The sequence below is a fragment of the Pongo abelii genome, chromosome 9 (genome assembly GCF_028885655.2).
Source record: "Pongo abelii isolate AG06213 chromosome 9, NHGRI_mPonAbe1-v2.0_pri, whole genome shotgun sequence".
In the NCBI taxonomy this organism is placed as follows: Eukaryota; Metazoa; Chordata; class Mammalia; order Primates; family Hominidae; genus Pongo; species Pongo abelii.
This window is the reverse complement of record NC_071994.2, coordinates 133,044,450-133,167,772: the sequence shown is the minus strand read 5'-3', so window position 1 is coordinate 133,167,772 and position 123,323 is coordinate 133,044,450. Positions and strand designations below refer to the sequence as shown.

General features: G+C 43.7%; 2 protein-coding genes across 14 annotated transcripts; one reads left to right on the top strand and one right to left on the bottom strand.

The window, feature by feature from the left end:
• Positions 1-3,977: 3,977 nt before the first annotated feature.
• Positions 3,978-35,652, top strand: NFRKB (nuclear factor related to kappaB binding protein). 12 transcript variants are annotated; one of them, XM_054525435.2, is made up of 28 exons: positions 3,978-4,083; positions 5,147-5,226; positions 5,322-5,485; positions 6,707-6,862; positions 10,774-10,975; positions 13,116-13,243; positions 13,961-14,135; positions 14,724-14,825; positions 15,429-15,502; positions 16,371-16,455; positions 16,931-17,111; positions 17,368-17,476; positions 17,709-17,835; positions 18,055-18,120; positions 20,941-21,020; positions 21,129-21,175; positions 22,114-22,174; positions 22,598-22,772; positions 24,012-24,118; positions 24,559-24,682; positions 24,896-24,975; positions 25,143-25,363; positions 25,482-25,752; positions 26,401-26,613; positions 29,223-29,990; positions 33,463-33,569; positions 34,344-34,479; positions 34,595-35,652. In XM_054525435.2, the coding sequence occupies exons 4-28, from the start codon at positions 6,728-6,730 to the stop codon at positions 34,718-34,720; spliced, it is 3,900 nt and encodes a 1,299-aa protein (XP_054381410.1). In that variant the 5' UTR covers positions 3,978-4,083; positions 5,147-5,226; positions 5,322-5,485; positions 6,707-6,727; the 3' UTR covers positions 34,721-35,652. The 12 variants fall into 12 exon arrangements, with proteins under 12 accessions (XP_054381410.1, XP_054381411.1, XP_054381412.1 ...); XM_054525437.2 differs by lacking the exon at positions 5,322-5,485 and adding an exon at positions 6,192-6,280 and having other exon boundaries at positions 3,994-4,083; XM_054525433.2 differs by lacking the exon at positions 5,322-5,485 and adding an exon at positions 6,192-6,280 and having other exon boundaries at positions 3,994-4,083; positions 14,688-14,825.
• A 3,022-nt stretch (positions 35,653-38,674) lies between these two features.
• On the bottom strand, positions 38,675-81,084 carry TMEM45B (transmembrane protein 45B). Of its 2 annotated transcripts, none has more exons than XM_024254796.3 (6): positions 81,003-81,084; positions 46,422-46,607; positions 44,267-44,473; positions 43,187-43,371; positions 41,620-41,765; positions 38,675-40,507 (listed from the first exon to the last, which is right to left on the bottom strand). In XM_024254796.3, the coding sequence occupies exons 2-6, from the start codon at positions 46,597-46,599 to the stop codon at positions 40,396-40,398; spliced, it is 828 nt and encodes a 275-aa protein (XP_024110564.2). In that variant the 5' UTR covers positions 46,600-46,607; positions 81,003-81,084; the 3' UTR covers positions 38,675-40,395. The 2 variants fall into 2 exon arrangements, with proteins under 2 accessions (XP_024110564.2, XP_054381416.1); XM_054525441.2 differs by lacking the exon at positions 81,003-81,084 and adding an exon at positions 47,596-47,710.
• Between the last annotated feature and the right edge of the window lie 42,239 nt (positions 81,085-123,323).

The following is a 123,323-nucleotide window of genomic DNA, read 5'->3' as shown; positions in this document are numbered from 1 at the left end:
AACCAAACAAACAGGCATACAGATTGGCAAGAAAAAATAAAACTGTCTCTGTTCACAGATGACAAAAATCCAAAAGATAGAAAAAATACTGAACTAATAAGCAATTATAGCAAGGCTGCAGGGTGTAAGGTTAATTTAATTTTTTGAGACAGAGTCTTGTTCTGTTGCCCAGGCTGGAATGCAATGGTGCAATCTGGGCTCACAGAAAGCTCTGCCTCCTGGATTCTAGTAATTCTCCTGCCTCAGTCTCCCGAGTAGCTGGGATTACAGGCACCCACCACCATGCCCTGCTAATTTTTGTATTTTTAGTAGAGACAGGGTTTCACCATGTCAGCCAGGCTGGTCTTGAACTCCTGACCTGCAGTGATCCACCTGCCTTGGCCTCCCAAAGTGCTGGGTTTACAGGTGTGAGCCACCATGTCCAGCCAAGAATAAAAAAAAATCCTGGAACTAATAAGCAATTATAGCAAGGTTGCAGGGTATAACGTTAATTTTAAAAAGTCAATCACATTCCTATATACCAGCAAAGGACAAGTGGAAATTGAAATGAAAAACACAATACCATTCACATTAGCACACCCAAAAATGAAATACTTAGGTATACATCTAACAAAATATGCACAATATCTATATGGGGAAAACTACAAATCTGATGAAAGAAATCAATGAAGAACTAAATAAATGAAAGTATTCATGGATAAGAGGACTTAATATTGTCAAAACGTCAGGTTTTCCCAATTTGATCTACAGATTCAATGTCATCCCAATCAAAATCCCAGAAAGTTACTTAGTGGATATCAACAGACTGCCTCTAGAGTTTATATGGAGAGGCAAAAGACCCTGAATAGCCAACACATTGTTAAAGGAGAACAACGAAGTTGGAAGACTGGCAGTACAAGGCTTCAAGACTTAGTGTAAAGCTATAGTATTCAAGACAATGTGGTACTGGTGGAAGACAAGTAGAACAATGCAACAGTATAGAGAGCCCAGAAGTAGACCCAGATAAATAGAGTCAAGTGATCTTTGACAAAGGAGCAAAGGCAATGTAGAAACAATAGTGTTTTCAAGAAGAAGAAATGGTGCTGGAGGCCAGGCATAGTGGCTCATGCCTGTAATCCCAGCACTTTGGGAGGTCAAGGTGGGTGGATTACTCGAGTCCAGGAGTTTAAGATCAGCTTGGGCAACATGGCAAAATCCCATCTCTACAAAACAAACAAAAAAACACCTCAAAATTAGCTGTGTGTGGTGGCGCATGCCTATAATCCCAGCTACCTGGGAGGTGGAGGCAGGAGGATTGCTTGAGCCTGGGAGGCAGAGGGTACAGTCAGCTGAGATCGCACCACTGCACTGCAGCCCTGGTAACAGAGTCAGACCCTGTCTCAAAAAAAAAAAAAAAAAAAAAAAAAAAAGGATGCTGGAACATATGGGGATCCACATGCAAAAAATGAATCTAGACACAGACCTTACACCCTTCACAAAAAGTAACTCAAAATGGATTATAGACAATGTAAAATGCAAAACTATAAAACTAGAAGACAACACAGGAGACAACCTAGATGACTGGGTTTTGTGATGACTTTTTAGATATAACACCAAAGGCACGAAGAAATAATTGGTAGCCTGGAATTTATTAAAATTTAAAATTTCTTCCCTGAGAGACAGACTGTTTGGAGAATGAAAAGATAAGCCACAGACTGGGAGAAAATATTTGGAAAAGACGTCCCTGATAAAGGACTGTTATCTAAAATATACAAAGAACAATGAAAACTCAACAATATGAAAACTAAAAAATGGGCCAAAGTCCTTAAGAGACACCTTAGTAAAAAATATATAAAGATGGTAAATAAGCATGTGAAAGAGGCTCTACATCTTACATCATCAGGGAAATGCAAATTAAAACAATATGAGACCAGGTGCAGTGGCTCATGTCTGTAATCGCAGCACTTTGGGAGGGTGGGGTGGGTGGATTGCTTGAGCCCAGGAGTTGGGGACCAGCCTGGGCAACATAGTGAAACCCCGTCTCTACAAAAAATAAAAATTAAAAACAAAAAACAATACGAGATACCACTATGGAGCTATTGGAATGGCCAAAATTCAGAATACTGACAATACCAAGTGCTAGTGAGGATGAGAAGCAACAGGAATTCTCATTCATTGCTGGTGTGAGTGCAAAATGGTATAGCTGCTTTGGAAGGTAATTTGGCAATTGGCTTGATTCATAATTGCCAAAACCTGGAAACGATGAAGATCTCCTTCAGTAAGCGAATAGATGAAACTGCGATATATCGACACAATGGAATATTACTCAGCACTAAAAAGAAATGGGAGCTATCAAGCCATGAAAAGACATGGAGGAAACTTCAATGTCTGTTACTACGTGAAGAAAGCCAATCTGAAACGGCCACATACTACGTAATTCCGACTAGATGACACTCTGGAAAAGGGCAAAACTATGGAGACAAAAAGATCAGCGGTTGCCAGGGGCAGAGGAGAGGGAGAGATGAATATGCAGAGCACAGATGATTTTTAAGACAGTGAAATTACTCTGCGTTATACTGTGATGGTGGGTACTGATGTATCAATGTAGGTTCATCAGTTCTTTTGTTTGTTTGTTTGAGATGGAGTCTCGCTCTGTCTCGCTCTGTCGACAGGCTGGAGTGCAATGGCTCAATCTCGGCTCGCTGCAACCTCCGCCTCCCCAGTTCAAGCAATTCTTCTGCCTCAGCTCCCGAGTAGCTGGGACTACAGGTCCCCGCCACCACGTCCGGCTAATTTTTGTATTTTTAGTAGAGACGGGGTTTTACCATGTTGGCCAGGATGGTCTCGATCTCCTGATCTCTGGATCCGCCCGCCTTGGCCTCCCAAAGTGTTGGGATTACAGGCGTGAGCTACCAGGCCAGGCCGGGTTCATCAGTTCTAAGAAATGTACCACTCTGGTAGGGGATGTGGATAAAGACAAGGCGATGCATGTGGGGAGGTGGGGCGGGGAGTATTTGGAAAATATCTTTCTGCTCAATTTTGTTAACTTTAAACTGCTTAAAAAAAAAAGTCTATCAAAAATTATAGTTTACATTGTTTTTACTCTTTTTCTCTTTCTGGTCTTGTCACAATCTCAAGGTAAGGGAAATATCGGTGACAACTATGGAGTGATATTCCACTGCCATTTATACTCGATCGTTTCTAATTCAAGAGCCTCTCAACAGTGTAACAGGAACTTAGGGCATTTGTGGAGCCAGTAGAGGAACAGAGATTGGGTTGTTTGGAAACCACTCTTTTCCAGGAAGGGAAGAACATTAGCTCGGCCGGCCGGCTTCTCTGGTTCCATCCACACACAGAACTGAGGATGGTCTCTGCGCCACTGCTGGGAGTACCTGGAATAAGTAGTGTGAGGCCGTACTAAGCAAAACCCAGTGAATAAGAGGAAAGGGGCCTTGATATCTAACAAGAGGAAAATGATGGAGTTTAACTTAAAATGTGATCCTTCGATGTGTTTACTTTCTTTCTGGACATCGAGGGCCCAGGGAAGGGAAGGAGGAATGAAGGAACTCGGAGGCACTGGCTGAGGTCGCGTTCTGCTCATGGCCTCAACTGTAAAACGGGCACTAATAGTGCATCACTCACAGGGCTGCAGCACAAAGACGGCGGGTAGAAAGTGCTTAGCATAGGGCCTGGGGTAGGGTATGCTCTCTGCAAACGTCAGCTAATGGACGTGCCTTCGCTCATGTGCTATGGAACTTTGATTCGCGGTCAGGCAAAGACAGGCACTGTCTCGGGCCTCTGGAAGCTCCTAAATCAGGTGAGACGCGCAAGCGGGCTGGAATCTGCATTCGCAGGCCCAGCCGCGCGCAGGCACCCTCGCCGACCCTCATGCTCGCCCGAGCCGCTCCAGGACCCGCCCGCTGTGGCCCCGCCCCAGCCCCCTCCAGGCCCCGCCCCGCGCTGCCCCGCCCCGCGCTGCCCCGCCCCTTCCGCCGCTCAGGCCTAGAGCGTGCGCGCACCCAGACTCCTTGCGGGAGCGAGCGCGTCCGGGAGCCCGCGGCCGTAGAAGGGCTGCGGGTTAGGGGGCCGGCGCCAGCGGTTCGGGTGAGGGCGGGCAAGGGGCGGCGGAAGGGTTAAAGTGTCTGGTGGAAGTGGAGGAAGCGGGAGCGGGCGGCCGGGTCCGCGAGGTCGCTGCCCCTGTGGGCGTGGGGAGCGGGAGCGGGGCGTGGGGAGCGGTGCGACGCGTGAGGCTGGGGGTTAGGGTTAGGCACGGCGTGGGGGAGGGGCGGGGCCGAGCCGTGCAGTTCTGAGGATCGGACCCGGGCCTTGGGCCAGCCGGGCTGGCACCGGAGGGGGATTTGCTGCAGAGTTGAGGGGTTTGGAGCCGGCGGTTGCTCCGGAAGGACCCGAGGGTTTAGCTTCTGCGTTGGGGAGGGTCCAGCGGGGAAAGTTAGACCAGGTGCTGAGGAAAAGCCAGTGATGAGAAGCCGAGAGGCCTTCGTGGTCTAGTGAAGAGGTTCAGAACGCCCCAAGACCTGGAAATCCTTGGCTTCCGGGGTCCAACTCCCTGGCAGCTGCCTGGTTTTGGTATTTTGAGATTCTGTTCAGAATAGTGGCAGTGCAAAGGTTGTCACTGGACTAGATTAAATTTAGCTACACATGCACCGTCACTGAAGAAACTTGTGAGCAAGTTGTATAAATAGAGACCTCCTAAGAGGCAGGTAGGACACTGACTTTGCAGTTGATAGTCTGTTCTATGCCAGTTCTGTTAAGAAGGTTTTATTCTGAGCATCAGGTTGCTTCTGCAATTTTTTTTTTGCTATTTTGAAGTTTTGTTAAACTCATGTGCTATGTGCTGTCTCACCCTCTTCACTTATTTAGGCATAGGCACGATCAGGATGTCATTTTACCATGTGCTGAAGGGTGATGAGGGGGCATAGTTGCTTGGGGACCACCCACCTGACTTGACTCAACACTAAAGTTTCTGCTGTATCTTTACATGGATCTGAAATCTCTTCAAGGGAGCTTGAAATAATTTAGTGGAACATGCTTCATTTTACATGTAGTTATTATAGATCTGTTCTTTATCATTGGAGAATTTTGGAAAAGAAAAGTACCTGTATTACGTAATTCACACTGTCACTCATCTAGAGATTATTCATTGCAGGATTCCAGAATTGGAAATAACGGGAGGGAGGACCTGGTCCAGCTTCCCTTCATCAAATAAGGAAATTGACACCTGGCGTGGTAAGATTTGTGGAATGTTACTGGGAATTAGTGGCAGACCTTGGCTGGAATTCTGGTGTTTTGATTGTTAACGTCCTTTTTTCTTTTCATTTTAGTGTGCTTTTTAGCCCACTTCGTAGGAATAGGAGCTGGAAAGGATGGATTTAGTAAATGTTAGTAGAGTGATTGAGTTTAAGCTCCCTGTGGTCCTGTTAGCATTGTGCAGTCCTGTGCTGTCAACTTGACACCTAATCCCAGCCATCAGTCTGAAAATGTTGTGGTATGTAGTTTTCTAACGGTAATCAGCAGTGTTCAGTTATTACAGGAAGGAGAAAAGTAGCGTTAATTTACATGATTATACGGATCAGATGGACCAGCTAAAGGCAGATTGGCCATTGACTTTACTGGTGGTTATGGTCAGGTGTGTGGAACCTCAGGAATTTATGTGGACTAATAAAGTCGTATCAGTAAGCTTCGTTTTCATTATTTAAATATTGCGAGGTTATACGAGAGGTATTGTGTGTAGCATTAAGCACATGGGTTTGCAGGCAGGTAGACCTGAGTTTCAGTACTGCCTCTGGGGTTGGGCGAGTTACTGACCTACTCTAATTTTCAGTTTTAATTCCGATGTAATAACCCATGACCTTACTTTGCACAGTTGTGAGAATTAAATGAGATATGTGAAAGGCCTGGCTTTTAATAGGCCCTCATAAAGTGACCGTTAGCATTTGCATTTTACTAGTGTATGTTGATTTTCAGCAAATTTTCTTTTGTGAAAGAATATTCTTTCTCTTTTTCTTTTTCTTTTTTTTTTGAGACAGGGTCTCTGTTGCCCAGGCTGGAGTGCAGCAGCGTGATCACGGCTCATTGCACCCTCTGCCTCTCGTGTTCAAGCAATCCTCCCACCTCAGCCTCCTAAGTAGCTGGGACTACAGGCGTGCGCCACCACGTCTGGCTGAATTTTTTTTTTTTTTTTTTTTTTGTAGAGAAGGGGTTTTGCCATGTTCGCTAGGCTGGTCTCAAACTCCTGGATTCAAGGGGACTGCCCGCCTCGACCTCCCAAAGTACTGAGATTGTAGGTGTGAGTTACTGCACCCAGCCAACAACAAAGAGTTAATTGCTAAAAAACAGTTGTTACAGAAATTACATTGTGGGAGAGTGATTATTGGTCTGGGAAGTGTAAATTATAGATTGTGATCTGTTTGTCATTTAATCTCAGTCTTGTTTTACTTATCTGTAAAATGAATGCATATGAAATTTATGAATTTAGGAGTTACTGTGGGAGCACTCTGAGAAAAGAGCTCTTCCAGATAAGACTTGAAAATTCCAGTGGGAATGCTGTGGTGAAAGGGAGGGAGGAGAGCTGTTTAGCTGTAATTAGGGTGCAAGGATAAGGTGTAAGAACCGACTGGAGGTTGAATGTTTTCCTGGAGGAGTGTTAGCATCAACTAGATCCCTGGAATTTCTGCCTTTCTGTCTCAAGATGCATGTCTTTGTCCAGAGTACCTGTGGAGAAGAAACAATGGATTCATTAGACCATATGCTGACAGATCCTCTGGAACTTGGTCCGTGTGGTGATGGCCATGGCACGCGCATCATGGAGGATTGCCTCCTGGGAGGCACCAGAGTTAGTCTGCCTGAGGACCTTCTGGAGGATGTGAGTAGTAACATGGTTGTGACCTTTTCCTCTCTGTCAGCTTCCTTGTAACAGTTATGGGAAACCTTTTCCACTCTACATTTCCAGTCTTTTGTGCTCCCTTTTGTTCATTTTCTACATTGCAGGCAACCTGATCTCATCTTTTTTTTAAGTTTAGAGTCTATTTAATATCTGATTAAGGAAGAAAACAAGCTGCGTTCTGCATGTTTAATAACATGCCAAAATAACTTGATAACATGATTTAAGCCCTATTTTTAACAAGATAATTTTCATCCATTAAAAAAGATCGTGTATTTTAACCATGCAATACTACTCAGCCATAAAAAGGAATGAAATAATGGCATTTGCAGCAAACTGGATGGAATTGGAGGTCATTATTCTAAGTAAAGTAACTTGGGAATGGAAAACCAAACATCGTTCTCACTTATAAGTGGCAGCTAAGCTTTGAGGACACAAAGGCATAAGAATGATAATGGACTCTGGGGACTTGGGGGGAAGGATGGGAGTGGTGTGAGGGGTAAAAGACTGCCCATTGGGTGCAGTGTACACTGCTTGGGTGATAGGCGCACCAAAATCTCAGAAATAACCACTTAAGAACTTACCCATGTAACCAGACACCATCTGTTCCCCCAATACTATTGAAATGATAATTAAAAATAGAAAAAAAAATAGAGAGGAAGAAATTATGGAAAAAATATGAAAAAATACATCAGTGGGTATCTTTTCTACTAAAACCAGAAGATTGTTATGAGTACTTAATCTTCACTGTGAAATATTTGGCAGTTAATCCCTCCCTGACCCAGTGTCTTACTGTGTTAGTAAATCTGTTAGTAATGGTTGCAGTATTTCTTTTAAATGTTTTTGGTTTAAACTTAGAGGTAGACTCCTTTATTTGTTTGGTTCTTCTCAACTGTTTGAGACACTTTCATTCCCTGATATTTATGAAGTACATGTTTATCACTAAATGTAGTTTGGTTTACATTAATAATTTGATGTGTGGTCTAAAAATGCAGTCACTAAGAGGGTGTACACTGTGGTTACGGATTGATTGGCAGTGGAGTACCATGGAGGCCACTGCAGTGGTGCTAATGGTGCTAAGGCTGCCGGTGGAATTTCTGTGTAGGGCCTTAAGTCCTGGTGACTCAGGGAAACCATCACAACCTGGGGTCGTTCACCGCAGTTCTCTCCTTTTGTTTGGCCTCGATTGCCCCATGCTTCCCCTCATCCCAACAACTGAGTAGGGACCCAGGAATCTGAATGAGCTGATCATTGTTTATGTTCAGATGAGTAAATGTCCAGACCAATTAAACTATAGCTGCTTTTCTGGCGGTCTTTATCTGCAGGGCCCAAACTTAATAAACCATAGGAAATAGACTGTCATTCTTAGTTTGCTGCCAGGGCTTATTTTAGATTCAGAGCATATTGGTGCATGGGAGAGGTGGTGTCGTTTGCTCTGGTTTTCAACCAGTGGGCTATCTGGCATCTTTTATGCTCCTGGCTTTTTTCAGTCATGGCACGATTGCATCTCCTGGCTGTTTCTTTTGCCCAGCAGGATAATATTGAGTCCCATTGCAAGCACGGACAAGGCCTCTAGTTCTGGTCACCACTACCTTTTCAACCGTAGAACATCACTGGAAATGCTTAATGCCTGGATCTATGTTCTACCGAAAACAGTTCCACTGGGAAGTCTTTCAGTGGGAAACGAATGAATGTTATACATTGTTATGTTCAGTTATGTCAATAAGACCACTTATTAATAGAAAATAAACATTTTTAAAAGGTATATTTTAAAAGCAGAATTATATATGTGTTTAAAATGGTTACCATGTTGTGGAACATTAAACAAAACCTACACGTATTTTCTGTATCCATAAGGTAACCCTCTACTCAATAATGGTATGTGCCCTGGGATGGGATGTCAGCTTGTTTTTGTCCACTTTCACAGGCGAGATGCATCATCGTGATCATTAAGGTGGCTACCGTTTATTAAGTGCTTATTGTTTGCAAGCCACTATGTACGTGAAAACATTCATTTAATTATCTAGTTCTTTTGTTTTGCCATATTTTGAACATACAGGTGTGGAGCATGGTATAGCAAACAGTCATCTATGCATCACCCAGTTTTAAGAGATAATTTAGTTTGTTTCACATTCTTCTTTGGTAGTACGTTAAACATTATGGATAAAATGAAAGCCACCAGTGTGCTGTTCTCTGATCCTCCCTCCCAGCTACAGTAACAACTAACTGTACTGCATTTGGTGTATATACTTCCCATCCAAGGTTTCTTGGCATACTCTTTCAGGGCAATCCCTTTATGTTACTCACGTAGTCAGCAAACACTTGTTCCATTAGGCTCCTCTATGCCAGACGCTGAGTTAGATGCTAGGAATAAAATGTAGGCAAAAATAGGCTTGCAGGGGAAGATCCTGGGCATTGGGACTGAGGTGTTTTTGATACGTTCATGCAAAGATGCCTGGAGTGGGTGGTTGGATTTCTGGGTTGTTTCCTGCTGAAACCCTTTAGTGGGTCTCCATTGTCCTTACGGATAAAAGTCACAACTACCTCAAATGCTTGCTGTCCTTTGCATCTTTCTGCTGTCTGCTGCCTCCACCTCCCTCCCTGTCCTTGATCTAGCCAAATATTGCCTGAACTCAAAAAAAAAAAAAAAAAAAAAAGTATCACTCAGAAGAGTCTATAAAATGCATACACACACACACACACACACACACACACACGTAAAACAATAATAAAACGTGCATGTAGCCTTCAGTTAGGGTAGGGACTACCAAGACCACTGAAGCCCACCACCACGTACCCTGTCTTATCCCCTCTCCGTTACCACATAGCAGCACAGGTAACTGCTATCCTTTCTTTTGTGTTAATTCTTTTTTTGTTTTTCTGGTGTTGCTCTGTGGATTTCTAACCTTCTCCCCCACCGTCTTGTTTCTCTTTCCTCATCCCTCTCCTGTCTTAACCGTTTTTTGGTGAGCATTCTCTGACATTGTAAATGTGGGATGTTTGCTTCTATACACATCAGCACTTCTTTAATTACATTGTAACTGCATGTTTAATTGTTCCCCACCTCAGACCATATATATGCCAGGCCAAGTTAGTATTTTGCTCGTGGAAGGTATCCAGTATATAACTCGAGAGTTGAAAATGAACCCCATCCTGTTTCTTCTCACTCTTAGCTGGTGACTTCAGTCCCTCAAGTTCATTCCTTCCATGTTAACCTTTTCCTGCCACTCAGTTGAGGTGGAATTCAGATGTCCACCCTCATACCCTTGTTGGCAGAGGCGGCTTCCAAGTGGGATTCTCTACTAAAATGATTTTCCTCTGGATAATTATTTACTGTTGGATGCAAGACTGTGGCTCATATTTAGTCTTTAATCTCAAGATCATTGGAATTTTAGTTTATTTTAAAAAACATAGGCCAGGCACAGTGACTCATGCGTGTAATCCCAGCACTTTGGGAGGCCAAAGCAGGCAGATCACCTCAGGTCAGGAGTTTGAGACCAGCCTGGTCAACATGGTGAAACCCTATCTCTACTAAAAATAGAAAAAATTGGCAGGCGTGGTGGTGCGCACCTGTAATCCCAGCTACTCGGGAGGCTGAGGTAGGAGAATCGCTTGAGTCTGGGAGGCAGAGGTTGCAGTGAGCCGAGATCGTGCCATTGCACTCCAGCCTGGGCAACGAGCAAAATTCGGTCTCAAAAAGAAAAAAAAAACCTAAAAAGTTGGTAGTGATAGTTGCACAGCAAATGTGAATGCACTTAAAGCCACTGAAGTCTACGCTTAAAAATGGTTAAATTGGTAAATCTTATGTATATTATATAATGTTTTGTATACACATACATACAAAAAACTTAAAAATTTATTTTACTTTTGTTTACTTTTCCTATTTCTCCTAGCCTGAGATCTTCTTTGATGTTGTCAGCCTCTCAACATGGCAGGAAGTGTTAAGTGATTCTCAACGTGAACACCTCCAGCAGTTTCTGCCTCAGTTTTCTGAAGACAGTGCTGAGCAGCAGAATGAACTCATCTTAGCCTTGTTCAGTGGGGAGAACTTCCGCTTTGGAAACCCTCTGCACATTGCCCAGAAACTTTTCCGAGGTTTGTAGCTCAGTATTCTTTCTTTGAGGGGGGTGGTGGATGGGCACACGTTCACTTATGTGAGTATTCCTTTCTTTCTTTTCTTCTTTTTATCTTCATGTACAGATACTGAGGCAGCAGAGAGCAGTTTTGTGTAACACTTTGCTGTCTAGGCTGTGTTTTAAAAAAATAAAAATGTATTGACTTATATAGAAAATACGTAATATGAATTCAGCTTGTAACCAGCATCTACATAAAAAAATAAAACATTTCCAGCATACTAGAGGTGCCCTTCATGTCTGGTCTTTAAAAAATTTTAAAAAGAGCTTGCCATTTGCTTTATTGCACGCATCAAGGTTCGTATGTGTGTGTGTATGTTTAGGTACACACACACTTTTTGCTGCAGAAAATATGACACTTCACTGCCAAGCACTTCAGCATGTCCATGTCTCTTAACAGACACTTTCCCATATCATCACTGCCCTGTTACCACACTCAAGGAGTTTTACATTGAGCAGATAATATCATAGGCTATTTCATGTTCAAATTTTCTTTTCTTTTCTTTTCTTTGGGACAGAGTCTCGCTCTGTCGCCCAGGCTGGAGTGCAGTGGCGCGATCTCAGCTCACTGCAAGCTCTGCCTCCCGGGTTCACGCCATTCTCCTGCCTCAGCCTCCCGAGTAGCTGGGACTACAGGCGCCCACCACCACGCCTGGCTAATTTTTTGTGTTTTTAGTAGAGACGGTTTCACTGTGTTAACCAGGATGGTCTCGATCTCCTGACCCCGTCATCCGCCCACCTCGGCCTCCCAAAGTGCTGGGATCGCAGGCGTGAGTCACCGCGCCCGGCCTTCATGTTCAAATTTTCTTAATTGTTCCTGCAATGTCCTTTAGAGTAGCTGTGTAAATCCAGGATCTGTTCAGGGTTCATGCATTGTGCTTGGGCCTTACGTCTCTTTAGCTTTTTGAATCTAGGTAGGGCCCTTTGTCCCTTTTGTTTTTGTCTTTCAGTGCACGAAGAGCCAGGACACTTGAATTATAAAGTGTCCTGCTTCCTGGTAATTTGTCATTTTGTTTTCTCCTGGTTAGATTGGGTTAAAGGCTCTCGGCAGGAGTATGATACAGGAAACGTGGTCTTTCCCATTGTGTCACCTCAGGAGGCACATGCTGTCAGGTTTCCATTTTGGTAAAGCCACATTTGATCACTTGGCTAAGTGGTGTCTGCCGTACCTCTTGCTTGTAAGGGTACTTTTTTTCCTTTATCATTAAGAAGCAGTGTGGGATGATAGGCTGGGATCATGGATCATGTGATAGTCTCATTTTCCAAAAGCCTTTGTTTTACCCAATGGTTTTTGCTTCCATGGGTGATTCTCAACTGCATCAGTTACTATGTTGGGGGTTGCAAAATGGTTTGGGCCACTCTTTAAGTTACAGTTTGCTTTCTGGACCATGGAGAGGAGCCAAGGAAGCCTCTTCCCCTCCCTTCCAGGGTGACTTTGTTCTGGCACAAGGCCCTGAATGGGCAGTACATCTGGAATTCTGTTAAACTTGACAACTTGACAGCTGCTAATGACCAGAGAGAGTGTCCTTATCATCTGAAATCTCATTATATTAAGGGTTTAAAATGAACATTCCCTCCTTTGGTGGGTTACTAGTGTAAAAAGGAATTCCCCTCTATGGTTGGCAGAGATCTGTTTCACTACAGCTGAGGGTGCACTGTCTCCTCTGATAGAGCAGAAGTCAGGGAGACCCACTTGGCTTTAGAGGGGCTCTGTAAGGGACCTTCCATAAAGGTAGCACTGTCTCTCGTGCTGGCATGTTTCCCCCGAGACAGTATGGTAGTCTGGGAAGGATACAGGTGAGGAATGTCAAGGCAGGACTTCCTGCATATTCCACTCTGACCCATGCCATGTGTCAGTTCTAGTGCTGCTGAAGACAGGTGCATGACTGTGGCGGTGATGGTCATCAGCCTTAAATGAGCTGTCATTGCTTCTCAGCATGCTTTTACTTTTGGTTCTCTTTCCTGATTCTCTTAAATGTTCACTTTTCCCTTAAGTTTTGTGGTACAGAGTTTACCATGTTAAGCACTCATTCAATATATTTGTTGACTGATGATGTATATTTGTTGACTGATGTAAATATATATACCTTTATTTTTTTAAGACGGACACTTTAACCCCGAGGTGGTCAAGTACCGGCAGCTATGCTTCAAGTCACAGTACAAGCGCTACCTCAACTCCCAGCAGCAGTATTTCCATCGGCTGCTGAAGCAAATTCTGGCTTCCCGGAGTGTAAGTAGTGCTGAGAACTGGATATAAAACGTGGGTAGTCACAGGTATCATGACTTCAAGAAGCAATTCAGGTGCAAAACGCAAACATTGCCACTAAGAAAAAAATGCTACCGATTAATCTGTGACACAGTTAAGCTATGCCATCCTTTCTTATGATAAACTTCAAATGTGTCCTGATTTCAGAGATGTTAAAACATAAAAAAAAAGTGCTTCTTAAAATTGATGAAATTATAGTAGCTTCAGTGTTTACCAAGATAAACAGATGGATTTTGGATCTATCATGGGTTATTAAGGGAAACGAGGATTCTTTGGAATGGATATGAAGGTGTGCATGGGCCTCTGAATGCTGTGATGGATGGTAGCATAACAGGCCCAATGGCCCCTGGGTCTGGACCAGCCTGGAAATTCTTAGAGGCAAAGTTGTTTGGATTTTAAGTCATCCTTTAAGCTTTGGTGTAGAAATACTTGAATGTCTAGTATAAAAAAGTATTCATTCCTAGTAGAGCACTTCAACAGTCAGATTTGGGATTTTTCATGTAATTAATATAGATTCTTTTTATTTGGATATATTAATATATATGTGCATCTTTCTTTGTGATCTGGAGGGAGGGAGTTGGGCTTAACACTGAAGAGAAGAAAATGTAGACTTGCAGAGTGTTCATTGTTCCAGAACAGGTCTTGGATGATGACGTGTACCCCCACCTGATCTCTACCTAGGATCTGCTGGAGATGGCCCGGCGGAGTGGCCCCGCCCTTCCCTTCCGGCAGAAACGCCCTTCACCATCCCGCACACCTGAGGAGCGGGAGTGGCGGACCCAGCAGCGCTACTTGAAGGTCTTGAGGGAAGTGAAAGAGGAGTGTGGTGACACAGCCCTTTCATCTGATGAAGAGGGTGAGTGTCCTCGGTCACTTGGGGTAGCTGGGGTATTGGATTGATACCGGCCGCTTGTCCGGTTGGAGCCAGTGGTAGCCATTTATCTCCCCAGCAAAGAAACCCTCTTGAGTTGTCTGGTCTGGGGTGCATAGCGGGACTCAGAAGGCCTTGGTCTTTGGGTTGCTGAGACATTGCCGTCAGATAGGGAGAGACTACATGGCCTTTTTCACCCTTGTGGCCATGTGGCATTTGAGCTTAGATGAGAGCCCGCCAGACGACTCCCTGCACGACAGGGTTCTCCACAGTGGGCCTGACTGGTCCCATTTGCCACTTGAGAGAACTGTTTTCCCCTTACAGGAGAGTAGTAGTGGCTGTTGGCCTGCTGCAATGCAACCCCAGCACTCTGTTGAAGTCTCTCTTCCTGGAAGAGCCGTTAGATGACCTAAGTGTGCTCCAGCTCCTCTGGGGAAGGGTCGGAAAGGAGTGTGGAACCCTGGCCTCCATGTTGTTGGCTTAGCCTTGTTGAACCCAAATGGCCACTTACCCAATCTCCCCTATTGGAGTCCACAGCCACGTTGGATTTACAAGAACAATTTTCTTTTGAAGATCTCGGCTCATGGCTTCCGAGCTCTCCAGCACGTTCTCCTAGTCCTGCGGTGCCCCTGAGGGTGGTGCCCACACTTTCAACCACGGATATGAAAACCGCAGGTGAGAACCGAGCTGCCGTCGTCACCATTCTGGGACATTGCGGTGGAGACCTGAAAACTCCTTTAGAGGGAGGTGGGTGGGGGCAGATTCCTACCTACCAGGAAAACAAAGCTCCCTAGAACTAGGTGATTTGTTTGGTAAAGTTTTTGTACCATTTTACTTTTTTTTACACCTGGAGATAGGCCTGCCTTTTTTCCTTTGTTTTAAAGTTTTTTCTCAGAAGCTGTTATTTTGGGCTAAAGAAAGCAAAATCTTCAAACAGCAGTACGAAGGGGCAGTTCAGTAAGCGGACAAAGGAATAACCAGAGCCAAGCCATTCTCCAGAGTGTCTGTGAGTTTGGAGAAGAGTTTTTATTTGGAACAGGAAGCAAAGAAGAATGTTAAGAACTTTAAGTGTGTTTTAGGACCAGCTGAGTCACTGAAGTCATTTGTTACCAATGTATGGAAAAGTGGAAGTGTTGATCCTGTGATTAAAGATTTTTGGTACTTGTAGTTCACAGGTGTCAGAAGGGAAACTCAGAAATATCTTACTTTTGACAAGTGACCAGAAAGATGTAAATTGGTGAATCATGGTAGTGAATGTGGTTTGGTTTGTTTTCTCAGATAAAATAGAACTGGGGGACAGTGACCTGAAGATAATGTTAAAGAAGCACCATGAGAAGCGGAAACATCAGCCAGTAAGATGGGGAGGGCGTGCGGCCGCGTGGTTTTCAGCCTGATGTCTCAGGATTGGCTGTCCTGAGGAAGACACGGGGCATCACTGCCTCGTCTGTATGTCCTCCCTATCACTGTGGGCACAGGAGCAGCCAGCGAGGCTAGCCAGCGTCAACGATGTGAGGCACGGTGGCTTTGACTTTGCAGGGCCTGCTGAATGTAGTGTCTGCCTTAATCATTACAGTGACACTGTCGAGTATAGGAATCGTCGTCTCCACCTCAGCATTGCTCAAGAGGTTTAGGGAGCTTGTCCTTGGTCCTATAGCCAGTAAGCAGCAGAGCCAGGAGTTGGGCCCTGGGTTTGTCCCACTTTTTACTGTTTCCATTATTCCATGCTACCAAGTTGAGGTAGCTAGCACCAAGCCAGAGAGTTTAGTGGAGAAAAGATGATACCTTTTTGGGAAGAAAAGACAGTCCTTCTAAGACTAGGAGGTGAGATGGGAAGAACCCCACATTGGAAGTCAGTACTGAGTTCTCTCTCTTTTTTAGTTACTGTGATACTTCTCGAAACCCCATTTCCAGACTCTGTAAAACATAGTAATACTTAACAAGACTGTTTGCAAAGCACATGAGACAAGGAATGCAGAAGAGCTTTATAATGCTATATGGTAGAAAGATTGGAACTGGGTTCTGTGTAGCAGTATCAAGTTATTTTTAATTAAATGGGGATATGATAGGGAAAAAATGAATAGTTTTATCTCTCTATATTTTTGACTCAGTGTGATTTCCCCAAGTGTACCTAACATCTAATTGTTGCATAAATTGGCAAAGTCACCTCAGTTTTTGCTCCTTTTTGGGCCTCCATGACCAAATTCTGGATATCACATCTAGGATCACCCGGACCTTTTGACAGGGGACCTGACCCTCAATGACATCATGACTCGAGTAAATGCTGGCAGGAAGGGCTCTCTGGCAGGTAAATGACTGGGCCTCTCTAGGAGCCTTCATCTGACTATGGTGTTAAGTTGCGTGAGCCCATAACATGGCAAAGATAAATGAAACCATGGCTTCCTTCATGCTGGTAGCCTTTATGAAGGTGGGAAATGAATGTAAAATCAGTACAACAGAGCATCAGCTCTTTAATAAATATTAAAATTAAGCCATATACTTGGGAGGCTGAGGTGGGAGGATCGCTTGAACCAGGGAGATTGAGGCTGTAGTGAGCTATGATCACATCACTGCACTCCAGCTTGGGCAACAGAGTGAGATCCTGTCTCAAAAAAAAAAAAAAAAAGCTGTAAATCACTCAATGAATTTGGTTTCATTGAGTGTTTTATTACTGAGACTTTTCTATCTTTGGTGGGCCTTGGGAAAAGAATATGCAGATAAGACCCCTCACTTCCCTGTGTAGGAGATACATTTCTGTAACTGGTGTTACTTTGCCTTTCCAGCCTTATATGACTTGGCTGTCCTTAAAAAAAAGGTTAAGGAAAAAGAGGAAAAGAAGAAGAAGAAAATAAAAACGATCAAATCAGAGGCAGAGGACCTGGCCGAGCCGCTAAGCAGTACTGAAGGGGTTGCACCTCTCTCTCAGGCCCCCTCTCCGCTGGCAATTCCTGCTATCAAGGAAGAGTAAGTGAGCAACAGAGATTCTGTAATTCTCAGGGTGAATGGGTAAGCCATAGGCTGTGCCCTGGCCCCTAGGGCTTGTCATAGCTGTAAGTGTGTTGGACTTGTAGACCTGGAGTCCCAGGGATAGTGCTGGGAAAATACATTGTTTGCTCCTTTCTTGAACTCTTTTATGACTGCCAGGAGGCTTGGGCGCCTGAATCAATCTAGGGATGTGCTCTTGGTCTTTTTGGTTCTTGTATTTTTCTTCCGTCATTAGGCCCCTTGAAGACCTCAAGCCTTGCCTTGGAATCAATGAAATATCTTCCAGCTTTTTCTCTCTTCTGTTAGAGATCTTGCTGCTGGAGAGTCAGGCTAGCCTTCCTATGGTAAGTGTTTTGGAAAAGTTGGAGGTACATTAGAGTTTTCAAAGTGTTCAAATCCTGAATGGTCTATAACTTGAGAAATGGAACTCTGAGTTCCTCTCAAAGCTCTGTAGTTAACTTGCTTTGGGATTCAGACAAACTCTGGATGCATGTACTGCAGCTTGTGGTGGCACTTGTGTGGAATTGCTGGTATAGAAAAGAAGTCTAACTAGGTTCTGCCTTTGCTTTCCCTCAGCTAGAGGAGCGAGTTTTGGATTGGCAGTCATCGCCAGCCAGCTCCCTCAACAGCTGGTTCTCTGCGGCCCCCAACTGGGCTGAGTTGGTACTACCAGCCCTACAGTATCTTGCTGGAGAAAGTCGAGGTAAGATGCTCTTTTTTGTAGGGTCAGTATTTTTTCCCCCTTTTGTCTAATTAATTATTAGAATAAACTGCAGCTTTGCTCGTGTAATCCATTATGCCTTTGCATAATGCTATGCCTTGAAGGTTCCTGCTTTTCTAATACACTGTGGAACACTCAAAAGCTGTTTCAGAGCTCGGGGATGCACCTGTATGGCTTGTTTATGTGGTCCATTTCTTGCAGCTGTTCCTTCCAGTTTCTCTCCATTTGTTGAATTCAAAGAGAAAACCCAACAGTGGAAGTTGCTTGGTAAGTAATCCATTTTACCTACCCCAACAGGTTTTTGTTCTCCCATTTCTTCCCGTAAGTTTATTTGCCTTCCAGTCAATATAGTCCCACAGATTGGTTTAAAAAAGCAATATTAGACTTACTTTGCTCTGTGAAGGAGTCCTTCAAGACCCTTTTTGTACTCTCAAGGTGGGTTAACTAACTCCTCTGGTTAGACCAAAGCTGAGATGGAAGGAATAGCCTTTCTGTTTGATGTAGTCTGGTGATGGCTAAATTTAAATCTGCAAGGGTATTTTGCAAGAGCATCAACATTTATATTAATCATACAAATGACTTTGGATTAATTTGTAATATAAATTTTTTCTTTCCTAAAAATGGGCTTTGCTATTGAGGAGAATGTGCAGCAGCCCTGAATAAGTTGTTTCTAAAGAACAGGGTTGTTATTTTTAAGTTTATAAAGCCCACTTAGTGTGTAAGTTGTCATAACATGCATCTGAAGTCACTTGGAGGCTGTTACCTGGTGATGGTGAAAAGAGAGAAATCCATTGTTGGTTTCCTGTTGAAATTCACAGGCACTTCTCTGTGCTGAGTGGTCTGTGGAGAAGCGTATGGAGAGCAGGTTATGAAAACAGTAGACTCATTCATTCGTTATTACATTTATTCAGCTTCTAGGTGTCAGGCACTGTTGTTAGGTGCTGGGGGACACAATGGCTTCTGAGACGGTGCGCTCCTCTCATAGGGCCTAAGGTCTGTTTGGGGAATAAATACTTATTTAGATTTAATGACAAACTGATCCTTTCTGTGAAGGAAAAGTACCAGAGAGGATGGAGGTTTATTATAATAGGAATTGATGTAGTTTGCAGAGTTTGGAGGACCTTCCTGAGGAAGCAGCATGGAGCAGAGGTGTATGATGAATAGGACTGAGCCAGGCAGGCAGAGGGGAGGCAGCAGCATTCGAGGTGGGGGAGGTAGAACCTTTCCATGGGGAAGATTTGATCTAAAACAGTCACGCAACCCACGGGCTATGAGAGCTGACAGTAATTTAGACACAGGGAGAGAGGATGGGTACGTTTGAGAAAGAGTTAGGTGGGCTTGGTTATGGCTTGGCTGTGGGGAATGAAGGAGAATGGTGTGAGGCATGGCTCCCGCTAGATTTGCAGCTGGTGGAGGAAGGTGTTGTTTGTGCAGGTAGCAGCTGTGGAGGACTGGACTTGGAGGGTAGAGATCACGAGTTTAGTTTTTAAAATTTATTTATTCATTTATTTTTTGAGACAGAGTCTTGCTCTGTCCCCCAGGCTGGAGTACAGTGGCACGATCTTGGCTCACTGCAACCTCTGCCTCCTCCTACTCCTGAGTAGCTGGGACCACAGGCGTGCGCAACCATGCCTGGCTGTTTTTTGTATTTTTAGTAGAGACAAGGTTTCCCCATGTTGCCCAGGCTGGTCTTGAACTCCTGAGCCCAGGTGATCCACCTGCCTCGGCCTCCCAAAGTGCTGGATTACAGGTGTGAGCCACCGCACCCAGCCTGACTTTAGTTTTAGAGCTGCGTTTGAGGTATTTCAGTGGAGTTGTTGAATAGACAGGATGTGTGGGTTTAGAATTCAAACCAGAGAGTTTAAGGGGGACAGTGTTGGCATGTGTGTGGTGCAGGGCACAGATGATGCTGTTACCTGAGGAGGAAGCACAGAGTGAGGAGAGAGGCTGAGGAGGGCTCTTCACAGCAGAGGGGCTGAGTGAGAGCATGAGAGTGCGGGGGTGGGGGGTGACTGTAGAGATGGGGAAAGCCTGGAACAGGGTTTTCCTGAGTCTTGGAAGCCAGGAGACAGGAGCGCCTGAGAAGTGGCGAGTGGTCGTCTGCCTCCATAGTTCCTAAAAGATTCAGTAAGATAAAGACTAAAGATTTGTGAACATGGAGGAAGTTGTGAATTTTTCAGTGAGCGTGATTCCCTAATGCAGCGGTGGAGGTGAAGCCACCGTGAGCTGAAGGTGATGATGGTAGCTGACTGCAAGCGCTCCCCCCGTCTGTCAGGCTGCAGTAGCCATGGAGGGAGCACGTATACCTGGGCCTGGCAGAGTGTTTCTTGTAGGGCCAGATAATAAGCGTTTGAAGCTTGTCGGCCAGATGCTTTAGTGGAAGCTACTCTGCCATCGTTGGGAGGTTTCTGCAAATAGTGATATTGTGTATTGACTATTAAAACAAAGATAAACAGCCCCTTTGAGAAGGGTAGCTGCATTCATCACATAAGCAGACCTGGCTGATGATGGTCCTGTGGCTTCTAGCCTGGGCAGGAGACACAGGTGCCATCAGGGTCTCAGTCAGCCTGAACAGAGTGACCTGAGAAGAGGGCACAGGAGACAGGGCTTATCTCTTTCTAGGCGGGTCATGGGAAGTCAGGCTTTTTCCTGCCCCAAGGTCTTAACTGCTATGCTAGTGAATAGAATTTTCTCTGTGCCCCACTAGCCAGAAGCCTTTCTTACCTATAAAAATAGAATAATTACCTTGGTATAAGCTATCATTACATCCTTTGTGATACCTACCACTTTTTGAATTGATTTTAAAATATGTGCTCTTTCCTCACTTGACTAAACTCCCATGAGGGTGGAGACTGAGTTCACTGAGTAACCTTAGCTTCACATGCAGTGCGTGGCACAGTGGGTATTCAGCAGATGCCTATGGAGTGAATGATTTCATTAGGTGGCATCCAAGAGTGGTGGTCATTTTGTTGCTACAGCTCCTGATAGAATCTCTCTGTGTTGTAGTTACAGCTAGTAAAGAGAAAGCAGGATTCTCAATAATACCTTAGACCTTCTTATTTTTTTATCTCTTTATTCCTCTAATAGGCCAATCCCAAGATAATGAAAAGGAATTAGCTGCCCTCTTCCAGCTGTGGCTAGAGACCAAAGATCAGGCCTTCTGTAAGGTATGTTTTTTTAAGAAATACCAGATCCTTCTCACTGGTTTTCCATAGCTCTTAAGTTTGCCCAAATTCTTTAGTCCATTTATCTGTCAACATTTTCTTTCTCTCCAGCAAGAAAATGAAGACAGCTCAGATGCCACAACACCTGTCCCTCGGGTGTGAGTACAATACTCTAGTGGTGGGTGGTGTCCTGGAAAACTGTAGTTCAGATACTGTCTTGGTTTTGTTAATACTTCTTGATATGCTAGAGCTGTAATGGGCTTCAGAGCTCTGAGGAGTCTCCTGGTTCTTCCTGACTTGGCATACTGAGGCAGGCCGCACCCCCTGAGTGAACAGGACTCCTTGTGGAAGGGGCTGTGGTGGAGAGAGGGGCCGGCAGGAGAGCCTCTGAGGGACATATGACGTGCTTTGTAGGTGGACATACTTTTTTAATGTGTACTCCTCCCTGGGCTCCTGCTTGAGAATTACTCATCTAGGCCACCTTAGTCCAATAAATGGAAGCAGGAAGTTGGGTGACTTGCTGAAGGTTAGCAGCAGGACCCCAGCTAGAACTTAGATCTCTTGACTCTTAGTCCTAGGCTCTTTATATCACATTGTCCTGTGTTTCTGTTTCTGTCCTGGCATGGTTCGGTAGTTTTCTGACACGAGGACAGAGGCCTAGTCTAAGTGTGGCAGAACTTTTGCTTCATGTAATAGAGGTGTGGATCTCAAGCCCCTGGATACTTTCCCTGGAGGTAGAAAAACAACCTTTATCTAACACACCTGAAGCCCTTTGTTCCTCTAAGGCCGAATTGTTTGTTGCCATTAGAATGGACCTACTTAGCAGCAATATTGAAAGCAGTAGGTAAAGATGTCAGCCTCTTGCCCATCTCTCCACCCAGTACCTTTCTGGATTTCTAAGAATCAAGTGATTTTGGAAATACCAACAGGAGTTACTTCACAGGAGCTGAGAAGTGAGCTCTTCACCTTTGTAAGAATTGAGTGCTTCTCGAGGGACATCTTTCCATGTCACAGTGGGAATGGTTCTGAAGCAGGGGCAATGGGTCTGACACACATGCCAGCTCTCAGGGTTGATACAGAATTCTTTATATTCCAGAAGAACTGACTATGTGGTGCGGCCCAGCACGGGGGAGGAGAAACGGGTTTTTCAGGAGCAGGTAAGAAGTACCTAAAAGCCAGTGTGAGTCTCTGCCTCTGTGAGCCATGCAGAGAGACGCTCTGAGCCTGACTCTCCTGCATCTGCCTTCTTGCAAGAAACTCATACCTTTCCCCTTAGACCTTCTGTTGGCTGGGACTGCTTTTTGGGGGTGGAAACGGTGTGGGGAAGGGGAGTAAGAAATACTTGGATGATCTTGTCTTCCAGGTAGCTAAGTGCCTTCATATGACCTCCTTGTCCCCTGCTCACTGACTGGCTCTGAGAACCATCCTTTTCCCACTGCGGGTGGCTGAGCATTCCTACTATAATCACTTGTTCCTTCCTGTTTTAATTGTTCCATGTGGATCTGCTTATATTGTAAGGAAGCCCGAGAGAGAACCCCACTAATTCTGACCTAGAAGCCTTGTCCCTTGTCTCTTGGTAGGAGCGTTACAGGTATAGCCAACCCCATAAGGCGTTCACCTTTCGCATGCACGGCTTTGAGTCTGTGGTGGGGCCAGTGAAGGGCGTGTTTGACAAGGAGACCTCGCTCAACAAGGCTCGGGAGCACTCCCTGCTGCGCTCCGACCGGCCTGCCTACGTCACCATTCTGTCTCTTGGTAGGTGTCACGTGTTGATTATCAGAGATCCCTTTCTTCACCCTGCAGCTTTTCTCTTAGCAGCTCTGAACCCTGTCCTCCCCTTACCCCTTCACCCAGGGTAGGCTTTGAGAACAGGCATAGTTTTTCAAAGCATTGGAGTTTGGGAGCTGAAGGGGACATCTTCAGCTCCCAGTCTTCTTCCTTAAGTCTGGGCTTACATTTACGTTTGTTTAGGAGTTGCTCCCAGACCAGCTAACTAGGTTAAATACAGGAATTTGCTTCCTCCAGGCTATGCTTCATTTAACAGTGAGGATTCTTACCTTTTTGAATGCCAGGAATCCCTTTGGCAGTCCAATGGAACTTGTGGACCCCTTCTCAGAATTATGCTTTTAAATGCATAAAATACAGTTACAAAAGAGACCAGTTGTTTTGAAGTAGTTATCAAAATGTTAAAACAAGTTTATGGTGCAGAAATATGTGTTGTTACTATGATGTTATATGACAAGATTTAGCAGGAGGTCTGACATTTCTTGAAATTTCTGAGTAGTGATGAGTATAAATGATATTCTTAGCTATCTGCAGTAGCTGTAATATATGAAAATGTCTGATTTCTATTACACCATCACAGCACTGCAGTATATGGTTTGTTCCCTTTGTTCATAATTGAAAGAAATGCTTAATTTCAGTTTAAGATGTAATTTTGCTTCCCACCTGAGTTCACAGGCCCTCTGAATTCTTAAGGTGTTACCTGAAAGTGACTCTTAAAAGTGTATAAGGGCTGGGTGCGATGGCTCATGCGTGTGATCCCAGCACTTTGGGAGGCCAAGGCAGGTGGATCACCTGAGCTCAGGAGTTCAAGAGCAGCCTGGTCAACGTGGTGAAACCCTGTCTTTACTAAAAATGCAAAAATAGCTGGACATGGTGGTGCACGGCTGTAATCCCAGCTACTCGGGAGGCTGAGGCAGGAGAATTGCTTGAACCTGGGAGGTGGAGGTTGCAGTGAGCTGAGATCACGCCCTTGCACCTCAGCCTGGGTGACAAGAGTGAAACTGTGTCTCAAAAAAAAAAAAAGTGTATAGGGAACTCCAGTGGCTGAGCTGCCAGCTGCTGGAGGGCAAAGGACACCTAATCCGGCATCAGGGAGGGTAGAGGAGCAGGAATCCCAGGGAGCTTTGCCCACCACTGCAGGTAGGGGAGGTTGTACCTCCATAGGAACCTTGCCTGACTTGTGGACTGTGTGCTTGCTCATTTCATCAGTTCGGGACGCTGCAGCTCGACTGCCTAATGGAGAAGGCACACGGGCAGAGATCTGTGAACTGCTTAAGGACTCCCAGTTTCTTGCACCGGATGTCACCAGCACTCAGGTAGGACAGAGAAGAGATTACTTTTGCTTTGTTCCGGAATGGATTTAAGAAAACTAATTAGGAAATACAAAATACAACAAATTTTAAAAAAACTGAATGAAGTGAAAAATATACCGTGAAAAATGCATAGTGATCAAAACCCTTGCTGTTAGTGAAACACAAATTTTGCTCTAGGCTTTCTTTTAGCTTATGATAAAGGGCAGGCTGGTCACTTACTTCACAGTATCCATACAGTAAAAATAGATCAATATCTCAGTAGTCTTACAGCATTTATTGTCTCATCAAACGATTTGGTGAACTATTGGGAATACGCAGCTAGGCTGAGATAGAATCTGTATCAGCTGCGATTTAGATACAATGCCATTTTTTTTCCTAGAGTCCGAATAACTTCTGTTATCTAAGCTTGACTTGTTTCTTATTTCCCTTTGTCTGATTTGTAGGTAAATACAGTAGTGAGTGGTGCACTGGATCGGCTGCATTATGAAAAAGATCCTTGTGTGAAATACGACATTGGACGAAAGCTGTGGATCTACCTGCATCGTGACCGGAGTGAAGAAGAGTTTGGTGTGTGAGGCCTCTGGGCACTGTGTCTGACCAGACTGGGGATACTTTCTGACTTTCTACCCCAATTCCATTATTATTTTCATTGGCATATAGGTAGGACAAGATGGTAGAGGCAGGATTCAGTCCACCGGCAAGCTGTTGGTTTTTAACAAAGCCCCTCTTTCTAGTTTGCTAAGGTTAAACTCTCCTGAAGCTTGCCCCTCTTGTTCACAGAGCGGATTCACCAAGCACAAGCAGCTGCAGCTAAAGCCAGAAAAGCCCTTCAGCAAAAACCCAAGCCCCCGTCCAAGGTGGTAAGTGACCTCAGGAGAGTGTCTGCCTTAGGGATTCTGGGATGGAGGCAACTGAGAGTAGCTGCTCGGCTTTCACTTAATGTGGGGCATCAGGAGCTGTAGGGGCGTTCCTTCCTTTAGGGGGATCTTCATGACACCAGGTGAGTTTTCTTTGTCTTCCATTCTAGAAGTCCAGTAACAAGGAGAGCTCCATAAAGGTCCTTAGCAGTGGCCCTTCTGAGCAGAGCCAGATGAGCCTCAGTGACTCCAGTATGCCACCCACCCCGGTCACACCTGTAACCCCCACCACACCAGCATTGCCCGCCATTCCCATCTCCCCTCCACCTGTATCGGCAGTGAACAAAAGCGGCCCTTCCACAGTCTCAGAACCAGCTAAGTCTAGCTCAGGGTAAGTTCCTCCTTTTCTTCAGCTTTTTCCTCCTTTTTTTCAGCTTTTTCGTTCTAGAGTCCTTTTGTATGCATGTCCTAAGTTTTTGTTTTTTGTCTTTCCCCAATGTTCCTCATAGTGTTCTTCTGGTGTCTTCACCAACAATGCCACATCTGGGAACAATGCTTTCCCCAGCTTCCAGCCAGACTACACCCAGTTCTCAGGCTGCTGCCCGGGTCATGAGCCACTCTGGCTCTGCTGGACTGTCTCAGGTGCGAGTGGTGGCCCAGCCTAGCCTTCCTGCTGTTCCCCAGCAGTCGGCAGGGCCGGCACAGACACTGCCACACATGCCAACAGGACCGCAGATCCGGGTTCCAGCCACTGCCACACAGACCAAAGTAGTGCCCCAGGTAAACAGGGAAGCTGTGGTCATTAGGAAGCAGGGATGCAGACCCAGAGGTGGGCTGATGAGTCAGATGGGCAGTGTCTGGGTAAGGACTGGGGAGCCATAGATTATTGCTACTGGTGATGACATTCATCGGAGTAAGCCACTTAATGTTCAGAGCTGTGTAAGCATTTTTAGATAGTGTGTTTATGTGTTGGGAATCAGATCTTCAGAGCAGTCTCGTGGTTTCCGCAGGACCCTAACATCAGGATCTTCGTAGAGGCGGGTTGTAAATTCAGACCTTGTGAGTCTGCATCTCAGGCTCCTCCTGCTGTGCCTCTAGTCTTAGCTATGCCATGAACTAGGTGTGTGAGTTTAGAGAACATTTGTATCCTCTTTGTCTCAGTTTCCTTTGCTATAAAAGGGGTAAGATAGTATTTGTCCTCAGTGTGTAGGAATAAAATGAGATGTTAAATGTAAAATTCTGAAAATTAAGATATACACAAATGAGACATTTACAGTGTCCATTTTAGAGAGTGGTGTGCCTTAAGTACTGTGGGATTAGAAGCTCTTTGAGAGCAATGCTTCCTGGGTGTGATGAGGGAGACTTGCTTAGAGTGCTGGTCTGCATCTTAGAGTCTAATTAAGCTCTCGGCCTCATGCCCTGAACTAGACAGTAATGGCCACTGTGCCAGTCAAAGCGCAGACTACGGCAGCCACTGTGCAGCGGCCTGGACCTGGGCAGACAGGGCTCACGGTGACAAGTCTCCCTGCCACAACCAGCCCTGTGAGTAAGCCAGCCACGAGTTCTCCTGGGACCTCTGCTCCCAGTGCCTCCACGGCTGCCGTCATTCAAAACGTCACAGGACAGAACATCATCAAGCAGGTAGGTGGGGCTCTTTCCAGGTGGATCTCAATCCTTCATCCTGGAGTAGGGACCACTGGAGCTGGAGGTTCTTGGCCAGACTGCATGCCCATGGGAAGAAGATTTGTCATCTTCGACTCTCAGCTTATAGATACTTAGGCGTGAGTTCCCACCAAAGGCAGTGCAGCCTTTATAGATGCTGAAGAGATTTCTTCTGTTTTGTTCCATTTAATTCAGCATTTAGTAGTCGAGTTTCTGGATTTAGAATAGACTGTTCATGAATTTATTTAGTTAAATTCTCGTGGCCATATTTTATTGGCTTCTCAGTTTACCACTCGTAAAAGTAGAATTTGCTTCTACTTTCTTGGTTGTGAATATAAAAGAATAATTATCGAACTTCAAAGAATTGTAAGCAGTATAGCAGCTAATACTGAAAGGAGTGCCTCCTGTGTGCCTGCACTGCGTTAAGCATTTTTTGCTTGTTAAATAGTCTAATCTTCTTAGCTCTGTGGGGTAGGCACTCTTTATTATTTACAGATGGAGAAATGGAAACACACAACAATAAAGTAATGTTTTTTTTTTTTTTGTTCAACAAACATTAAGCCAGACATTGTCCTAAGTATTGGAGATTTAATGGTACATTAAACAGACTTAAGTCCTTGCCCTCGCGGAACTCGTATTCTCATAGAGCTAAGGGACAAGTACCTCAGTGTGAGATAGTAATAAATGCTATGCTAATCAGTAGGCAGGCTCAGGGGTGGAGAGCAGTAGTGTGTTATTTTAGCTGCAGTAATTGGAGAAGGCCTCTCTGGGGAGGTGACATTTGAAAGAGATGAAAGAAAGAGCGTGCCATGAAGTGATGATTGGGAGATAAAACATTCGAGGCCCAGGAATGGCAAGTGCAGATGTTTCGTGTCAGGAATGTGATTGAGGAATGAGAGGAAAATCATTGTGGCTGGAGTGTAGGGAGCAAGTGTGAGGGTGTTAGAAGACGAGGATGGGAGAGGTTGCCAGTAGATTATGTGGTACTTTGAAGTTAATTTAAATGTGAGCGGGAACCACTGGAAGATGGTGAGCAAGGGTGACTTGATCTGGTTTACATTTAAAGAAACATCCACCTGCTGGGTAGAATGAACAATGGGGGACAAGAATGGAAATGGGGAACCCCTGTAGGAGGCAGTGGCAGTCGTCCAGGTGAGAGGCAAGGCTGCCGTAGATTGGAGTGACCATTCATCGGAGGTGGAGGGGAGTAGTGGGGTCTGGATGTGGTTGAAGGGGGAGCCAGTGCAGTTTGCTGGTGGCTTGAGTAGGGGTCTGAGAGGAGGAAGGTGAGAATTACCCCATCCATGGCTTTGGCTTGGGTGCTTGGATAGGTAGATGGTGGCATCATTTATTGAGGTAGAAGAAAATTGAGGTGTGGAGACTGCAAGACAGAAAAGTGTGGTCGGGAAGGTATGAGGTGTAGTGGCAGCGTGAGATGAGACTCGGTGGATCAGGATAGTGCGTGGGCTTCACTGGGCCAGTGGATTGGTGGCTTTTGGGGAATGGGTTCAAAAGAGAAGGCGAGGGAGTGGAGACAGTGAGTATGATCGGCCCCTGTACTCATGGGTTCCACATCCTCAGATTCAGCTAACCATGGATTATTTGGAAAAAACCCCAGTAAAAAATAACAATACAATAAAAAATAATACAGATTAAAAAACCAATACAATATAGAAGCTATTTACACAGGATTTACAATGTATTAGATATTATAGGTAATCTAGAGATGATTTTAACTACACGGGAGGATGTTTGTTGGTTTTATGGAGATAGTGCATTTTGTGTAAGGGACTTGAGCATCTGTGGATGTTAGTATCTACCTGGGGGCGTCCTGGAACCAGTCTCTCGCACATACCAAGGGGTGATTATATAGGTAGTTTTTAGAGGAATTTTGCTTCTGAAGAGCAGAGAACTGGAGTTGAATGTGGAGTGGAGTAGGTAGAGGGAGGTGTAGAGTTAGCCAGCATTGGTTGTTATTTAGGATGGGAAGTATTACAGCATGTTTGCATTCTGATGGCCGTAGTCCAGTAGAAGGGAGAAGATCACGCCACAGAGAGACGAAGTCCCTGAGTAAGGTTAAAAGGCTTGCATCTGTTACACATGAGGGAATTGGCCTTAGGAGGTGGGAAGCCAGGCTCAGTTGTACACCTCTAGTCCCAGCTACTCAGGAGACTGAGGCAGGAGGAACATTTAAGCCCAGGAGTTCGAGGCTGCAGTGAGCTCTGATTGTACCACTGCATTCCAGCCTAGTGACATAGCAAGACCCCATCTCAAAAAGTCCTTTTCTAGGTTATAGATGTGTACAGAGATACTGATAAGTAAAATAATAGATCTTGGATTTACCTTAATAGAGTCTAATTCCTCCCCCACCACAGTGGGGAGGGATAGCTAAAACCAAGTATTAATTTTTGAAGCTGGGTGAAAGGGTATAAGGGTTTGTTATACTGTTCTTCACTCCTGGGAATGTTTGCAAAATAAAAAGTTAAAAATACAAAACATCTACCCGTGAAACGGAAGTTTGTCTAGTTGTATTTTGTAACCGGTTTACTATTGTGAATCCCTCATCAGTGCTGCTTCTCCCCATCCAGGTGGCAATCACTGGGCAGCTTGGTGTGAAGCCCCAAACAGGCAACAGCATTCCACTCACAGCCACTAACTTCCGCATCCAGGGTAAGGATGTATTGCGTCTGCCGCCCTCTTCCATCACCACAGATGCCAAGGGCCAGACGGTTCTGCGAATCACTCCGGACATGATGGCCACATTGGCTAAGTCCCAGGTTACCACAGTCAAATTGACACAGGACCTCTTCGGGACAGGAGGCAGCACTACAGGCAAAGGCATCTCTGCCACCTTACACGTCACGTCCAATGCAGTCCATGCAGCTGATAGCCCTGCCAAGGCCAGTTCAGCCAGTGCCCCTTCATCCACTCCAACAGGTACCACTGTGGTCAAAGTGACTCCTGACCTCAAGCCAACAGAAGCCTCAAGTTCAGCTTTTCGCTTGATGCCAGCTCTTGGCGTGAGTGTGGCTGACCAGAAGGGAAAAAGCACAGTGGCCTCTTCAGAAGCAAAACCAGCTGCCACGATCCGCATCGTGCAGGGACTGGGAGTGATGCCTCCCAAAGCAGGCCAGACCATCACCGTTGCAACCCACGCCAAGCAAGGGGCCTCGGTAGCCAGTGGGTCTGGAACTGTCCATACTTCAGCGGTGTCCTTGCCCAGTATGAATGCTGCTGTGTCCAAGACTGTAGCTGTGGCTTCTGGGGCTGCAAGCACCCCCATCAGCATCGGCACAGGAGCCCCCACCGTGCGGCAGGTCCCTGTCAGCACCACGGTTGTGTCCACGTCCCAGGCTGTGAGTAACTAGTGGTAAAGCTTAGGCCTTCTTTTTAGAAAACTTACTCAAGGCTCAACTGCCCATTACGCGAGAAACTCCCTAAAAACTAGGAAACTTCTTTTTAGGAGTGGAAATTAGAGGCCCTAAAAGCACCTCATTTACCCCAAATAGATTTATTTACTGATAGACTTGTTTTCCTTTGAAACACAATTTATCAGAGTATAGTACATGCATACATTCTTTTCAAATGGTAAAGAGCAGTACAGACAAAATAAAACCTGACCACGTTGCAGTTCTCCCTTCATGAAGACTAATTGCTGTTGGTAGTTCGGCATTTATCCTTCTAGTCCTTTTCTTGAGCATTCATACATGTACACGTAGTTTAAAAAACATCCATGAGAGACTATATATTCTGTGATTTGCTTTATTTGTTTATTTTTGAGATGGAGTTTTGCTTTTGTTGCCCAGGCTGGAGTGCAACGGCACGATCTCGGCTCACTGCAACCTCCACCTCCTGGGTTCAAGCGATTCTCCTGCCTCAGCCTCCCGAGTAGCTGGGATTACAGGCATGTGTCATTATACCCTGCTTATTTTGTATTTTTAGTAGAGACAGGGTTTCTCCATGCTGGTCACGATAATCCTGACCTCAGATGATCCGCCCGCCTCGGCCTGCCAAAGTGCTGGGATTACAGGTGTGAGTCACCGCCCCCGGCCGCTTTATTTATTTTTTAGAAATGTCTTGATGATCGTTCTAGGCCATACAAAGATATTGACTGGGGTCTTTTTAATGGTATAGTAACCCGTAGAAGGGGCTCTGCTAAAGGATGCGTTTCCACTGTTAGCCAGGCAGTGGCGAGTGTTTCTGGGCTTATGTGTGAACGTTTCTGAAGCGGAGAGTGCTAGCGCGAGCCTTGGGGGTGCACACGTGGAGAGTTGAGATACTCCAGCGGCGCTGCCTGAAAGGCCACATCCACATGTGCCCCTATCAGCAAGCCTCCTGTTTCCCCTAGACCTTAACCAGTGCTGATACATGTCTTTTTAACCTCACATACATGTCTTACTGGTGAAAAGGGGGTTCTTTTTTGATTTCATTTCCCTGATATGAGCGAAGTTGAGTATCCATTCATTTGGAGATTGGCATGTGCTCCCTGGTGAGTAAATCTTTGCCACTTTTCTTTTGAGGTATTTGGCATTTTCATGTTGTTTGAGGTGGCTTTTTATAACATCCAGAAGATACGGAATCTGTGGATGTGAATTCTTTATATACATAGAAAATATTTTTTTTCCAGTCTGTCATCTTTTAACCTTATATATGGAGTCTTTTGCTGTACAGGTCTTTATAATTGTATCTAATTAGATCTATCAGCATTTCCTTTAATGGTTTCTAGGTTTCGTGTCTGTGTCTTCCTTACCCCAGGATTATAAAATGTTAACCTTTATTTTCATAAAACACCTTGAGTTTTAAAAAAAAAGTATAATTGTTAATGCATTTGAAATATATTTTTGTGAATAGGATGAAGTAGAAATCTCACTTCCTAGTTTTCAAATTTGCCAAAATAATCAACTATTGCTTCCCCCACTAGCTTGAAAGGCTGCATTTATCATAAACCGAATCCCCGTATCCCCACACAGGTGTCTGTGGATGCATGTGTGTTTACTCTTCAGCCTCTAGGTAAGGAGCATTGTTCAGAAGAGGGGTGTGTATGGACAGTATAAAATAGAGTTTCGCTTTACTGAGGAAGCTATGTAGGAAAACCTTCATAAATTGGGATAAAAGCCAGAGCAATGAAGAAGGATATAAACATAAGTCAAATGAATACCCAAAACAGAAAATCTTAACATAGTGTGGTTAAAAAAGAAATAGTTGGTCAGGCGCAGTGTCTCACGCCTGTAATCCCAGCGCTTTGGGAGGCCGAGGTGGGCGGATCACCTGAGGTCAGGAGTTCGAGACCAGCCTGGCCAACATGGTGAAACCATGTCTCTACCAGAAATACAGAAATGAGCCGGGCACCAGTAATCCCAGCTACTCAGGAGGCTGAGGCAGGATAATCGTTTGAACCTGGGAGGCGGAAGTTTCAGTGAGCCAAGATCACGCCATTGCACTCCAGCCTGGATGGCAGAGCGAGACTGTCTCAAAAAAAAAAAAAAATAGTTACTTAGGTTTCTACATCATAGAAGTTGAAATAAGGAAGCGGGGAAAGTGCACTCACTTGATCCACTTTTGTTTCTGTTGAATCCCTCTAACAGAAAGGTTATATCGAGTGTCATCTGTCCTGTCATAATCAACCTGGGTAGGTGCATCTGGAGAGCATTTGGTGGGGCAGGACGTGTTGATGGTGCTTATTTCCCCCTGTCTAGTCAGCTTTTTAGGTAGTTCCTGAAGGGATCATTCTAGGCAGTGTACTGATCTGAGATATTTTAAGCAACAAAGGCATTTTGAGGAAGAAAACAAAACCATAAGTAAATGTATCTGGGGGTACCATCTCAAGGTATTCTGTTGCCTGTTGCCCTCTTTGCATGCTTTTTTAACAGGCTCCAGGCTGTGGGTGAACCCCACGGAGATAGGTGTGGGGACCTGCGGTGCAGTTTTGCAGCTGAGTGCCCGTCTCCTTAGTGTTAGCCTGCCTCTGTGGAATGCTGATGCCCTCTCCCAGCATCCTGTCAGCCAACCCTCTTGAATTTTTTAAAACTCAGATTTAATTTACATAAGATTTTACTGCATAGAAATTTTATTACCAGTCAAGCATTAAAACCAAGGCCATCTGAAAACAGGTAATGCAGTGACCTATCTTAACCATCCTGAAGTCCCAAAGACTCTAGGCCTTCTTAGTTTCTAAAAAAAATTCTTCTTAGGCTTTATTAGCTTGGGGGTTGGACTTTTCACTTGATTGAGTTTATTATTAGTGTCCCCTAGCTAACCTCTCTTATCTCCGGGAGAAATGGAAAGCACCGGAGAGCATGGCCTCTCCCTAATCTAGCATGCCCTGCTGTTTGTTCCTCACCAGCGGCCCCGCACTCCAGTGAGTAGTTGTGCGCTTTAGGTATTAACTCTTGAGCTCCTCTGTCCTCCCTCGAATTTATTTCACCAAATAGTGATTGTGTGCCCAGCACTGTGCCACGTACTGAGGGATACAGAGATAAGCCTCTGTCCTCCAAGGAACTCAGAATCTTGGACTGTGCTAAAGCGAGGACAGACCTGCCTTTGTGATTTCGGTACAGGTTTTATCTTGTTGAAAGCGGATAGATGGGTTGCTGCTGCTTCTGGGAGCATGAAAGAGGAAGATAAAAGATCAGATTTCACCTGACTGTGGTATAGAAGTAGTTTCGTTAGGGTTTTCTGGGCCCAAATCTCAGGAGCCTTGAGACCCTGGTGGGTACTGGGGACTGACAGCATCTGTAGTGCTTGCTCCTCAGTTCCTGATGCCCTGGAGGTGACACTTGCTGGTTTTCCTTACCTCGTGTCTTACAAAAGCTGACTTCTTTTTTCCAGGGGAAGTTGCCTACACGGATCACAGTTCCTCTCTCTGTGATCAGCCAGCCAATGAAGGGCAAGAGCGTGGTCACGGCCCCCATCATCAAAGGCAGCCTTGGAGCCAAGTAAGTTGTATGTCACGGTAAAGGAACCCATTCGGGGCTGGAGGTGGCAGGCAGGGCTTACCAGTCCTTGTCACCGAGTGGCAAAGTGGCTGGTCTTTCTGGGGCCCTCCTTTGACACCTCTCCTTTATTGTGCTCATCAACAGTATTTATTGAGCATCCAGTATTGCTTTAGGTGCAGTGATTAAAACAGATGAAAATCCCTGCTGTTCTCCAAGCATACATTGTAAAGTAGAGAAATAATAAAAAAGCAACATGCATGGTGATACATACTAGAGAGAAAAGAGTGTGGGAAGTGCTAGGATGGGGCTCAGCTAGGTGTGAGGGAAGCCTCCCTTTGACATTTGAGCTCTGAACCTAAGCAGTTCAGGGAATGAGGGCCACCTGTGGCCTTGATTTAAACAGGGATAAAGGGCACGATGAAATCAGTCCGCAGTCTCCGGGTAGTTTGTGAGATGTGGCTATTGGGGGAGGGTTTCTTGCAGAAGTGCACACCTCTCTGGGGCCCTGTCCACTATTCCTGCTGGTCAGGGCCAGGAGTCAAGGGCCATTTTATCCAGAGCACTGGGGGCTTCTGGGATTACTGTCTTCTCCTGCCATGGGAAGTGGAGAAGCTGGAAGAAGGGTGGTCTCAGCAATTGGTTTCCATTTCAATCTGAAATGCTGGGATTTTCATTGGCACAGACCTCCCTGTTGTCCTTCAATACATGGCCTAAGTCTGGGCCAGAGAATACCCGCCGATAACGTTATACCTCACCCCTGCTTTCCCTCCACAGCCTCAGTGGGTTGGGCCGCAACATCATCCTCACAACTATGCCAGCGGGCACTAAGCTCATTGCTGGCAATAAGCCTGTTAGTTTCCTCACCGCTCAGCAGTTGCAGCAGCTTCAGCAGCAAGGTCAGGCCACACAGGTAAGGCCCAGGGCAAATTCTTGGCCATATCGGGCTCCTCTCTGATTCCACTGCTGTTCTTAACTGGTGAGCCCACTTGCAATCCATTGACCTGACCTTCTGTCTTTGCAAACAGGTGCGCATCCAGACTGTCCCTGCATCCCATCTCCAACAGGGAACAGCTTCTGGCTCCTCCAAAGCAGTCTCCACTGTTGTTGTGACTACAGCTCCATCTCCTAAACAGGCACCTGAGCAACAATGATTATGAGAGAGGATGGCTTCCATGAAAGACCATGCCTGGTCTGTCCTGGCTGAGAAGGGAGCCACGGAGGTTGCATCATTCTTTTAAGCTTGCCTGTTCAAGGCAGCCAGGCGGGGGATGATGGCAACAGTGGCCTGGATTCTGCTGCCACGTGCCGTAGTGGAGCACCCTGAGAAAGGTTCACTCCAGGGTTCCAAGGTCTGCTCTCTACCAATCTAGGAGAATATTCTGTTGAAATTGCAGGAATTACCAGTTATGTCCTACAAGCCAGAGTTCTGAGAGTAAGACCCCCAGGGAAGGCTTACCAGTTGCAGAGTGCACACAGCGAATAAGCTGGTTCTCCATGAGGATTGTATTTTTTGGCTTCTGGTCTTCTCCATGACTAGTGGTCTGGATAGGAGTTTTGTGTCCAGAAAATTTTATGTAATTTATTTTTTTAAAGAACCTGTTGTACATCTTTATCAGATATAAACTTGGGCTTTAGCCGCCCCCTCCACCAAACTGATGACTTATTCTTTTGACTAGAATGAGAAAATGGCAAGAATCTTAGTAAGGTGGTAGCCAACTTGGTAACTGCATAGTAATCAAGAGGCTGTAAGATGGGAAGACATTGTAGGCAGCGAGGTAGAGTGGGTCCCCTGAAATGGGATTCGCTTGGTGCTGCCTGTTAAAGATAGGGGTGTTGGGATCTTGATTGTGGCCCCACCCAACTTTACCTGCTCACTTCCTCCTCCTTGGCAAGCCTGTTCACATGGACGTCCAGAGCCAGTGGATAGAGAGGAGGGGACTGACAGCAGAGGTGCTGCTTTTGCAGCACAAACTTTGTTGCAGTTCAGAGAGTATACATTCTGCTCTGCTCCAGAGCAAGAGTTGCAAACCAGGCCCTTGGGGCTGGCCATTTGTTTTTGTAAATAAAGTTTTATTGGAACACAGCCCAGACCCATTTGTGTTTGTATTATCTGTGGCTGCTTTCAGATTCGAAGGCAGAATTGAGTAGTTGACATAGAGACTGGATGGCCCTGAAGCCTAAAGTATTTCCTATATGGCCTTTTAAGTAAAAGTTTTTTTTTTTTTTTGTGGCCGGGCGCGGTGGCTCACGCCTGTAAATCCCAGCACTTTGGTAGGCCAAGGTGGGCAGATCATGAGGGCAGGAGATTGAGACCATCCTGAACACATGGTGAAACCCCGTCTCTACTAAACTACAAAAAATTAGCCGGGCGTGGTGGTGTACACCTGTAGTCGCAGCTACTCGGGAGGCTGAGGTAAGGGAATTGCTTGAAGCTGGGAGCCGAGATCATGCCACTGCACTCCGGCCTGCAAGACTCCGTCTCGAAAAAAAGTTTTTTGACCCTTGCTCCAGAGTAGAGATGGTGGAGGACAGTGGGGGTGCAAGGAACAGGGATTTGTCTGCCTGGCAGTACCAGCCCCAAAAGAAGCCACTCTAGATTTGCAGGTCATTTAATCCTGGCTGTTTCACTCTTCTCAGCCTCTCAGCTACAGGCAGAGCTCAGGACAGTATTTTAAAATGTAATTAATTCAAGCACTGCTTGTCAACAATATATGCATCTCTTGTTTTGGGGCAGCAGTGAGTGGTAAAGGCTTTCTGAGGTGATGGTGCTTCCCTGTTTCTCTTGAAAGGGCCCAAGTTATTAAAAACGTATCTTTAATTTTTGGAGTGTATTGAAGCTGTTGTGTGTTGAAGAGGTGGAGCTGGAGGATGTGGGATGGGAGGCAGCCTGGCTTAGTTGTTGGGTGGTTAGGGGGTTGCAGAGAAGCAGAGGAGGGTCTGGGAGGCTGGTTGGCTCCGCAGCTGTTTCACAGACATTTTGTTTAATTCTTAGAGCAATTTTGTAAAATCAGTGTCATCATTCCCCTTTAACCGTTGGAAGACATGAGTCTGAGTTGAAGTTAAAGAGAGGCTTCTGATTCTAAGTCGAGTCTCTCTCTGTTGCCTTCCTCCAGGCAGGAGGGCTGTGATGTATCCTGGCGAGCCTGTGGGCGATCCAGTCTCAGGAGGTGGGAGGCCTGCACTGCAGAGAGCAGAGGTGAATGGGCCTCCCGGGTTGAGCTTGTGATGAGCAAGTAGACTGGCACGGGATGAGGTTAGCAGTGGGGAGAGGTAGGATGCAGTGCGGGGAAATGGGCCTTTCCACCTGAGAAAGGCGAGTGTGTCTGCGTTTGATAATCCTTTGATATTTACGTATCTGTTACTTCCAAGAATCACATTTCACATAGAAAGCCAGGTGACAGTTTTTAAATGGAAAAAAAAAAAAAAAGGTAGAAATTCCAGAGATCTTGTCTTAGGTATTTACTGCCAGCTACAAACAAACCCCTTCTGAATTTACTTAACAAGGAATTTCATAAAAGTAGCTCTGGCATTCAGCCGCAGCCCTGCCCACATTCCTGTTAGCTGAGGTCACCTGACTCTGCTTGTCGTTTTTGCACATGCAGACGTGTGCATTCTGGAGAGCAGGGAGTGAGTGTAAAGTTTAGGTTGCTTCAGGATGCTGACTCCTCAGGAAGTGTAACTTCGGCACTATCCAGCCTGTGGTGGAATAGCAATAGCGGAGAATGGAAACTCCCTACTGGAGCTGTTTATGGTGACAGCCCAGGATTTGTGCCACACTTGCTTCCTTCATATGCTGGCTTCAGGTTTCTGACAGATGAATGGCACAGCTATGGTGAGTTTTTTGTTTTTGTTTTTGAGATGGAGTCTCACTCTGTAGCCCAGGCTGGAGTGCAGCGGCATGATCTCACCTCACTGCAACCTCCGCCTCCTGGGTTCAAGCGATTCTCCTGCCTCAGCCTCCTGAGTAGTTGGGATCAATCACAGGCACGCGCCACCACACCCTGCTAATTTTTGTATTTTTGGTAGAAATGGGGTTTCACCATGTTGGCTAGGCTGGTCTCCAACTCCTCACCTGAGGTGATCTGTCTGCCTCAGCCTCCCAAAGTGCTAGGATTACAGGCGTGAGCCACTGCACCCAGCCATGGTGGGTGTTTTGTAGGGAACAATTCCAAAAGGACTTCTGGTGGCAACCATTGAGCCTCTGGTTGACAGATATTGGTAAAATTTTTCAGAAAACATATCTAAGATAGGATGTGGAGAATAGTACTGTCATCAGTTTATACTTTAATACCACATCTAACAATGTGTATGATAGGGTTGATCATTTCCATGAAGGCATCACAAGCCTTACTGTGTGAAGGGCATCTAAATACATTTTAATATTTTATATCTGTTCTTCACACCTTAGCCCCTGACTCTGGAGAAAATAGTACATTTTCTTTCTTAAAATATGGTACACTTAAAAAAATCTCAAATGTGGATCTTTTCTTTGAAAGTAAAACTGAACAGGTCCTTCTGCCCACCTCCAGTCCCCAAGATGGAACACGTTATGTCCATTGCCAGTAATAGGTCCTTCAGTACTTGTTGAATGAAGAATGCTTGTGTTTCTCCACTGGCCAACCAAGGTGGATCCTGAACGTGGAACCCGGAGTTCTCTAATAACTAAATTAGTGTTTTTAGTAGCTGATTTTGAATCCCTAAGCTGTGACTTCAACTCTGAAAGGCTGGCTAACCCTGGGAGGTTACCTTCACTTCATGAAGTACAGCATTTCTTCCGAAGCGCATGCAGTGCTTTATGTAAATTCTCTCTCCTGGATTTGTGTGACGTAGCAGTGTAGAATGGTGAGACAGATGCCTGGTTTTGGAGTCATAAGACTGGCTTTGCCACCTGGCATCTGTGTGGCCTTAGGCCAGCCAACTTTTCTTTTTTTTTGAGATGCAGTCTCGCTCTGTCGCCAGGCTGGAATGCAGTGGCACAATCTTGGCTCACTGCAACCTCCACCTCCTGGGTTCAAGTGATTCTCCTGCCTCAGCTTCCCAAGTAGCTGGGACTACAGGTGCTCGCCACCACACCAAGCTAATTTTTATATTTTTAGTAGAGACGGGGTTTCACCATGTTGGCCAGGATGGTCTCGATCTGTTGACCTCATGATCCACCCGCCTTGGCCTCCAAAAGTGCTGGGATTACAAGCGTGAGCCACCGTGCCCAGCTAGGCCAGCCAGCTTTTCTGAAAGACCTCATGCTCTTACACATTACAAGCGGTTGTGAGAACCGAATGAGATAGGGTGCATCTCAGATTCTGAAAAATACTATGCACGTGGAAAGTATTATCTGGTCTCTAAGGCCCATCAACTTGGTCCTGACTCACTTTTATCAGTTTGTAGAACTTAATCTTTTTAAAAGTTCTCCATTTTTTTATGCTTTCATTTTTTAATGTGCTACCCTCTCTACCTGGGATGTGCTTTTTCTACAGGGCGAGCTCTGCATTTCCCTCCTCTCCTTTTTCTCATCGTGGTTTGTACTTGCCTCTCAGCACCCATCACACTGGATGTAACTACTGGCATGTCTCTCCTGTTTGACTGTAAACTCCTTGCTGGACACATATCTCAGGAGCCCTTACAGCCATTTCAGTGCTGTTGTAAAGTGGATATTTAATAAATATTTGTTGAAGGAAGTTTGTTTGTTTGTTTTTGAGACAGAGTCTTGCTCTGTCGCCCAGGCTGGAGTACAGTGGCATGATCTTGGCTCACTGCAAGCTCCCCTGCCGGGTTCATGCCATTCTCTTGCCTCAGCCTCCCGAGTAGCTGGGACTACAGGTGCCCGCCACCACACCTGGCTAATTTTTTGTATTTTCAGTAGAGACGGGGTTTCACCATGTTAGCCAGGATGGTCTTGATCTCCTGACCCCGTGATCCGCCTGCCTCGGCCTCCCAAAGTGCTAGGATTACAGGCGCGGTGAAGGAAGTTTTTAAAAAAGAACAGATCCAGAAGCAAGATTAGGGTATCAAGATTTTACATTACTAATTCTGAATTCGTTATCCTTTGCTTTCAGCTGTATTAAAATTGAAAGCCTTCCATACCTGACATTTTTCTATCTCATTATACAGCTTTCCTATCAGATCTTCTTTTAGGGTGACTTTGAAGAATCAGAACATCAGGGCTCCAACTCTCAGTAGAGCCAGTAACCAGCTTCCTGACTTAAAAAAAAATCACCTTTGGCCTAATTTTGTCACTTACAAACAGTGGTATTGCAGTACCCTGGTATGATTAGTTATGATATGTTTAACAATAGTTTTAAAATACCAAAGCTTGTGAATCATTTTACTTTCAAAAAAATATGTAAGTTAGAATTGTAATTCTAAAGGCACTGTTATTTGCTTACACATTCTAACATATTTCTAATAAGAAAGTACCTGCTTTCTTAAGAGAAAAAGGGTTAAGTTACCAAAGCAGCAAGTTCTCCTGCTGGGCTCATACCCTGGATTCATCCATGACGCTACTTCCATTGTAAAGCTTTTAGCATTTCTTGATTTCTCTTGACACTGAGGCACAAAGGCCTGCTGCTTATAAGCATTACTTCATTTTTCCTTGTGAAGGGTACTATACCAACACAGACTTTATATTATGTTTAAAAATCTCAACTGCAAGATACACAGGATGCTGTAGGCCTGATTTCCTGTTTTAGAACCTCCAGCCCTGTGTTGAATGAGGAGGTGCAAATATATAGACCCTTAAGATCAGACCACAGCAGGCATTCAGGTGGAGGGGATGGACTTCATTCATTCCAGCTGTGCAGTGGGACATCTGCGCCCTCCACGTCTTGGCTCATTCCTCGTCTGAGCCACTCAAGAGGGCGGTCTGGTAAGTGTCATCTGAATTCAGCTTCTGAATTCCAATGATTTCTCCCCTTCCGTGTCTCTTCATCCGAGTCAAAAGGCTTTAACAGAGAAAGAAGAAGAGCCAATTAGCCAGAGATTCCCTTAATCTATCATTACCCAAGGATGTGAAGGCATCTACTGGTTCTTAAACTATTTTCTTTATATTTCTATCAAATACTGTGATTACATGTCTATAAACTAGACTTCTTAGGAAATACTCATCAGTAGATAAAGGGGTGATGGTGGAAACTACTGAATGTCATAATTGAGGCCAAGGTCTCCTGCCTATCTTGGTTTACTGTTTCACTGGCTGGGCAGCAGAAATAAAAGAAACTGACTTGATCTCCCTTCTCTTTGGTCCGTGTGGAACTCTTTCTGGATGAAATAATGGCAAAAACCACAGTTACTTTTGCACCAACCTAATATTCTGCTTGGGATCTAGAGAAATGACCTAGAAGAAAAGGTAGAGGCAGCCGAACAGCAAATAGAACTGGTAATACCATTTGCTAAAAGTCACCCTTGCACTGAGAGGCTCTGCCATTTATTAGTGGGGTGACCTTGGTCAAGTTACTCAGCTTTTTGAAGCCTTGTTTTCTCCACCTGTAAAAAATAAGTGCATACTTCATAAAGCAATGAACATTAAATGGGATAATAGAGTGTAGCTGCTTTCCACTGGGCCTGGGGCACAGCAAGTGCATAGGAGTCCATAGCTGTTATCTATATGCCTCTAAGGAGCCTTCAGTGAGGGGTGGAGTGCAGTTTGTCTTAACATTCTGCTCTGGTTTATTTTTTGATTGTCACGTCATCTCTGGGAAGCAGGGAGGGCAGGTCTGGAAATACGTTGATGGGTCCAGAATGAACCCTTTACGTGGGGGACTGCCATCCAGTACTGATTCCCATTTCAGTTTTCCCCACCACACCATAGGCTTAAAATCTGTGAGACCTGCATTTGAAACCTGGGTCCCTCAGGTTACTATGACCCAGACAGGTCATTAAACTTTGAAAAGCCTCATTCCCCTTGTTTGCAGATAAGGGTAGTGATACCTTCCCTGCGTGAGAGTACCTTGCACAGAATTTGGCATGTAGTCGGCACTCATCAGATGGTGCAAGTTAATCACATCAGTCCTGCTTAGAGTTAGGAGGAAAAACTTCACTAAAGTGTCAGACATACCAGTAAACAAGAGAATAGTTGATGGCCACGATGCTGAGGGCAGCCAGGTAGTGCCAGCAGAAGCACATGGTGATGAACATGAGGTTGGTCTCATCCTTCTGGTCCCATTCGGGTGTTCCAAAAGGTGGGAACAGCACAAACCCAATCTAGGGGATTACACAGAGAAGTTGGTCTTGTGGTTGATGGTCCTGAGAAGCAATCTAGCCGTCCTCCTGTGGCCACCGAAGCGGCCCATATGTTACCACCGCCTCATAGTTCCCACACTTCGTTAGCATAGAAAGGCCTTTTCACATAGAAAAATGGCTCTGGCCGGGCGTGGTGGCTTACGCCTGTAATACCAGCACTTTGGGAGGCTGAGGCAGGCGGATTACAAGGTTAGGAGTTCAAGACCAGCCTGACCAACATAGTGAAACCCTGTCTCTACTAAAAATACAAAAAATGAGCTAGGCATGGTGGTGGGCACCTATAATCCTAGCTAACTGGGAGGCTGAGGCAGGAGAATTGCTTGAACCTGGGAGGTGGAGGTTGCAGTGAGCCGAGATCATGACACTGCACACCAGTCCGGGCCACAGTGCGAGACTCTGTCTGGAAAAAAAAAAAAAGCCGGGCACGGTGGCTCATGCCTGTAATCCCAGCACTTTGGGAGGCTGAGGCGGGCGGATCATGAGGTCAGGAGATTGAAACCATCCAGGCTAACACGGTGAAACCCCTTGTCTACTAAAAATACAAAAAATTAGCCAGGCGTGGTGGCAGGCGCCTGTAGTCCCAGCTACTTGGGAGGCTGAGGCAGGAGAATGGCATGAACCTGGGAGGTGGAGCTTTCAGTGCGCCGAGATTGCGCCACTGCACTCCAGCCTGGGTGACAAAGCGAGACGCCGTCTCAAAAAAAAAAAAAAAAAAAAAGACTTCAGGTTAATTTTGGTTGTATAGGCTTACTTAAAAACACAACAAGTCCAGGTGCAGTGGCTCACGCCTATAATCCCAGCTCTTTGGGAGGCTGAGGCAGGTGGATCACTCGAGGTCAGGAGTTCGAGACCTGCCTGGCCAACATGGTGAAACCCTGTCTCTAAAAATACAAAAAATTAGCCAGGTGTGGTGGCGGGCACCTGTAACCTGAGCTACTCAGGAGGCTGAGGCATGAGAAACGCTTGAACCTGGGAGATGGAGGTTGCAGTCAGCCGAGATTGCGCCACTGCACTCTAGCCTGGGTGACAGGGCAAGTCTCTCTCAAAACAAACAACAAAACAGAACTTCAGGGCCCACATTTCCAGTGGACAGTTTAGCAAGCAGAGCCTGTGAAAGGCATCAGCCCATCCTCTGGGGAGGGCAGCTGAACCTCACTGTGCATGCTCTAAATTTTGGATTGCTAATGCATCCTCTGGATGTTAATGGATAAAACTAGGAGTCAAAGGGCGGGCATGGAGGGGAAAGGGTCATCTAAACCCCTTTGCATGGCACGTTAATGCTGCATTTTCAGACCCCATATTCTCGTCAGGGATTTCTCTTGGATGCACTTGGTGGGGCTTCTCCATCCAGACCAGCGCAGGGCCTGGGTGTGGAAAATCACCTGCCAGAACCAGGTTCCCTGAAGAATGATGAGACTGGTTCGGAAAAGTTCCAACACAATGTGGTCCCGGAAGATCACCTCTAGGGAGATACTGACACACCCTCCAAACAGAGCATACAGCAGGAGTGAGTGGATGTGTTGGTCCAGCGGAGGCCGGTTGTGGACGTGGTAGTAGAAGAGGAAACCTGTCACAAACCAGATGGCAGCTGTCAGGGCTACACTTGGCTTTCACCATCACCGAAGTTTCCTCCTACACCTGTCTCAGCTAGGTTCTTCAGCATTTAGGAAGTTAGTTTACGTAACATTACAGGTAGCAAACAGATGCGAGTAAGTGTATTTCATGAGTATGTTAGGAGTATAAAGCAGCAAGGGATTGTATCTTAAAATCTCTATGGAACCCATGGTGGGGTCAGTATAGGATGGGCCGGCTGAAGCATGTTGCTGATTTCTAACAGACTGTGTGTGTGCATTTGAAATTCAGTTTTGCCCTCAACCTTTTTTTGACTCTTGCTGAGGTACAGAAGTGAGGTTGTTAGATGACAAAATGTATTTTCATACCCCCGTCAGTGTGAGTCATACTGGGAGCGCTCCCCTAGCTGCAGGGTGGGTCTCCTGAGACTTGTGATGGAGGCAAGATGGTACCTCCCTGGGTGAAAGGTAGAGTGTGGTTTCGCTTAACCAAAGGGGTGTATCCCCTGCATGGTGGCATTCAGCCAGCTGGGGCATTGTGTGTACACGCATGTGTGTGTGCGCACATACATCCACACCGAGGAGTATGCACGTGCGTGAGCAGGGGCTGCTGGCCGCAGTGGGAAGGCAAGGAGGACTCCTGCAGTGTTAGCCAGGGGCTTTGGGAGCTGCCTGCAAGCCTCAAAGCTTTCATGGGCTACTTTAGGGAATATGTCACCTGGCCCATCCAGAGCAGAGCACTAGGTCCTATTCAGGTTTTGGCAGTCCAGAGATGTGGATTTTCTGGGGAAGGTTATTATATTTGCAACATTTCTGATATTTTGTACTCTGATCCTTCATAAATATGGCTTGTCAGGCTCTCCTTCCTCTCCATCCATTCCACAAAATTACCTTCCATGAATACTGCCACAGCCATAACCAGTCTGTCCACCCCCAGGGGAACGTGGCTGACCAGATAGGTGAGCATGTCAACAATTCCTGAGACTGCAAAGAATAGGTACATGGTGCTGTGCTGCCAGTTCATTAACTTTATCCAGTGGTTCTCATGGTAGAGGTGCAGGTGGGGCCCGTCCGGAACAAACTGCTCTGCCAGGATACCTGCAGGGAAATGAGGATGGATGTTTTAGAGGGAAGAGTAGCTCCAAGACAAACAGGAGACAGGAATAACCCAAAGGCATGAGCGAAGCGGAGATGGGGTGAGGTGAGGGTGGCCCGCGGGTCAGCAGAGCTACTTTGCTGCCTCAGGTGCAGCTGCTTCAGTATAAAGTAGGGTGTGTGCTGAGTAACCTGTGTAGACATCTTGCCATTGTTGTTCCTTTTAGGGGTTTGGGGTTGAGGGTAGAACTCTCAACGCAACCACACACAGATCCCCAGGAGGTTTGTCCAGGAGCGGAGATGAGCAAGACATCATCACTTAAGTTGGAGTGTGGCTGATAGAATAATCTCTGGGCTTACCTGCCAAGTGAGCAGTGAAAGAAATCCCAGACAGAAACAATTAGGTTGAAAGCAGAATCCGAGCAGAGACACACTGGTAATGAAGACACCTGTACATGCCAAGGGAGGGAAGCGGCTCCCAGGTGCGTGTCTGCAGGGCTGATTTTGAGTGCGTGTCCTTCCTGGGCACAGAACCAGCTCTGCAAGCCCTGCGCCCCTCCCAGCTGTGTGTTTTAAAACACCGGGTAAACAAGGCAGAGGCCCCATGATGTGGGCCAGAAAATGACGAAACTGTGCCACAGGATAGCTCTTAGTTCTTATCCCTTCTACTTTTATCACCTAATTTGGAAGGCAAAAGATTTGTCTTTATGCCTGGTACCCAAAATGTTCTTGGGGAAGCCTAGAAGAAATCCTCCATGATGACATTTTGGACTCTGTTTCCCAGATACTTGTTTCTCAAGCCAGACCCTTTTTGAATTCCCACACAAAGAGTCAGGAAGTTGTGGAAATGACCCAGGAAAAGTCCCAGTGACACTAGAATGGAAGCCCTGTGACAGCAGTGACTGTGTGGTTCCCCAGTTTATCTCCTATGCCTGGAACAGTGACTTCCTGGCTTGTGGTAGGAGTGCTAGAGAGCTGTTGAATGAGTACCATTTTCACCCAGTCAAGGGGCCAAATATTGTAATTGTCCTAGCTTTATTTAGGCAAGGTTGATGCTGTCCTGATCCTTTAAGCCACAGGTCCCTGTCACTTCTCACGGGAGGCCTCTCTGATGCCTGAATGGTGAGTGGGGAAATTCAGCAGGGTGAGGCCAACAAAGCCCTGTAAAGCTTTGATTCCTCCAAGAGAAGCGATGTTGCTTCACTCTCTCCAAGAAACCATAGGCCACTGATGACAAGTGGTAATTGTCAGTTGCAGATTAAGACCCCTCATTCCCCCCCAGGTGGGGCTGGTCCTGAGGAAGAACACTTGTTACTGTCGTCACTGTTTGTTCCTGGAGGGCCGCAGTGGAGCAGAGTGGATGCAAAGGAAACAGTGGGAGTGGGTGGATCTTGTTGGAATGGGGCAGAGTGAAGGAAAATCCCTCTCCAACAGCCCTCTGCTGCTTTTTCTCTCCCACTGGCTAATTTACTAATCTACATAAACTCTCTCTCTATAAGCGCTTGAGACTTGAGGATGAAGATAAGCCAATGGGTTGGGTGTTAACTACTGTAAGGATCTGGAGGGAGAGACAATTGAAGAAAAAAGGTGATTTTTCTACTTTTTCACAACTAAGGTACGTGAGCCTAATCTATTTTGTTTTTTTTTCTTTTTATTTGTGTCATATCTTTTTCATACAGTGGGTGTTTTGCTCCTACAACTTTCCATACCTGTGTCCTTGTTGATTTGATAGTTTTTCACAGTGTCCCATGATGTGAGAGCTGTCAACCGTTAGTATTATAAAGCTCTGTACGCGATGGATGTTATGATAAAATAGTCTAGTGGCCATCGGGAAATTGTTGCCCTATTATCTCTGCCAGTGGAAACATCTATTTCACAGGGCTCAGAAAATGAATTAAAGGTTCTGGGTATGATGAGGAGATTCCCTGGACCAAATGACCCCTGTTCTTACCAATGACGGAAAACAAAGTCCTAATTGCGGCTTCGACGATCTCGAGACGCTGATAGTAATGTAGTGGGCTGTTCTTCCGCGTGTGGTTAAAGTACTTCAGAGGGTACTTCACTGACCAACACAGCCCAATGATCAGGAAGAAACTCCCTGGAAGTGCGTGGCCCTTGAAATTTGCCATCAGGACACCTAAAAAATTAGGGGAAGGCTGTTAGGTGGCTAATGAAGAAGGCAAACAAATGTATATTTTGGCAGGAAACGATACGTGCCTGAGATTGCGAATCATAAGCCACGTTAAGAAGGATCAACACATTCTCATAAAACAAGCCTTTATGTTATGTCACTGAAGTCTCATCTATCAAGTGAGTTACATAACCAACTGGACTCCACTGTCTGTAATGCTTTAAACATGTGGGTAAAATAAGAGGATGAGGGTGGGGAAAGAGGAGGATAGGTAAATATTTATTGATCTCAGATAGAGAAACCTTCCAAGGCATAAACATAAAGGGGGGGAACTAGAAAAGAAAAATGTTCAGCTATATAAGCATCTTTTAATATCAAAACATCAAAAGGTAAACAAATCAGAAACATGCTTGTAGCAGTTGGCTATTACATTAGAGTCTTTACAAATTAATAAGAAAAAGACCATAGGAGAACAGGCAGAAGACATGAATGGATGATTCACAAAACAATACAAACAAATTATAAATCTCCCGGAAATTAGAGATGGACAAACGAAAGCACAACATCATTTTTCACCTAATTGGAAAATAATTTTAAAAAGTTTTGGTGTGGGCCGGGCGCAGTGGCTCATGCCTGTAATCCCAGCACTTTGGGAGGCCGAGGCGGGAGGATCACGAGGTCAGGAGATCGAGACCACGGTGAAACCCCGTCTCTACTAAAAATACAAAAAATTAGCCGGGTGCTGGGGCGGGCGCCTGTAATCCCAGCTACTCGGGAGGCTGAGGCAGGAGAATGGCATCAACCCGGGAGGCAGAGCTTGCAGTGAGCCGAGATTGCGCCACTGCACTCCAGCCTGGGCGACAGAGCAAGACTCCGCACCCCCCCCAAAAAAAAAAAAAAAAAAAAAAAGTTTTGGTGTGGTGGTCTAGCACAAATGAACCTGGTCAATATGATTCACATTTTGTAAAAATCAGCATAATGATATAAACATCACCTTATTCCAAAAATTTTCAGGCATGATTTGCTTTTATCCCATTTGCAGTAGCATGAAACTATAGGATTTATTCAGAAGTAGATTGATTATTTTCCCCACTGGCCCGGGTGGTTACCTAAAGAATATGTAGGGTGGGAAAAAAATACCAGTTGTTGGTGATTGCTATGGTTTGAATGTGTCCCCTCCAAAATCCAGGTGTTGCCAAGGTGATAGCATTAAGAGAAGGGGACTTTTTTTTTTTTTTTTTGAGGCAGAGTTTCGCTCTGTTGCCCAGGCTGGAGTGCAGTGGCGCGATCTCAGCTCACTACAGCCTCCGCCTCCCAGGTTCAAGCGATTCTCCTGCCTCAGCCTCCCGAGTAGCTGGAATTACAGGCACCCGCCACCACACCTGGCTAATTTTTATATTTTTAGTAGAGACAGGGTTTCACCATGTTGGCCAGGCTTTTCTCAAACTCCTGACCTTAGGTGATCCGCCCACCTCAGCCTCCCAAAGTGCTGGGATTACAGGTGTGAGCCACCACACCCGGCCGAGAAGAGGACTTTTAAGAAGGGACTAGGCCATGAGGGCCCCTCCCTCCTGAACTAGGAGCAGATGCCCTCCCTCATACAGGGGTTGGCTAGAGGGAGCTGGTCCCCTATTTTGTCCTCCTGCATGTGAGGATGCAGCCCTCAGCAGACACCAGATGCTGGTGCCTTGATCTTGGACTTCTCAGCTTTGAGAACAGTGAGAAATAAATTTTTGTTCTTTATAAATTACCCAGTCTGCGTATTCTGTGATATCAGCACAGCAGGGACTAAGACAGAAACTGGTACCAGAGAAGTGTATAACATTTATAACCAGGTGTTATAACAAATATGTAAAAATGTGGGGGTGGCTTTGGAACTGGATAATGAATACAAGCTGGAACAGCTTTGAAGTGAGTGCTGAAAAAAGCCTGGATTGCCATGAACGGAGCACTAAGGATGATTCTGGTGAGGGCTCAGAAGAAGAGGAGAGCTGTAGGTGTGGAATATGAGCGTGGGGAAAGCCTCCTTCTTAGAGATTGCCTAAGTGGTCATTAACAGAATGTTGATAGAGATACCGATGGTGAAGGCAATTCTGATGAGGTCTCAGACAGATATAAAGAACAAGGTATTGGAAACTGGAAGAAAGGTTATCCTTGTTAGAAAGTGGTAAAGAACTTAGCTGAATTATGTCGTGTTCTAGGACTTCATGGAGGGCAGAACTTAAGAATGATGACCTAGGATATTTGGCAGAAGAGATAGAAAGTAGCAAAGTGTTCAGGATGCTGTGTGGCTTCTCTTAACTGCTTATAGAAAAACATGAGAGGCTGGGCGCGGTGGCTCACGCCTGTAATCCCAGCACTTTGGGAGGGCGAGGCAGGCAGATCACCTGAGGTCAGGAGCTCGAGATACGCCTGACAAACATGGTGAAACCCTGTCTCTACTAAACATACAAAAATTAGCCGGTGTGGTGGCTCACGCCTGTAATCCCAGCACTTTGGGAGGGCGAGGCAGGCAGATCACCTGAGGTCAGGAGTTCGAGATACGCCTGACAAACATGATGAAACCCTGTCTCTATTAAACATACAAAAATTAGCCGGGTGTGGTGGCGAGAGCCTGTAATCCCAGCTACTCGGGAGGCTGAGGCAGGAGAATCGCTTGAACCCAGGAGGGGGAGGTTGCAGTAGTGAGCTGAGATCATGCCATTGCACTCCAGCCTGAGTGACAAAAGCAAAACTCCATCTCAAAAAAAAAAAAAAAAAAAAAAAGAGAAAAACTTGAGAAAAGAGAAATTATTTGAAGGCAGAATTTATCATCAAAAGGAAAGCTAAAGGTCAATATTTGAAAAATTCTCAGCCTAGCCATGAAAAAGATAAAAACGTGTGTGTAGGAGAGAAAACCACGGGTATGGCCACATGACTGATAAGGAGATTAGTATGTGTAGAAGGAAGCCAGGTGCTAGTTATCAAGACAATGGGAAAATGACCCCAAAGGCATTTCCGAAAATGACTCCAAAGGCATTTCGGAGAATGACCCCAAAGGCATTTGGGGTTGCCTTGCTCATTATAGGCCCAGAGGGTTACAGCCTTGGGGCAGAACAGTTTCAGGGGAAGGGCCCAGGCGCCTGTGGGGTCTCAGAGATCACTGCCTAGGGCCACCTCAGGTCTCCGCTCCCCACATTTCCAGCAGAGCATTCCTCAGTCACCCTAGCTGTGGCTGAAGCAGGAGCAGGTGCAGGTTGGGCCACTGCTCCAGAGGGCACAAGTTATAAACCTTGGCGACATCCATGTGTTGCTAACTCTGTAGGTATGCATACTGTATGAGCTGTGGGAGCATGGCCACCTCCACCTAGATGGAAAGGATTTCTTTGACCTCAGGGCCCAAGCAGAGATTTGTCACCGGGGTAGGGCCACTGCAGAGAGCCCCCAGTAGGCCAATACTTAGGGAAGCCTTGGAGGTGGTATCACCTGGAGCCTTGGGGGCCCAACACCCACCCCAGTGTGTTCAGAAGGTGAGATGTGGAGTCAGATAATATTATTCTCAAGCCTAAGATCTAATGTTCAGTTTTGGACTCACTTGAGACCTGTTGTTACTCCTTTCTTCCTTCCTGTTTCTCCCTTTTGGACTAGAAACATCTGTCCTGTGCCTGTCACGCCATTGTCTTTGAATCAAAGTACGCAACTCGTTTGAATTCACAGGCTCACAGCTGGAGAGAAATTTGCCTCAGGATGAAATTTATCTCAAAGTGAATTTGAGTCTCTCTCATACCTGATTTAGGTAAGATTTTGGACTTAGATTTTAAAGTTCATGTTGGAATGATTTAAGGCTTTTGAGGGCAATTGTGGTGGAATGAATGTATTTTGTGAGAGGTACGTGAATTTTGGGGGGCCAGGATTGGAATGCTATGGTGTGAATGGGTCCCCTCCAAAATTCAAGTGTTGCCAGTGTGATAGTATTAGATGTGGGGCCTTTAAGAGATGATTAAGCCATAAAGCTTCCTCCCTTGTGGATGGGATTAAGCACCCTTATAAATGGCTGAATGGAGGGAGTTGGTTCCCTTTTTTGCCCTTTCTGCCATGTGAGGCTACAGCCTTCAACAGACACCACATGCCAGTGCCTTGATCTTGGACCTCCACATCTTCAGAACTGCGAGAAATAAATTTGTTCTTTATTAATTGCTCAGTCTGTGGTATTTTGTTATAGCAGCACAAGCAGACTAAGACAGTGATCTAGAAAAGACCACCCCGGAATGTAAAGCATTCCTGGTCTGCACAGCGTATTCCAACCCTGGACACAGGCCCGTCCCTCCAGCACCAGCTACATTGTCAGGGCTGTTTCACGTCTTACACATTGACAGATGAGGGTCACACCCATCATCAAAACCTTTCACAAGCTTTTAAAAAAATGCTTACAGTTTTCAAAAAATCAACTCGTATGAAAGGCTTATAGTGAAAAGCAACAGCCTCATGTTCTATCCCTCCTCACCCCCAGCAAAGCCACTTTCAACCCTTCCAGCTGTTTCCTCCGGTGTTTACCTCCACCATTGTAGTTAATGGGTGGGTGCAAACGTAATGGCAAAAACCACAATTACTTTTGCACCAACCTAATGCTTTGTGTGTGCGGCCATTTGTTAATTCATCGTCAGGCATCACCTACCAACTTCCTGGAGCTCTCTCACAGCCTCTCCCTCTTCCCCACCCTGCTATTTTCATAGCAGTTGCATTATACTCGTTTGTTGAAATCATTAGTTTCAGTATCATGGCTCTGTAAATCCAAAGTCCTTACCAGGGCCAATAAGGCCATATATGATCCTGGGCCATCTCTTTGATTTCTCCCAGCACTCATCCCCTGCCACACTAGATCCCTTCCATTCCCTTAAACAGCTGAGAACACTCCATTCCTGCTTCAGGACATTGCACTGTCTGTGGCTTCTAGAACAGTGTTCCCACAGGGAGCCAACAGTTGTCTCCTTCACTTTACTCAGGTCTCTGTTCAAATGCCACTTTATTGCGTGACTACTGCATGTAAAATAGAGGCCTGCCCCACTTTTCAATCTATGTAGACTTGTAAGTTTTCTGAAAAGTATGAATCACCATCTGATATTGCAGACTGATTTTTTTTAAACATCTGTCTTCATCCACTAAAATGTGGGCCTCTGGAAAGCAGAGATTTGATCTATTTGCTTATTGTGGTTAGTCCACAGCTTACTGCAGGGCCAGACACAGAGTGAGCACTCAGTAAATACTTGTGGAATGAATGAATGCGGATCCAAGTAGTGTATTATGGGTTATGTTTTCTCTAACACTTTTTTTTTTTTTTTTGAGACAGAGTCTTGCTCTGTCGCCCATGCTGGAGTGCAGTGGCATGATCTCTGCTCACTGCAAGCTCCACCTCCTGCGTTCAAGCGATTCTCCTGCCTCAGCCTCCTGAGTAGCTGAGATGAAGGATGGTGCCACCACGCCTGGCTAATTTTTGTATTTTTAGTAGAGATGGGGTTTCACCATGTTGGCCAGGCTGGTCTTGAACTCTTGACCTCAGGTGATCCACCTGCCTTGACCTCTCAACATGCTGGGATTACAGGCGTGAGCCACCACACCTGGCCTAACACTTTTGTTTTATTCTGGGGTTAATAATTGCCTTGTTTTTTTACTTGTTTATCTTCCCAAATACCAATCACTATGTTTTTCCTCCAAAGAGCTAAAAGATCTGTCAAATGTTGACCAAATTAAATTCTAGACATTTTAACCTCAGATAATTTATTTGTTTTATTCCTAGAGACCTGTTTTGAGAATATTCTCTTCAAAATTGAACTGGCTATCTGTCCTCCTGGGGCATTCTGCACCATCTTACAAATTCCCTTTGCCTTTTTCTTGTTTTCTGCCCACGCTGCCTTTTGCTGCAGCTTCCAGAAGAGCCTTTTCCTTGTTTTGGATCCCCTGTTTCTTGGATGCCATTTATTTTTCTTTCTTGGCTTACTTCCACTAATATAAGTCTAGCATTCCCAAAACTATGCATAGAAGGGAGATTCCTTGAGAATTTGCATGGTTGACAATCTCTGCCTTTTTATTGGGACGGTTTATTTAGTCCATTCATATTAATGTAATTATTGGTGTGGTTATATTTATAGTTGTCATTTTGCTATTTGTTTTCTGTCACTCATGCATTTTTTGTTCCTCTGTGCCTCATTTCCTGCTGTCATTTATGTCTAACAAGTAATTTTAGTATACTATTTTAATTACTTTTTTCATATTTTAACCTATATATATATTTTTCCTACTGCATGCTCTAGTCTAGGAATTATAGTATGCATCTTTAAATTACCATGGTCTATTTTAATAGTAACTTAATTCTGATAAAATATAGTGACTTTGTTCCAATATATAATAGCTCTATTTCCTACCCGTTCCTTCATGCATATATATATATACACACACACACATACACACACACACACTAAATAAGCCATTAATATATATGAATGGACTACATAAGCCACTCCAATAAACAGGCAGAGATGTGAGTGTGTGTGTGTGTGTGTACACATATATGTACCTATCATATTTATGTTTGGGCTTGCTATAAAGTTTTTAAGATTTAAGAATATATAAAGTCTAGGTTATAAACTACCGGTGTGGCAATTATTTCTTGAAGCAATTTTACATTTTTCAAAGCATGAATATATATATATTCTTTGATATTTAATCACATATTTACCATTTCCAGTGTTCTTCATTTCTTTCTGTCCATTTTAATAACTCTAAAACCTCATTTTCTTTCAACATGAAGGAGGTCCTTTAATATTTTTTCAGCTTTATTGTGGTATAATTGACAAATAAAAATTGTATATACTCAGGGTATATAACATGATGATTTGATATATGTATACATTGTGAAATGATTGGTATGATCAAGCTAAGGTTACCCTTTCCTTTCCTTTGTAATGAGAATCCTTAAGATCTACTCTCTTAGCAAATGTCAAGTATAGGGTTTTTTATTATTATTACTATTATTTTTAGAGACAGGGTCTCGCCCTGTCTCTAAAAGGTGGAGTGCAGTGGCATAATCATAGTTCACTGCAACCCTGAACTTCTTGGGCTCAAGTGATCCTCCACCTCAGCCTCCTAAGTAGTTAGGACTACAGGTGTGGGCCACCACGCCTGGCCAATTTAAAAAATTTTTTGTAGAGACAAGGTCTCGCTATGTTGCCCAGGCTGGTCTTGAATTTTTGGGCTCAGGCTATTCTCTCGCCTCAACCTCCCAAGGTGCTGTGATTACAGACATAAGCCACTGTGCCTGGCCAGTATATTATTATTAATGATAGTCCCCCTCCTGTACATTAGGTCTCCAAAATTTACTCATAACTGCAAGTTTGTACCCTTTGACCAACATCTCCCCATTTCCCCCACTGCTCCAGCCCCTGGTAACAGGCATTCTATTCTGTTTATATCCAGTTTGATTATTTTAGATTCCACATATAAGTGAGATCACACAGCATTTGTCTTTCTGTGTCTGGCTTATTTCACTTAGTATAAGGTCTTCAAGGTTCATCCATGTTGTTGCAAATAGCAGGATTTCCTTCTTTTTTAAGGCTGAATAATATCCCATTTTATATATATATATACCACAAATTTTTTTGTCCATTCATCAATCAATGAACACTTAGATTGTTTCCATATCTTGGCTATTGCGAACAAAGCTGCAATGACCACGGGAGGGCAGATATCTTTTCAAGATAGGGAGTTTATTTCCTTTCGATATATACACAGAAGTGAAATTGCTGGATCGTAGGGTAGCTCTATTTTTAATTTTTTGAGAAACCTCCACACTGTTTTCCATAATAGATGTACCAATTCACATTCCCACCAACAGTATGTAAAGGTTCCCTTTTTCCACATCTACACCAATCTTGTTTTGATTTTTTGGCAATAGCCATCCCAACAGGTATAAGGTAATATCTTATTGTGACTTTGATGTACATTTCCCTGATGATTAGTGATGTTGAGCATCTTTTCATAAACCAGTTGGCCATTGTATGTCTTCTTTAGAGAAATGTCTATGCAGGTCCTTTGCCCACTTTTTTTTTTTCTCAAAGCAGAAATTTTATTGCCTCTATTCTTTGACTACAATGCTATAACAACAGAAATATTTTCTTTTACAGAAATCTCAATCACCTTAAAAATTTTTTAAGTCACTAAATAACTTTGGGTCAAAGAAGAAATCAAAACTGCAGATAAATAAAAGCAAACTTCAATTGGCATTGTATACAGTAGAACATATGAAATAGATTATAGTAAAGAATTATTAAAACACAAAGAATCCAGGATGTGGAAAGCTGGGATGAGTATTACTCACGCCCTAACAGCAACGATAGCAGATAAACTACAAAATCATAACTTTTCCTAAACTCATTTGAGAACTGAGATCATAGGGCAATCAACAAGGCTAAAATGGGCTGGGCACAGTGGCTTATGCCTGTAATCCCAGCACTTTGGGAGGCCGAGGCAGGCAGATCACCTGAGGTGAGGAATTCAAGACCAGCCTGGCCAACATGGCAAAACTCTGTCTCTACCAAAAATATAAAAAATTAGCCAGGCGTGGTGGCGCATGCCTGTAGTCCCAGCCACTCGGGAGGCTGAGGCAGAAGAATCGCTTGAACCTGAGAGGCGGAGGTTACAGTGAGCCGAGATTGCGCCACTGCACTCAGCCTGTTTCCTACTTTTTAATAGGGTATTTGTTTTTTACTATTGAGTAGTAAGAGTTTCTTGTATATTTTGGATATTAGCTCATCGCATATATGCTTTGCAAATATTTTCTCCCCATCTATGGGTATCTTTACTCTCTTCATGGTTTTCTTTGCTATGCAAAAGCTTTTTAGTTTGATGCAATCCTACTCCTTTACTTTTGCTTTTGTTGCCTGTGCTTTTGTTGTCATATCAAAAAAGAAATCAATGCTAGCACCAATGTTATGTACCTTTCCCTGCATGTTTTCTTCTAGGAGTTTTACCATTTTAGGTCTTACATTTAAATCTTTCATCCACTTTTAGTTGATTTTTGTATATAGTGGAAGATGAAGATCCAATTTCTTTAATTTTTTTTTGCATGTGGATATCCAGTTTTTCCAGTACCATTTATTGAAGATACTATTCTTTCCTTATTCTTGTTCTTGACGCCTTTTAGAAGATTAGTTAACCTTATATGAGTGGGTTTATTTCTGTGCTTTCAATTCTGTTCCATTACTCTATGTGTGTTTTTATGCCAGTACTATATTGTTTTGATTGCTATAGCTTTATAATATAATTTGAACACAGGAAGTGTGATGCTTCTGGCTTTGTCCTTCCTGTGTGGTTCTCTTTGTGTTTTTTAAAATTCAGTGTTGGTTGAGCTTTTTAAAAAAAATCTGCAATTCAATATTTTTCATCAAACCTGGGAAGCTTTCAGCTATTACTTCTTTATTTTTTTCTCTCTCCCTTTTTGGGGCCCCCATTACATGTATGTGGGGACATTTAGCATCATCCCATGTGTGTCTGAAGGTCTGTTCATTTGTCTTCATTTTTCTCTCTGTTTTTTGAATTGGATCATTTCTATTGGTCTATTTTCATGTTCACTGGTTCTTCCACTATCTCAAAATCTGCTATTGAGCCCATCTAGTGAATTCGAAATTGTACCTTCCAACTCCAGAATTTCCATTTAATTCTTTTTATAATTTGTATTTCTCTATTTAGATTCCCTATTTGTCGAGTCATTTAAATCATATTTTCTTTTAATTCCTTGAACAGTTTTCTTTAATTCTCTGAGGCCGGGCGTAGTGGCTCATGCCTGTAATCCCAGCACTCTGGAAGGCCGAGGCGGGCGGATCACTTGAGGTCAGGAGTTCAAGACTAGCCTGGCAAACATGGTGAAACCCCGTCTCTACTAAAAATACAAAAAATTAGCCGGGCGTGGTAGTGGACACCTGTAATCTCAGCAACTTGGGAGGCTGAGGCAGGAGAATCACTTGAACCCAGGAGGCAGAAGTTGCAGTGAGCTGAGATCGCGTCACTGCACTCCAGCCTGGGCGACAGAGTGAGACTCCGTCTCCAAAAAAAACAAAAAACAAAAAACTTCAAGCCCATTACACTTCCAGCCCCTCTGTGTGAGGGTTGGAGAAGGCCAGTTTTCAAGTCTCCCTTGTCTTTCACTTTTTGCTGGGCTCTCTCAGGTCTTCTCCATATATGCATAGTTTTTTCAGTCAGCCAGGGATCCGTGAAGAGCTCACTTCAATACTTCTCTGATTCTCATTTCCAGAATCCCCCTGTTAAATTCCTGGTTGGCCTGCTGCTTGCCCCAAGTGGGGCTGCAGCCTCAAGCTAGCAAAGCTGTGGATTTGCCCTGCTCATTTCCAAGTGTTCATTCCCATGTTAAGCCAGCAAAGCCAAGGATTTTCAACCCCCCAGCCACTGCTCTGAATTGAATCTGTTTGTGTGGCAGTTTTCATGGCCAGCCCCATCTTACTTAAAAGTCACTGGCTGAGCTGGGGGGTGATGGGAGCAGTCACAGGCAAAAAAAGCCACAATCTCCTACTTGCCTGAAGATCTAGTAGTTTTTCAAGAATAAATGCTGCTCAATTTTTTGCCTGCATTTTGTCAATTTCCAGTTCCCTGAAATGGTTGGTTTTGATAAACAATTTTGTCTAGTTTTATATATTTTTTGGTTGGTTGTTGATTTTTTTTTTTTAACAGAAAGAAATTGCCTGCCTCTTTGTGCTGCCATAACTGGAAGGCCTTCTCCTTGTTGTTATTATTTTTTGAGATGGAGTTTCGCTCTTGTTGCCCAGGCTGGAGTGCAATGGTGCAATCTTGGCTCACTGCAACCTCTGCCTTCAAGCAATTCTCCTCCCTCAGTCTCCCAAGTAGCTGGGATTACAGGCGTGCACCACCACGCCCAGCTAATTATTTTGTATTTTTAGTAGAGACAGGGTTTCACCATGTTGGTCAGGCTGATCTCGAACCCTGACCTCAAGTGATCCACCTGCCTCAGCCTCCCAAAGTGCTGGGATTACAGGTGTGAGCCACTGTGCCCAGCCCACTTTCTTTTTAAACCCTCCTTTGAACATAAAAAATTTACATTTTTGTTTAATGTTTAACACAGGTGCCTTTCAATATCAAGCTTGTTATACTTCATTTTCCTAGGCAAAGGTGCAGAAAAACCAGCTTTGCAAATGTAGGTCAAAACTGCACAGTGACTAACCGGCTTCCCTCCTCCCTGCCCTTCCTCATTTTTCTCAAAAGCAGTACCTGAATAAAGGCAGAGTCCTTGTCTGCCTCTATGTACTTGATACCGGCTTGTCAAGACCCACCCTTCCCTTTTACCTCGTCTAAAATTCACACCAGTGGACAGCAGGGCCTGCAGCATGTCTGTAAAAATTTATTTAAACTCATGTATGATTCATAGAAGACTGAGTACTTTGATTTGATGGGGATGGGCTATATTTCTTCCATTAACAAATTAATGGATTAGTTCATTAGATTAGCTACATTATAGAACACGTGGAGGAGATGGAGGATGAGTCAGTTTTAGTTACAGGAGGAACAAGGTAATAAATAACTTCAAGTAGAACAATAAAAATTTGGACTTCTCAATAATTTGGATAACCCATTTTCCAAATATAGGCTAAGCACCTGGTGTGGTTTAGCATTAAAAACATTTAAATAAAATAAATGTTAAATAAAAAAATACTTAAGGAATGTGTTTCCTAATATACACAACTGGTGTGGGCAATATACAATAAAACCTTTCAATCTAAGGGCAAACTTACAAATAGGAAAACAAATATCAGATAGTGCTTTTAGGTCAGGTGCAGTGGCTCACACCTGTAATCCCAGCACTTTGGAAGGCTGAGGCGGGAAGATCGCTTGAGCCCAGGTGTTCAAGATCAGCCTGGGCAACACAGTGAGACCCCTGTCTCTACTAAAAATAAATTAGCTGGGCATGGAAGGGCACGCCTGTAGTCCAAGCTACTCAGGAGGCTGGGATGGGAGGATTGCTTGAGCCTGAGGGTGAGGCTACAGTGAGCCGTGATTGCACCGCTGACACTCCGTGTCACTCCACCGCTGGATGACAGAGTGAGATCCTGTCTCCAAAGGAAAAAAATAAGTGCTTTCACAAAGGCAAAGTCCCCAACTTTCTTATTTCAATATATTTCCTCTTTTTTTAATTTCACATGAGATAGGATGGGAGTGTGAGGGGAGGATTGAATGTTTTGGACAAGTAGTAACTTTGCCTTTCACTTTCTGCTGGGCTGTCTCAGGTCTTCCCCATAGATGCATAGCTTTTTCAGTCGGCCAGGGATGTGTGAAGACCTCATCTCAACACTTCCATGACTCTCATTTCCAGAATCTCCCTATTAAATCCCTGGCTATCTGCTGCTATGGCCTAGTATTAAAAATAGCAACCAAGCTGGCAACCAAGAAGACTGGAGGTTTGGGCAACTGTTCCTTTTTATTTCATATCTAGGGAGATCATTGGATCCTTCCCTCCCTCCCTCTCTCCTTCCTTCTCTCTCTCTCTCATTTGAGATAAGTGAATAGAAGATAAGGTAGAAGGAGTCAGAAAGAGAAAATGGAGGCAAGAGTAAGGGAGAATGAGGAGCAAGGAAACCAGAGGGAAACAGAGGCACAGAAGAGAGAGGAAATGGTGCCAAGGAAAGGAGAAATTATGGTTGATGCCATTTGGCTGTAGTTAAAAGTAAAACTTGATATGGTGCTTTAAAAAAATATAGCAGGAATTTTCCCTTATTTTAGAGGGGGAAAGCAGGAATGATGAAGGAAGAGATGTCCAGATGAATGGAAGAATCAGAAAAAGGGGGAAAGTGAATTTTGTTTTTCTCCTCAAGTGCCTAGGCTTGGCAGCCAGCACTCTCTAACATTATGTTGCTCCCACAGGTGGAGAGTTAAAGCAAATGTCTCCCAGTTTGTGGTGGCAGACACAAAATCTATAGATCCCCAAATATCCCAGAGACCTGGGGCCTCTACGCAGTTCCAACCACGTGTTTGACTGAATAAATTATATTTTATCTTTACTATAAGATATTATATAACCATTAAACAGAATGAATTGGAGGTATGCCAGCTGTCCTAGAAGGTTTTTCATAAGATGTTGGCTGAGACAAGCAAGAAGAGTGACAAGAGTGAAACTCTGTCTCGCAAAAAAATTAAAATAAAATAAAATTAGTATCATTAAAATTCTTTGTATCATTAAAATTCAGGCAACTCAGGCTCTGTCACAGTACAAGGTTAAGCCATTAGGTCATTCTCGAGTCCAATGGCTCACAACGGGGACTGGTGGTGGCGCTCTGGCTTCTCTGGGTGGAGACCAGGGACACTGCTGAACATACTCCAAAGCACAGGACGGCCCCACAACCAAGACTCTTGTCGCCCGGAGTATCAGCAATGTCGAGGCTGTGAGATCCTGCTCTCACCCAGGCCTGCTTCCCAAAGCCCTTTAAGTCCTGAAGGGAGAAGACAGCAGGCTGCCTTCTTTCTGTTATTTAAATCCCACTTAACTCCCTCTTAGAGCATGTTCTTCTCCCTTTAAGACTAGCCTGGGGGCTGCATGCGGTGGCTCACGCCTGTAATCCCAGCACTTTGGGAGGCTGAGGTGGGCGGATCACCTGAGGTCAGGAATTCGAGCCCAGGCTGGCCAACATGGTGAAACCCCATCTCTACTAAAAATGCAAAAATTAGCTGGGCATGGTGGCGGGCACCTGTAGTCCCAGCTAATCGGGAGGCTGAGGCATGAGAATAGCTTGAACCCAGGAGGCAGAGGTTACAGTGAGCTGAGATTGAGCCACTGCACTCTAGCCTGGGTGATAAAGCAAGACTTAGTCCCCTCTCAAAAAAAAGAAACGAGCCTGGGTAACATGGTGAAACTCTATTTCTACAAAAAAAAAAAAAAAAAAGAAAAAAAATTAGCTGGGTGTGGTGGTGCGTGCCTGTAGTCCCAGCTACTTGGGAGGTTGAGGCTGCAGTGAGCCATGATTATGTCACTGCACTCCAGCCTGGGCAACAGAAGAGACCCTGTCTCAAAAAATAAATAAATAAATAAATAAAAGCCCAGCGCAGTGGCTCATGCCTGCAATCCCAGCACTTTGGGAGGCTGAGAAGGTCGGATTGCCTGAGGTCAAGAGTTCAAGACCAGCCTGGCTAACATAGTGAAACCCTGTCTCTTACTAAAAATACAAAAATTAGCCAGGCATGGTAGTGGGCACCTGTAATCCCAGCTACTCAGGAGGCTGAGGCAGGAGAATCTCTTGAACCCGGGAGGCAGAGATTGTAGTGAGCTGAGATCGCGCCACTGCATTCCAGCCTGGGAGACAGAGCAAGACTCCGTCTCAAAACAAAAAAAGAAAAAAAAAGAAAAGAAAAAGAAAGAAACCCCTCACTCTCACTAGTCTTCTCCTTCCCCAGCCCTATCTACATGTGGTAGAGACCAGCCCTGGCTGGTCTTAAAGGCAGAAGAGCATGCTCTAAGAGGGAGTAAGTGGGATTTCAATAACAAAGAAAGAAGGCAGCCTGTTCTCTTCTCCCTTCAGGACTAAAGGGCTTTGGGAAGCAGGCCTGGGCGAGAGCAGGATCTCACAGCCTCGGCATTGCTGATACTCTGGGCCACAGGGGGTCTTGGTTGTGGGGCTGTCCTGCACATTGCGGGGTGTCCAGCAGGCAGCCACCAGTCGATTTTATATTTCTACATGTTTGCCTTTCAATTCATAAATTGAATTATATAATATGTGGCCTTTTGTGACTGGCCCTTTCTGTTGGCACAGTGTTTCCCAGGTTTCTCCATGTTGTAAGCATGAATCACCACTGAGTCCTTTTGATGGCTGAATGGTATTTCATTGTGTGGGTAGACCACTTATACTGGTTGCTAGGGCTGGTAACACAGTACCACACACTGGGCAGATTAAACAATCATTTATATTCTCAGTTCTGGAGGCCTCTCTCCTTGGCTTGGAGATGGCCATCTTCTCTCAGTGTCCTCACATGGTCGTCCTGTTGTGTGTGTCTGTGTTCTTATAAAGACATTACTCATACTGCATTTGGGCCCCACCCTAATGATCTCATTTTAATTTAATTACTTCTTTAAAGATCTGATCTTGAAAGAGTCACATCCTGAGGTACTGGGAGATAAGACTTCAACATTTGAATTTGGAGAGAGCACACTCAGCCCATAACACCTGGTCCTCTGCTCCCTGAAAATCCATGTCCTTCTCATATGCAAAATACACTCATGTCCATCCCAACAGTGCCAAAAGTCTTAACCCAGACCAGCATCAACTGTAAGTCCAAAATCTCATGTAAGTATTGTCTAAAGCAGGTATGGGTGAGACTTGAGGTATGGTTCATGCTGAGGTAAAATTCTTCTCCAGCTGTGAACCTTTACGACCAGACAAGAAATTATCTGCTTCCCAAACAGGACAGGCAGAGCATAGACATTTCTAGTTTAAAAGCGGGACATTGGAAAGAAGAAAGTGGTCATGGATCTCCTGTCCTGGAACCTGGTAGGGCAAATTCCATTCAATTTTGTTTTTTTTTTTTTTTGAGACGGAGTTTCACCCTTGTCGCCCAGGCTGGAGTGCAATGGTGCGATCTTGGCTCACTCCAACCTCTGCCTCCTGGGTTCAAGTGATTCTCCTGCCTCAGCCTCCCAAGTAGCTGGGATTACAGGCATAAGCCACCATGCAAGGCTATTTTTTGTATTTTTAGTAGAGACGGGATTTCATCATGTTGCCCAGGCTGGTCTCCAACTCCTGATCTCAGGTCATCCACCTGCCTCAACTTCCCAAAGTGTTGGGATTACAGGCATGAGCCACCGTGCCCAGCCCAATTCCAAGGGTTGAGAATAATCCTCTTTGGCTCAGTGTTCTGTTGTCTGTGTCCACAGGGTGGCCCTGCCTTCCGGGGCCATCACCCTGATTCCTCTACCGTAAATGGTGGCCCCACCCCTTGGTCCTGGGCTGGGGCATCCTGGCCTGCTGAAACCAAGGAAATGGCACCAGTCCTGCCCCTGGATCTGTGTGCCCTGGGCCCAAGGTGGCAGTAGCAGCCTGGCAGATCGCTGAACTGGCTTCAGGGTCATTCTTCCCTTTCCTTTAAGGATAACTCATGATCACAGCTATATCGCTCTACTGGCTGGTCCTGCAGAATTCCAGAAGTCTGACAATCTTCCTTCATTTCTTCCTATTTCTGTCTCCTTTGATCCAAACTGGCAATGTCTGCTGGTATAAATTCTCAAAAACCTTGTTGGCCTCCTGTGCAATCCATACGGGGCAAGGCCATTTGACAAGAGGGCCCTCCACAGATGTTCCTGGGCAAACCACATCTCTGTTCCCGACTTGCTGAGTTGGTTGACTGTATCCATGCATCACATTGGCCATCTTTTCAGATGGGGGTTCAGCCACACCCTTGGTCTTTTCTCCAGAATGTGGTTTCTCATTTTTTTGTAGAATGGATAGACTGAGAATTTTCCAAATCTTCAAGTTTTGGTTCTTTTTTTTCTTAAAAATTCCTTTTTTAGCTTATCTCTCTCCTCTCATATTTTACTATGAGCAGCAAGAAGAAATCAGGCCACCTTCAGTACTTTGCTTAGAAATCTCCTCAGCTAAATATCCAAGTTCATCATTTATAAGTTCTGCTTTCCACGAAACATGAGAATCCAATTCAACAAATTTCTTTGCCACTTTATAACAAGGTCCATCTTTCTTTTAGTTTCTAATACCATGTTCCTCATTTCTGTCCAAGATCTCACCAGAAGTACCTTTAACATTCATATTTCAACCAACATGCCGTTCCTGATGATACATGTATTCTCTAAGATGATAGATGCTTTCTCTCTTTTTTTTTTTTTTTGTGGAGATGGAATCTCTGTGTCACCCAGGCTGGAGTGCAGTGGCATGATCTTGGCTCACTGCAACCTCTGCCTCCCGGGCTAAAGCAATTATCCTGCCTCAGCTCCCCGAGTAGCCGGGACTACAGGTGCATGCCACCACACCTGGCTAATTTTTGTATTTTTAGTATAGATGGGGTTTCACCATGTTGGCCAGGCTGGTCTCAAACTCCTGACCTCAGATGATCCACCTGTCTTGGCCTCCCAAAGTGCTGGGATTACAAGCGGGAGCCACGGTGCCCGGCTGATAGATGCTTTCTCTACAGCTCTGTTCTTTTCTTTCTCAGTCCTCACTGGAATCACCTTCGATATCCACATTTCTGTTGTTGTTGTTTTTTTCCTTTGAGACTGAGTCTCGCTCTATTGCCCAGGCTGGAATGCGGTGGTGCTATCTCAGCTCACTGCAGCCTCTGCCTCTCAGGTTCAAGCAATTCTTCTGCCTCAGCCTCCCGAATAGCTGGGATTACAGGCACACGCCACCACGCCCAGCTAATTTTTGTATTTTTAGTAGAGACGGTGTTTCACCATGTTGGCCAGGCTGGTCTCGAACTCCTGACCTCAAGTGATCCACCTGCCTCAGCCTCCCAGAGTGCTGGGATTACAGGTGTGAGCCACTGCACCCGGCTAATGTCCACATTTCTATCAACAGTCTCTTTAAGGCAATTTAGGCCTTTTCCAACATGCACCTCCAAACTCTTCCAGCCCTTACTCACTGTTTAGTACCAAAGCCATGTCTGCTCACCAGCACGCTATTTCTTGGTACCCAAATCTGTACTGGTTGCCAGGGCTGCTGTAACAAAGGCCCACAGACTGGGGGACTTAAACCACAGCCATTTATCTTTTAACAGTTCTGGAAGCTAGAAGTCTGAGACCAATGCGTTGGCAGAATGGGTTTCTTCTGAGGCCTCTCTCCTGGGCTTGCAGATGACCGCCTTTGCCCTGTGTCTTCAGATGGTCTTCTTTCTGTGTGTGTCTGTGTCTAAAGTTCCTTTTTTATTTCAGACAGAGGTTCGCTCTTGTTGCCCAGGCTGGAGTGCTGTGGCACAATCTCGGCTCACTGCAACCTCCGCCTCCTGGGTTCAAGTGATTCTCCTGCCTCAGCCTCCTGAGTAGCTGGGATTACAGGTGTCCGCCACCATGCCCGGCTAATTTTTTGTATTTTTAGTAGAAACGGGGTTTCACCGTGTTAGCTAGGATGGTCTTGATATCCTGACCTCGTGATCCACCCGCCTTGGCCTCCCAAAGTGCTGGGATTACAGGCCTGAGCCACCGCGCCCGGATCCTTTTTTTTTTTGAGACGGAATCTAGCTCTGTCGCCCAGGCTGGAGTGCAATGGCGTGGTCTCGGCTCACTGCAAGCTCCGCCTCCCGGGTTCAAGCGATTCTCCTGCCTCAGCCTCCCGAGTAGCTGGGATTACACTCGCCCGCCGGTATGCCTGGCTAATTTTTATATTTATAGTAGAGATGGGGTTTCACCATACTGGCCAGGCTGATCTCAAACTGGTGACCTCGTGATCTGCCTGCCTCGGCCTCCCAAAGTGATGGGATTACAGGCATGGGCCACCATGCCTGGCCACTTCATTCCTTTTTATGGCCAAATAATATTCCATTGTATGGATGTGTCACATTTTGTTTATTCACTTGTTAGTAGATGGACGTTTGAATTGTTATGAATAATGATGCTGTGAAGAATTGCGTGTTTTTGTGTGTACAGATGTTTTCATTTCTCTTGGATATGCAGTAGTCTTCCCTTATCCATGGATTTGCTTTCTGCAGTTTCAGTTACCTGCAGTCAACTGTGGTCCCAAACCATTAAATCGAAACTTCAAGAAACAAATAATTTAGAAATTTTAAATGGTACACCATTCTGAGTAGCACAAGGAAATTTCATGCCATCCCACCCTGGATATGAATCATCGCTTTCTCCAGCATAACCATTAGTCACTTAGTAAGCTGTCTAGATTATCAGGTTGACTGTCATGGTATCATAGTGCTTGTGTTCACATAACCCTTATTTTATCCAATGGCTCCAAAATGAAAAAGTAGTGATGCTGGCAGTTCGAATATGCCAAAGAGAAGTTGTCAAGTGTTTTGTTTAAGTGGAAACATGAAAGTTCTTAATAAGGAAAGAAAAAAATAGTATGCTGAGATTGCTAAGATCTACAGTAAAAATGAATCTTCATCCATGAAATTGTGAGCAATATATTGTTGTAATTGTTCTCGCACACCTATAGTTCTAATATAGTCCTACTATTATTGTTAATCTCTTACTATACCTAATTTATATAAGCTTTATCATAGGTATATACATCTAGGAAAAAACACAGTGTATATAAGGTTTGGAACTAACTATCCATGGTTTTAGCATCCACTGGGGGTCTTGGAACATATCCCCTGCAGATAAAGGGTGATGACTGTATACCTAGGAGTGGAATACTTGGTCAGATGGTAATCTGTGTTTAACATTTTGAGAAACTGTCAGACTTTTCAAAAGTGGCTAGACCCTTTCACCATCCCACCAGCAATGTATTAGAGTTCCAATTTCTTCACATCTTTGCCAACACTTGTTACGTCTTTTTTCATTTAGCCATTCTAGTGGGTATGAAGTGGTATTTTGTTGTTTTGTTTCCCTAATGATTAGTGATGTTGAGCATCTTTTCATGTGCTTATTGGGCACATGGAGAAATGCCTACTCAAATACATTGCCCATTTTAATTGGATTACTTGTCTATTATTGAGTTGTAATAGTTCTTTATTCTAGATACAGGTTTCTTATCAGATACATTATTTGCAAATATTTTCTCCTGTTCCATGAGTTGTCTTTTCTTGATGCTGTCCTTGAAGCACAGAAGCTTGTAATTTTGATGAAGTCCAATTTATCTGTTTTTTTCTTTTGTTTGTGCTTTTGATGTTATATCCAAGAAACCACTGCTTAACCAAAGGTCAGAAAACTCACTTCTGTGTTTTCTTCTAAGAATTGTATAGTTTTAGCTCTTATATTTATGTGTCTGATCTATTTATTTATTTTTTGAGACTGAATTTTGCTCTTGTCTCCCAGGCTGGAGTGCAACAGCATGATCTTGGCTCACTGCAACCTTCACCTCCCAGGTTCAAGCAGTTCTCCCGCCTCAGCCTCCTGAGTAGCTGGGATTACAGGCATGTGCCACCACACCTGGCTAATTTTGTATTTTTAATAGAGACAAGGTTTCACCATGTTGCCAGGTTGGTCTAGAACTGCTAACCTCAGGTGATTCAGCCTTGGCTTCCCAAAGTGCTGGGATTACAGGTGTGAACCACTGCACCTGACCTCTGATCTATTTTGACTTAACTTTTATATATGGTGTGAGGTAGGGATCCAACTTTATTCTTTCACATGTGACTATCAAATTGTCCCAGCCATTTGTTAATAAGACTATTCTTTTTCCCTATTGAATTGTCTTGGCATCTTGTCTATCCTTCTACTCTTAAAAGTAGATTTCATCAACTCTTTACAGAAGGACCTTGCCTATAACCAGCTTAAACTGTGAGTCAGAAGACTGATTAATTAAACTATTATGATTCATATAAAAATACTTTACTAGAATATACAGAGAACACTCATAACAATGAAAACAAAGGGAGGATTCCTATTCAGCCTGGAGGAAATAGGAGAAAGATTATAGAGGGTAGTGTCATGAAAGCTTCCTGGAAAAACAGGCATTAGTCAGGTAGTGTGGGCAGAGTTCTAGTCAGAGCAAATAACACATGCAAAGGCTGAGAGGCAGTTGCAGCCAATCATCCATATGGTGGGAGTGAACTAGATAATGTCACTTACTCTCTTTACCCTATATCATTTCCACCTTCTTTAACAAGCAAAACCACATGTAATTCTCTTGCATGGATAGAATGCATTAAATCTTAAAATTTTGTCAGACTGGGACTGACCAAAAGAATATACTTAAAAGTAAAATCAAACAGACATTATGGTCCTATGTGCCCAAGAGTCTCAGGGAAAGGATAGAAACCACCTCACACATGGGCCTGAGGAAGGCTGAGTTAGAAAAGACTTAAGTCAACTGTTATCTTAGTTTCAGTACATTCTATTTCCTACATCTTCCTAAAGGAAACTGAATTCCTAAATTTTCCTTTAAGGAGGAATATAGTCACATAATAGAACATGAACTATGTAGTGTCAGACCTAAGTTCAGTCCTGGTTTTGCCACTTTTACTGGTAAGACCTTGGACAAGTTCTCTAATGTCTCTGAATCTCAGTACTCCTCCTAAAACGGGGACATTAATACCACCTTGGAGGGATCCTGTGAGGCTTACCTGAAAATGTCTAGCAGCTGACTAGAATACATGTTTAATAAGTGTTAGCTTCCTCTCTAGTCTGGTGCTTGTACACTATTTGCGCAATAATAGGGGAGAGACTTGGGCTTCTCTCCTAGAATAATATATTTTGACCTAAAGTTTGTTCTTTGCTTTTGAGTAGCTGACCCTAAATGGGCAGAATTACTGTTTAACATCACATAATCCTAGAGCAGGCAGTGGCTGAGCATAACTTGTTAATGGGAATGAGACGTGTGTTTGGTCAGTAAGGAAGTAGGTTATAGGGTGATCATAGAATATTTATTTTCATTGTTTTTATACGTTCTGAATCTGTCCTTGCCGGCAGGAACTCTCAGGTGGCTTCTGGTCTGGGTTTGCTTTGGAATACAGCCAAACCTACCTGACTCAGCTTTTTGTAACTTTGCAAATAACAAGGTTAATACCTCTTTGCGTTCTATGAGCTGCTTAGTAACAGAATGCAGGGGAAGCAGAGGGATCCGTGTTGAAAGTCCTCCATTGCTTACAGGTGGTGTTACTGTGGCCGCAGTCCTGAACTTCAGTTAAGTCACATCCCTGCTTTACAGTGGGCTCAGGGGCCTGAGGAGGTCCAGAGTCTATCCTCGTCTTTAGAATTTGACAGCTACTGCCATCATTGTTATTTCCTGTGTGGGAGGTTCTTGGGAACAGCATGGTCAGAAGGAGTAAGACCAGAAAGGGTCTGAAGCTTGTTCTGGCACGATTTCACCATGATATGGAATACAATTACTATGAAAAAGAATTCTGTTACCTCCCAGCTTGTTTTGGTTCCTGAGCAGAAGATAGTCTCAGCCCTGCTGTCTCTCTCTTTCTAAAATTTTCCATATGAGCCAATTAAATACAGGATTCTTCTGGGTGCTAAGGAAATAATATAATGGATAATGATAAAATGAATAGTTTTATCTGCAAGGAGTTTATAATCTAGTAGACAGCTGTATACAGTCAGGTGCCGCATAATGACATTTTGGTTAATGACAGACGGCATGTATGATGGTGGCCCCATAAGATTATAATACTTTTTTTCTTCTTTTTTTTGAGACAAGGTCTCACTCTGTCGCCCAGGCTGGAGTGCGGTGGCACGATCTCAACTCACTGCAACCTCCGCCCCCAGGGTTCAAGTGATCCTCCTGCCTCAGCTTCCTGAGTAGCTGGGACCACAGGTGTGCACCACCATGCTCGGCTAATTATTTTATTTTATTTTTGAGGCAGTTTCGCTCTTGTTGCCCAGGCTAGAGTGCAATAGCGTGATCTCAGCCCATGGCAACCTCTGCCTCCCGGGTTCAAGCTGTTCTCCTGTCTCAGCCTCCCGAGTAGCTGGGATTACAGGCATGCACCACCACGCCTGGCTAATTTTGTATTTTTAGTAGAGGCGGGGTTTCTCCATGTTTGTCAGGCTGGTCTCGAACTCCCGACCTCATGTGATCTGCCTTCCTCCACCTCCCAAAGTGCTGGGATTATAGGTGTTAGCCACTGCGCCTGGCCATTATACCGTATGTTTAATGTTTAATGCATGTTTTCCATGTTTAGATACACACATACTTACCACTGTGCTATAACTGCCTACAGTGTGTGGTACGGTAATGTGCTGTACAGGTTTGAAGTCAATTCTTGGAAAAAGTGCTCACGCCTACAGACTCCCTTCAGCATCTGCTAACAGTGCGTATGCTCAGCACTGACATTATACACCGCATAGCCTAGATGTGTAGTAGGCTATGCCATCTGGGTTTGTGTAAGTACATTCTAGGATGTCCGCACAACAAAATCGCCTAACAACACATTTCTCAGAACATGTCCCTGTCGTTAAGTGCCACATGACAATACTTGTGAAAGAAAGACTGATTGTCCTGGGACATACTGGTAGCAGTCCTAGCACATAGCACACAAAGTGGGTAACTCTCACCTGAGAAACTGGGCAGGCCTCACAGAGCAGGAGGCATTTGATCTGGGCCTTTCTTCAAACTGTCATGAAAATTAGGCAGTTTTGCTGGATCCTGAATTCGAGATTGAAAAACAAATTGGAGGCCGGGCGCAGTGGCTCACGCCTGTAATCCCAGCACTTTGGGAGGTCGAGGCGAGCGGATCACGAGGTCAGGAGATCGAGACCACGGTGAAACCCCATCTCTACTAAAAATACAAAAGATTAGCCGGGCGTGGTGGCGGGTGCCTGTAGTCCCAGCTACTCGGGAGGCTGAGGAAGGAGAATGGCGTGAACCCAGGAGGTGGAGCTTGCAGTGAGCCGAGATTGTGCCACTGCACTCCAGGCTAGGTGACAGATTGAGACTCCGTCTCAAAAAAAAGAAAAACAAATTGGACTAAATTCTATTTTCTCACTATCTAACAAGAACACTGGCCATTGAGTCAGAATACCTGGGTCCTAGCCTGAATGCCGATAGGAATTCACTCTGTGACCTTGAGCAAGACACATAGCCTCTCAGGGTCCTAATTTTTTTTTTTTTTTTTTTTGGTGTGACAGAGCCTTGCTGTGTCCCCCAGGCTGGAGTGCAGTGGCACGATCTCGGCTCACTGCAAGCTCTGCCTCCCGGGTTCACGCCATTCTCCTGCCTCAGCCTTCCAATTAGCTGGGACTACAGGCGCCCGCCACCATGCCCGGCTAATTTTTTGTATTTTTAGTAGGCACACGGTTTCACCGTGTTAGCCAGGATGGTCTCGATCTCCTGACCTTGTGATCCACCCGCCTCGGCCTCCCAAAGTGCTGGGATTACAGGCGTGAGCCACCGCACCCGGCCTCTTTATTTGTTACATAGGGAGTTTGGAAGAGGGACTCTCCATGGCTCTTATGAATTCTGAAGTTCCTTTATGTCTTTGCTCCTCATTAATACATCACAAAAATGAAATGCAGAAGTTGGAGCAAGTTTTAGTCATGGAGAAGGGAGGATGAAACTAAGGCTATGGCTATTACCTACAAAGAAGCAGTTACCAGTTGCCACCTCAGCATACATTAGAGTGAAAGGACATCTCTGGACTTCAAAGGTGGGTTTAGCTTTCAAACAACCACAAAAAAACAAAACAAAACAACAACAAAAAAACCTTACATATATTTCAGTAATTAACACTATCCTTAACTCAGCCATGGGAAAGAATACATTTAGTTCAGAATTCTCTTTCTGGTTGCTCAAGGAAAATAATAATGGAAAGATCTCTCCAAAGTCATGGAGTCAAATTTCCGAGATGCCAGGCCACTAAGGAACATTTCTTCAAGGCTTGGGCTCTCTGCCTTCTCCACCTCTTAGAAAAAGTGCTCAAGCTTACAGACAGACTCCTTCCTTCCTTCCCTCAGCATCCATGGCCAGTGAGCTTGTTCAGCACTGACATTAGTGAACAGGCAGAGGCTGGGCCTTTCACTTTACTCAACAGTCCTCCTTGCATAAGCCCTTACTTCCATTTCCTCTTCCCCTTGCAAGAACTCTCACGCACACCCATGGATTAATCACCACTTGCACACTGGTGACTCCCACAACTTCGTCTCCAGCTCTGACCTTGTCTCTAAGTCTCAGACTCATAGATCCAACAACCTGCTGAATAGACAGACATGCACATAAACATATAGATGTTTCTCAGATACCTCAAGTCAGTATTTCCAAGACTGAATTCACCATCTTCTTTCCTCACCAGATCGGCTTCTCTTCTCATATCCCAAACTTGGGTAATGGCTTAACGTCCAGTCACCCAGAAAGCCAGAATCCTGGGAGTCATTCTGGACTCTCTTCTCCCCTCACCATTGCCCCCAAAGACACCAAAATTCTGCTAAATTCGCTTCCCCAAGTATCCTGGTATTTTCTCTTTCCCTTCTGTGCCTGCAGCAATGATCTCATTTGGTCTCTCATTGTCTTTTTCCTAAACACTGCGAGGCCTCTAGTCCTGCTGTCCATGAATTGTTCCACCCTGCAGCCAGTCATCCACCTTCTGTGTACATCTGACTACACTACTGGAGGATGGAAAATGTTCCATCGGCTAACCAGCAGCCTGTGGAGGGGTCCACGTCCCCTTGCACTGGGTATACCTGAATGTGGCTCCTCTCCAGCGTCACCTCCCAATTCTCCCCACCGTGAACCTGACAGTGTCCCCTTTGCTCATGTTGTCCCCTCTAAATTGCACGTCCTTTTCATTCCTCTTACTTGGTTTCCATATTTAGGCCTTATCTCCTCCAGGAAGCCTCTGTGAATCTCCAGGCTGGGCTAAGTGCCCCACCTCTGTGTTTTCAAAGGACCTCATACATACCATGATTTTTTATCACTTACCATGTTATATTAAAATTATATAGTGACATATGTCTTGCCCATTAGCCTACAGAATCTTCAAGAGCAGAGACCTTATCATCTCCATCAAAAACTAGCACAAGCTTGATACATAATAATAGTTCTTAAACTGAACTGAACTGATGCAGCTTAGCCTTAATCTTGAATCAAGAGAACACCATCTCCTAAATCTAGCCATGGGTAAAATTGTTGGTACCGTCACTATTTTCATACAATTCTTAGAGCTAGCTAAGTCCTTTGATTTCTACTACTGTGTCTCACAGACTGGCATATGTGCGAATCCTCTCCCCCCAGATGATATCTGAAATCACAAGACGAACATAATCCTGGAGTATCAATTTCACCTAAAGATTCTGGAAAAATGATTCTCATTTTAAAACAGATACAGACATATTTTGGGGTAGCATATATTTTTTAGCATTAAGAGAGACTGCACTTATGCCAGGCTGTTCTCAGCCAAGTCTCCAGGTCCCTGGGAGTTTAGATTCTATTGCTAGTGCTGACGATTGAGAAACAGTAATCTATAGATCACTGTTTTGCACTGTAGTTTAGTTACTGTTCTAGAGCCTCCCATAGAGAAATAAACAGGCCCAGTGAGACCAAAGCAGGAGCTATCTCAGTAATGGCCAGAAAAGAGAGACTTTCATTGTGGGTCTGAGTTAGGTTTGAAAAGATGTCTGTCTGATTGACAGGTAGGTATTCTGAAATTAGCACAACAATGTGCTTTGTATAATGTATAAAATATGCCAGATTGTAGATCAATGTAGGGGAGGAGGCAGAAAAATGACCATTAGAACAGATCAAAGAGAAGCTCTGGATCAAAGTGGAGGCTGATCAAAGACACTGGAAGGAAGGGAAGGGCACTACAGTCAAGGGATGGAACATAAGGAAAAAAATAATCCAAACTGAACTGTGGCTCAGGAGGGACTCGATGCAGGGGTGGCTGGTGATAACCTAAGAAATAATTAGATATTTAGTAAGGTGATATGGGGAGTTTTCAATCCTGGAAATTCTACTTAGAGTCCTAGTAGTTAGAGATCTTTCAAGTTTGTTTTCTTATAGCTATTCCGTACCATCAGATTTGAGAATGAGGTATCATCATCCAAGAGGTGGTGACATAAAAAGATGTAAGAGAAACAGAGGAAACAGCAAGGGGACAGGTAGGAAGGGCTAGTTTAAAACAGACAATAGGGTCAATTTAAGCCAACTAACATTTATCAAGTGCCTATTATGCATAAGGCACTGTTCTGGACGATGAAGTTGCAGAGGTGACAAGCCTGGGCCCGTGCTGTCAGGGAGTTTGCAGTCTTTTTTGAAGTCGCCTAAGAAGGAAAAGCTAACAGCAAAAAATCAAGGGTCTAATGGGCAGGCTTTCCAAGTGAGAGGCCTTAGGAAGCTAAAGCAGGAACTATTCCTTTCAAACATAGTATCTGTTCCCTTCACGTGATCTAAACCTTTCCCAGGAAAAAAATAAAAAAGATGAATCTGCTCCAAGTTTTGATGATCACGGTGGGGCTGCACAAGGGAAAAACTGCATGGATTTGGAGGGAGACCTTCAAGGGCAGAAATTCTGTCCCAAATTCTAGAGATATTAGAAAAATATTTTCCCAGGCTGGGCGCGGTGGCTCATGCCTGTAATCCCAACACTTTGGGAGGTCGAGGTGGGTGGATCACAAGGTCAGGGGTTTAAGACCAGCCTGACCAACATGGTGAAACCCTGTCTCTACTAAAAATACAAAAATTAGCTGGGCGTGGTGGCAGGCGCCTGTAATCCCAGCTACTCAGGAGGCTGAGGCAGGAGAATGGCTTGAACCCAGGAGGCAGAGCTTGCAGTGAGCCGAGATCACGCCACTGCACTCCAGCCTGGGCGACAGAGTGAGACTCTGTCTCAAAAAAAAAAAAAAAAAAAAAGAAAAATGTTTTCCCAATATAATCCATATTTTACAAATGGGTATCAAAAAGTAAATTAGTTGTACATGTATTCAAAGAGTTTTCATTCCCTAGTATCTCAGAGCTTTTTCAATAGAAAAGGTGGAGAACATCAGCAACTTCAAAGTGGAGGCGGAGTAAGGACACATTTCCCATTTTGAATCCTAGACCCCCACCTGTCCACCTTACAACAAGAACCTCTGCTGTTACTCAGATGACATAATAAATACATCTAAGTTATTATGTGACTCTTCTCAAACAGGAATAAATGGCTAGAAATGAGATCTTTCTACAGAGAAACCCATTACATGTACTAGAAAGCACTAGAGACAGATGATGATAAGCCGTCAAAAAGGCCTTCTCTGCCTAACCACCCTACAATGAAGCCAGCCAACCTACAAGCCATGCTCACAGATGACGCGCACCATCCCTAAACATGTATAAAGCTTCCAACGTGAAAGGCAGGCCAAAAGCAACATTAAAAGTCACTTTGAAAATAGACACAGACATTGTAGGTAGCTGAAGAAAACTTTTAAAATGTAGAAAAAATACTGAGTGAATATTCTCAGAGAAATAAGAGAAGAAACGTTAAAACGTGAAAAAAGTACTGAGTTAATATTCTCAGAGAAATAAGATACTGCATTCATGAAATGAGAACAGGATACTGTAAAAACCAGTTAGAAGGCCACACCTCGCCAATAAAAGCTCCTGAGAATTAAAAATATAATGGTAGAATGTAAACATTTAATAGCAGTGTTGGAATATTTATTAGAACTAAAAAAAATGGGATATTTTTTAAAATAAAAAAGATAAAATTACAGGACAGATCCAAGAGATCCCATTTTCAGATTCAGTCTAAGTAATTTAAGTTTCAGAAAGAAAGAACGAGAAAATTATATAACAGAAGAAAATCACTCAGAACTGAAGAATGTAATTTTTGGATTGAAAAGGCCTATGAAATACCTAGGACAGTGACTGATCCCTCCCTGTATCCTCGCCGCCAAAAAACCCCACCCCAACATTAAATAACAACATCATGAAATATCAGAATGTGAACGATAAAGAAAACCCTACAAATGCCCAGAGATTAAAACAAAATACAAGGGATCAGGAATTAGAATGGCATCACCTTCTCAACAGCACCATAAGAAAGCAGAATAAAATAGAGCAATGTTTTCAAAATTTGTACGGGAAATGATTTCTGATTAATATCCCATACCCAGCCAAACCAGCAATCAAGTGTGAAGGAAGAAAAGTGACATCTTAAATGGGCACAAGCTCAAAAAGCAACCGCGTCTTATGGGGCCTGAATTTTAGACACTTTTGGGAGCCTTCTTTAAGAAAAAGGTGTAAAATTACAAAAACTGTACATAATTGGGTATGAAAGTACATATGTATTCCACAAGAGATGGCCTAGACAGAAAAAAAAAAGTGTGTTATGTATTTAGAATGAGAAAATAAATCACAACAGACAGGGACCGTGGAGGTTCTAGACTCTGTCTTTTCAGATGTGCTTAGAAAATTTACCCCAAATGCTTCTTGATGGCGGCCTGGCCTTTCCTCCCCACTCAACAGCTCCATGCAATTAGCAGCACTCAGAGGGCCCCCATGAGTTTCTTTGGCTCCAGGAAATGACTTCTTGGTGATGAGTTCTGAAACAAACAACTAAAGAAAATGTAGCAATTCCTACACCCCATGGGGTGGGGGGAAAGACTGGTCAAGAAGGGAAATGTAAAGATCATGGTGTATCATGTGCCTTAGTTGGGAATAATATATACACCAAACATTGACATATCAAAAATTTAAGATATAACCATATTGGGAACTTAAAAGAAAGGGATGTGAAGATGAGAGGGAGGGTGGGGGTGTAAAGGAGCGAAACCCTCATCCTTCTTGGTAGGATGTCAATAGATGTCATTCAGAACTGGAAAAGAGAAGAAATGGCCCGTATTTGCATGCTATTTAGGATATGGTAATATCAGAAAAACGCAACCCAAAGCATTGAAAGTAATTGCCACTAGGGTTCTATACTCAGTATAAACTCAATAAAAACCTTCTACAACAAACGACTTCTAAGACTATACATTGATTTATGTTGACCAAAGTAGAAAATTAAAAAATGAAGTAATACCCTCAAGAGGAGTGAGGCAAAAAGCTAACGGAAATAAAGGTGCTTCTGCTAAACTACCCGACATTCGGTGTTTCTCAAAATGTATTCCTGCAACCACCTGCCCTCAGATGACCTGGTGTGCTAGTCCATAATGGAGATTTATAGACCCAGCCCAGACCTACATAATCAGCAGTTCTCAGAGTGGTCCTTGCACTCTACCATTTAAAAGAGTTCCCCTGGACCCATTGCATTACCCATTGCTTTTTAGTAAAACAAACAAAAAACCAAAACAAGTAACAACCTTTTTAGAGACAGGATCTATGACTCATAAAACACACTATGGCAGATGCTGCTAGCTGCCTACCCAATGTTCATTCTCCCCCCGCCTTATTAACAAAATTCCTATTTTGTTATTATTATTTTTTGAGATGGAGTTTCGCTCTTGTTGTCCAGGCTGGAGTGCAAGTGGCATGATCTCGGCTCACTGCAACCTCTGCCTCCTGGGTTCAAGCGATTCTCCTGCCTCAGCCTCCTGAGTAGCTGGGACTATAGGTGCCTGCTAGCACGCCTGGCTGATTTTTTGTGTTTTTAGTAGAGATGGGGTTTCACCATGTTGCCCAGGCTGGTCTTGAACTCCTGACCTCAGGTGATCCACCTGCCTTGACCTCCCAAAGTGCTGGAATTACAGGCGTGAGCCACTGTGCCTGGCCCAAAATTCTTATTTTGATGTATTGGCAACGTGTCCGTCTAAAACACTAGATTCTCTCAGGTTCCGTCACCGTTAACAGTGTGTATGTGATATGGTTCTGGCCAATGACATGTAAGAAGTCTTCTGGGGCGGGCTACCAGAAAAGCTGTTATTATTATTATTTATTATAAAGAAGGACAGGCCAGGCGTGGTGGCTCACATCTGTAATCCCAGCACTTTGGGAGGCCGAGGGGGGCAGATCACAGGGTCAGGAGTTCAAGACCAGCCTGACCAACATGGTGAAACCCCGTCTCTACTAAAAATACAAAAATTAGCTGGGCGTGGTGGTGCACGCCTGTAATCCCAGCTACTCGGAGGCTGAGGCAGGAGAATCACTTGAACCCGGGAAGCAGAGGTTGCAGTGAGCCGAGATCGTGCCACTGAGTGAGACTCTGTCTCGAAAGAAGAAAGAAAGAAAGAGACGAGAGAAAGACAGAGAGAGAAAAGAAAAGAAATGAAAAGAAAAGAAAAAAGAAAAGACAAGACAAGACTCTTCTGGAGCATGCCTCTGCCGGTCTTTCTGCTGCAACTTGGGGAAATGAGAATGAAAGCTCCATGCTGAGGAGGGTGGTGCGGGAAGACACAAGGAGCCTGTCTCAGATGACGTTCATATCAGAACCCCTTTCCCAGCCCCAGCCTTCTCACCTCCAGACTTCTCGTTCTCTGAGAAAAACAAACTCCTTACTTATTTAAGACGCTGTAGTAGGGTTTTCTGTTCTTGTAGCTGAATGAACTTCTAATGACATCTCACACTTTTTCAGATGTTTATCTGACATACTGACCACATTTTATGTATGCCTGCTATGGGCACTGTGCTAGGAATAAGACAAGTAAAGCTCTGTTTGTCATGGAACCAGGGGCACAGTTACAACAGAAGTTAGAGCTTTAGCCACTATAATAACGGCTACAGTTAGAACAGAAGGTCCATAGGCATTTGAGGCCGGGATTCAGGGAGGTTATGTTTGCTGTCACAGACCTCAAACCAAAAGAGTACATCAAAATAAGTCACTGGATTTATACATTTGGCAAATTCTCAAGGGACCACATGACAGAAAGAGCAATAATCTGAACATTGTTTTTAGCTGTAATTCTCCAATGAAGTAGATTTGGGGAAGCAACATGAGGTACTTGCTTTATTTTTCTTAAATCTGGGTTTCTTCCTTGAAAAACCACAAGATTGGACTTGACAATCTTTAAGCTCTAAGATATTTTTGTAATTATATGGAACAAAGATGGGCATGAAATATACCAAACCAGAGAGTTTCTAAATTTAGATTCTGACAGTTCAAGTCAGAAAACATATTAAGTGTTCAGGAAAAACAAATCACAATCTTCCATCACAAAATTCAACAAGAACAACAAAAACCACTCCAGAGGCAGCTGTGGTATTCTGGAAGGAATGTTGATTTGAGTTGTGTCTCTGCCATTTAATTACTGGCTAACCCTGTACCACATACACAATATCTCTGTTTCTATCTCCTCATTTTTGAAATACGGATTCTAATCTTACCTGAACAGTGCTGTTTACAAACATCGCCTTGTGCTCTATAAAGCCCCATTATTATTTCAACAACCAGCAAAATAATGGCTTATGATATCTAAGTCCTGGCAAGGAGAATGCGGGTGTGTACCTTGCTATATTCAGTTGAACTCTGCATCACATACAGAAGGCTGATAGACCTTTTAGCTTTCCTTTTTCCTCCAGTGGTGTAGCTTGTGGCCATTTAATTTTTACACAAGAGAACAGAAAAGAGAGATAAAATTCGCTAAAATTCAAACAGTCTCTTTGTGTTTGTTTCTAGCCTCAGTGAAGGTTTTGGGGAGAGGGGTGGCTGGTTAAAAGGGTAGAAGCTTAAGAGTTCAAAGAAAGTGTGAGGAGGACAGCACTCACCTGTGGCCTCTAATTGTTCATATTCAGTATGGTCTCATACTGGGAACAATCTAGTGTTTGTCTTATGATCTGTCTATAGAAATAAATATGGAATGTGTCTATAAGTACCATTAGTTGATGACACACTAGTGACTTTAATTCTCTTACAATAAAAAGTTTTGCAATAGCAAGGACTTTGGCTAGGGGAGTGACTCTATGTGTGGTGAAACTGTCCTCACCCATTTTACATTTGAGGAAAACAGACAATCTTTTTATTACACCCAACACAGGTAACATCTGTACTTTGAACAGTTAAGTATAGCAGCTGATGTTTAACTGAAGGTAGGGGGGAGATAAGAAACAGAAATAACTGGTGCCAAATGTGAGATTCAATTACCTCGACCATCACAACCAACATCAACCAGAAGGGTGCGGGAGGAACTCATGGAATAAATGGGAACAGGTGTGGCCTGAGGATAAGTAAGTGGGGGCACTGTTTCCATCTTCATGAAGATGTGAGAGGAAATCAAAGCTCTTTAAAAAGAAGGAAATGGAGTGCTTGGCTCCTGTAATATCAGAACAAATAATGCACAGCCAGAGGTCATGCCTCACCTTCTGCTTATCTCAGGCACCTCCGCTTGTAAAATCAGTGGGCCATATTCAATAAACCTTCATATCAGTTCCATATCTTTTCCCAGAAACCCCAGGAACACAGGGAGCCAATATCCTTTTTAAACCAAGAAGCTCGCAGTCACGAAGAGCTAAGTCTGACGCCACTGGGCCCCTACCTAACCATGTGTCCTGATTCTTTCCATAACTTCCCACTGCACAACACCCAGGTTATACTGAAGATATTACACATCTGGTTAAAAACAGTACACTTTCTCATGAACAATAAGCCATCCTTTCTATTAAAATGAGTGTAAAATTGCAGGTAAAATGCTGTAGGCAGGTCTGTTTGGAAGGCTATGAGACCCTAGGAGAGACAAAAAGGTGCGGGAGGAGGAAAACGGCAGACACTGCAGAAAGCGGTCGAAGAGAACGTGAAAGAAGTGGCCATTTCTGGCTGGGCACAGTGGCTCATGCCTGTAATCCCAGCACTTTGGGAGGCCGAGGCGGGTGGATCACGAGGTCAGGAGATCGAGACCATCCTGGCTAACACGGTGAAACCCTGTCTCTACTGAAAAAATACAAAAAATTAGCCGGGCTTGGTGGCGGGCGCCAGTAGTCCCAGCTACTCGAGAGGCTGAGGCAGGAGAATGGTGTGAACCCGGGAGGTGGAGCTTGCAGTGAGCCGAGATTGCGCCACTGCACTCCAGCCTGGGCGACAGACGAGACTCCGTCTCAAAAAAAAAAAGTGGTCATTTCTGCAACTTTTAGGAGAGCTACCTGCCCTCAAATTTTGAAAGGGTTTCTATTTCTTAAAGTGCTAGGTTTCCCTGGCTGAAACACATCTTTCTTCCCTCTAGGGCTGGATCAAAGCTTCAGAGGTTGTTTCTCTGGCCCTAGACAGGGCCACCCCCGCAAATTTCTCCCCCACTGCGCCTGACATCCGCTTCCATCCCTGGCTCCATTAACGGAAGCTAAGCACTGGCTCGGGGGACTTTATCTACCGCCCAGTGTTATTAGATTCCAGGCTTCCTGGCCTCAGGAAAGGATCTGGCTCGTGTATTTGTGTATCGCAGCTAACAAGGAAAGGCAGTCGGGGTACCAGTGCCCAGAGCTATGTGAGCTGTAACTGGACACAGCCCAGGGGCCAGATGGCATCCCCGGGGGCGCGCGTCCCTGGACTCACGGGGCAGACGGAGGCCCGGGGCTTCACACCTTCCCCTCACCTGGCAACGCGGCAGACCTGACTCGCGGGGGATTGAGCAACATTCGTTCCAGGGCCGCGGCCAGCCGGACGGAGGCACTCGGGGGCGGTGAGAGTAGTGTGCGCACCGGTTCCGCAGCCCGGAGGGGGCCCCAGCTGGGCTTCCGCGACACCAGGGCCCTCCATCCCCTCCCGTCCTCCCCTAGCGGAGCCTCCATCCCTGTCCCAGAGCCCCTCCCAGTCCGTTTCCCCTCCCTGTCCGCGTCCCCTCCTCCGCAGGTCCCCTAGCGAATCGGAACCCCCTCTCCATCACAGCCCCGGTCCTTGGCGGGGCCCCCTCTCCCTTCGAGCCCTCCTCCAGGTTCGAGACCCCTGCGGGTACGGACGTCTGACCTGTGCCCAGCGCCTCGCAGCCGTCTGCAGCCCGCGCCGCTCGCCAAGTGCGTCCGCCCAGAAGCAGGTGCAGCTCCAGGCCCGCCCCGCCCCGCTGCGCCCCGCCCCGCTCCACTCCGCGAGGCCTGGCAGCCGCCAGCCCCTTTCCACCCTTGACCGCCCTTCCTGGTCCCGGCCAGCGTGCGGGGCATCTGTCGTCAGGTCCGCACTTCCTCCAGGCCCTTGACTTTCCCGTGGAGATGTCTCTGGCCCCGGGAACTCCCTAAGCTGTGTGCTTCAGGAGAGGCTGGTTCCTGAGTCACCCAAGAGGACTGCAACCAACCGGGACCTCCTGAGATGCAAAGAGATCGCAGGGCCTGCGAGGCGGCGAGGACCCTGAGCACAGGCTGTGGCTCTGAAGAGTGTTTGTTACCAAGCCAGGCAACCACTGCGAACACACCGGAGAAACAGCCACGGATCAGCGTCCAGCAAAGGAAGAAGGTGCCAACGGTCCATCAGGGACCACAACCCAGTTTTTCTAGTTTAAGTTTGGTGGCTAAGTTTGAGTGTCACATAGTTCATTCATTCCTTCATTCATTCAACAAATCTGCCATGTTCCCATCTGATAACAGATCTGACAGGTGGGCACTGTTCTAGGTGCTGGCGATAGAGCTAAGAAGGAAACAAAGTCCCTGTCCCGGAGAAGGGGGCTTCCTGCTGAGGAGCGCATGACTTTCTTTGTGGTATTGTGCTGTGGCAGCAGGGTCCTCTTCTGTAAGCTACTGAGAGGTGAAGCCTGCTGGGCTTCTGGGTCGGATGGGGACTTGGAGAACTTTTTCTGTCTAGCTAAAAGATTGTAAAAGCATCAGTCAGCGCTCTGTGTCTAGCTAAAGGTTTGTAAACACACCAATCAGCACTCTGTAAAAACGCACCAATCAGTGCTCTGTGTCCAACTAATTGGTGGGGACTTGGAGAACTTTTCTGTCTAGCTAAAGGATTGTAAATGCACCAATCAGTGCTCTGTGTCTAGCTAAATGTTTGTAAACACACCAATCAGCACACTGTAAAAACGGACCAATCAACACTCTGTAAAATGGGCCAATCAGCACTCTGTAAAACGGACCAATCAGCACTCTGTAAGACGGACCAATCAGCACTCTGTAAAATGGACCAATCAGCAGGATGTGGGCGGGGCCAATAACGCAATAAAAGCTGGCCATCGGCGCCAGCAGCAGCTGCGTTTTGGTCCCCTTCCATGATGTGGGGGTTTGTTCTTTCGCTTTGTGCAGTAGATCTTGCTGCTGCTCACTTTTTTAGGTTCACACTACCTTTATGAGCTGTAACACTCACAGTGAAAGTCTGCAGCTTCACTCCTGTAAACCAGCCAGACCAGGAACCCACCACAAGAAACAACTCTGGAGCCGCCACCTTTAAGAGCCGTAACACTCGCTGTGAAGGTCTGCGGCTTCACTCCTGAAGTCAGAGAGACCACGAACCCACCGGGAGGAGCAAACAACTCCGGACGCACCACCTTTAAGAGCTGTAACACCGCGAAGGTCTGTGGCTTCACTCCTGAAGTCGGCGAAACTACGAACCCACTGAGAGGAAGGACCAACTCCGGATGCGCCACCTTTAAGAGCTGTAACACTCTCTGCGAAGGTCTGCGGCTTCACTCATGAAGTCGTGCATAGACCACGAACCCACTAGAAAGGAAGACACTCCGGACACATCTGAACATCTGAAGGAACAAACGCCGGACACACCATCTTTAAGAACTGCAACGGGGTGAGGGTCCGCGGCTTCATTCTTGAAGTCAGTAGGACCGGGACCAGGAACCCATCGGAGGGAACCAGCTCCGGACCCACAGCCTCGTGGAATGGTTTTGCACTCTGTGTGTGTGTTTGCCGTCCACCCTGTGCACAATGTTAAAAGAACACAAGCGTTAAGGCTCCCTCTCAGATCTACCGGTAAGAATCCAGGGCTGATGCTGCTATTGAAAGCTTCTCAGGAAGCCTGGGGAAGTCGGGATTGAGAACCACGGGTCTGGATCTCTAAGATGCCTGGCAGCTTATTCCACTGTTGAGGGCACTGGCAATCAGGAAGGGCTTCACGGAAGAGATGTTTGTATTTGGGATTTAAAGCAGGGCCACAGCTAGATGTTAGCGGTGCAGAAGGACACAGGATCCGACGGGCAGCCTGTTGACCAAAGGGCTCTCCTTTTCTATAAAGTCAAAGAAAATCACTGTGAGGGATAAGGCATTAACTGGAGCAGATCTTTCCCTGGTCAAACAGAGTGAATGGGATCTGGTGGGAGGTGGTAATGGCCAAGAGGTAGTGCCATCAGTGAAAAAGCATAATGCACCTTACAGGGAGGATGGGCCGCAGCCAGGAGCTGGGAGGGCATGTTTTAAATTTGCCGTCAGCTCAGGAACTTAATCACACGTCTCATCCTAGCCCTTGCTCACCCCCATTGTTTTAGAAATCGTTGATAGAGTGGAGTCCTGGATGCCTGTTACCCTGGGAGAGGCTGTCCTCTGTCACCAGATCCCTTTTATGGATAGGCATTTTCTTTAGTAATATTTACCTTGCCTACAATGATGAAACAAACGTGTGACCTCTTAATTGTATAGTTAATGGTGAGTAGAGATTTTTTTTTTTTCTTTTTTTGAGACGGAGTTTTGCTCTTGTTGTCCAGGCTGGAGAGCAATGGCGCGATCTTGGCTCAGCACGACCTTGGCTTCCTGGGTTCAAGTGACTCTCCTGTCTCACCCTCCTGAGTAGCTGGGATCACAGGCATGCGCCGCCACGCCCGGCTAACTTTGTGTTTTTAGTAGAGTCGGGGTTTCTCCATGTTTGTCAGACTGGTCTTGAACTCCCGACCTCAGGTGATCTGCCCACCTCGGCCTCCTAAAGTGCTGTGGTTATAGGTGTGAGCCACCTCACCCGGCCGAGATGCTTCTTAATATTAAAAAATCTAAACAAAATAATTTCTGCTTCAAATTATAATAACCAGGTACCAGGACAAAACCAGTTTTTTGTTTTGTGTGTGTGTGTTTGAGACACGGGCTCACTTTGTTGCCCAGGATGAAGTTCAGTGGTGCAATCATAGCTCACTGTAGCCTTGACCTCCAACGCTCAAGAGATACTCTTGCCACAGCTTCCTAAGTAGCTGAGACTACAGGTGTGCATCAACACGCATGGCTAATGTTTACATTTTTAAAAATTTCAATAGTGTTTGGGGAACAGGTCATTTTTTTGTTACATGGATAAGTTATTTAGTGGTGATTTCTGAGATTTTTGTGTACTCATCACCTGAGCAGTGTACACTGTACCCAGTGTATAGTCTTTTGTCCCTCACCCTCCTCCCAGTTTCCCTTGAGTCCCCGAAGTCCGTTATATATCTATAGATATGTATTTTTTTTTTTTTTGAGACAATCTTGCTCTGTCGCCCTGGCTGGAGTGCAGTGGCGCAATCTCGGCTCACTGCAAACTCCGCCTCCCAGGTTCAAGTGATTCTCCTGCCTCAGACCTCTGAGTAGCTGGGACTACAGGCACGTGCCACAACGACTAATTTTTTGTATTTTTAGTGGAGACAGGGTTTCACCATGTTAGCCAGGATGGTCTCAATCTCCTGACTCATGAGTCAGGTGGTATCTCATTGTGGTTTTGATTTGCGTTTCCCTAATCATTGGTGGTGAGCATTTTTTAATATGTTTGTTGGACATTTATATATCTTCTTTTGAGAATTGTCTGTTCGTGTCCTTAGTCCACTTTTTGATGGGATTGTTTGTTTTTTGAGACAGTCTCTCCCTCTTGTTGCCCAGGCTGGAGTGCAGTGGTGAGATCTCAGCTCACTGCAACCTCTGCCTCCCAGGTTTAAGCGATTCTCCTGCCTCAGCCTCCCAAGTAGCTGGGATTACAGGCACCTGCCACCACACCTGGTTAATTTTGTGTTTTTAGTAGATGCAGGGTTTCACCATGTTGGTCAGGCTAGTCTCGAACTCCTGACCTCAGGTGATCTGCCCACCTCAGCCTCCCAAAGTATTGGGATTACAGGTGTGAGCCACCGCACCCGGCTGTTTTTTTCTTACTGATTTGAGTTTGTTGTAGATTCTGGATATTAGCCCTTTGTCAGATGTATAGGTTGTGACAATTTTCTACCACTCTGTGGGTTTTTTTACTCTGCTGACTGTTCCTTTTGCTGTGCAAAAAAGCTCTTTAGTTTAATTAGTTCCCAGCTATTTATCTTTGTTTTTATTGCATTTGCTTTTGGGTTCTTGGTCATGAAATCCTTGCCTAAGCCAATGTCTAGAAGGGTTTTTCCGATGTTATCTTCTAGAATTTTTATAGTTTCAAGTCTTAAAGTCCATGATCCATCTTGAGTGATTTTTGTTTAAGGTGAGAGATGAGGATCCAGTTTAATTCTCCTATATGTGGCTTGCCAATTATCCCAGCATCATTTGTTGAATAGGGTATCCTTTTCCTACTTCGTGTTTTTGCTTGTTTTGTCAAAGATCAGTTGGCCCTAAGGATTTTGGTTTATTCCTGGGTTTTGTATTCTGTTCAGTTGGTCTAGTGCCTATTTTTATGCCAGTACCGTGCTGTTTTGGGGACTATGGCCTTATAGTATAGTTTGAAATCAGATAGTGTGATGCCTCCAGATTTGTTCTTTTTGCTTAGTCTTGCTTTGGTTATGTGGGCTCTCTTTTGGTTCCATATGAATTTTAGAATTTTTTTCTAGTTCTGTGAAGAATGATGGTGGTATTTTGATAGGGATTACACTGAATTTGTAATTACTTTTGGTAGTATGGTCATTTTCACAATATTGATCTTACCCATTCATGAGCATGGGATGTGTTTCCATTTGTTGGTGTCATCTGTGATTTTTTTCAGCAATGTTTTGTAGTTTTCCTTGTAGAGGTTTTTTGACTGCTTTGTTAGGTATATTCTTAAGGTTTTTTTTTTTTTTTTTTGCAGCTGTTGTAAAAGGGGTTGAGTTCTTGATTTGATTCTCTGCTTGGTCACTGTTGGTGTATAGAAGAGCTACTGATTTATGTACATTAATCTTGTATCCAAAAACAAGATTCTTTTGCTGAATTCTTTTGTCAGTTCTAGGAGCTTTCCGGAGGAGTCTTTAGGATTTTCAAGGCAAACAGTCATAACGTCAGCAAACAATGACAGTTTGACTTCCTCTTTACTAATTTGGATACGCTTTATTTCATTCTCTCTGATTGCTCTGGCTAGACTTCCAGTACTATGTTGAAGAAGAGTGGTGAGAGTGGGCATCCTTATCTCGTTCCTGTTCTCAGAGCGAATGCTTTCAACTTTTCCCTTTTCAGTATTATATTGGCTGTGGGTTTGTCATAGATGGCTTTTATTACTTTGAGGTATGTCCCTTGTATGCTGATGTTGCTGAGAGTTTTAGACATAAAGGGATGCTGGATTTTGTTGAATCATTTTTTTCTGCATCTATTGAGATGATTGTGTGATTTTTGTTTTTAATTCTGTTTATGTGGTGTATCACATTTATTGACGTGTATATGTTAAATGGTCCCTGCATCCCTGGTATGAAACCCACTTGATTATTACGGATTATCTTTTTGGTATGTTGTTGGGATTCAGTTAGCTAGTATTTTGTTAAGGATTTTAGCATCTATGTTCATCAAGGATATCGATCTGTACTTTTCTTTTTTGGTTGTGTCATTTCCTGGTTTTGGCATTAGGGTAATGCTGGCTTCACAGAATGAATTAGAGAAAAAAGGAACCCTCCGTATCTTGTGGAATTGTGTCAAAAGGATTGGTACCAATTCTTTGAATATCTGGTAGAATTCTGCTGTGAATCCACCTGGTCCTGGGCTTTTTTTCTTGATAATTTTAAAATTACCATTTTAATCTCACTGCGTGTTTTTGTCTGTTCAGGGTATCTAATTCTTCCTGATTTAAGCTAGGAGAGTTGTGTTTTTCCAGGAATTTATCCATTTCTTCTAGGTTTTCTAGTTTATGTGTATAGAGGTGTTGATAGTAGCCTTGAATGATCTTTCGTATTTCAGTGGTTGTTGTATTTCAGTTGTAGTATATCCTGTTTTGTTTCTTAGTGAGGTTATTTGGATTTTCTTTCTTCTTTTCTTGGTTAATCTTGCTAATGGTCTATCAATTTTATCTTTTCAACAAAGCAGCTTCTTGTTTCATTTATCTTTTGTATTTTTTTGTTGAAATTTCATTTAGTTTTGCTGTGATCTTGGTTATTTCCTTTTTTCTGCTGGGTTTCAGTTTTGTTTGTTATTGTTCCACTAGTTCCTTGAGGTGTGACCTTAGATTGTCTGTTTGTGCTCTTTCAGACTTTTTGATGTAGGCATTTAGGCTATGAACTTTCCTCTTAGCACCACCTTAGCTGTATCCTAGAGGTTTTGATAGGTTGTGTCATTATTGCTTGCTGTTCTTGTGACAGTGAATGAGCTCTCATGAGGCCTGGTTGTTTAAAAGTGTGTAGCACTTCCCCCTTTGCTCTCTCTCTCCTGCCATCATGTGAAGATGTGGTTGCTTCCCTCTTGCCCTTCCTCCATTATTGTAAGTTTCATGAGGCCTCCCCAGTCATGCCTCCCATATAGTCTGTGGAACTGTGAGTTGATTAAACCTCTTTTCCTTATAAATTACCCAGTCTCAGGTAGTTCTTTATAGCAGTTTGAGAATGGACTAACACACCAGCCTTCCGTTTAGGTAGGTGGGATTATATGACTAAGTTCAGGCCAATGGGCTGTGAGTGGAAGTGATACAGGCAACTTCCGGGGAGTGTCCTGAAAAGAAGAGAGTGTGCCCATCTTCTCCCTTTTCCCTCTTCTGCTGCCTGGAAGATGGTAATGGGTCATATTAGACCAATGTTAGGGCAAGAGGAAGTTAGATACTTGGATAGTTTCACACAGTGGTCTCCTACTAGCGTACACTACTAAACTAGTGTCCACTAGTGCCCACCTGGAATGACCACCTCCAGACTGTTAGGTGAAATATAAATAAAATTATATCTATGTAAGTCACAGTTACCTGAGGTTTTTGTTATATATAGCTAATTCCATATCCTAACCAAAGCAGAACATCTCCCCTTCTGCTTTACATGATAAACAAACAACATTAAAGATGGGTTAAAGAAAAATCTCAATATGCCATTCAATTTGCCCAATAATCAGTTTAGGAACTCCACTGTACAGAATTAGTAGATAAGAATAATCTTAAAGATCCTTATTGCATCATTGTGCAAGATAGCAAATGTCTGTCAACATGGGAGTAGTTAAATATAGCATGCCTTTTATTATATTTCTGTGATGTGTTACATTGAAAAATGATGAATTAGATTTATATTTATTGACCAGGAAAATAGTTATGGTGCGTTGGTAAAGTTAAAAAGTTGCAGCTGGCTGGCCTTGCTACCTTTGTGCTTTCATTGCCCACAGACCTGTAGTTAGAAGAACCTGCCTGGGGAGGGGTCATGACTGGGAGATCTGAGGATGAGAGGGCCTGGAGCACTGCAGAAGCTAGGTGGTATTTGGGCCCATCTGAATAAATGGTAACTAGATCATTTATGGGGCCTCCCTGACTCCTCTTTCAGAGCCTCCTCCCTACCTGCTCTGAGACTCCTACCCTTCACTGAGCCCCCTCCTACCTTCACGTCCTCCACTCTTTCCTAAACGCAAGTCTCCTCCCCAAGCCCATATCCTCGTTGACCTTCTCTCTGCTCTTCTCACTGGATCCTGTTCTCACTCATCAAACTTCGAGTCTGAGCCATCTCTGCCTCTCTCTTTCCATTCTCACCTTTCCTGTCACACCAGATTACTTTTCTCCCAGGCTGTCCCTTGCGCCAGCCTTTGTTTGGTAAATCTTTCTTGCTGATCTAGAACAGTTCCTCCCTTCTTGCTATTCCATAACAGTCCTCCAAAACTCTTAAGTCTCTTGGGAAAGCCCATCTTCTACTAAGTCCATTCTTCTAGAGGCAGAAGGTCTATCATCACACCCTGAGTCCCAGTTTCAAAGAGACCATGCCCTTTGCCCAATCTTGATGAAATGATGGGAAAATGCTAGCCTTGTCCTGTAAGGATGACACTTTAAGCCCAATGTCTCTTTCTATGTGGTGTCAGAGTCCAGTGCCTCCAGCAGCAGGAGCTTGGCAGGTTGGTACGAAGGGATTGCTGTGATGAAGTTCTGATGGTTACATCAGAGTTTGGGGGTGCACACTGGGTCCTGGCAGGTGCAGGTGTTTGATCCTGTTTCTGCTTGATTATGTGACCTGGGAGAAGTCAGTTAATCTCTTTTTTGGGTCTCAGCTTCTAGGGTCTCAGCAGTACATGGCAGTTATCATTGTGGGGCTGGTGGTTTATCCTTCATCAGAAACTGAGACTATCCAGAAATGACTGAAAATTGAAGATACAGGGGCAAGCATGTAGGAGGTGAAGATTCAAGATACAGGCCATACAGTGGCTCACACCTGTAATCCTAGCATTTGGGGAGGTCAAGGTGGGAGGACTGCTTGAGGCCAGGAGTTTGAGACCAGCCTGGACAACACGGCAAGACCCCATCTCTACAAAAATTTTAAAAATTAGCGAGGCATTGTGGCACACACTTGTCATCCTAATTACTTGAGAGGCTGAGGCAGGAGGATCATTTGAGGCTGCAATGAGCTACGATGGTGCCACTGTACTCCAGTCTAGGAGACAGAGTGAGACCCTGTCTCAAAAAAGAAAAAAAAAAAAAAGACAATACAGAGCCAGGCAGGTAACAAGGACAAGTTGAGGGTGGCTTAGCAGGGTCCACATTGAACTATAGAGTGCCTTTCTTTCTTTCTAAAATGTGTTAAAATAAATATAAACTTTACCATTTTATCTGTTTTTAATTGCACAGTTCAGTGACATTAAGTATATTTACACAGGTTGTGCAACTGTCATCACTATCCATTTCCAGAACTTTTTCATCACCTCACATTGAAACTCTGTACCCATTAAGCAGTAACTCCACATTCCTCCCTCCCCCTAGCCTTGGTAACCACTGTTCTTCCTGTCTCTATGAATTTGACTACTGTAGGTACCTCATATAAATGGAATCATACAATATTTGTCTTTTTGTGTCTCACTTATTTTACTTAGCATAATGCCTTCAAGTTCATCCATATTGTGTCATGTATCAGAATTTCATTCCTTTTGAAGGCAGAATAATATTCCATTGTGTGTGTGTACATATATATTTTGTTTATTCATCATTTGATGGATATTCAGATTGTTTTCATATTTTGGCTATTGTGAATTATGTTTTTGATGTGCTGTTGGATTTGGCTTGCCATGACTCAGTTTTAATGGGTTGTGTGGGTTCTATGAATTATCTTCATTATTGTCATTATTGTCTGTCTGTGCTGCTATAACAAAATATCTAATACTGAGTAATTTATAAGGACCAGAAATTTATTTCTCACAGTTCTGGAGGCTGGGGAGTTCAAATCAAGGTGCCAGCAGGATCTGGTGAGAGGCCAGCTTCTTCTTCCAAGATAAAACCTTGTTGCTGCATCTTTTGGAGAAGAGGAACTCTATGTCCTTACTTGGTGGAAGGCATGGAAGGGGAAAAAGGGGTGAACTCCCTCAGTTAAACCCCTTGGGCCCCTAATTCCATTCATGAGGGCTCTGCTTCCCAAGAGTCACACCTCTTAATACTGTTGCATTTGGATTAAATTTCAGCATGAATTTTAGAGGGAACAGAAACATTCAAACTATACCAGTTATCCGATTTGTTGGAGTCCAACTGCCCATAATACTCTCTTACAATCTTTTTTATTTCTGTAGAATTAGTAGCAATATCCTCACTTTCATTTCTGGTTTTAGTAATTTGAGACTTCTCTCTTGTTTTCTTAGTCAGTCTAGCTAAAGGTTTGTCAGTTTCATTAATTTTTTTCGAAGAACCAATTTTGAGTTTTGTTAATTTCCTCTATTGTTTTTCTGCTCTTTATTTTATGTATTTCTGCTCTAATCATTATTATTCCCTTCCCTTGCCTAGATTTTGGTTTAGTTTGTTCTCATTTTTCTAGTTCCTTGAGTTGTAAAGTTGATTTGAGATCATCACTCTTTTTAAAATATAAGCATTTTCAGCTATAATTTTCTCCCCCAGCACTGCTTTTGTTGTATTCCACAAGTTTTGGTATGTTGTGTTCTCATTTTAGTCATCTCTAAGTATTTTCTAATTTCCTGTGTGATTTCTTCTTTGACCTATTGTTTTCTTAAGAATGTGTTGCTTAATATCCACAAATTTGTAATTTTTCAAGTTTTCCTTCTGTTACTGGTTTCTAACTTCATGTTCCTGTGGTTAGAGAAGATACTTTGTATGATTTTTATCTCTTAACATCTACAGAGATTTCATTTGTGGCTTAACATGGTCTTCCTGAAGAATGTTCCATGTGCACTTGAGAAGCATATGTGTTCTGTTGTTGTTGGATAGAGTGTTCTGGATATGTTAGATCGGGTTGGTAGTTTTTCTTTTTGTTCATTTGATTTACATTAATGAGATTATATTACACACATTTACATTGTTGTTTAAAAAAATGTTTACGTGTGTTACATGTATGAGCATAACAGGAAGGTAAGGAAAGCTACCTTGGTTACTTATTTTTATTTTTTTAAGACAGAGTCTCACTTTGTCACCCAGGCTGGAGTGCAGTAGCCATGATCTCGGCTCACTGCAACCTCCACCTCCTGGGTTCATGCAATTCTCATGCCTCAGCCTCCCAAGTAGCTGGGATTACAGGTGTGCACCACCACGTCTGGCTAATTTTTGTATTTTTAGAGAAGGGGTTTTACCATGTTGGCCAGGCTGATGTGGAACTCCTGGCCTCAAGTGATCCATCCGCCACAGCCTCCCAAAGTGCTGGGATTAACAGGTGTGAACAACTATGCCCAGCCCCTTAGTTTTCGTAGGAACATCACTGGACAGGAACAAGGCAGAGGAAGAGATTAACTTCTCTTTTTTTTTTTGAGATATTAAACACTTTATTATAAAAAAGCTTTTGTATTAGATGATTTTGCCCAGCTATAGGCCAACATTAAGTGTTCTGAGCACATTTAAGATAGGCTAGGCTAAGCTAGGATGTTCAGTAGGTTTGGTGTATTAAATGCATTTTCAACTTATGGTATTTTCCGTTTACAATGGGTCTATTGGAACATAGCCCTATTGTCAGTCAAGAAACTTCTGCATTCCAATGTTTATGAATATAATAATGTTTTTTGTACAATGAAAAAGTCATAATGCCCATATACTTCTGAAATTAACACAATAAAAATTCCAGATAACATTTACAGATTTAAAAGTACACACACATTTTAATATACATATAAAACCTTTCATATTACTTTAAGGCATTATATACTTGGCCATTACAGGTAATAACATATTAAGAGAGAATATCATTCTACTGGTTTGGTGAGAGTACCTATAAACATATACCAATAAAAATTATGTAATAATTAAAAATTATGTAAGCACTAAACATTAACTCCAAAAACATGACACCAAATACCTGAAAAAAAGTTACTTTAGTTATCCCAAACGCTGCCATGAATGAAGCAACTTCCTCAGGACCCTTAAAATTAACTTATTTCCCATCATAACAAACCAATTCCCACATTTTACAAATGAAAATAATGTTCAAAGAGCAAGACCAGTGACTATCACTACTTCTGATACAATACCAAGTTATGACTTCACATCCACTGAATATACAGGATTAACGCAAATAGTAGTGACTGCTTTAAGACAACATCTGAACTTTTTGGAAGTGGGTATTATTCAAAATTTAGATATGGCAGAAAAGCTTGGATGATTCATTTTCACACCACAATTATCTTGAATGGGCTATTCAAATACTCTAATGGAAGGAAAAAATTACTCACTTTTTTTAGGTCTTTAGTGATTATTACTAGGCTCAGTAGAAACCAGAAGACAATTATTCTCTTAAATATTGAAAAGAGGCAGTAATATAGATAAAGCCCATTATTTTCTGAGACTATCCGATGATAGAAACAAAGTTGGCTGAATTCCTTAGGTATTAGAATAAAACACACTAGAATAAACATAAGCTTGATCATTGAGACCTCATGGCAGATCACTTTAAATGAGGTCAAAGAGTATTATTATAAAAAGACAATATATTTCTAATGTTTTGTTTACACACACCACAAACAAGTAAGTTAAACACAAAATAATATACACTCATTTTCATTATCCTCTATTAGTTTTCACATGGCTTTAACAGTGAAAGAATTTCTAAACTACATTCTCAAATGCAATAGACTAAAAAGCATAAAGTGCTAAACAGAAAAAGATACAACAAAATATGAAACAATTTTGCTTATAATATACAGAGTGGTTATAAAGAACATTTGGAAATTACTACCCAGTTAAGCTTTCCATCCAAGAACACAACCTTAAAAATCAAGGCAAGATGTAATGGACTACTCTTTGAAGACAAGATACTGCTGGAATAATAGGAAAACCTTTTCATTTTGTGCGGCATCATTCTGCTTACAGAAACAGTCTTTCAGGAACCTGCATTTACAATATAGCAATCACATGTATACTAAAGGTAAAAAAACAAAACAAAAAAAACCCTCAGAAGAGATTAACTTCTTTTCAGAAGTATGCTGCAGGCTTAAGTGAGGATGAAGGTGGCATGTGATGACTATCCCAATCATGGCCTTTGGATCTGCTGAGCAGTGGGAACTGTAATTTGTTCAACTTACCACTTACATAGAATCCTTGCAGAAATTGTGGCTGATCACTGTTGAAGGAGGTTCTGTGATAGACTGGACTTGTGAGATGCATGAATAGCTCAGAGTGAACAACACCGGACACCTCTTGTGCAACATTCAGTGTCCTCCCAGCCTTACTTCTTATTTTGGTCATAGCTGTGGTCAGTTGTTCATGCAAGCTTTGACAGGTTTTGTACAGGGATAAACAGATAATGCTTCCTGTCTGGGTGTGCTACTGATCACTTGTTTTCCACCCTGGGGCGTATCTGACTCTTTGTAAGATATAGAAACTTGGTAGGAACCCACCTAATGGTCATGCATGTGCAACTGGGAATTTGGGTGAAAAGTACCCAGGAGGGTACTCTTGATCAGTGAGGCGTAGTAGCCGGTGTATAAATGCTTTACCTCTTTGCCATTAGGTGGACAATTCTGAGACATGTTTTAAAATGCTCCTCAAAAAGTACTAGTTAGAAAAAAAGAAAAAGGCTCCCAGTGGCCAACATGTCCCCCCTTCCTAGCATTCCCCATGGCATTCGCTCCTGCTCTATGGAATCACCTTCCCAAATGCACTATTTACACAGAAGTCCTTTTTTTGGGCTCTAACTTGGGGAAACCTAGGTTGAAAAAGAAAAAAAAGGAGTTTGTCAAGAGAAAACAGGAGCTAGCTTGAAGGGACATTCTAACGATGGGATAATTTGAAAACCCAACATAATGCCAACAACTTATAAAAACATGTTGAATATATATAAAAACATTGAATATATAAAAATTAATTTATAGTTCAAAAGAGATAAAACTAGACAGTTTTGGAGATTGCTAAGGCACCAAATTATTTGTTAAAAAATTAGTAATTAAAAGGAAATAAGCATTTATCTTTTTGGTATGAACGGTGTATCAGGAAAATTAAATAGTCTTAGAGAATGAAGGAGAGTTTTTATTTATAGGATAATTCTAGCTAATGAATGCATAATAAATGATAGAATTAGAAAATCATTTGGCAATTCCTAATAAAACAATTGATACAGGCAATGATTATTAAATAAATCTAACAAAAGATGTGTAAGACGTCTACACTGAAATCTGTAAAAAAAAAAAATATTGAGAGAACTTAAAGAAGACCTATGTAAAGAAGGCATATATTATGTTCATGTCTTGAAAGACTCATTATAGTAATAATGTTAATCCTTTCCAAATTGATCTACAGAGTTGATGCAATTTCAATCAATCCTTGGTGTGTGTGTGTTAAACAATACACTGATGTCAAAAAACAAATACAGAAATGCAGTTATATGTTTATCGCAGCCAGGAGGGAAGCTGTACCCTGCAAGGCCACAGGGGTGGAGCTGCCCAAGGCACTGGGAGCCCACCTCTTGTATCAGCACACCCTGAATGTGAAACATGGAGCCAAAGGTCATCATTTTGGAGCTTGAAGATTTGACTGCCTTGCTGGATTTCGGACTTGCATGGGGCCTATAGCCCCTTCATTTTGACCAATTTCTCCCATTTGGAATGGGTGTATTTACCCAATGCCTGTACCCCTATTGTATTTAGGAAGTAATTAACTTGCTTTTGATTTTACAGGCTCATAATTGGAAGGGACTTGCCTTGTCTCAGATGAGATTTTGGACTGTGGACTTTTAAGTTTAATGCTGAAATGATTTTGTAAAGACTTTGGGGGACTGTTGGGAAAGCATGATTGGCTTTGAAATGTGAGAGCATTATATTTGGGAGGGGCCAGGGACAGAATGATATGATTTGGCTGTGTCCCCAGCCAAATCTCATTTTGAATTGTAGCTCCCATACTTCCCACGTGTTATGGGAGGGACCCAGTGGGAGTTAATTGAACCATGAGGGCGGGTTTTTCCCCATGATGTTCTCATGATAGTGAATAAGTCTCACAAGATCTGATGGTTTTATAAAGGGGAGTTCCCCTGTACATGCTCTTCTTTCCACCATGATTATGAGGCCTCCCCAACTATGTGGAACTGTGAGTCCATTAAGCCTCTTTCCTTTAAAAATTCTCAGGTATGTCTTTATTAGCAGCATGAGAACAGATTAATACACTAAGTGAGTATCTTGCCTCTCCATCTGGGTTGTTTCTTCCCTCCATGTAAAAGCTCAGCACTGCCCAACATATTTAAACAGTTCCTTTATGAGACAAGTTAATTTTCTTCTGCTGGAAGTCATACTATGGGGACAGCCTATTAAGCCTCAAAGCTCTTTTTCTAACTTCTGTCTGGGAAGAATTTGGAGTCAGAGGCCTTACCTAATATTTCAGATCCTACAGTGCCACCTATTGGGATGGGATTTTTTTTTTTTTTTTTTTTCCTCCATGGGGGCCCTGTCGGCCCTTCATCCAAAACCTCCAGTTTCCGAATTCATCTGCCTCCTATGTCTCTCTATTAGGACCAGGCTCCATGCCCCATCTGTAAACAGCAAAGCTCCACCTTTAACAGTTGAGAGGACAGCTATTCAATTCATATGTTCTTTTGAGACATCTGTTCTACATCCAACTCCACTGGCATTTAAACAAAAGGGATTTTATGTTTGGAAGTCAATTGGTCCCATTCTCTGGGATTTCAGTGTTTTGCTAGGGGCATAGCAAGGGAAGCCAGAGATAGTATTGAAACACTTTTTCCTTTAAAGGGTCTCACCCAAATATAACCTCTCCTGGACACCTAGGGTATCCTGGGAGCCTTATGGGCCAAATGGGTCTAGGAAACCAGCAGGGCAAAGGGTTGGGGCCTCGTGCAGGCCAGCATGACTAATCCTGCTGACTAGCTCCTCTATATCCGCAGATGAAGGTCATGCTTGCATCCATGGGGCAGTGGCTATGATGGTCACTGGGACCCAGATGATGGGAGAAAATGGGTGAAGGGGGATGCCCTTTTGGCCTTTCCCTCCACCCTGGGTCACTTCTTCCCTTTTTTCTAAATGGGTAACATCCCATCTTCAAGCCTGCACTCCCTTCGAGTGCAACCTGGATCTCCTTTAACCCTCAGGCCCTGAAGTTTGCTCTGGGCAAGCCTCAACTTCACTCACAGAGGCCTTCCAGGATTTAACCCAAGCATTTAAACTGTCCTGGAAGAATGTACCAGGGAAAGGGAATCCAGTGAGGAAAGTAGCAGTGCCCTTGGAGGACCCTAAATAGGACTATGATGATAACATCAGAAAATGGAGAAGGAAACCCTTTGAAATGTGTATATTGGAAGGCTTGAAAGGGCTAAAGCCAAACCTATTAACTATTCCAAGCTTTGCGTGATAGATCAAAAACTAGATGAAAATCCCTCAACCATTTTTTTTTTTCTTTTGAGATGGAGTCTTCCTCTGTCATCCAGGCTGGAGTGCAATGGTGAGTTGCAACTTCTGCCTTCTGGGTTCAAGTGATTATCCTACCTCAGCTTTCCAAGTAGCTGAGAATACAGGCACTTGACACCATGCCTGGCTAATTTTTGTATTTTTAGTAGAGATGGGGTTTCATCATGCTGGCCAGGATGGTCTCGAACTCCTGACTTCAAGTGATCCATCTGCCTCAGCCTCCTAAAGTGTTGGAATTACAGACATGAGCCCCACCGCACGTGGCCTCAACCTTTTTATTTCAATAAAGAACAGGTTTATTACTCAGGCAGCTCCTGATATTGAAAGGAAGTTGCTGAAACAGGCCCTGTCCAAGATCTTTTTAATTTTTTCTCACCCTCAAGTTGAAACTTTACGTAAATGACACTCTCCTCTGTGTCCCAACTGAGGAAGTTTCAGGAAGGCACTGAGGCTCTCAATTTCTTAGCTAAAAAGGGGATATAGGGTCTCAAAATCTGAAACTCAGTTCTGTCAGACTTCAGTGAATTATCTAGGCCTAGTCTTATCAAAAGGGGCCAGAGCACCAGGTGAGGAAAGGATTAAGCCCATTTCCTTTAACAGTTGAGGGGATTCTTAGGCATTGCAGGGTTTTGCAGACTGTGGGTACCTGGGTACAGTGAAATAGCTCGCTCTTTATACCACCTCATAAAAGAAACACAAGTGCTGAAACTTGCTCCCTAACTTGGGAACCCAAAACTCAAAAGCCTTTAACCAGCCTTGATTTCAGCCACAAGCCTTGCTTCAAGCATCAGCCCTCAATCTTCCCATACAGAAAGCATTCAGTATCTATGTGTTAGAAAGGAATGAAATGGCCCTGGGAGTTTTAACTAAGGCTCAAGGTCAGCTAAACAGATAGTGGGTTACTTAAGTGAGGAACTTGGTGGCTAAAGGATGGCCAGCTTGCCTTTGAGCAGTTGGAGTGGTGGCTTTGCTGGTGCCAGAGGCCACCAGGTTAACCCATGGGGAATAACTTAACTGTTTGCACCCCACACAGTATAGCAGAACTGCTGTCCTCTAAGGGAGTCTCTGGCTAACAGACAATCGCTCCCTCAAATATCAAGCTTTGCTGCTAGAGGGATCTACAGTCCAGTTAAGAACCTTTCCTTGCCTGGACCCAGCAACTTTCTCCCAGAAGAAACTGGAGAACCTGAACATGATTGTGAATGGGTAGTGGTGCAAACCGGTACAAGGAATAAGAATCACTGTTTATATTCTCTGTAAAGTTTTAATTAATAAAAAGCATTTTCTTAAAGAGTGCTCAGCTTAATTAAAAGTGGATATCCAAGTTATAGGTATATTAAAAGGCCTTTTTTCCCCTCATATCTTGTTTTTTCTGGAAAAGGTTTTTTCTCAGTTGACTGAATTACTTTTCTTTACTCTGTTTCAACACTCTTGGCACATGCATGAAAGGCCCTAAGATGAGTTCTGGTGGCATAGAACTCCTTGGGAAAACAGAAAAGGCACCGCAGATCCCATTTTGGGAGAAATCTGTTTTCATCATGGAACCTCTGGAATTAAAGGTGAATAAATCCCTCTCAAAATCTGTTTTTGTCTTACAGTCATGCTTGTCTGTCAGGTTCTAGAAACTACATGCTTTCCTGGCTCTATTCTTTTTTTTTTTTTTTTTTACTTTTTTTTTTTCTTTATTATTATACTTTAAGTTCTAGGATACATGTGCACAACGTGCAGGATTGTTACATATGTACACATGTGCCATGTTGGTGTGCTGCACCCATTAACTCGTCATTTACATTAGGTATATCTCCTAATGCTATCCCTCCCCTCTGCCCCCATCCCACGACAGGCCCTGGTGTGTGATGTTCCCCTTCCTGTGTCCAAGTGTTCTCATTGTTCAATTCCCACCTATGAGTGAGAACATACAGTGTTTGGTTTTCTGTCCTTGTGATAGTTTGCTGAGAATGATGCTTTCTAGCTTCATCCATGTCCCTACAAAGGACATGAACTCATCCTTTTTTATGGCTGCATAGTATTCCATGGTGTATATGTGCCACATTTTCTTAATCCAGTCTATCATTGATGGACATTTGGGTTGGTTCCAAGTCTTTGCTATTGCAAATAGTGCCGCAATAAACATATGTGTGCATATGTCTTTATAGCAGCATGACTTATAATCCTTTGGTTATATACCCAGTAATGGGATGGCTGGGTCAAATGGTATTTCTAGTTCTAGATCCCTGAGGAATCGCCACACTGACTTCCACAAGGGTTGAACTAGTTTACAGTCCCACCAACAGTGTAAAAGTGTTCCTATTTCTCCACATCCTCTCCAGCACCTGTTGTTTCCTGACTTTTTAATGATCACCATTCTAACTGGTGTGAGATGGTATCTCATTGTGGTTTTGATTTGCATTTCTCTGATTCCTGGCCCTGTTCTTAAAGGGCCTCCACCCTGAGCTGCTGGATCTTCTTCCGTCTGTCTGTGTAGTCATATGTGTGATGTGTATGTGATGTCTATAAAAAGAGCTCTAATTAACTTAAAAAAGGATAAGCACTTGGATAAAATATTTTTAAAGGAGAAGTAAGAGCTGTAATGACTCTTATTTTACATAACTTTAATCTTTAAAAATAAGAACAGACTTAGGGATTGTTGGTAAAATACAAATGTCTTCAAGGTGTGAAGATGTAGTCCAAATTATGTAGGTCGAATACTAGGTTTGCTAAATGTTTTAAGGTTGTGAACTGTTCCTGTGGCCTTTAAAAACTGTCAGCTTGCTTGCTTCGCAATTTGTAAGGCCTGGGAACATATGGAAGTAACTATGCCCCTAACTATGTAGGAAGGAGTCAAACTTAATCTGCACCTAGCACATAATTGAAACAAATTACCAGGTTTTACATTCAAGTTAAAAATTGCTAAGCATTACCATTATGACATGTAATTGAAACTACTGAGAATATATTTACATGCAAGGTGTGTAAAAACAGTAAAATGTGTTTTTAGTAAAAGATTATAAGAAGGCATGGAAGTGTACATTTTGCCTAGGGATAAAGAACTGTCTTAAATTAGATAAAGCTGAAGGTTTAAGCAAATTGGGGAAAAATTGTAAAAACGATTTTTCTGTAAATTGAGCATTGAAGTAAAAGTACAACAAGGTTTTTTAGGACACTAATCTGTTCTTTAGCAACATTTGTAAATGGTTATAAAAGGTTTGTGAAAATGTCACCTCATGGTCAAACTGGTTAAGGTTGGATAGAATCATCTATAAGGTTTCATTAAAAATTGGGGTTAGGCCAGGCACGGTGGCTCACTTTGGGAGGCCGAGGCTGGTAGATCATCTGAGGTCAGGAGTTCAAGACCAGCCTGGCCAACATGATGAAACCCTGTCTCTATTAAAAATACAAAAGTTAGCCGGGCATGATGCCTTGTGCCTGTAATCCCAGCTACTTGGGAGGCTGGGGCAAGAGAATTGCTTGAACCCAGGAGGTGGTGGTTGCAGTGAGACAAGATCGTGCCATTGCACTCCAGCCTGGGCGACAGAGCAAGACTCTGTCTCAAAAAAAATAAAAATAAAAATTGGGGTTAACATTAATAGTAGACTAATGCAAGGGTAAAATTGAACTTTCTCTCTTGAACAGGATTTTCATGTAATAGTAAAAGCTAATGAATGTTTTTTGCTTTTTCAAAATTTTGACCCATCATTTTGGCAAAACAAATAACTTACGATAATCTAAAATTCTATTTCGTAATATTAAGTGCTTTGAAACTCTAACATATTTAACAGGCTTCCCCAAATCAAACTTCAGTCTCAAGGTTTTCTTTCTTGACCCCTAGCTTTTTGGTGCTACAGAGGGCCCCTGGAGCACCCAGAAGAGAGGTAAAGAACATTATTTGACATGTTTAGGTACATGGAATTGACAAAACGAAGTCTAATCTTCTTCAAGTTATATTTTAGGAATAATATTAACACACATTCAGAGCCAATCTGAAAGGCCTAAGTAAAAATAATTATTCTTGCTGTACTTTATGCAAAAAATCAGACCAGGTATAAGACTAAAGTTTATTTTGCAAACAACTCAGTCCTATCACAATCTGTTTTTAATAAAAATGAGGACTGGAGAGAGAGAAATTATGTTTCAAAACTTATCACACAGCTGTCATTAATTTCTAGTCTCATTAGTTGTTTTTAAGTTCTTGCCTACATTTTAAACTAACCTTGCTTATTCCTGTAAACCAATGAGCGATCTCCAGCTGCAGCTTAGAAGAGACAGAAAGGGATGGGCAAAAAAAAAAAATATTCCAGTTCTGGGCAATTATACTACAAACCTGCCAGGTAATAAGAATAAATAGAGTACCTGTAACCCAGAGGTTTCCTTTTTGGGAAAGTACGACCAAGAAAGGTAACCAAAGCCAAGCTCAAGCACCCAAATCTTAACAGGCATAACTGTAGCCACCAGTTATCAGAGCATGTCAGCAGCCTCGGGATTTTTTAAAGCTGTCCTTACCCACCTTGTCTTGTTTTAATACATGTCCTCTAATAACCCAAATTGTTTCTTTTTGCCTAGAGGCTATCAAGCTCCAAATGGTAATGCAAATGGAACCATGCATAAATGCATCTTTCTTCTGAGGACCCTTAAACCAGCCCTGGGAAAATCCTAGCTGCTGTTACCCACACAATGCCCCTCTCCAGTGGGAAGTAGCTAGAAAAATCAGCACCCAGTCTCCCTAGCAGCAGTTAAGGTTTCCACTCCTCAAGGTGGGGACGAGGGAGAAGGAATGGAAAAATTAGTTGGGTAAACAACTAACAGACTAGTCCTTGGAGAAGCTGCCTGTCTGAAAAATTGTGAAGCTGCCTGTCTGAAAAATCACAGCTACAGGCAAAAATAGAGCAGCCTGGAAAAAATTCAGACTGCAGCTGTACACATAAGCCACAGATAAACAGGTAAGGCAGGCAAAGGCCAGCACAGAGGCTGTTTTTGTTCTTTGTATGATTAGCGAGCTCCCAGGAAAAAGTTTCTCCCCTTTTCAGACATGTACATGGTGGGCTCCAAGGGAACTTGCCCAGGGAGGAAGGGGGCTTACTTAAACTCACACTTATACGAACAAAAAGCTGTACTGTGTGCTTACCTAGAGACATACCCACAGCTATATAGATAAGGGGAGTTATGCAGACAGTTTTATAGATTAGAAAAGTTAAACGGTTACAGAGATGAGAGCAGTTTCTTATAAAAGCTTTTGAATTCAACTGTAACCCAGCCACCATCTGGGACCCCTCTCCTCTGTGGAGAGCTTTCTTCTTTTGCTTATTAAATTTTTGCTCCAACCTCACCCTTTGTGTCCATGCTCTTTAATTTTCTTGGTTGTGAGACCACGAGCTCAGATAATACCTTAGACAAAGAGAACGGTGACCCTGACCTGTTTCAGGAGGGTGGATGTGCACCCCATTACCCTGGCTCCCACCAGTACCAGCCCATGAACTGTGTCCCATGCTTCCCAGGCAAGATCACGTCAGCCAGCAGGCTGACTGCATGCCAAGCACCTGAGACCTGCTCTGCTGCCGAGGCCTGACTTCTGGGACCACTTTCCAGAATTTGCTCATCACCTACTCCTGAGGATGCTACTCCCAAGCCCCAGAGGGCCCACACGGCTGCGACTTTTCTGAGAATTGGCCCTGCTAGTGGACGTAACTGCCGCTAATGCCACTGTCCCTTCACTTGTACCCTGGATGTAACTATTCAGCTCAGATGCCTTCATCAGTAGGAGCACTCTAAGCGTAATTTATTACAAGTGAAACATAATTGTACAAGCAGTTAATCAACCACCACAGGGCATAATTAATGGAGCAACCTTCCCCTCCCCACCCCCATTGATTTTGTGAAACTCCCTTTTTCTTTCAGCTTGATCAAGTATTCCAAATTTAGAAAGCTCTAGGCGGCCTACAGAAAAAGAAAAAGGCCACATAAGTTCCCTCTCACTTTCAGTAAATAGCAGCATATAAATAAAAGAAATAATAAAATAGATATTGTCTTGTGCAGCATTAAAAAAATCAAAATAAAAACTAAATATGAGCAAAAATGGGTTTCTTGTATATAGCATATAATTGTTTAGTACATTTATAACTAATATCAAGATTACCAATATGCTTGGGTTACAGTGCGTCATCTTGATATTTGTTTTCTATTCATTGCATTTGTTCCTTGGTCCTTTTTGTTTTTCTCTCCTTTCCATTTTCTCTCAGGTAAGCTTCTGACCCCACCCACCTGTTTTTAATGTCTTCAGCCCCCATGAGAATAATTGTTATTAATAGAACATACTAGGTTGGGTTCTGTTCTCTTCTAAACAAAATTTAGCAGAAGGTACAGTGATTTCCCATTTTCCCCTGCACTCACACATGCATGGCCTCCCCACGACCAGCAACCCCTACCAAAATGGCCTATTTGTTGCAACTGATGAACCTACATTGATATAGTTGACATTAGGGTTCACTGTTGGTGCCGTACATTCTATGGGGTTGAACACATGTGTAATGACATGCATCCACTGTTTCAGTGTCATACAGAGTAGTTTCACTGCCCTAAAAATCCTGTGTTCCACCTTCATCCTTCTCTCCACTCCAATCATTGGCAACCATTGATCTTTTTCCTGTCTTAATAGTTTTGCCTTTCCGAAATGTCATATAGTTGGAATCATACAGTATGTAGCCTTTTCAGACTGACTTCTTTCATGTAGTAATTTGCATTTAAGTTTCTTTCGTGTCGCTTCATGGCTTGATAGTTCATTTCATTTTAGTGCTGAATGATACCCTTTTGTCTGGATGTATCATGGTTTATTTATGCATTTAACTACTAGAGGTCATCTTGGTTTCTTCTAATATTTCCCAGTTAGGAATAAAGTTAGGTTCTATAAGTATCCATGTGTAGGTAATTGTGTGGACATAAGTTTTCAAGTCCTTTGGGTAAATACCAAGGAGTGTGCTGGTTGGATTGTATGGTAAGGGTATGTTTAGTTTTGTAAGAAGCCTCCAAAGTGTCTTCCAAAGTAGCTGTACCATTTTGCATTCCCACCAGCAATGAGAGTTCTTGTTGCTACAGATCCTTACCAGTGTTTGGTGTTGTCAGTATTCTGAATTTTGGGCATTCTAATTGGTGTTAGTAGTATCTCATCATCGTTTTAATTTGCATTTCCATGGTAACACAGGATGTAGAATATCTTTTCATATGTTTGTTTGCTATCTGTGTATCTTCTTTGGTGAGGTTCTGTTAAGCTCGCTGGCCCATTTAAAAAATTGGGTTTCTTGTTATCTTATTTTTGAGTTTTAAAGAATTCTTTGTATATTGGGGATAACAGTCCTTTATCAATTATGTCTTTTGCAAATATTTTCTCCCAAAGGCTTGTCTTTTCATTCTCTTGACAGTGTCCTTTGCGGAGCAGAAGTTGTTACTTTTAATGAAGTCCAGCTTATCAGTTCTTTCTTTCATAGATCATGACTTTGGTGTCACAACTAAAAAGTTATTGCTAAACCCAAGCTCACCTAGATTTTGTCCTATTACCTTCTAGGAGCGTTATAGTTCTGTGTTTTATATTTAGGTCTGTGATTCATATTTAGGTCTGTGATTCATTTTGAGTTAATTTTTGTGAAGGGTGTAAGGTCTGTGTCTGGATTCTTTTTTTTTTTTTAAATGTGGATGTCTATTTGTTACAACATTCTATTTTTCTTCCATGTATTGCCTTTGTTCTTTGACAAAGATCAGTTGACTATATTTTTGTGGGTCAATTTCTGGACTCTATTCTGTTCATTGATCTACTGATTTATTGTTTTGCAAATGTCACATTGTCTTAATTATCGTAGATTTAGAGTAAGTCTTGGAGTCAGGTGTGTCAGTCCTACAACTTTGCTCTTCTCTTTCAATATTGAATTGGCTATTAAGTGTGCTTTGGCTCTGCATATAAAATTTAGAATACTCTGTTGATATCTGTGAAATCAACTTGCTGGGATTTTGACAGGGATTGCATTGGAATCTATAGATCAAGTTGGGAAGAACAGACATCCCAAAAATATTGAGTCCTCCTATTCATGAACATCAACTGTCTATCCATTTATTTAGTTTTTCTTTGATTTCTTTCATCAGAGTTTTATAGTTTGCCTTACATAGATCTTGTGCATATTTTGTTAAATTCATAACTAAGTATTTCATTTTACAGGGTGCTAATGTAAATGGTACTGTGTGTTTTAGAATACGTGCTGCCAAAGTGAGCACATAAATGGTATTACGTTTTTCAGTTTTCACTTGTTCATTGTTGATATAAAGAAAAGTGATTGGCTGGGCGTGGTGGTTCATGCCTGTAATCCCAGCACTTTGGGAGGCCAAGGCGGGCAGATCACGAGGTCAGGAGTTCGAGACCAGCCTGGCCAATACGGTGAAACCCCGTCTGTACTAAAAATACAAAAATTAGCCGGGTGTGGTGGCGCACCTATAGTCCCAGCTACTCGGGAGGCTGAGGCAGAAGAATCACTTGAACCCAGGAGGCGGAGGTTGTAGTGAGCTGAGATTGCACCACTGTACCCCAGCCTGGGCAACAGAGTGAGACTCCATCTCAAAAAAAAAAAAAAAAAAGAAAAAGAAAAGTGACTGACTTTTGCACATTAAACTTGCATCCTGCACCCTTGCTATAATCACTTATTCCAGAAGTTTTTTTCTTGGTTATTTTATATTGTCTGCATAGGTAATCATGACATCTGCAAACAAACACGGTTTTATTTTTTCCCTTCTCAGTCTGTATATATTTTATTTCCTTTTCTTGTTTTATTTTATTAGCTAGGATTCCCATTACAGTGTTGAAAGACAGTGATGAGAGAGAACACCCTTGCCTTGTTTCTGATCTTAGTGGGAAAACTTCATGATTCTCACCATTAAGTATGATGTTAGCTGTAGGTTTTTAATAGATGTTCTTTGTCAAGTAGAGGAAGATCCCCTCTATTCCTAGTTTACTGAGAGTTTTTTAAAAATCATGAATGGGTGTAGGATTTTGTCACATGCTTTTTCTGCACCTATTGAAATGATCACGTGATATTTGTTCCTCAGCCCTTTGTTGTGATGATTATCTAATTGATTTTGTATGTTGAACCAGGCTTGCATAGTGAGGATAAATATGTTATTCTGGTGGATAATTGTTTTTATACATTGTTGAGTTTGATTTGCTAATATGTTGGGGGAGATTTTTGCATCTATGTTCATCAGAGATATTGGTAGACAGTTTTCTTGTAAAGTCTTTGTCTGATTTTGGTGTTAGGATGATGCGGGCCTTGTAGAATCAGTTAATAATTGTTCCTTCTGTGTCTGTCTTCCGAAATGAGCAAAATTTATTTCTTAAATGTTTGGTAGAATTCACCAGTGAATCAATCTGGCCTGGTGCTTTTTGTTTTGGGAGGCTATCCCTTACTATTTAATTACTGATAATCTCTTCTGTAAATAGTGATAAAAAAACTGGATATTCACATGCAGAAGAATGAAATTAGACTCTCACACTGTATACAAGAAGCAGTTCAAAATGGATTAAATTCAAAAGACTTAACTGTAAGACCTTAAGCCATAACACTACTAGAAGAAAACAGAGGACCGGGTGTGGTGGCTAATGACTGTAATCTCAGCACTTGGGAGGCCAACGCAGGTGAATCGCCTGAGGTCAGGAGTTCAAGATCGGCCTGGCCAGCATGGAGACCTGTCTCTACTAAAAATACAAAAATTAACTGGGTATGGTGATGTGTGCCTGTAATCCCAGCTACTCATGAGACCGAGGCAGGAGATGACTTGAACCCGGGAGGCAGAGGTTGCAGTAAGCCGAGATCGTGCCACTCCACTCCAGCCTGGGTAATAGAGCAAGACTCCATCTGAAAAAAAAAAAAAAGAGAAAGAAAACAGGGAAAACTTCTTGACAGTCGTCTGGGCAATTATGTTTTGACTATGACACCAAAAATGCAAGCAAAAAAGCAAAAATAGAAAGTTGGGATTGCATTAAACTAAAACGCTTCAGCATGGCAAAGGAAACCATCAACAGAGTGAAAAGGCAATCCTGTGGAATGGGAGAAAATATTTTCAAACCGTGTATCTTTAAGGGATTAATATCCAAAATATGTAAGGATTTTTTTCTTTATCTTTGACTTCTTTAGTTTTCAAATTATATGCCTAGGTAATTGTTTTTTGGGGGCATTTATCCCGCTTCATGTTGTCTTAGATTCCTGTATCTATGGTTTGATATCTGACATTAATTTGGAGAAATTCTCTGTCATTATTATTTCAAATATATTTTCTGTTCCTTTCTCTCTTTTTTTTCCTGGTATTTCTAATACAAATATGTACGCCTTCTGTAGTTGTCCTACAGTTCTTGGATGTTTTGTCCTTTTTTCCCCCATTTTTTTCTGTTTGCCATTCAATTATAGAGATTTTTATTGAGATATTCTCAGGCTCAGAGATTCTTTCCTAAGTCATGTCCAATCAGCCTATCAGAACCGTCCTTTACTTCCATTACCACGTTTTTGACCTCTAGCATTTCTTTCTGGTTCTTTTCTAGGATTTCCATCTCTCTGCTTCTATCGTCCATCAGTTTTTTTGTTTGTTTGTTTGAGATGGAGTCTCGCTCTGTCGCCAGGCTGGAGTGCAATGGCATGATGATCTTAGCTCACCGCAACCTCTGCCTCCTGAGTTCAAGTGATTCTCCTGCCTCAGCCTCCCGAGTAGCTGGGATTACAGGCACAGGCCACCACACCCAGCTAATTTTTGTATTTTTAGTAGAGACAGGGTTTCACTGTGTTAGCCAGGATGGTCTCCATCTCTTGATCTCATGATCTGCTTGCCTCAGCCTCCCAAAGTGCTGGGATTACAGGCATGAGCCAGCATGCCTGGCCCCTTTTTTTTTTTTGAGACGGAGTCTCGCTCTGTTGCCCAGGCTGGAGTGCAATGGCATGATTTCGGCTCACTGCAACCTCTGCCTCCCGGGTTCAAGCGATTCTCCTGCCTCAGCCTCAGAGTAGTTGGGATTACATGTGCCTGCCACTCCGCCTGGCTAATTTTTGTGTTTTTAGTAGAGATGGGTTTTCACCATGTTAGTCAGGCTGGTCTCGAGCTCCTGACCTCAGGAGATCTGCCCACCTCGGCTTCCCAAAGTGCTGGGATTACGGTCGTGAGCCACCGCGCCCAGCCCGTCCATTAGTTTTTGCATGCTGTTTACTAGAGCCCTTCACACATGTATCATGGTTGTTTTAAATTACTGGTCTGATAATTCTAACATCCCTGACATGTCTGAGTCTCGTTCTGATGTTTGCTCCATTTTTTCAAGTTGTGTTTTTTGCCTTTTGGTATGTCTTGTCTTTTTTTTTGTTTGCGGGGGACAGAGTTTCACTCTTGTTGCCCAGGCTGGAGTGCAATGGTACAATCTCAGCTCACTGCAACCTCTGCCTCCCAGGTTCAAGCGATTCTCCTGCCTCAGCTTCCTGAGTAGCTGGGATTTCAGGCACCCACCACCATGCCTGGCTAATTTTTGTATTTTTAGTAGAGACAGGGTTTCATTATGTTGGCCAGTCTGGTCTTGAACTCCCGACCTTAGGTAATCTGCCCAACTTGGCCTCCCAAAGTGCTGGGATTACAGGCATGAGCCGCCATGCCCAGCCTATTTTTGAATATTTAGATGAATAATTTTCATTAAATTTGGAAAAAATGGCCACTTTTTTCAGTATTTTTTTTTCCTCCTTTTTCCTGGGAACTTCAATTATACGTGTGTTAGGCAACTTGATGTTGTCCTAATCTTAGTGATGCTTTTTTTAGATTTTTCCCCTCAGCATTTTAAATGCTGATTAGACTTGGTGAGTGAGAAATAACAACTACTCTAGACTTACTGGTAAGACATTTCTGTGACTTGCCTAAAATTCAGGCAAATTTTGCTTGTACCTCAGCAAAATTTCTATTCGTCAAGTGGTATGGGGCATGGCTAGACAACCCTTTTAAAGTGAAGGGTATATTGTTGTGTGTGGCCCCTCCTACAGTCAAGAAAGTGGGCTTCTTGAGATTTTAGAGTCAACATTCCTCATTTGGGAGTGTTACTCTGGCCCATTTACCCAGTGACCCAAAAAGTTGCTGGATTTGAGTGGGGCCCACAACAAGAGAAGGCTCTGCAACGGGCCTAGGCTGCTGTGCAAGCTGCCCTGCTGCTTGAGTCATATGATCCAGTGGATCCGTGGTGCTTGAGGTGTCAGTGGCAGATAGGGATGAATGGAAGAATCACAGTGCAAGCATTTAGAATTTTGGAAAAAAGCCCTGACATCTTCCAAAGATGACTACTTTTCTTCTGGAAGACAATTCTTGGTCTGCTACTGGGCCTTAGTAAAGACTGAATGTTTGACCATGGGCTGCCAAGTTACCATGCAACCTGAGCTGCCCATCGTGAACTGGATGTTATCTGATTGACCAAATCATAAAATTTGGCATACACAGCACTCTGTCATCAAATGGAAGTAGTACATACATGATCCGGTTGGAACAGGCCCTGAAGGCACATGTAAGTTACATGAAAAAGTGACCCAAATGCTCGTGGTATCTACTCTTGCAACACTGCCTTCTCTCCCACTGCCTGCACCTATGGTGTTACCAGGAGTTCCCCATGATCAATCGATAGGAGAAGACTCAGGCCTGGTTTGCAGATGGTTCTGCACAATATGCAGACACCACCCAAAAGTGGACAGCTGCAGTACTAGAACCTCTTACTGGGATATCCCTGAAAGACAGCTGTGAAGGGAAATCCTCCTACTGGTCAGAACCTTGAGTAGTGCATCTGATTGTGCACTTTTCTTGGAAGGAGAAATGGCCAGACCTGTGATTATATATCAGTTCAGGCTGTGGCCAATGGTTTGGCTGGATGTTCAGGGAATTGAGAAGAACATGATTGGAAAACTGGTGACAAATTTAAGGAAGAGGTATATGGACAGACTTCTCTGAGTGCACAAAACACATGGGATATTTGTGTCCCATGTGAATACTCACCAAAGGGAATTTTAATAATCAAGTGGACAAGATGACCCGTTCTGTGGATACTGGTCACCCTTTTCTCCCAGCTACCTCTGTCATTGCCTAATGGTCTCATGAACAAAATGACCATGATGGCAGTGATGGAGGTTATGCTTGGTGTAGTAACATGGACTTCCACTCAACAAGGCCGATCTGGCTTACAGCCACTGCTGAAGGTCCAATCTGCCAACAGCAGAGAGCAACATTGAGTCCCTGATATGGCCAACATTGAGCAGAGACCAACATGGAGTCCCTAGGGTGATCACACAGCCACCTGGTGGTAGGTTGATTATGTGGGGACATTTTCATCATAGAAGGGACAGTGTTTGTTCTTAATGTAATAGACACTTACTCTGGATATTGTTTTGTCTTCCCTGCACACAATGCTTCTGCCAAAACTACCATCCGTGGGCTTATAGAATGCTTTATTCATCATTGTAGTATTCCACATTGCATTGTTTCTGATCAAGGAACTCACTTTACAGCAAAAGAAATGGAGCAACGGACCCATGCTCGTGGAATTTTCTGGTCTGATTATGTTCCCCATCATCCTGAAGCAATTGGCTTGATAAAACAGTGGAATAGCATTTTGAAGTCTCAGTTACGACATCAGCTAGGTGGCAATTTCTTGCAGGGGTAGAGTGAAGTTCCCCAGAAGGCTGTATATGCTATGAATCAGTGTCCAATATAAGATCTTGTTTCTCCTATAGCAAGTAGCATTCACAGGTCAAGAGATCAAAGGACAAAAGTGGGAGTGGCACCACTCACTATTACCCCAAGTGACCCACTGGCAAAAGTTTTGCTTCCTTTTCCTGACTTTATGCTTTGCTGACCTAGAGGTCTTAGTTCTAGAGGAAGGGATATTTCCACCAGGAGACACAGTAATGATCCCAAGAACTGGAAGTTAAGACTTCCACCTGGCCACTTTGGGGTCCTCATATTTCTCAATTAATAGGTACACAAGGGAGTTACAGTGTTGGCTGGGATGATTGGTCCTGACTACCAAGGGGGAAATTGGACTACTGTTCCACAATGGAGTTAAGGAAGAGTAAGTATATCCAGAATACAGGAGATTCCTTAGGGTATCTTTTAGTATTACCATGCCGTGTGTTTTATGTTAATAGAAAACTACAACCCGACCAGGCAGGGCTACAAATGGCTCAAACCCTTCAGGAATAAAAGTTGAAGTTGCCCTACCAGATAAAGCTGAGGTGCTTGCTGAAGGCAACGGGAATACAGAATGGGTAGTGGGAAAGGGTAGTTGTAAATACCAGCCATGACCATGTGGCCAATTACAGAAACAAAGATCGTAATTGCCATGTCTATTTTCTCCTTATTTTGCTATAAACACATTTGTGTGTGTATCTTTGTTATCCTTCCGCTCTTGTTCCCTTATCATGTAACATAAGGTGTATTTATAATATTTTATATCATACTATTTAAGTATTGTTAATTTAATTTAATTTATTTTTTTTGGGACAGGGTCTGGCTCTGTTACCCAGGCTGTAGTGCAGTGGCACGATCTTGGCTCACTGCAACCTCCGCCTCCTGGGCTCAAGCCATCCTCCCACCTCAGCATTCCCAGTAGCTGGGACTACAAGCACACACCACCATGCCTGGCTAATTTTTGTATTTTTTTGTAGAGTTGGTGTTTCACCATGTTGCCCAGGCTGGTCTTGAACTCCTGAGCTCAAGCCATCTGCCTGCCTTGGTCTCCCAAAGTGGTGGGATTGCAGGTGTGAGCCACTGCACCCAGCCAAGTGTTATAGGATATCAAAGAGTAAACATCTTTCAAGGATTTTACCTCCTCATCTGGGAAATAAGTTACTGTGTTTTTTATTGTATCCAGGGTAGTATTAAGGTAGGTGGAATTATGACCTATTATTTTTATTTGGAGAATAAGTTTGGTTTGAGGAGATGTGTATGGGTGCCAAGTTGACAAAGGGTAGACTTGTGATAATAAATTTTATGTGTCAACATGACTGGGCCATGGGGTGCGTAGGTTAAACATAATTTTTGGTGTGTCCATGAGAGTGCTTCTGGATGGACTCAATCACTGGCTGAATTACAGCACTGGCCTTCCTGGGTCTCTGACTTGTAGATGGCAGATCATGGCACTTCTTGGCCTTCATAACTGTGTAAGCCAATTCTTCATATAAATCTCTCTCTCCCTCTAATATATTTATATATGTAAATATAGTTATATGTTGCCAATATATTATATTTATATTAGTAAAATATGACATATTTACATATATAAATAATACATATACTGGGTATGGTGGCTCACACCTGCAATATATTTTATATATATAAAATATATATAGTATAATACTAATATAAATACTATATATATATCCTATTCCTTCTGTTTCTTTGTAGAACTCTAACACATGTGGGTTAATTATTTTCATTAAATTTGGAAAAAAAATGGCCATTTTTTTCCAGTATTATTTTCCTCCCCTCTTCTGGATACTCCAGTTATGTGTATGTTAGGCTACTTGATATTGTCCCACAACTTACCGATGCTTTGTTTAGTTTTCTTCTGGCTTATATTTTCTCTCAGTGTTTAATTTGGATAGTTCCTATTGCTATATCTTCAAATTCACAAACCTTTTCTCCTATAGCATTTAATCTGCTGTTAATCCTGCCAATGTATTTTTCAGTTTAGTTATTGTATTTTTCATTTCTAGAAGTTTAGTTAGGCATTTCATTTTTCTCCTGACTATACTCATGCTTTCTTGTACTTCTTGAACATATGGAGTGAATTTATAATTCTTGTTTTGTTGTCCTTGCCTACAAATTCTAACATCTGGGTCATATATAGGTCTATGTTTATAGAATGATTTTTTTTTTTCCCGGTACTGGGTCTTATGTTCCTGCTTATTTGCATACTAGGTAATATTTTATTGAATGCCAGACTTTGTACACTTTATGTTATTGGGTGCTGGATTTCTAAACATTCCTTTAGATACTTTACTTTTACACTGAGGGCTAATCTGGCCCCACTGAGGCAATATGCTTTTGAGAACTGTACCCAATGCCCCACCGTATTAGGAGATCTTCTCAAAGTGTCTAGGGAAAACACTATTTCTGGTCCTGTGTGAACTCCTGAAATTGTTCTGCCTAGTCTTCTCTGCTGTTCTTTCCCCAGCCTCAGTAGTCTCCTTACACAAGCGCATAGCAGTACTCAGCCAAAGTCTTGAGGGACTGCTCTGCAGATCTCTGGAACCCTCACTTTCTGCAGTTCTTTTTCTTTGATACTTTGCCTCACAAATTTTTCTCATTTTGCCCTGCTGGAACTCTGAACTTTGTCTCCTTAATCAGTGAGACTGTTGGACTCTGTTTTGGTTTATTTTTTCTGTGGTCAGTCTGGAAATTCTCCAGGCAGTGAGCTGGGGGTACTTGCAGGGCTGATCTCACTTGTCTTTCTCTCAGGGATCACAGTCTTGCACTGAGTGTTGTCCAGTGTCTGAAAACTTTCGCTTCATATGTTTTGTCCAGCTTTTAGTTGTGCAAGGAGGGAAGGTACATCTAGTCTCTATTATTCCATCATGATTAAAAATAGAATTCTGTTTTGGTAAACAGTTTTCATCTTGTTTAGGTAGCTTCTCTCTATTCCTGTGTTAGTTAATGTTTTTACATTTACACCTTTTTACATTAATTCATAAAATCATGTGGGTTTTCTTCTTAATTTATAATTGTAATGATTTAGGTAGATAGGATTCCTATTGTTGAATAACTTTTGCATTTCTGAAAGGAATCCTCATTGGTCAAGTGTTTTACATTATTAAAAACAGTAACAAAATGACTGATGTGATGGTAAGTCCCTGGATGACTGGGATGTCACCTTAATAGCTGCCTGTCTGGATTGGCAACATCCCAAGGGATTCATCACAAAGATTGGCCTGCTGGAACTTAAGCAGCAAAATGAACTTTTTTTCTAATACAGATATTAAAAATTCTGATGGGCTCTTTGACAATTTAAAGGATTCTTTTTTACATTTGGAAGCATCATTTCATTTTTTAGACTGATTGAAGTTGTCCCACAATGCCCTGATGCTCTTCTCGTTTCTTTTCATTGTTTTTTTTCTCTTTGTATTTCAATTTGGATGGCTTTTATTGCTGTCTTCAAGTTCACAAATCTTTTCTTCTTAGTGTCTAATCTGCTGTTAATCTCATCCAATGTATTTTCATGTTAGACATTGTAATTTTAACTTCAGAAGTTCAATTTGGGTATTTAAAAAAATATCTTCTATATATCTACTAACACGTTCAGTCTTCTAAGTTTTTGAGCATATAGGATACAATTATAATAACTGTTTCCACTAATTCTATAGTCTGTGTCATTTCTGGGTTGTTTTTCATGTTTGTTTTCTCTGTATTAAGGGTCATATTTTCCTGTTTTTTTTTTTTTTTGCATGCCTGGTAATTTTTTATTAGATGGAAGACATTGTGATTTTGACCTTGTTGGATGCTGCACTTAAAGGTGGTGGAAGAGGAAGAGCCTTGGGGGCTACCATCCTGGCTGGAGAAGCTGACACGAGGCTCCGTCTTGTGGATGCAGCAAGGTAAGAAAGTAAAGTTGGATGTTCTCTTCCGGAGCAAGAGGCCTCCGACTCTGCCTGTGGGCTGAAACACGCATTTGCATGCTGTGGCTTAGCTGAGGGCTTGTAGCTCAGGACAGAAGCAGTGATGGTGACAAAAGCAGGGGAGTGATACGGGAGAGGTACAGCCCCAGCCCCAGGACACAGCAGATCTCAATATTGGGAAGGGAGGAGTTCAGTATCAGTAAAGTGAGCCATAAGAGGGAAAGGAAAGCAGCCTTTGCAGACAGAGGTGGAACCAATTGAAAGGAGGAGGAGAGCTCCTTGCAAAGAACGTTGCAGGTAGGGTCTAGAGACTGTGGGGATCATTCTCAGGCCATCCAAGAACTCTGAGAAGATTGGGGGGAAGCTGGAATTTCACTGTGGTTGCTAGGATGGGCTCAAGCCCTAGGGTATTTTTATTTAAATGCCATTATTTTTGTTTTTATTTTTTGATATTAACCCTGTCAGGTTAGTGAGCCTAGAGAATACCTGTTATAAATTAAATATAATTCTGAAATGTTAATGTGTGGGAAGGAACAAGTAAGGCTTGAGAAATATAACCTGGGCATGTAATGATGCTAGAGAACTTATAATCTTTGCCTGAAAGTTTTGGATGCACAAAAGTCCCTTATTGTCATTTTGTTTATTTACTTAGTTCTTACTGAGATTGAGACAGTCTTACTGTATAATGCCTAAAGATCTCATGTAAGAGTGATACTAGCTTTTTTTCCCTATTAGTTTCTTTTTCTTTTCTTGCTTTTTTTTTTTTTTTTTTTTTTTGTTTTGAGATGGAGTCTCGCTCTTTCGCCCAGGCTGGAGTGCAGTGGCGCTATCTCGACTCACTGCAAGCTCTGTCTCCTGCGTTCATGCCACTCTCCTGCCTCAGCCTCCTGAGTAGCTGGGATTACAGGTGCCCGCCACCGCGCCCGGCTAATTTTTTGTATTTTTAGCAGAGACAGGGTTTCACCGTGTTAGCCAAGATGGTCTCGATCTCCTGACCTCGTGATCCGCCCGCCTCAGCCTCCCAAAGTGCTGGGATTACAGGCATGAGCCACCGCGCCTGGCCTTTTTTTCTTTTTTTTTTGACACAGAGTCTCACTCTGTCGGCCAGGCTGGAGTGCAGTGGCATGATCTTGCCTCATTGCAACCTCCGCCTCCCGGGCTCAAGCAAATCTCCTGCCTCAGCCTCCTGAGTAGCTGGGATTACAGGTGTGTGCCACCATGCCCGGCTAATTTTTGTATTTTTCGTAGAGACAGGGTTTCACCATGTTGGCCAGGCTGGTCTCAAACTCCTGACCTCAGGTAATCCACCCCCCTCGGCCTCCCAAAGTGCTGGGATTACAGACGTGAGCCACCGTGCCCAGCCTAGTTTCTTTTTTTTTTAAAAAAATATTTTATTTCCATAGGTTATTGGGGAGCAGGTGGTGTGTGGTTACATGAGTAAGATCTTTGTTTGTTTGTTTGTTTTTTTAGACGGAGTCTTGCTCTGTTGCCCAGGCTGGAGTGCAGTGGCGTGATCTCGGCTCACTGCAAGCTCCACCTCTCGGATTCACACCACTCTCCTGCCTCAGCCTCCTGAGTAGCTGGGACTACAGGGGCCCGCCACCACGCCTGGCTAATTTTTTGTGTTTCTTGTAGAGACGGGGTTTCACCATGTTAGCCAGGATGGTCTCGATCTCCTGACCTCGTGATCCACCTGCCTCGGCCTCCCAAAGTGTTGGGATTACAGGCGTGAGCCACTGCACCCGGCTACATAAGTAAGATCTTTAGTGGTGATTTGTGAGATTTTGCTGGACACATCGCCTGAGCAGTATACACTGCACCCAAATTGTAGTCTTTTATCCATCACTCCCTTCCCACCTTTTCTCCCTGAGTCCCCAAAGTCCACTGTGTCATTCTTATGTCTCTGTATCCTCATAGCTTAGCTCCCACATATGATCGAGAACATACAATGTTTGGTTTTCCATTCCTGAGTTACTTCACTTAGAATAATAGTCTCCAATCTCATCCAGGTTGCTGTGAATGCCATTAATTCATTCCTGTTTATGGCTTGAGTAGTATTCCATCGTATATGTATACTGCAGTTTCTTTATCCACTCACTGATTGATGGGCATATGGGTTGGTTCCACATTTTTACAACTGAGAATTGTGCTGCTATAAACATATGTGTGCAAGTATCCTTTTCGTGTAATGACTTCTTTTCCTCTGGGTAGATACCCAGTAGTGGATACCCTAATATGTTTTCCAAACTTTTAGATTTCTCTTCTTCTTAGGAATGCCGATTATTCTTTGGTTTGGTCATTTAACATAATCCCAGACTTCTTGGAGGCTTTGTTCATATTTTCTTATTCTTTTTTCTTTGTCTTTGTTGGATTATTTTGAAAACCTTGTCTTTGAGCTCTGAGGTTCTTTCTCCTGCTCATTCGCTTCTATTGCTGAGACTTTCCAGAGCATTTTGAATTTCTATAACTGCATCCGTTGGTTCCTGAAGTTTTGATTGCTTTTTATTATATGCTACCTATTTCATTGAAAATTTCTCCCCTTACTTTTTGTATTTTTTTTTGTTTCCTTAAATTGGGCTTTGCCTTTTTCTGGCACCTCTTTGATTAGCTTAATAACTGATCTTATGAATTCTTTTTTAGGTAAATCAAGGATTTTTTTTTTTGGTTGGCTCCATTGCTGGTGAGCTAGTGTGATTTTTTGGAGGGTATTAAAGAGCCTTGTTTTGTCATATTACCAGAGTTGGTTTCCTAGTTCCTTCACATTTGGGTAGGCTCTGTCGGAGGGAAGGTCTAGGGCTCAAGGCTGTTGTTCAGATTCTTTTGTCCCACAGGGTATTCCCTTGATGTAGTACTCTCCCCCTTTTCCTAGGGATGTGGCTTCCTGAGATCTGAGCTGTAGTGATTATTATCTCTTTTCTGAATTTAGTCACCCAACAGGTCTACCAGGCTCTGGGCTGGCACTGGGAGTTGTCTGTACAGAGTCTTGTGATACGAACCATCTGTGGGTCTCTCAGCTGTGGATACTAACGCCTGCTGTGGTGGAGGTGGTGGGGGGTGAAATGGACTCTGTGAGGGTCCTTAGTTTTGGTGATTTAATGCACTATTTTTGAGCTGGTTGGCCTCCTGCAGGGAGGTGGCACTTTCCAGAGAGCATCAGCTGTGGTAGTATGGGAGGGATCAGGCGGTGGGTGGGGCCCTAGAACTCCCAAGAGTATATGCTGTTTGTCTGCAGCTACCAGGGTGGGTAGGGAAGGACCATTAAGTGGGGGCAGCACTAGGCATGTCTGAGTTCAGACTCTCCTTGAGCGGGTCTTGCTTGTGGGGGATGGAGGTGTGGTTCCTAGGTCAATGGAGTTACGTTCCTAGGAGAATTATGCCGCCTCTGCTGTGTCATGCAGGTTGTCAGGGAAGTGAGGGAAAGCCGGCAATCACAGGCCTCACGCAGCTCCCACACAACCCAAAGGGCCAGTCCCACTCTCACCATTCCCCACTCAACAGCACCAAGTCTGTGTCCAGGCAGTGGGCAAGCAGGGCTGAGAGCTTGCCCCAGGCTACCAGCCTCCCAGCTGTGAAAGCTGTGAACACTTCGTGCTTCCCCGCCTGTGGTCTGCACACAGGATTCACGCCCTCCCTGTAGTTCTGGCCAGGAGACTTCTTGTTCAGTTGGAATTGTTACAAAGTTCAGCTGGAGGCTTCCTTCTCCCTGTGGCCTTTTCCCGGTGCCTCTGGTAGCCCTCCCCAATGACCCCGGGAGGCAAGGCAGAAATGGCTTGCTAGGGCACCCAGAGACCCCAGAGGGATTTTCCCACTGCTTCCTCTACCCCTGCATTTCACTTGGCTCTCTAAATTGACTCAGCTCCAGGTAATGTTAGAATCTTCTCCAGTGATCTAGATCTTGAGGTTCCCCAGTGAGGTGGTGTGTTTGGGAGTGAATGATACCCCTTTCCCACTTCCGTAGTTTGGGCACTCACGGTATTTGGGGTGTCTCCCAGGTCCTGCAGGAGCAATTCACTTCCTTCAGAGGGTCTGTGGGTTCTCTTGGCTGTCCTGATTTCTTCCTGCAGTCATTCTGGAGCAAAAGTTCATGATGCAATACTCCACATGCTGCTCTGTCCATCTGAGTGGGAGCTGCAATCTCGGCCTGCCTCCTGTCTGCCATGATCCTCCCAGAGAGATATGAGCTTCGACACTCGTCTATGTGGATGAAAAAGCCACAGGACACTTTAACTTCTATTTTAGTATTCCTCATATATTTTCTGCATTCATTTACATGTCTGCCTCCCCAGCAACTTCTTATGGCACCATGCTTTGTAATTACCATATGCTGAGTGGCTACTAAGTGACAGATATTTATATGCTTTATGTGGCTTAACTTACGTACTCTTCTGAGAAGCTGTTTAAATTTCATTCCCTCTTATTTTTGTTTCCAGGTCTAGAAAATGGAGGCACAGTGAGATAAAATAAGTTGCTCAAAGCCATATGGCGATTAAGACTTGAACTCTAAGAGGGTTTTATTTTTATTTTTATTTAATTAGTTTATTTTTTTGAGACAGGGTCTTGCTTTGTTGCCCAGGCTGATGTGCAGTGGCGCAATCACAACTCACTGCAGCCTCAACTTCCTGAGCTCAAGGGATCCTCCCATCTCAGCCTCCCAAGTAGCTGGGACCACAGGAAGGTGCCACCATGCCAGGCTAATTTTTCATTTTTTAGTAGAGATGGGGGTCTCACTATGTTGCTGAGGCTGGTCTTGAACTCCTGGGCTCAAGCAGTTCTTCCATCTCAGCCTCCCAAAGTGCTGGGGTTACAGGCTTGAGCCACTGTGCCCGGCCTGTTTTATTAATCTCTAAGTGCCCTGCATCTGCTCTAAGGAGTGTGGCATAGTCCTTGATATTGGATAACGGAGTAACGCAGGTAGTTTGTATGAGAAGTGCAGTAACCACATGGTGAATGGAAGATGATGCTGTAGACTTGCCCGTAGTTCACAACTGGGACACTGTGGTTACCAGGACGCAACTTCCAGAATGGCTGACTAAAACTAGAAAATGCGGATTCCACTGGGTCTTTGTGTTTCTATTTTTTAAACGGGAAAATTAATTCTGCCATTTACCTTCAAGGAGTTAGTGGGAGTGACATAAAATTGTTGATAAAAATCTTCGGAAGTCTCGGTGAGGGGATCTGCTATATTGAAATAAGGAAATAATTGATGAAATTATTTCATTTGTAAACAGTCTAAGGGCCCAGGGAAGAGAAGAGTGACATAGAATCTCCTTTCCTTGAGATCTTAGAGTCACGCCTCCCTCCTTACCTCCATCCAGGACTGTTAAAAAACCCCAAAGCAGGGACTTTTAGGCCCACATGCACTTAGCCTCCTCTTCCCACCTCCTGTTCATCTCTGTTTCCAATGTTCCACTGCCATCGCTGCCAGGAAGTTCTGCAGAGAAGAGTGAAGAAGAACCGTATGATCCTAAACATGTTATCTGAAGATATTATCAACCCACCATTGGCCTTATTTACTGGAATGTTTTTATAACCTTTATTTGACACCTCTTCCCATCACTTAAAATAAATCTGGTGCTTCCCTGAATAATCTCTTGAGATTTGTACATGTCTCCCAGCATCACATTTGTCCTTTTAACAAGCACACTCCTTCCACTGCTGATGGCCAACTCGGGTTCACTACAATCAGGGAATCTATGTCTTGCAACAATCAAGTGTGTATCAAACTTGAATTTATTTTCTTTTGTTTCTGAGAACTGTAATTCCACTCCAAGGCCTATACTGTACCCAACCGAGCTGCATGTATGTTTAACGAAAACATGTCCTAGAATATTCACAATACTTCTACTACTTATGCCCTCAAACTGGAAACTACCCAAATGCCGGAGAGTAGAATGGATGAATGAATTGTAGTAATATTTATTGAATACAATACAATACAATAATGATAATTAACTGGAACTATATCCAAGAAGGATGAATCTCACAGACATTATGTTGGCTGAAATGAGCCAATCACAGAAGTGTACATATTCTATAACTCTGCTACAGAAAGTTCAAAGAACAGACAAAACCAATGCACAATGTTAGAAGCTGGGATTGCATTTATCCTGGGGTAGGGGATGGAGTATTGGCTGGAAGTAGGGGTGAGTAGGCTCTCTGCTGCTTTTCTTGTATTCTCTGTATCTGGGTGCTGGTTTTGAGGGTGTGTTCACTTTGTGAAAATCCACTGAGCTGTAAACTTATGACTTACGTACATTTCTGTATGTGTGTTTTTGTAAAACTTACAGAAAACAAAGAAGAAATATATTGCCATATATTGATTGGACTCTATTCAGGGCTATCTTGGAAACTGCAGCTTGAAGACAGCTAGGCCTCAGCATATGCCCTGACCTCCTGCAATCTAAGCTCTGGATCCTGGTCAACTTTGGGAGAATAATCAAGCCAATTTTCAGAGAAGCAGTTTCTATGTCTTTCAGGTCCTTGTGTCCTAAGGGATTAGGAGCATTAGGTAGGGACCTGGTCTCAGTGTGATCCTGAGAGCTCATCCATTCTCTGGTCATCCTTCAAAGAAATACCAGGCTCCTGAATTCATCTGCACAAACAGAGCTGGCCAGGCTACCTGCTGCCCGCCATCCCATTGTCTTTCCTGCATTGTTCTGGGACTCTGGCCATACTCACCTTCCAAAATAACTGTGCAGTTGTCGTCATTGTTCAGGAGACTATTTTGGAACAGTGGCTTAGCTTGGTGATGTGTAGAGATCCAGGAAGGGCCTCAGTTGTCGGGAGGGAGGCCCAGGGCCATTAGAGAGCTGGGGGTGGTAAGAAGTGATGGGATTGGGCTTCAGGAGGTGTGGAGGGGCCCAGGGGGAGCACCATTTCTGACAAGTGTTCAGTCTTGAAGTGGAGAATTGGAAAGAAAGAGGAGAAAGGATGGGGGGCGGGGTCGGGTGCAGGTTGGAGGGAAGCTGGGAGGGGAGAAAAGAGTGAGGGAACATTAGGTTGATTAGTGCTGGCGGAAGAGGTAAGGAGAGACTTTGTTCACAGAGGAGAGGCTGGGAAGTGAGGGTGTGAGTTGAAGGACACCAATGGTACGCTGACATATTGTTTCAAGAGTGGTTTCTATAGCCTGGAGGTCTTAAGGACAGCTGTTGGGAACCTTCTATGGGGTGATAGAAAAGTAAGTGGAAGAAAGGGGGTGTGATGATTGACAGGCAGCCTAATGTCGAGTCAGGTGACATCTTGCCATATTTAGCAATGTAATAGGTGGTCAGATGACCTCACAGTCTTCAGGGCTGGGAGACGGCAGAACCTTCTCACAGGGGTTGTGACAGAGGAGTTGGGTAGATGTGTTCTCAGTGGGCAAAGGTGGAATTCCCTTCTCTTTTCTGTTTTCTCTTGACATCACAGGCCTGCAGAAACAGCATACCATGAGTTAAAACCCCTCAATTGCATGAGTTTTTGCACCCCCATGATTTGACAGGGTCTCTAGCTCTTTCAAAGTCTGCAGCAAGACAGAGGAAAAGTCTAGGCTCCTGCGGGGGTGTTTCATGTGCTTGTGTACAAATTAGCCCCCACAGGACTCTGCAGCTCCACGTCGCTCTGCTGGGCACTGGGGCCATGTGCTCTGTTGGTCTACAGGAACCTCTGTCTCCCTAGAGTTACAGTTTAAGAGAGGGGTTTCCAAAAAAGGATGTTAATGTCCCAGGATTTTATGGACTTTAAGTAAAACTTCTTTTTTTCTGTTGTACTCAGAATGTTTTGAAGCTTTGTTCCTAGGTCACCTCACAGTGCCTGAATTCTTTCCTTTCTTTTCTTAGACATGGGGTCTTGCTCTCTCGCCCAGGCTGGAGCGTAGCAGCTATTCACAGGTGTGATCATAGCACACCACAGCCTCCTGGGCTCAAGCAATCCCCCTGCTTCAGCCTCCTGAGTAGCTGGGACCATAAGCAGGAGCCCATGCCCAGCTTCAGTTCTTCTTTTCCTACAGTAAGTTCTGGTCCAGAAGATTTTGCAGCTCACCCCCGCCCTTCACTCCACAAAAAGACTTCCACTGGGATTCCGGTCAATATGCCAGACTCACTTGAATCCCTAGGATGGATCCAGCCTCGGTTTAAGTGCAGATTCCTGCTTCATCTCAGAGCCTGGCCGTTTTGAGGAGCAGGTGGTTTTACCCGTCCGCCCACTGGCCCCTTGCTTCATTGTCTAGGCCTGTCCTTTCTCATCTGGTGTCCTAATCCCCTCCTCACCACCTCACAATGGAGAAAGCTCTGTGTTACTTTCTTTCAGGATTTTCCTGCTTTTCGAAAGAGCCAGGGCACTATATGCTTTCATGCAGGACCTAAGCAGATAAGGTCATCTCAAGGAGATGCCCCATTCTTAACCTGGTGCCCACCCCACCCTGGAGAGGACAGTTCTTGTTCATAGTGTACACGATTATTTATGTCAAAGACCCAATGAGTTTGCAAAGACCTCTTAGAACTAATAAGTGAGTTTAGCAAGTTTGCAGGATATAAAGTTAACACACATACACAAACAAATCAATTGTATTTCTATACATCAGCATATTAGGGTTCTCTAGGGAAACAGAACCCATAGGATACACACACACACAT

Coding starts and splice junctions, on each gene's coding strand:
- NFRKB (XM_024254791.3), top strand. CDS start 6,689: ATGCATGTCTTTGTCCAGAGTACCTGTGGAGAAGAAACAATGGATTCA. Junction 14,826..15,428: donor CACGGATATGAAAACCGCAG/GTGAGAACCGAG, acceptor TTGTTTTCTCAG/ATAAAATAGAACTGGGGGAC. Junction 17,112..17,367: donor ATTCCTGCTATCAAGGAAGA/GTAAGTGAGCAA, acceptor TTCCGTCATTAG/GCCCCTTGAAGACCTCAAGC.
- TMEM45B (XM_024254796.3), bottom strand. CDS start 46,599: ATGGCAAATTTCAAGGGCCACGCACTTCCAGGGAGTTTCTTCCTGATC. Junction 41,766..43,186: donor AGGGAACCTGGTTCTGGCAG/GTGATTTTCCAC, acceptor GTAATCCCCTAG/ATTGGGTTTGTGCTGTTCCC. Junction 40,508..41,619: donor AACTATTCTCTTGTTTACTG/GTATGTCTGACA, acceptor TCTCTGTTAAAG/CCTTTTGACTCGGATGAAGA.